This window comes from Tenrec ecaudatus, chromosome 17, assembly GCF_050624435.1.
Source record: "Tenrec ecaudatus isolate mTenEca1 chromosome 17, mTenEca1.hap1, whole genome shotgun sequence".
In the NCBI taxonomy this organism is placed as follows: domain Eukaryota; kingdom Metazoa; phylum Chordata; class Mammalia; order Afrosoricida; family Tenrecidae; genus Tenrec; species Tenrec ecaudatus.
In genome coordinates this window covers 65,121,238-65,263,706 of record NC_134546.1, presented here as the reverse complement: position 1 = coordinate 65,263,706, position 142,469 = coordinate 65,121,238, and the positions used below count along the sequence as shown (strand labels likewise).

At 47.5% G+C, this 142,469-nt stretch overlaps 5 protein-coding genes, 1 long non-coding RNA gene and 1 other non-coding gene across 7 annotated transcripts; 4 read left to right on the top strand and 3 right to left on the bottom strand.

Moving 5' to 3' along the window:
* Positions 1–1,298: 1,298 nt before the first annotated feature.
* MTFMT (mitochondrial methionyl-tRNA formyltransferase) lies at positions 1,299–23,048 on the bottom strand. Its single transcript, XM_075535439.1, has 9 exons — positions 22,799–23,048; positions 14,917–15,126; positions 13,220–13,342; positions 11,477–11,579; positions 10,173–10,248; positions 7,092–7,183; positions 5,492–5,570; positions 4,345–4,427; positions 1,299–1,874 (listed from the first exon to the last, which is right to left on the bottom strand). The coding sequence occupies exons 1-9, from the start codon at positions 23,005–23,007 to the stop codon at positions 1,677–1,679; spliced, it is 1,173 nt and encodes a 390-aa protein (XP_075391554.1). The 5' UTR covers positions 23,008–23,048; the 3' UTR covers positions 1,299–1,676.
* Positions 22,629–43,014, top strand: LOC142430368 (uncharacterized). The gene is made up of 3 exons (XR_012780636.1): positions 22,629–23,049; positions 41,304–41,620; positions 41,913–43,014. It is a non-coding gene; the product is annotated as an uncharacterized LOC142430368 (long non-coding RNA).
* A 31,348-nt stretch (positions 43,015–74,362) lies between these two features.
* Positions 74,363–96,120, bottom strand: RASL12 (RAS like family 12). Its single transcript, XM_075535603.1, has 5 exons — positions 95,862–96,120; positions 94,060–94,116; positions 85,438–85,511; positions 84,566–84,756; positions 74,363–81,801 (listed from the first exon to the last, which is right to left on the bottom strand). Exons 1-5 carry the CDS (start codon positions 95,962–95,964, stop codon positions 81,426–81,428), a joined length of 801 nt encoding a protein of 266 aa, XP_075391718.1. The 5' UTR covers positions 95,965–96,120; the 3' UTR covers positions 74,363–81,425.
* On the top strand, positions 75,401–79,573 carry SLC51B (SLC51 subunit beta). Its single transcript, XM_075535605.1, has 3 exons — positions 75,401–75,563; positions 77,853–77,943; positions 79,197–79,573. Exons 1-3 carry the CDS (start codon positions 75,476–75,478, stop codon positions 79,399–79,401), a joined length of 384 nt encoding a protein of 127 aa, XP_075391720.1. The 5' UTR covers positions 75,401–75,475; the 3' UTR covers positions 79,402–79,573.
* A 6,491-nt stretch (positions 96,121–102,611) lies between the features above and the next one.
* On the top strand, positions 102,612–105,471 carry KBTBD13 (kelch repeat and BTB domain containing 13). The gene has a single exon (XM_075535570.1). It carries the CDS (start codon positions 102,612–102,614, stop codon positions 103,986–103,988), a length of 1,377 nt encoding a protein of 458 aa, XP_075391685.1. The 3' UTR covers positions 103,989–105,471.
* A 13,953-nt stretch (positions 105,472–119,424) lies between these two features.
* On the bottom strand, positions 119,425–131,872 carry UBAP1L (ubiquitin associated protein 1 like). The gene is made up of 5 exons (XM_075535569.1): positions 131,753–131,872; positions 127,535–127,876; positions 125,625–125,801; positions 120,245–120,346; positions 119,425–119,559 (listed from the first exon to the last, which is right to left on the bottom strand). The coding sequence occupies exons 1-5, from the start codon at positions 131,870–131,872 to the stop codon at positions 119,425–119,427; spliced, it is 876 nt and encodes a 291-aa protein (XP_075391684.1).
* On the top strand, positions 124,974–125,176 carry LOC142431174 (small nucleolar RNA SNORA74). The gene has a single exon (XR_012780723.1). It is a non-coding gene; the product is annotated as a small nucleolar RNA SNORA74 (small nucleolar RNA).
* Positions 131,873–142,469: the final 10,597 nt, after the last annotated feature.

Below are 142,469 nucleotides of genomic sequence, written 5' to 3'. Positions count from 1 at the left end.
GTAAAATCTAGTTCCATTAAACTTAAACGTACTGCCCATCCCTCCCTCACTGCTATTGAGTAGTTCTGGTTCATAGCAACACTATAGGACAGGGAGAACTGCCCCTAGGGTCTGAGCCTTTGACTCTTTACAAATGTTGATAGCCTCGCCTTTATCCCAAGTTACACTGAACGTGCTCCATACATACGATGACCAGACCCGGTTTGCCTGGGCGAGTCTTGGTCTACACCTGTTGTACTAGAGGATTTACTATCAAAGAGCTTCAGAAAGCTCCAAGAAAAACTCCATTTTCCCCCTTTCCAACCCACTCACCCTCTGCTCTCCCAGTCTTGACCCTCACTCACTGCTTCTGAAGGGGGAACTGATTTCAAGGATCTACATGTGACCTCCTCCCTGGGGGACGGACAGCAGAGAAGAGGGTGAAGGGAGATGCCGGATAGGGCAATATATGACAAAATAATAATCTATAAGTTATCAAGGGCTCATGAGGGAGGGGACAGCGGGGAGGGAGGACCTGATACAAAGGGCTTAAATGGAGAGCAAATGCTTTGAAAATGATTAGGGCAAAGAATGTACAGATGTGCTTTATACAATTGATGTATGTATATGTATGGATTGTGATGAGTTGTATGAGCCCCTAATAAATTGTTTAAAAAAAAATTCCATTTTCTTGTAATTCCATTTGTCAAAAAACTTTTGAAGGTCCCCATACAGGTGCCTCTTTTCACTCCTAAAAGTATGTTAATATAGATGACCACTCTATTCCAAGTTAATGATGTGACCACCCTCTTAACGGAATCAGTTAAATCAGACACAAACCCTAAATCTCGCACTTGGGAAACGGTTACTGAGCATTTGGTCAGCGCAAGCTCGTCCTTTGTCCCTGGAGAGCCAAGTGCTGCAGGAGGAGGAGGCTGGCTGTTGACTCCGTTACTGACTAGCTCGTCATGTCAGCATTTCCTGTCTAGTTCCAGCAGTTGAAATCTTTGTGATAAGTTCATTTATTCATTAAATACTCCTAAAATGATAACCTCATCAATGGGGAAATATGATTTTAAAATTTAACAGTTTTTAAAAGAATCGCTCTTGAGTGTGTATGTAGATATGAGGCAGCTTCAAAAATTATGAATGAAATTTTGTCCACGAACTTTTGGAAACCAGTCTGTTTATCTATTTATTTATCTAGCTATCAATGATCTATGTAAATATACCAGTTTATCTATCTATCTATCTATCTATACATACATACATATCAGTTAGTTCCATTGTTCTAGGGGAAAGATATAATCTCCTTAAGCTTAATATTAATAAAAATTTTATTTAAACTTTCTTTGTTATTCGAGAAGGAAAAGTTGCTTCTTGACAAAAATCTCTTCTTCCCACGGCATCATCTTGGAAAGTCAAGGCAGCTAGTAACCAGTTGCCATTGATTATGATTGATGGTGGGCCTATGTGTCGGTGCAAAACTGACCTCCACAGGGTTTCTGAAGGGATCACTTGGAAATAGAGCTCCAGGCCTTGCTTCTGAGGTGCCTCTGGGTGGACTTGAGCCTCCAACACGGGTTCACAGATAACTGGCTGCACTGAACCATTTGAACCACCCAGAGAATTCCTTGCAAATAAGGTTCTTCATAAATCACATATATGTGATAGATTCTTGTCCATCTTTTTCCTGTTTAATGTACTGTTTGTTGCACCGCAACCATTTTTTTCCTCTGCTGCTGCTCAGTTGGCAATCTGAGAGTCTGAAACCTGCACTGGTTTGGGTGAGCCTGAGTGCTGGTTTGGTACCAAAGATGCAAATATCCGTTGTAGAAATCAGTAGCCGTCAGTGTTTTCTTGAGCATCACGGATCGAACGCCAATCCAACCATCCTAGAAGGCAAAAGACAAATGGTCAACAGGAGGTGCTGGCAAAAGGGAACAACCAAGTAAATGCTAGTCTATGAACCTTTCTCATGAAAAGAAGTGGACCGGAAAAATGTTACTAAATGCCTCTCTGCCAAGAGCAATGCACTAAAAACCTATGTACATCTTTACACACACAGAGAGAGAATAAAAAGTTAAGTTTTTTTAAGATTTTGCAGCGTGCACAGATCCATGTATCTTATTGTGACTGTCCTCAAACCCCATGGTTGTTGGGTCGAGTTCATTCCAATACAGAGCGGCTCCATGTGACTGGCTTGCTCTGATTTTTACAGAAGCAGAATGCCAGGCCTTTTCTTCCACAAAGCCACTAAGTGGATTTGAACTGCCAACCTCCTGGTTTGGCATATGCAGGATCACCCCCACTTCAGAAGAGGAAAGTGGTGTATTTGAGGTGACACAAATGGTTGGGCTCACACACTCATTTCAACCTCAACTTTTCTATAGAAACCATACAGAGTCCCAGATACGGCAAGATGCATGCACTCAGCACCATTTTAGCATAAGCGGAGGAGAGGGGATGAGAGGTTGAGGTTGGGGCTCTATCACATACTCTAAACACCCAGCTCGTCTCCCCCAAATACACGTCAGACCTAGAACACTACTTGCAACTAACTTGATAACTTGACTGTCAAGTTATCTCACTGAGGCACCAGCCACCCAGAGCAAGCAGACCCTATTGTCTGTCCCACCATAAGTGGGGCTCACTCCCTGCTGTTAAGGACAATGGATTGCTTTCCTTGAAGGGCTCAGAATAAATCCAAGTCTCCAGCTCAAGGACAATCAAGGTCAGGCCGCCATCATGAACTAGGATCCACCCATCTTGCCACATGTGTACCCTTAACCCCTCCTCTTCCTATGGCATGGACACCCCTAGATCATCCCCCTCCCATTACTGTATGACCTATAGTACAACCCCTTCCTGTGATGTATGTGTTTACCTATAACTAGGGGGCTTGCACACCGCAAAAGATATATAAGCCTTGGTTAGAAATAAATCTCTCTCTCTCTGGCCCTCTCTGCCCATGCTGCTTAAAGTCCTGGCTGGTGAGATCATGGCCGTCCAGGAGGTGAGCATGCTACTATGAAATGTGTCTGACTTCTTTATTTTACACTCTCTCCTATCTCTATTATTCTCTATGACTTTACTATAACCTTTATGTATCATAACCGGACAACTGTGCTTACTGGACCCAGGATTAGTTGTGGGGGGCTGGATTTCCCCCACATTCCTGCTAGGACATGAAATGCCACCACATTACAGGAAATCACACTAGAAATGGAAGGATATGCAGCAATTTTCAGGACAGTCCACTGTCTTATAAAACAGTACTGGTCCCCAAGTAACTGAATAGTTAAGAAATTGGTTCCAGTGGTGTAACAGCCCCTGTTGAGCAGCACAGCCAGTGGGATACATGGAGGTTGCTAGACAGTTTGGGTATGATGGTTTGTCTTAATGTCTGTGAGCCTGTTACGTTTCTTTTAAGAAAGCACTGAAGTTACTGAATATTCTTTGATAGTTTCAGTGAATAATAATGTTGTGGTAGTCACATAATCTGCTGTCAATTTAAGACTATTAAGAGTAAAGGAAACTCACTCACTCACTCACTCTCTCACTAACTCACTCTCTAACTCTCTCACTAACTCACTCATTCTCTCACTCACTCTCTCACTAACTCACTCACTCTCTCACTAACTCACTCACCCTCCCACTAACTCACTCACTCACTAAAAAAAAGAAAAAAGAAAAGAGTAAAGGAAAAAAAGTGAAGGGGTGGAGTTTAGTCTGTCCATCAGGTCGCAGCTTGATAACCTCATTTGGAGCCGCAATGGAGACAGACAGCTCACTGGAGGCAGGACACATTCACTCCCTGCGAGATATTCCTATTGAGAAGACACATGGAGCTACACCAGAGCCCTGGAGCTGGCGAAGCCCCCTGGAGACCACTGTCAGTACTGAGATGCCTCCACTGCCACTGGACCCACAAGGCTTTCCACCCACTGGCCTGTGATCTTCCTGCACTCGGTGTCATTGCATGTGTTGCATGAGTCTGAAGAGGAATTAATAGATTGGTATCAGACATACGGGCGATATCAGACTTAAGGACTTGATCTGGACTGGGCTGGGATGTTTCTCAATATATAATCGCTCTTGTGTACAAAGCTCTTTCTTATACACGAGTGTCTGTGAATTTGTTTCTCTAGTCAACCCAGACCAACACAAATGTCTTGCAAAACCTCACCACTTCCAATAAAGTATGCTAGAAATTCTACTTACTTCTCCAGAAAGTGAGAATGTCTACAGCCCCAATCTGATGAATGGGCAGCTGGCTGAAGTCTTCCTATTAGACATGCTAAAGCTACCAGCTATCAGCTCAGTGAAACCAGGGGGACAATGTGAAGATAAAGGAAAACATACCTTGCAACGAACCAGCAGAATGTGTAACTGTCTGTGGTATACAAATGCTCCTGGAATAACAGCCTGTCCTATACATTTTGGATCTAAAACATAAAAATAATAGTAAGAGAGAGAAATAAATAATCACCAACTTCAAGATGCTTTTTACAAGCAAAACAAAAACCCTCTTGAGAAGCAATAGCAGTGAAATGGAACACATATATAGATGTCCTGGGAGTCCTGATGGCCTAGCACTGTGTTGGGCTACTAACCACAAGGTCAGTGGTTCCAACCCACCAGCCTCTCCTGGAGACAAAAATAAGGCTATGTGCGCCCAGAAAGATTTACAGCCTCAGAAACCCAAAGGGAAGGTTCTACTTTGCCCTATTGGGTCACCATGTGTCAGAATAGACTCGATGGTAGTGGTTTTCATGGGTTCTTGGGGTGGATGCTCTGACTTTGTCACTCAAGATTTCAGACGGAGCCAAGGTGTTCTGCGAACATCATGAACACAAAATAGCTCTCTCCACACCTAAGAAGTTCTTGACCGGTCTTTCAGTAACAACCTGAAATGGAGAATCTAGACATTTGGATTATGTGGGGGAAGTATCTACATACCAATGGGGGAACTATAGAGGAGCATATATACACAGGAACTGTAAGTTCTAAGCTGGTACTTGCATTCTATACCAAACCTTAATTTCTCAATTCTGGACAACTCTCAGGCTACCACTGAACCAGACCAGTGTCCTCTGGTGCTCACCCTTCACACCAGACTGGAAGATTCCTGATGGGCCTTGGGCAGAACCTATGACTGGTCCAATCTGGAGTGTTCCATGGCTGGCCTCACATTCTTCCTAAGCTGCCCGGATTGCCATTATGACATTCAGAGGAACGAAGTTAACAAAGTCATCGTGCATTCTCTGAAAACCTGAAGGCAGCAAATCAGTGTTCGAAACCAGTTTGACATTGCTCTGCCCAATTAAATGAGCAAACACATTTGGATGGACACGGGAAAGGCTAAGACAGCAAAGGAGTGTCTAGTCTTAACACTATTGAACTGAAACCCAAACCATCCTTATTTATAGTATGCCCTAGAGTGAAACACGCAATTTCAAAGACAGTACAGAGAAAACCTTTTCCATGTCAGCTAGTCAGAGGTTAGTACCAGCAAGGACGGAACTGTTAACGTCTACCAGATCCAGAAGTTTAATGGTATGATCCATCCAGACTGTCTGCAACGGAATCTGCCGAAAAATAAAATGAAACAAAGTGTGAGGGACAAAAGTATCCCACTCAGAATTAGTTTTCAACTACTATCTTGTGTTAATATGGCCAGACTTCTGCCAATTACAGAGGATTAGGAATTCTGTCTATTCGTTTTATAGAACAGAAAGGGAGCCCTCAGCATCAGTTTTTAGAATGTACATCCTAAATGTTGTTAATGGCAGAATAATTAGAATCTGTGATCTTCTCAAGTAGAAAGAAAATGCTTCGAAAATGATGATGGCGGCACATGTACAAATGTGCTTGACACAATGGATGAATGCATGGATTGTGATGAGATGTAAGAGCCCCCAATAAAAATATTTTTAAAAAGAATCAGTGATCTTGAGCAAGTCAACAATCATTCACTGACTATGTCCATGAAACCGCAACATAACAATGAAGTGGTAATTCCTACACCCGAGGTGGGCATCCTCGTGAAGGAAGCTGGCATGCTGCAGATATTCAAGGGAAGTTCTTCACTTAGGGAACATTAACAACAGAGGCAGTCCACTTCCAACCACATGTGGTAGGTCCCACGGTTCAAACACAAAACGCTATCAAGATTCGGGGGATAAAAACCCATTTGTCAAAGAGGAGTCCTGTACTGCAAGAGGCTGCATATTGGGTTGCTAAGCACATGGAAAGCAGTTTGAAATCATCAGCCATTCTGGAAAGAAGAGGGGACTTTCTACTTGTATGAAGAATGACGGTCCTGGTAGTCCCAGGGCCAGTTCTGGTCTGTCGGATAGGGTCACTGCGCGTCGTCAGCTACGAGGCCCTGTCAACTCAAGAGTTTGGTTTGGTTTTGTCAAAGCACTGAGAATTTACCTCAGATATTTTCACAAACTTAATGTGTCAAATTCAAGAGTTTAATAATTTGATTGTAAAAAGTCAGGCAGAGGAAAAAGGCACACTAGAAAAAGCATTGAATTGGAATTAGAAAGCTCAGGTTCATTGTTTAGTGAATGGGTAACCCTACGCTAGCCACCTCATTTCTGTTCTCATCTGTGAAACAGAGATGGTCAAATACGGTTACTTGAAATGTATCTGCAAGTGCTGTGGGACTTCTCAGGACCTTAAACAAACCCAACGCAAAGAAATCATTTTTAAAAGGCATTTCAGATTTCCTGAGGTTAGCTCGGGGGCAGCAGTTGGTAGAATTCTTGTCCTTCATGTAGGGGACCCAGCCTCAATTCCCAGCGAGTGCACCTCACGCACACTGCGAGGACACCGAACAGGTTTCCACAGCATTCTCACACCAGCCGGACGAGGAAGGAATGTCTGGTGTCTCCTTCCGCAGATCAGTCAATCAAGGAGAACACCGTGGTCCAATTCTATTGTGCGTGGCACTGCCATCAACCAGGGCCTAACTCAGTGACAGCTAACGGCAACTTTAGTTGATGAGATTCGTTCCTGAATAAAATGTTTAGGAAGTGAATCACACCACACCACACACACAGCCACAATTAGGTAAAACTGCAATCTGACCTCTGACTTACTATGTTCCCAATGGCACGGTCAAGTCTGAGGATTTGCTCTGCTGTTTGTTCCTCCCATCTTATACAGCTGGTACTGATGGAAATCTTCGGGGCTAGAAGATAAAGCCAATAATAAGAATGAAAATCAGGTTCAATATCCGTGAATTGATCATTACTGAAGCTGAATGATAGGGACAAGAGAGTCATTAGCCTCTCTACTTTTACCTATGCCTTAAATGCTCCATAATAAGAAAGGAAAAATACATAAGTAAACCATACAAATACTGTAGACAAACAAACAGATGACGTTTCCTATTACCTGGAGCAGCCAGGCCCTTCTAACTATGACACAAAATTTAGAAGTGTGACGGAGGAAACGAGTCCCTTTCCCTAGCTTTTTGGCTTGGTTCTTTGGGAAGACAACTTGGGAGCTTCGCCCCCGCTCAGCCTCCATCCCTTCAGGAGTCCTGTATCTTTGCCCAGTTGTCTACCCCAGGAGAGGGTTCTCTTTGTGCAGGTTGGCAATCTCTTCTTACTGATCGGATGTAATGTGAAGTTTAAAAAGGGATAAAAGGATATATATTTCATACCACCTTTAAGTAAGAAGAAAAGGAAAAATAAGATTATACGACTTTTTGCTTATTTTGGCAAAAGGAAGTATCTAAAAGCTGGGTCAGAAACTAATGATCTCCAGGAAGTTCTGAAGACAGTAGCCACACTCTAAAACCACAAACCTTCTGAGAAGTTATAAAACCATAAATATTAGTAGTAGTATTTGACTATAAATATTATTAGTAGGTTTTATTAGTAGTAATAATATCTCATGAATGTGGATAATGCGGATAAACTCGGAGGACATTAAGCTGAGTGAAAGTAGTCAATCACAAAAGGACAAACACTGTATGAAAACATTACTACAAAAAGTCAAGACCAGGCTTTGACACTGAAAGAAATTGCCAGGGAGAGGGGAAGACTCGCTGGCTAGCGTGCAGACAGGGCTGGCAGCACAGAGAGCAGTCCGGAAGAAAGAGGGAGGCAGGGAAGACCGTGGGGGGGCTGCAGAGTTCAAGGCAGTAGAGACCAATACTGTTGTGGACACTCTTTCCCATAGCACGTGCTCGTTTTGTGTCGGCATCATATTCTCCCAAGTCTCATAACAAGTCAAACTTTTTCTTTCTTTTTTTTTAAGGGTTAGGGTTAGACAAAGGATTAGGGTTAGATTTAGGCTTAGGGTTAGGATTAGGTTTAGACCTCGGGTTAGCCTTAGGGTTCAAATCAAACTTTTTCATAATGCTATACTCAGTAAACTACAAAAAACACACTCACTACCATGGAGTCACTTCTGACTCACGGGGACCCTACAGGGCAGGGTAGAACTGCCCCAGGGGGTTCAGACTTTAACTCTTGAAGGGTAGAGAAGGCCTCATCTTTCTCCTGAGAAGCAGCTAATGGTGTGGAACTGCTGACCCTACCGTGTGCCGACCACGCCACCCAGGTCTCTTGTAAGTGTAGCAGAGTGTAAGCACGGCTGTTCTGTGCACTGGGAAACAAGCAACTGTGGGGCTTGTTCACCGCAGCATTTGCTTTGTTGCTGCGGTCTCAGACGGAACACACGACTTAGCCGCGACGTATGCCCGGACCTCCTAATCGCAAAGGGAAGACACAGCTTTCACGGAAAAGATCCGGGCTCTCCCCCTGAACCCAGTGATGACATTTAGTTGCCCAGCCTTGCTGCAACCTGCCTGAAGATACGGACCTGGACCGTAACCGTCGATTGCAGGGCTGAGGAGAAGCAAGGCTTCTCTGAGCACATGCTTTTAAATTGTTCACCTTCTGAACTGAGTACATGTTTTACACATTCCAGGAAGAGACTTAAATGATAGAGAACAAATAAAAAACAATCGGGGGAAATGGCGATACAAGAATGAAAAAAATGTTTCAATGATTGAACAACTCTTTAATATATTTAAATCATCAAATCATATGAATGCAAATTATATGCCAAAAAAAGATGTTTAATCCCTAAAACTAGAAGAAATAAATCGCTGAGATGTAGTATCATCTATCAAATATTTTTTCCAAAAATTTTTAGCCTGAATCTAATCGAGACTTTAGACTTCAAATTTCTAGAAAATTAAAGGGGTAAAAAAAGAAATTATGGAACACTGGTTTCTTCAAAGTCAATGTATGAAGGGGGAAAAAATAAAACCGAAAAAAGTGGTAGAATTATTCTAAAATAAACAGAAGCAAAACAATTAATTGCAATTATGTTAGTTTTTTAAAATATAGCTATATTTTTTTTTCTAGACAATTTGGAAATTTTAATTATGAACTAGCTACTCAATGCAACGAGCTAACTGTTCATTTCTTCCTTTGGAGATGCACACTCAAATACTTACGGGTGAAAGGTCATGATGCTTACTCCAAATGGCTAAGCAAAGAGTAAAGTATCCAATACACATACTCATAAAAAGAAAACATGGCCAAACACTTGACCTCTCCGAAGTAAATAGGTATTAACTGTGCTAGTTTTTCAACTTATCTCTGATACTATTCAAAATAAAAAATTGGAAAAAAATGTTCCAGTCCTTCATGAGGCGACGTGCTAGGGGGAGACACCACACTAGCCATTCTTTGGACAAAGACATAAAAGTGGGCATTCAACACTTTGCTACCTCTCGGGTTTGGAGTCAACTTTCAGCCAACAGTAGGCAGGCCTGTATGAGGGACAAGACTAGGGATGCCACACAAACTCACTGCCATCGAGTCCATGCCAACCCCGAGTGACCCCCTGTAGGTTTCCAAGTCTATAGCTGTTAACAGAAGCAGAAAACTGGTCTTTCTCTGGAAGAGCGGTTTCGAACGGTGACCTGACCTTGAGGATAGCAGCCCAACGCATAACCACTACACCACCAAAGCTCCTTCAAAACAAGGGCGGTACATACCCTCATCAATCATCTGAGGTTAAAGGGGTAGCTGGGCCCAAGGACCAAGTTCAAAAGGGGTGGGATGGAGGAGGAATGAAAACGGGAAATACAGAAGTATGATAAGTGATGTCATATTGTGGGGGTTGCAATTAATGATACGCAAGTCTCCACTTACCATATGTCACTCCCTCAGTTGGCTGCTGCCTTCCACTGTTCAAACTTTCAGGTAGATTTTTCAAAACGGAAATAAGCTACCAAAAAAAAAGAAGAAGGTAGAGTAATATAACCCAAATGAACAGAAAGGCAAAACAAGAACACATTGTATGTCAGTACCATGAGATTACCTAAAAATTTAACTGACCTTAAACTGTGCAGAGGTGTCTACTCAGAGGAGCTTTCTCTCAGAAGAACACAAGGCCCTGACTGGCTTCCAGAGGATGCTGGGCTTTGCTTGGCTGTGCAAGTCCCTGTACCAGGACAACCTGAGTTCAGCTAACCACACCTGCACCCACAGGAAGGCAGGATATGAAGCCCCAGGAAAGAGAATGTACTCCAGAACCACGCTGTTCTCAGTTCAAGTCCCAATTCTAGCAGCTGGCGACTACCCAGGACTTTGTGGAAAAGGCATGTCACTCCTCTGTGGCCTTCAATGTACACAGCAATCAACAGCACCAACTCCTTTAAGGCCTTGGGGCTGACAACCGCTATTAAAGTGGCATTTCCCAGGTAAGAGCCTAGGCTTGGAAGCACTGGCTCTACAGTTGGGAAAAACATTTTCTTCTGTTTACAGTGAACAAATTTGTATGAAAATCATCAAGAATCTGCACGGACCCGGATGTACACAAAGTCCTGAGCTATATGAAGCCATAGAGACTCAGAGATCATTAATTGCCAGTCAGCACAACTCCGGGGCACACGGGGCAGATGGCTGGAACAGTAGAGACGTGAGGAGAAAGCTCACAGTCACGTAAGGAGAGGGGGAGGAGGTACATCTAGCAGTGTTATTGGGCGCTGCAGAGCCGATGTTGACTCAGAACCATGCCGCCCTGCGACAAGGTAGAGCCAGCCCCCAGGCTTTGCCGGGCTGGCTATTCACAGGCACAGGTCGCCTGGCCTTCCCACTGCACCGCCATGAAAATGAAGACAGTGAACCGAGGGCATTTCCAAGACCTTGCTATGAAACAGGAGGGCTTCTGGAAGTCTATGGAAACACTCCATTCCGGTTCACTCCACTTTGCCAGGCGCTTTTGGAGGCCCCTTCCTAGAGTGGACCGTGGGAAGGCACCAGCTTCATTTAGGAGCTTTTCTTAAGTGCCTCCTCCGGAAAAATTCTCAAAGCCTCACATGGGGGCTCCAACGCCAAGCTAGGTTTTGTTTATTTCTTTAATTTCACACATCATGAAACTATTCCTTATGCTATAACCACTTAGGAAACCTACTAGGGAAATACAGAAGCGGTAGGATGCTGGGAAACCGTACCATGTTAGCGCCCAGTCTCGCTAACAGGGCCTCCAACTCCTTTGCGGTGCTCTTGGGTGGCACGGGAATAGTTTCCTGTTTGAGAATTGGGCCTACATCAAACCTAGTGAAAAATCAAAAGTAAACAGCATGATTATTTGTTCAGACCAACATGGTTGCCTTCATGAATCTTTACCTACTACTTAACCCCGGCCACGATCGGACTATTAGCCATGCATAAAGGAGAAATGTCAGGTTGAAAGAAAGAAAAGCAAAAACTGGCCAGTACTTAGATTTTAAATTCAGTTTTTCTTAAAGGAAGAAAGCATACGGGTACTTATCTGGGATTTAATTGAAATTATATATTGTTCTACATCATTAGCAGCAATAGTATGAAAAAAATCCCTATAGATTGATACTACAGGGAAAAATATTTATTTTCCCAGGATGTTAAAATAGAAAATTAATAATTAATACTTTCCATATTTTCTTCCTCAAAGGATAAAAGTTTTACCTTGATAGTGATCTCTGAGGACTTAAGTAGGTGGAAGTGCATTTGTAGCCCCCCAAGTCTGACATTCTACATCAGGTTCCATAAACATCAGCCATTAGAAGCATGCTTAACTTTAAATGTCTAACTTTGTAGGTCTGTTTATTCGATTTTTTAAACTATAAGCTTTAAAAAATGTTTATTCTGAGAAATTCCCAAACCAAACTCACTGCCAATGAGTTGATTCCGACTCATATTTACATTCACAAAAACAGTGATTAGTACGAGCCCCAATGAATGATTTAAAAAAACAAACAGTGATTAGTACAGTGAATCATCACACACACATTGCCTGGATTTAAAATGGACAAGTTTCAGCCTTTTTGCTTTCAGCCTCTTTCCCTGATGTTAAAATCAAAACAGAGTCTGGTGTTCCTGCAAGCTCGTGCATGGCTTCTTTCTGAGACACAGGTCGATGAAGAACAAAACCACAACAACCAGAACAAACTCACTGCCACCGAGTTGATTCCCACTCATTTTGACTGTGAGGACTGGGGAGAACTGCCCCTGTGGGCTTCTGAGACTAATTCTTCATGGGAGGGGGAAGCCTCATCTTTCTCCCCTGGAGCAGCCAGTGATTTTGAACTGCAGACCTTGTGGTTAGCAGCTCAACACATAAGCACTACATCACCAGGGCTTATGTTACTTGATGAAAGCAGAGGCTAAATACTCTTCAAGCAAGTATGAAATTGTAGGTATGGTATAAACATTGTTTTTGGGGGGGTGGGAATTTTATAAAATTGTTTTAGACAATTCCACTACACCCTGGCACACAATGCAATCTGAATTCAGGTTCCAAAAGAATCCCAAGCAGTTTAGAAACCATGGCCCGCAGAACAAAGATTCTGACCAGCTGGCCCTGAAGCCTCTCTTGCATGTACATTATAGTGGCCAGTTGTAATAATCTACAGACTACATTGATAAAACCAATTTGTTACATAAGTATATATGTGATAGTAATAAAATATATAAGTGCAACAAATTCATACAATAAATTGTGTCTGTGATAACAATTAAAAAGTGAAAAATTTCATGAGAACTTTAAGGAGACATGGCCTAAAGAAAACAGGCAGAAGCTTGTAGCAGGATGGAACAGAAGAGGGCAGACAAGAGAAGCACCTGGAATTACAGTTGTGGGCAGGCGCCACCCAGGACACCTTCTGCTCCCAAACGACTGACATCCACACTTACAAAGAAAAGAAAGGGTGCTGTACCTTTTGGGTCTAATTTGCATAATCGTCACCCCAGCAATGGCATCTCCGTGGAGCACGGTGTGGATGATAGGGGCTGGACCCCGCCACCTCGGGAGGCAGCTGGGATGGACGTTCAATATGCCACTGAGTTAAAAAAGCAGGAATTAGCTTCCAAGTGGGCTTCCTCAATTAGCGACTCCTGCATACAATGTCAGGCTATTTTTCGTCATTACACTTTCCCAGGCATTTTGAAAACCAGTTAAGTCTGGGATGACCTAACAGGAAGGAGTCAGAGTAGGCTCACCTCCCATCACAGTCAATTCGTTTGCATAAAAAACAATGATTCAACACAGAGCAAGCACAAGTACCCATTTGCTGGTCTAAAACTATTCCACAACTCATGCAGTGTGGAAGTTTTTTAATTTAAAAAGATTTTGTTATTGTACGAGAACCAAGCTTTATTGATCACATGGACATGAACTATATAATTCAGTCATAGCATCCTCATGTCACTTAATTTGCATAAAGAAATATATAAAACAAGCTTCTTAAATCCTCACCAGATGATCTATTTACCCCCACACGCCCACCGTCCACTGATAAGTGACTAGATACGTTAGCAACTTGCCCTTTGTGTGAGTCGCCTTCAGCCTGGGTGTGCTCTTGAGCTTGTGTGTACATGTGTGAGAGCCTTTTTACATTGCCAAGTCCCACTGTTCAGTCCTGTGCTTCCTCCAGCCAGTACTGAGTGAGCACAGCTGATGTGTGGGCTCGGTTCTGAGTGCTGGGGTATGAGGCAAGGAATCAAACAGAGTGGGAGACAAGGACTGAAAATGATTAGTACACAGCGTGTCAGCTAATGGCTGACAAGCACTGAGAAAAAGAAAGAAGAGAAAGGGATAAAGGAGTAGTGGGGGGAGGTGACACTGGAGTGGAAATGGCAAGATCAGCCAGGTTGTTGCAGGGCAATGCTGGCAAGTTCACGGCACAGCAGGAGGCAGTAAGGCAGCAGTGGAATGAACTTGGGTACAGTAGTAGTTGGTGAGGGCCGGAAAGATAGGGTCTCATAGCAACAGAATGACTTGACTTTTACTCTGAATCAGTATCATCAGATTTGGGGGACATGATCTGAAATTAAGCTTTACAAGGACCACTTTGTCAGCTGGGGTGGTGGTCACACTTGAGGGCTGAGTGCAGCAGAGACCAGGCAGGGGGCTCCTCCGAGAGCAGCAGCTGTGGGAATGGTCAGACGCAACCAGGCTCGAGTGGTGCCAATGGACTGCCTGAAGAACTGGATCTGGGGTAGACAGGAAGGCTTCAAAGATGGCTCGAAGGTGTGGGGTCTGAGCAAGTAGAGGGATCAAGCTGCCGCTAACTGAGATGAAGAGTCTTGAGAAGGTGCAGGTTTGGGGTCAAAAGTTCAGAACTGTGGATTTCAATGTGAGATCTCCATCCGCTATCCAAGCAAGGTAGTAGTACTGGCAGTCAGTTTGGGCTGGAGGGGTAAATGTGGGAGCTGCCGGAATATGGATGTGGAATTTAAATGAGGCTGGATAAAAGCCCACAAAGAGTGATAAGAAGCTTAATACATTCTGACAATTCAAGATACTAGTAGTGTCTTTAAAGAGGAAATTAACTAAACTTTACCAAACTTTGAATTGCTGGTCCGCTTCTAAGGACCAGGAGCTTTCTATGTATTCCTTCTAACTCAGACTTACTAGGGAAACTTAAGAATAAGGGCCTCACTCAAAAGGCGACCAAAGGAAGCCACGACTCCAACATCGTACTCGCCAGCCCCCACGTGGGGCCACTCGTGCAGCGGAAGCCGGGACTGCACGGCGTAACGCTTCACAGGCAGGCCTTTTGGTGACGGAGAGGGCACGGTGACCACCTCCAGTTTTTCTATTAGTTCCTCCTCTTTGTTCTCCCTAAATTGGAAAGGTTGGAAGAAAAAATGAATTAGCATTACAGGCCATGACTCAAAGATAAGTGATTTCACACACCTCTAAGGTATACTTAGGATTAAATTCACTTAGTAATCCTAATGATCAAAACTACTGCCAATGAGGAACTGGCTTTTTATGTAATTTTAATTAAATTTTTTTAATAAATCATTTTATTGGGGGCTTGTACAACTCTTATCACAATCCATATATCCATCCATTGTGTCACGCACATTTCTACATTTGTTGCCATCGTCATTCTCAAGACATTTGCTTTCTGCTTGAGCCCTTGGTATCAGCTCATTTTCCCCCTTCCTCTCCCACCCTACCTCCCTCATGAACCCTTGATAATTTATAAATTATTATTACTTTCTCATGTCTTACACTGTCTGATGTCTCCATTCACCTACTTTCTGTTGTCCGTCTCCCAGGAGGGGGTTATGTGTAGATCCTTGTGATCAGTTCCCCTTTTCTCCCCCACTGTCCCCTTCCCCCCTGGTACCGCCACTCTCATTATCCGCCCTGGATTCCATGTTTCCAGCTCTTATCTTACCAGTGACCATCCTCTGCTCTAGCCAGATTTGTGAGGTAGAATTGGGACCATGATAGAGGGGGAGGAAGCATTTAAGAACTAGAGGAAAGTTGTATGTTTCATCGTTGCTACCCTGCACCCTGACTGGCTCGTCTCCTCCTCACGACCCTTCTGTAAGGGGATGTCCAGTTGCCTACAGATGGGCTTTGGGTCTCCACTCTGCACTCCCCCTTATTCACAATGATTTTTTTTTGTTCTTTGATGCCTGATCCTATTGACACCTCGTGATCACACAGACTGATGTGCTTCTTCCATGTGGGCTTCGCTGCTTCTCAGCTAGATGGCTGCTTGTTTACCTTCAAGCCTTTAAGACCCCAGATGCTGTATCTTTTGATAGCTGGGCACCTACAGCTTTCTGTCAGACCAGCAAGTCTGGTCTTTGTGATGATTTTGAATTGTGTTTTACATTTTCTTCCCACTCTGTCCAGGACCTTCCATTGTGATCCTGGTCAGAATAGTGTGGCAGCCTGGTGGGATCTGTGACTACTTGAGTGACCTATTAGTTCTTTAGACTGTTCCTAGGAATCCTTGATGTCCTTCATTCTTCTTTGCTCTGGACGGAGAAGAGACCAAGAGCTGCGTCTTAGATGACCTATCACTCACAAGTTATGAGACCCCATAACGAGTCACCGAAGCAGGATGCAGAGCACTGCTTTGCTGGACTGTCAGGCTCACCGGCCGAGCTGTCTCCTGAGACTCTGGTTCTAAGTTCCCAAACCCAGTGACTCACTTCCTCAAGGGATTCGGTTATGGCGAAGAAGTTTTCATAACCTTGCCCCTGTATGCTCTACTAGATGAATGTTATTTACAGCATGTACAAACACATAGGGAAAAATATACTCCACCATTTCTAAATATATACTCCTGGGTATAATCCCATATATCATCCCTTACCTGTTCATCTTGCTTCTTTACCTATGTATCCATTCATGTTATTGTCTGATATTACAGTTACTGCAGTATTGTGTATATCAGCAGTATCAACCTGTGGGTCATATCCCCTTTGGGGGTCGAACAACCCTTTCACAGGGGTCGCTGATTCCTAACGGTAGCAAAATGACAGTGATGAAGTAGCAGCGAAGATAACTTTATGGTTGGGAGGGTCACCACCACATGAGGAACTGTATTCAAGGGTCTTGGCATGAGGAAGGTCGAGAACCACTGGTGTTTGTAGGAGCATTTACCACTGTTGACTTTTACTCCCGCTATCTCCTAGTGTCTTCTTTTGTCTTGTTATGCTGCCCATTATTGTCTGTTACCTTTCTCTTCACCAAAGTTATTACATGTCTACTCGCCAGTCAGTGGTTTTCCCTACGTGCCTCTAGCCATCAAACAATGTTTCCTCCTTGACTTTTTATAGTAGTGATCTTGTTAGGTAGTCTAGCTTAGGGGCAGGGGCATCCATTATGCATGCTCAGAGGCTCAATTTCCGGCAAGGAAGGGGAGGTATACCTGGGTGGGCGCTGCACCTGCACTGGCCCACCTAGGCCAGGTGAATTAAATTCAGCCAATAGGGTTGACCAGGGTTGTCCACCATGCCTCCCCAGAGAATAATTGAAAAGACCAGAGCCCGGAGCCAACTGGATGACTTTCCAAGCAGCTTCTAGGGAGGCTGCACAGGGTGAGGAGCCCTATAGATGCCTGTATAAATCTGAAACTTTTAACTCTCATAAAACACACTTGGATCACAAACCAGGCTTCGGCATGAATTCTTTCTCACGCAGAGCCAAGGACCGAGGTATATCTCTACCCTGAGAGATCTAATAGTCTTGTGTATTTGACCTAATGTAATAGACATATTCCATACAGCATATCCTCCAAATTTATCTTTATTACTGTTACACAGTATTGCATTATATGTAGTTTATTTATATTCCACTATACAGAGTTTCTCCATTCCAACATTGCTGGGCACTTAGGCTGGTACCATCTTTTTATTACTGTGAAGAATAAGTACTGTAGTGAACATGAGGGTGCATAGACCACTATCTGTGCGTCAGGTGTGGGAAACAGAAAGATCTCTCCCAAGGTGCCCCCCTCCCCCACAAATATATACCAAACCTAGCTGCTTGCTACACATGGCAAATGACTACACACTTGGAGGTCAACAGAAGGTCAGGGGTTATTCTCCCTAAGGGATATCAGCCATCTAGAGCAAGCAGACACCACTGTTTAACCCACAATAAGTAGGGCCCACTTCCTTTTGATAAGGATAGTAAGAAGTTGTTTCCCTGTAGGGAGGCTCAGTGAGGTCAAGCCCACTCAAGGCTGCCATCATGAATCTAGGGTTTGCCCTTCTCGTAACATGTCTACCTCTAGTTCCACACCTTCCTATCATGTGTACACCCTAGCTCATCCCCTTCCTGTTACACTTATGCCCATGGTATATCCCCCTCCTATTGCTTGTATTGCCTATTGTACAATCCCTTCCTGGATGTATGTCTTTACCTGTAATTAGGAGGCATGCACACCCCCAAAGAGATATAAGCCTTGGTTAGCAATAAATCGCGCTCTTCTGCTCTATCCCCTGCCCTCTCGCCCATGCTGAATGCAGACCTGGCTGTTGAGATCATGGACATTCAGGAGGTGAGCACACTACCATGAAACATGTCTTGTTTGGGCCGGGTCCGGACCATGCAGCCCCTGCCTCCAGCCTTCCAAGGAGCTTATCTCTCTGGGCAGAGTACACACAGTCCCTTCCCCCTGCCTCTCAAGGCCAGAGCTGGACTATGCAGCCTCTTCCCCCACAATCCAAGAAGCTGATCTGTGAAGGACTCAGACTCTGCAGCTGCACACCAAGAAACCTCCCTTCTTATCGGCACAAGCACCAGCAGCTCTCTTCACCTCATTCCCGACCCAAATCCTACAAATATCCCACTGCCCCACGGACAGGCGCGATTTCCCTGACCTGGGTCTCAGAATTCACCTAGAAGCTCAAGAAGCTCCTGTCCCTTTCTCTGCTCTCCCTTCCCTCCCGGAAGCTCTTTCCCTATTATAATAAAGCCGCTCTGAGCCTCGCGTTCTTTGTCTCAATCCTATCTCTGTTCCATGTCTGTGTTGACCTCTCATGTCTGACTTCTTTATTTCACTCTCTCCTCTCTCTCATTTTCTATGACTTCATTATAATATTTACTCATTATCATTGTACAACTGCACTTACTGAACCTGTGATTAGTTGTGGGGGGCTGGCTTCCCCCAGTCATGGTTCTTATTTCTTTAAAATACATCCCTACAAGTAGTATGGCTGGAACATATTGGCCATTTCTAACAGTTTAAGAGCGCGCCATACTTCGGTGTGGATTTCCGATTCTGTTCCATTAGTCTATGCATAGTCAGAGGGCAGCCAAGTAGATTTTAACAAGCACGGACAAAAATCTAATAAGATCATCAGAGAAGCTGAAGAAAACCTAAGAGCTATGTCTGATGCTATGAAGAGGAACAACATTAGAATTATTGGCTTACTGGAGGAAGACACACAAAGAAGTCATCTGCAACAATTGTGAGAGAATTCTTGGAGGAAAACTTCCCCAGTTTAATGAATGAAAACCAGGCAACCATGCAGGAAACTGAAAGAACACCAGCTAGACTGAATCCCAAGAAGAAGTCACCAAGGCGCATAATAGTTAAGCTATCCAACTTTGAGGAAAAGGAGAAAATCATGAGAGCAGCTAGGGAAAAACAAGCAATCACATATAAAGATTCCCAAATAAGAATATGCTGAGGAGCAAGGTGGGGGAAAAAATCATATAAAAGCAAGTATAAGTCTGTCATACAAAGGGTAGCATATTATACATGCTAATAAGTACTAGAAGAGTTTCATTCTTATTTTATAAATTGATAGTAATCCATTGTATAAATGGGGTATACTTTAGTATCTATTTTTCTTGAATATTTTTATGATGTTCAGTCTGCTACTGCGTCAAGTATTATTCTGCAATGAATATTCCTGTACAAATGTCATTTTGAGTGTGAGAAAATGTTAAGATAAAGGAAAAGAATATGCTAAGACCTACCAGCAGAAAGTATGAAGAGGAACAACGCAAACCCAGGAATACTCTACTCAGCCGAATTACTGATCAAGATAGATGGAGGAGAGTCTTCATAGACAAGGACAAATTCAATACGTTAGAAGAAACCCAGCCCTCCAAAAGATCCTTGCCGACTCAGTATAGGCAGAAGAGCAACACTCACCAAGCCCTCAACAGCCACTACGGAAATCAATCTGGCGATATCTAAAACAGATGGAAATTGAGCTACCTTACCACCCAGCAATCCCCCTAATGGGCACATACCCAGAAGAGGCAAGAAACAAACCACGGCCAGACATCTGTGCTCCAATGTTAATCGCAGCACAATTCACAATTGCAAGGAGTTGTAAACAACCAAAATTTCCAACTGACAAGTGGATTAAAAAACTACACATCGTTAAAAAGCAGTGATGAACATATGAAGCACATCACTGCATGGGAAAAACTGGAGGAAATCATGCTAAGCGAAGAAAGCCAAGCAAAAAAGGACAAGTACAATGTGAGTCTGCTGAGGTAAGCTTTTTAAAAAATGCAAAAGGGACATAGGGAAAACATTCCTGGGGTGAGGACCAGGTAGTATGGCAGGGGCCAGACCAAACCCAGGGATACAGATGGTAGCCAACTAAAAGGCAGGTGGGAAAAGAAAAAAGAAATGCGTAGCGGGGACACAAGGCACTAACCCACCCAAGAGGAGGGTATTGCTTCTATCTCCACAGGGAAAGAAGGACCAGACTTCAACCCAGTGCTCCAAGATGTGAATGCAACATGCCAGCGTGGAGTAGGGAACCAGTGGAGAGGACTGAGGGGCCGACCCCAATCCCAACTACATGGACAGCTGCCTCTCCCCCCAGAATTTATTTCAGAGGACAGCACTGAAACTGCAGCTCAGGGAGAGGGGCATGTCTGATGAGAGCACACAGGAGCAAATCAAAGGAGAGGAAGAGAAAGTGGAGCATATCCTGGTCCACCAAGCCTTGATGATGACATTCCTATTTAGAGCAGTCAATCCACAGAGGACCATATGGCCGGGGCCACTATGAGACATGACTTCCTTAAGTGACCCATAGGGGACAGCACTGGAGACACAGTGTGGGAGTTGGGCCCGATCTGATCCCACCACACCGAGGCAAAGCACGAAGGGCATGCAACAGAACAGCAAGGGGAACAGAGTAACAAAGTCCCCAGGGAATACTAAAAATAGACTTTGGAGCCAGGGCTTGGAACCCCATCAGACTTGACCAGAAAACACTCCTAAATGCCAACAAACAGTCCTTGAACTAACTACAAGCTTTTCTTTGTTGTTGTTGTTTTTTTTGTTGTTTTTTTTCTTTTGTTGCTTGGTTTCGCTTTGTCTTGTTTTTGTGCATGTTATTATCTCTGCAGGTCTGTCTAAAAGAGTCGGCAGGTCTGTCTAAATAAGATAGGCTGGATGAATAATCTGGAGAAAACAAAGGGACCAACAGTTCCAGGGGGACATGGGAAAGAGGGAGGTGGGGGGAAAGGAAGTGGTGTTAACAAACCCAGGGACAAGGGAGCAACAAGTGATCCAAATTGGTAGTGAGGAGGGTGTAGGAAGTCTGGTAGGGTGTGATCAAGGGTAATGTAACCAAGAGGAATTACGGAAACACAAATGAAGGGTTAGCATGACAGTGGGACAAGAGGAAAGTAATAGGAAATAAAGGAAAGACCTAGGAGGCAAAGGGATTTATAGAGGTCTAAGTAAAGGCATGTATATATGTAAATATACTTATACATGAGGCTGGGGAAATAGATCTATGTGCATATATTTATAGGTTTAGTATTAAGGTAGCAGATGGACTCAAGTACTCCCTCAATGCAAGAATACTTTGTTCTAGCAAACATATTATATGAAGCTCACCTTCCGACACAATCACTGAAGACAAAGCGGTGCATAAACTAATGTGAAGAAAGATGATGGAACACAGCTATCAAAAGATATATCATCTAGGGTCTTAAAGACTTGAAGGTAAACAAGTGGCCATCTAACTGAGAGGCAACAAAGCCCACCAGCCCATGTGATCACAAGGTGTCAAAGGCATCAGGTATCAGGCACCAAAGAACAAAAAATCCTATCATTGTGAATGAGGGGGAGTGCGGAGTGCGCCCCCAAAGCCCATCTATAGGCAACTGGAAGGGTCGCAGGGAGGAAAGGAGCCAGTCAGGGTGCAGGTAGCAACAATGAAACATACAATTTTCCTCTAGTTACTAAATGCTTCCTTCCCCCACTATCATGATCCCAACTCTACCTTACAAAGCTGGCTAGACCAGAGGATGTACACTGGTACAGATAGGAACTGGAAACACAGGGAATCCAGGACAGATGATCCCTTCAGGACCAGTGGTGAGATTGGCTATACCGGGAGGGTGGAGGGAGGGTGGGATAGAGAGGGGTAACCGATTACAGGGACGTACATAGAACCTCCTCCCTGGGGGATGGACAACAGAAAAGTGGGTCAAGGGAGACGTCGGAAGTTTAAGATATGACAAAATGATAATTTATAAATTATCAAGGGTTCATGAGGGAGCGGGAAGCGAGAAGGGAGGAGGAAATATGAGGAGCTGATGCCAGGGGCCTACGTGGAAAGCAAGTGTTTTGGGAATGATGAGGGTAACGACTGTACAAGTGTGCTTTACACAATTGATGTACGTATGGATTGTTAAAGGAGTTGTATGAGCCCCCACTAAAAATGATGTTTAAAAAAGAACGAGGATTGTTGAATATAAATTAGGAGGGCCAAGGTGGAAGTGTGGGCGACGAGAGGGGCGGGCTGGAGGTGCACTTCATAGCGTTTGGAGAACAGATTGGCTGGGCCCGGAGTGGGAGGTGCAGACAGGCGAGAGTCCACCCCAGGGCTGCCAGGGCTAACCTTCCGCTGGGAGACGCCGCGATCTGTGCCTGAGTCCGGGCGGTGCTGCTGCGTTTCTTAACTCCAACACTCTAGCGGGGCGGCGGCGGCGGCGGCTCAGAGCGGGCGCTCCCAAAGGCCCGGGCCCCCCAGTCCCCGGCCCCCAGTACCTGGCGGCGTGCAGGGCCTGCAGCGTCTCGCTGGCGAACTGGTCCGTGCCGAAGAACAACACCCGCCACGGGGGCTTCTTGCGGGCTCGGGGGCCCAGGCCGTCCTGCTCGCCCCGTCTGGCCACAGCTCGCCACTGAGGCGTCGACCTCACCCCCCGGGCGCCGCGAGCCGGGCGTGGGCCCCAGCAGCCGCGGACCAGAACCCTCATCGTCCCGACCGCCGGCGGCCCAGGCCGCGCATGCGCGCCGGGGTGAGTTGGGGGCGGTCCCTCGGCCGGGGCGGGGCCGGGACGCGGAAGTAAACCGGAAGGGCAGGTCTGAAGGCGATGGGGGCGTGGTTCGCGCACCGGCGCCATTGACCGGTGGGCGTCGCTGTGGAAGGACGTCCTGATGCCCTTGATTGGACTGTTAACGCTAATCCTTAAAGGGAACTGTTTAGGAGATAGATCCTATTTGATTGCAAACCATTGAAAAATCTCATTTGTTTAGGTAGTACAATGTCATTTTTCACAGCCATTATGGATGTCAAGTAATCATGCGAGATAGGTAGTATTAGAATTACAACTCAAATAGTCATCATCTGGATAATATTGATGGATTTACACCTTTAAACCTGGCCATTATCCTAAGGTCCGCAGTTCGAAACCGTCGGCCACTCCGCTGGAGAAAGACCGGCTCTGTACGCGTGTAACGCGCTACTGTCCCGGGACCGCAGGGCAGGTCCACCTGCGCGGTCGGGGGCGGTGAGTGGGCACAGCACGATCGACCGGGAGGTCGGCTGTAGGAAGCACTGCCCTCCAGAGCTCTCACAGCGCCTGCTTCTGCCAATCACTGGGGGTACTGGACCTGAGGGACCCGCAGGCTCTGCCTTCCTCCCTCCGCAGCTGCCTCCTACCATTAGCACTTAATTTTCGGTGGACGTTTTTTTGATTTGCAATAAAATCCCAACTCTCTCCACAAAAGAACAAAAGATCACTGAACGGCTAAAGTTTTTCCAGAATACTAAAATGATAGTATTTCTGAACCTCTTGGTAATGAGTTTGGTGTGGCGTGTGTGTGCGGGGGTGGAGGGAGGGGTGGTATCCATTCCTAAACACAGATAAATTCTCTGCTGGGGCTATTAAAAAGCACTCAGAGAAGATGAAGACTCCAGGTTTGAATGGCAGAGATGTTCCTTAGTGCTCCAGTTTCCAGAAAGTTCTCTGATGAATGGAGCATGGCTTCATATTGAATCCATGACCTTATTCTAAGGCTTGGCTCTGGGTGACAAGAGAGTCATTAACTGAAAGAAAGAACCTGGTTATTGACAAATATGGCAGCGCTGAGGTTTTGAACTTGTCGGAACTGAAGAGATGAGATGGAGCAAGTGCAGATGCTTAATAGAACCCTGGAATGCAGAATTGACCTCCATGAGGTGAGAGACCTGCTCCCCAAACGGGAGGAAGCAAAAAATGTCTTCCTCTTCCTATTCCCATTATCCCACCCAATTCCTAACTTAGAATCCTGTGGCGTGAGAAGATCGGCCACAGATTCAATTCAGGTGTGTTTTCTCTCTTGGGTGGCAAGACACCAGAAAGTTGCCTTGATATCCCTAGGAAGAGAAGTCACTGAGGGGGCCTGAGAGAACTTCCCCTCTTCTCCCTGGGAGGGTTCACAGAAGGCCTCAGAATGTCTTCCACAGAAGGAGAGGCAGATGGATCTCTTAGGTATGTGTTTGTCATCAAGTGGTTAAGGTTTAAAAAATGAAGGACAATCAGGTCTCTGGGAGAGATGGAGCAGGGATATGAGGGGAAAATTGCCAGAACTTTGGTCTGCAAAGTGGCAGATGCCTGATTCCACCAGAACTCTGGCCTGTGACAGAAGGGTCTCGGGGAGGAGAGGAGCCAGTCAGGGTGCAGTATAGTACTGATGAAACAAAACTTTCCTCTAGTTCTTTAATGCTTCCCTCCAACCCCCACTATCATGATCCCAATTCTACTTTACAAATCCGGCTAGACCAGAGGATGTACACTGGTACAGATAGGAACTGGAAACACAAGGAATCCAGGGCGGATGATCCCTTCAGGACCAGTGGTGAGAGTGGCGATACCTAGAGAATGGAAGGAGGGTGGGGTAGAAAGGGGGAAGCCATTACAGGGATCTACATATAACCTCCTCTCTGGGGGACGGACAAAAGAAAAGAGGGTGAAGGGAGACGTCGGACAGTGTAAGACATGACAAAATAATAATTTATAAATTATCAAGGGTTTGTGAGGGAGGGAGTGGGGCGGGGGGTGGATGAGGAGCTGATACCAAAGGCTCAAGTAGAAAGCAAATGTTTGGGGAATGATGATGGCAACAAATGTAGGAATGTACTTGACACAATGGATGTATGGATTGTGATGAGTTGTACGAGCCCCAATAAAATGATTAAATAACAACAACATGCATGTGAGTAAAAAACAAGCAAACCAAAACGCACTGTGGCCTGTGGAACAATGCCACATGGGAGCGAGCAGTGGCAGACGAGCTGCAGAGGCAGCCTGCATGACGCCAGATGTAGTGAAAGCCCACAAGGTGGCACTGTTGACAGCATTTCTAGTCAGTGATGTCTGTCCATCTGGCTGTCTATCTCTCTCAAACCTTTTCTTGTGAATTGGGTGGTTTACAGAGCAGATCATGTTTTACACTCAACCGTTCATACTCATTTTGTTTCATCTCAGTGGCTGCAGTCCCCACAATGTAACATCATGTATCCCACTTTCTCCCTGTTTCCTTGTTGGGCTGCCACCATCTGCTCTGAGGGAGAAAGGTGAGGCTTTCAACTCTTGCGAAGAATTACAGACACGGAAACCAGCAGGGGCAATTCTACCCTGTGCTATGGAGTCGATGTGAGTCAGAATCGCTCGACGGCTTTTGGCTTGATTTGGGTTCCGTTTCCACCTTCTTTTTTCCGTCACGCTGCTTAACTCTGCCCTTGGTAAATGTTGCCCGTTTTCATCTGAGGCATGTGTCCCTCGTTAGTGTTACTGTTGCCTTTACAAACTTGTCTAAAATCAAGCAAATACTTCTCTTGCTCCAGCAGTCAACTCTGACTAGACTGTGTTGTACCTGTCCTGTGTGGGCTTAGAAGTTTTCATCCACTAACCCCTTCTCAGTTTAGTAAATCAGGGCTGGGGCTACAGTCCCGCATCGAGCTCTTTCAGACAGAACATAAGCAGGAAGGTTGCTGTTCTATTCAGTCGACCACCCCACCCTCAGTATGGCTCCTGGGATATCTTTTCAGCCCAGGGAAGAACTTGGAGAGTCAGCGAGGCCCTACAGGAGTCCATCTTCCCAAGGGAACAACTGAAAAAGTCACATGCCCACTGAGGGACATCAGGAGCCCCAGGAAGGGATGTCAGATATGGTGCCACGGGAATCAGAAGCTACCAAAGGATATGGAAACTTCTTTGGGCTGCTGATGGTAACTGCGGTAAGCCAAGCAAAAAAAACGAATTGCCAGTGAGTCAATTATGCCTCAGGGACGGGATAGAACTGGGAAGAACTGTCCTTTGGGGCTTCTAAGGCTATTACATTTATGGGAGTAGAAAGCATTATCTTTTTCCCCCCGAGGAGGGGCTGGTGGTTTCAAACTGCTGACCTTGGAAATAGCAGCCTAACTTGTAGCCACTATGCCATCAGGCTCCTCAAGAAGACTTAGAAAGATAGAACCTAAAATCTTTAGTTTGGTCCTCGTCCCTTACTCAGGCAAAAGACAACGTTCACAGGCAAACTAATCCACAGTGGTGTTGTAAGGTCTCTCTCTCTGGGACTAGATTTCAGCCTCGGTCCTTGGCTCTGCGCGAGAAAGATTTTACACCGAAGCCGGGCTCGTGATCCAAGTGAACTTAATGAGAGTTAAAAGAAGCTTCAGGTTTTATGCGGCACCCATAGGATTCCTTTGACCATGCGGCCTGGCAGAGACTGCTCCAGGTCACTCAAGGATCTCTCTCCTCCCACGAAGACGACCAGACCACCCAAGCAAGCCAAGACCCTCTCCCTTCCGGTCCCTGCCTTTTCAAGGGTTCCCAGGGGAGGTGTGGTGAACGACCCCAGGTCAATCCCATTGGCTGAATTGCAATCACCTGGCCCAGGTGGGCTGCTCCAGGTGTAACTCCCATTCGAGCCCACAGGTGGGAAAATCCAGCTTTTTTCCTTTCCTGGCTCTCCTCGGCATGCGTAAATGGACTTCCCAATTCCCTAGGCTAAGCTACCTAACAGTGCCACCTTCACAAGGGATTGGAAGGGGACAAAAGATGGGCTTATGGATTGTGATAAGAGCTGTAAGAGCCCCCAATAAAAGTACAGGAAAAAATGATGGGCTTCTAATTAATTAATATAATTAATTAAAAGATGTAAATTATGTAGACTCACAGAATGATTCCACTTTTATTACCTGAGTTAATTTATTATTTAATGTCAATTTAAATTATAATTCCAAATTCACTAATTATATTGAATTAGTTTAGCCTAATAGTAAATTAAGGTAATTAATAAACAATTTATAATTATGTAAAATATTTTTAAATGAAAATGAATAGACACGGTAACAAAAAAGCTTGGTCACTGTAAAACATGTGTAAAAAAGGCCAATTACAAAAGGTGGCACATTGTATGTTGCAATTTTTATGAAATACCCAGAATAGGCGAATCCCTAGCGACAGGAAGTTAGCATTGATGGTCACAAAGCCTGGGGGCAGGGTTGGGAGTGACTGTTAGGCAGATAGGCAGGGATGGGATGTTCACTGACACATGCACAGAACAAAGGCGGCCTGGGTTTTTCCGGCTGGGCATTAAACCTGGATCAGCCCACCTGGGCCAGGTGATTGCAATTCAGCCAATGGGATTCACCACACCTCCCCAGGAATCCTTGAAAAGGCAGGAGCCAGGGGGAGAGAGGAGAGAGGAACTGGCGAGAGAACTTGAGAAACAACTTGAGACAGTCTTTTTTCAGAAGAAAACTTGGGAGAAAGATCTTTGCATGACCCCGAGCAGTCTCTGCCAGGCTGCATAGTCAAAAGGAATCCTGTGGGTGCTGCGTAAAACCTGAAGCTTCTTTGAACTCTCATTAAATTCACTTGAATCACGAGCCCAGCTTCGGCGTGAATTCTTTCTCTTGTGGAGCCAAGGACCGAGGTGTAACTCCAGCCCGGAGAGACAGACCTTACATGACTACTAGAGTACTCATGTGGAACTTGTACACAGACCTTAGATCCAGAGGCAGTAGTTTAAACAGAACAAGCGGGTGCTGTGTGGCTCACAGTCAGGAAAGGTGTGTGTCAGGGCTATCGCCGCTCACTGCACATATTCAGTCTATCTGCTGACCAAATCTCCTGAGAAACTAGTCTATATGACGAAGAATAAAGCATCCAGATGAGAGGCAGGCTTGTTAATCTTGGATATGCGGCTAGCACACGGTTTTACCCATTAGAAGTAAAGAAGACTTAAAGCACTTACTGATGAAGATCACAGACGACAGTCTCCGCTATGGATTACGCCTTCACAGAGGAAGCATCCGCACAGCTGGACCAATAGTTAACATCACGATCGACGGAGAAACTGCCATGGCCCAGGGTTTCCTGTCAGTTGGGTGCATCACCACTGCCAATGGAAGCATCAGCTGTGACATCAAATGACTTATTGCATTGGGCAAATCTGCTGCAGAAGACCTTTAAAAGTGTTAAAGAGCAAAAATGTCACTGTAAGATATTATCAAGTCCCCCTCTTACCTCACCAATTGAACGGCTTCAAGAGGGTACAATCTGCAACGACAAACTTACAGATAAGAGATAAAAGGAGAGATACCGTTGGGGCACCAGGCACCCTGCAGTATGGACACTCCAGGTCCCAGAACTTTATTTGACACAGGTTTAAATACGCTCCCTGCACATAGCTGCAACGCTTGACAGGTTACATAAAGGGACTGCTGACAATTATTTGAGGGTACACAGAGAAGCAGTAATACATCAGCCAAGGTGTTCACAGGCAGGAGGGGGCAGACTCATGTTTGCAGAGTGCTACTTCTGCAGCGTTTGCCAGGGAGCAAAATGTCTGTTTTATCTCAGGTGGAGAGGCAGGCCAGCTGTTGCTTCACCAACTCCCGCAGGTGAACCATGAGCATCTCCCACGGACCTTACACCGTGGGAGATGGAGTGCTGTCCTGTTTGAGAGCTAAAATGCGCCTAACTCAACTGGTCTCTCCGCCCCCTCTCTCTCGGCTCCCTCGCCCCTGTTTCCCTTTCCCCTTGTCCTCCTTCCTTTCCCCCTCTCTCCACATGGACCACCAAGCGGGGCTGAGAGAACATTGATCTTAAGAAATCCCAAGATGATGGAAACTGCGTTTGGGATCCAGGTCCGTCTCTCACCTGGAGAAAGGGCTGTGCGTTTATGTTTCTGCAGAATAAAACTGATGGGCTCCCCTTAGAAGAACACAACCACGTGTAGAAAAGACGGCCGTGAAGGACACGAAGCAACCCCAAAAGCCTCACCACAATTCCTTTTTCAGGTTAATGACATCCTGAAGAGAGGGGCTATTTGTTTATATTTTCACAGGCAAAGGAGATAGGTGGATTTCTCTTCAGCCAGCAAGGCCCAGATAAAAGCAAGGAAGCTGATGTGTGACCTGACCCTGTTCTGCTTACGGAAGTTATTCAAAACGTCAAGAAGACCTCACAGATTCCTGAGAATGGCGATTGGTGACTGCTGAGCGAGTTCTTCCATTGCTGACGCTGTCTGAGGGGCACTCTGGGACTCTCAAAACTGAACACTTTATACAATAGTGACTGGACTATCACTACAGACTGTTGTTTTGCTGAAAGATCAAGATTTTGGACGTGTCAATGCTATAATGTGATTGGAATGTAACTGATTTCTTACCTATATAATGTAACAAACATTACATAATTGGGCCTTGAAAAAAAAATTTTTTTAAAGTAAAATGCACCTAACTCAAGCTCTGATATTTTCAAGTGCTTTAAGTGCATGTAAAAGTTAGACAATGAAAAGGGAAGATCAAAGAATAATTTATTCATTTGAATTACGGTGTTGGCAAAGAATATTAAATATACTGGTGTATAAGCTAAGTTTTTCAGCACATTTTACATCCAGTTTTTGTGGTAAAATTGGGTGCCTTGGCTGAGACTCGGGTCGGCTTACATACAGTATATACTCAAGTATATACGGCACTACAGAATGATAGATGCACAGGCAGAATGCTTCTTTAGAAGCTTCGATGGCAAGACTTCATCTTGTGTACTTTGGGTTTGTTATCCAGAGGGACCAGTCTCTGGGGAGGGACGTCGTGTTTGCTAAGTGGAGAGTCAGCAAAAATGAAGAAGACTCTTGACAAATGGGTTCCAACACAGCAGTGTTTGTGAGGCTGGCACAAGACCCGGCAGTGTTCTGTTCTGTTGCACATAGGGTCTCTCTGAACCAACTGGATAGCACCTGCTGGCAACACCTTGAGGGGTGGGATTTCTTGTGGGGGGGGTTGATACAAATGTTCTGAAAGTATTGATAGAAAGAACTCTCTTCTTTGATTGAGAATATAATTCATATACCATGCAATATACAATACCCGTTTAAGGACTACACAGCAATGCGTTGTGTATATTCGTCAAGTTTTGCCTCCATCACCACAGTCAATTGCAAAGCATTTTCATTACCGAAGAAAAGAAATCCTATTTCCCTTAACCACCCAAACCCCTAGCCCCAAGTGGCCATTAACTTACTTGCTGTCTCAATAAAATTGCCTTTCTGGACATTTCCTAGAAACAGAAGCATGCAATATATGATCTTTTGTGACTGGCTTCTTTCATTTAACATAATACTTCGAGAAGTGGGCCTATTCTTCATTCCGTCATGTTGATGAATAACATTCCATTGTATGAATACACTACATTTCATGTTTCCATTCATAAGTTTATGGCAGTGGATTTCTTCGATTTTTTGGCTATTATGAATAGTGCTGTGAAGAGCATGCCAAGTGTGTGTGTGAACATGTGTTTTCAGTGCTCTTGAGTATGTGCCTAGAAATAGAATTGTTGGTTTGTGGTAACTTTATAGTTACAGTCTCGAGGGACACTGCAAACTCATTTTCCAGTGACTGCGCCTTCATCATTCCATCAGCAGGTATGAGAGTATCCCCGGTGCTCTAACTATGGGTACCGCAGGGAGCAGACTCATGAGTTCAGGCTCTGAGTGGGAGCTGACCTTGCCACTGTCTGTAGACACCTGGCAGAGAATACAGGGCACACGTAAATAGCTGGATGCAGGTCCTCTTTCCTAGAAGCAGATAATCCTGTGACTGTGGCGAGCTGGCCCAAGGTCTGCTGCTGCAGAATCCATTGTACAGCTGCCAGTATAACCAATGTTTGTCTTACCATGCTGGTTTTTGTTATTTTGAATGTCCTCTTGGGCCAGGAAGAGGCCTAGGTGTGGTATGTAATTGGCTGCTAACTAGCAGGCTGATGATTCAAACCCGCCCAGCTGCTCTCTGACAGAAAAGGCCTGGGAACTACTTCCATAGCGACCCCAGATAAGCAAAGCCTGTGGAGCAGTTCGACTTTATGACCCGTAGGTTGCCAGGAATCTGGGGCTGTTTCAGGGCAGCTCACAACATTTTGTTTGGCATATGATAACGGCTTTTTTTCCCCTCCTGCTTGTTCCACCTCTAACCCTTCATTTTAGCAGGCTGTCGCTACTGACACTGAAAGGCCACCGTCTCTTAACCTACGTACTCAAAGAGCTCCCAAGCTTGATCTCTCTCTGAACTTTGCTGAAACTTTCTCCTTGACTGATATTTGATGATCACTCAAAATTCACATAAAGAAGAATATTGTGTGCTTCAGATCACCCAAAGTTCAAAAGCAAGGACCTCAAAATACTTGCCCATGATGGCGCACCCTGTTAGAATCTAGTGGTGGTTGTGAAGTGCCTGTGAGTTGGTTCTGACAGCAGAAGGAAGTGCCACCCGGTGCCACGGCTCCCCACAATCACTGCTATAAGCCCATGGTTGCAGCCACTGTGTCAACCCATCTCGTTGAGGACGTCCCTCTGTTTCACTGCCCCTACACTTTACCAAGCGGAAGGTCTTCAGTGGAAGACTTAATCCAAATGAATCAATCAGTACTCAAACGACAGCTTGCACTGGCAAATCTGCTGCACAAGATCCTTCAAGGTGTTGAGAAGCAAGGATGCTACTTTGAGGATTTGGTGTGCCCAACCTAAGCCATGGTATTTTCACTCATCTCACACCCATGTGAAAATTGTACATTGAACCAGCAAGACCAAAGACAAGTCGAGGCGCTTGAATTATGATGTAGGTGAAGAATGTGAGGAGTGCCATGGACTGCCAAATGAACAAACAAATCTGTATCGGAAGAAGTACAACCAAAACGCTTCTTAGAGGCAAACACGGAGAGACTTTGTTTCACACACCTTGGCCATGTTATCAGGAGAGACCAGTCCCTAGAGAAGGGCGTCACGTTTGGTAAAGTAGAAGGGAGTGAGAAAAAGGAAGACCTTCCACAAGCTGGATTGGCAGAGTGGCTGCAACCCTGGGCTCCAACCTGAACAATTGTGGGGCTGGCCCCAGACGGGCGGTGTGTTCTTCTGCCGTTCATCAGGTCCCTGCAAAGGAGCACCAACTCAGTGGCATACAATGACAACAACAGCAACAGATGCATTTAAAGACAATGTGCTCAAAAAGTGCCACTTCTTTCAAATGAGTTCAGAGTCACAAGAAAGACTCCCCCAAAATACTGCGTCTAAATTTATTTATTATAGTTACTAGATAGCTGTAAATAATTCAACCTTATTTGTAAATAGAGCCTTTAAGAGAATCTGGAATGATTAATTGAAAATATGATGCATTGCCCGCCTTCTTTGTAGCAATCTTCAGAATAATGCTTGGGTCTTCCTCACACTGAGGGGCTTTACTTCCCATGGCATGGGCAATATTTGCATGAAATTAATAAAACTTGCTTCGCTTCCCACTTCCCGTATTTGGAGAAAACAAATGTGTTACCAGGACCGGCTGGGAAGGTGAGATTTAGAGGCGAGTTTCTTCTGTTGTTGTTGTTGTGAGTGCTGTCGAGTAGGTTCTGACTCAGCAAGCAAAGAACTAAACAAAACACCCGCCCCCCTGCTCATCCTCAACTGCTCTGAGGTTTGAGCCACTGCGCAATCACCGTGTCAGTTGACCCTGTTGAAGCTCTTGTTCACGGCCCTTCTGCTCTCCAAACACGATGATGTCCTTCTCCAGGGACTGGTCTCTCCTGGTAACATGGCCCAGGTATGTGAGGCGAAGTCTCACGACCCTCACCTCTAAGATGCATTCTGGCTGAACTTCTTCCAAGACGGGTCTGTTTGTTCTTTTGGCAGCCTGCAGCAATGCTTCTTGGGTCTTCCTGATTCAAGGTCCAATTTTCACATGCATATGAAGCGACTGAAGAGACCATGGCCTGGGCCAGGTGCACGTTAGTCCTCAAAACATCTAATCTTTGCTACTTAACACTTCAGAAAGATCTGTGCCGCAGATTTACCCCATATCATGTGTCCTTTGATTGCTTGACTGCTGCTTCCATGAGCATTGATTGTGGAGCCAGATGAAATCCTTGACCACTTCCACCTGTTCTCCATTTATTATGACGTTATCTATGGGTCCAGTTATGAGGAATTGGACTTTTCTACATTGAGTTGTAATCCATACTGAAGTCTGCGATCCTTGGTCTTTATCGGTAGGTGCTTCAAGTCTTCCTCTCTTTTAGCCAGCAAGGTTGTGTCATCTGCATGCCACAGGTTGTTCTCTCAATGGGGTTTAAACCTCTCGTGGATAAGGAAGTAGGACTGCACTTCCTTCCTGTAATTCACAAAGTCCTCTCAGGAAGTGGCCGAGGAGTCTTAGCTTGGCAATCGTAAAGGTTGCCCTTCTAGACTGGCCAGAAACATCAGTACAATTATGGATCTGAAGATGCTTGGGAAGTGCTGAGAAATTTCTGATGAGGTTCATTGAAAGGTTAGTCTCTGGCCGCAAAGCGGACTCCCTGGTAAGGTCAGCAGGAAGCATCTCTGGCCCAATGGGAAAAATGGGAACAACCTTGGACCTTATGGAGTCAGCTCAAAAGTTAAGTCTCTGACTCTAACCCTAATCCTGGTGACCTTTAGCTACAAGGTCTTTGTGCATTTACTAATGCCGCCTGTTGCCCGTTTGCATTAAAACATGACACGTAAAAGAATACATATGATCCAGGCTCAGAAATGCATGAAATCATTTTCTTCATAGGAGCTGTCATACAACTTTTTGGAAAACGTTCCCAAATGTAGGGATAATGACAAATTATCCATATCCTGTAGGGACGCAAATGTGCATCCAGCTGCGGAGCGGCAGTCGTATCCATGATGTCCTACGTAATGAGTTCTCCATTCATTAGAAAATGTAAAAAGTGAACGGGTAGGCAACACACTGAATTAATGCAAAGAGACAGTTATTTTCTTCAGTGAGGTAGCTATCTTTAAATTATCTGAGCCAAAAGGAGAGATTTGAAAGGAACCTTGTCCAGGACAGAACTCTTTGGGGGCGGGGCATGATTTAATCCCAACTTCCTTATGGAAAGAAATCAAGATTCCTTAAAGAAGGCTCAATCCATTTTCTGATAGATTTGAAGAAATTAAGACTTGTTCTAGAAAAATAGTTACCCACCTACATAACTGATATCCATTAAGTCTAGTGACCTTTTAACTAAGCGCTCTTAAAAAATCTATTGTTAATTAACCAACCATGCTTACTTAATCAAGTTGTTTTGACTTCCTCAAGCACATTGAGGTACTTACCTTCAAAGTAAGGTCATGAGCAAGCAAACAAACAAACAAAAAGAATGAGCAAGCTCTAAGTGCCTCACATAAAAGGGGCTTCAAAAAGTTTGTGGAAGAAATTGAATTAAAAAGCCATGGCACTTTCCACCTGCCAAAGCTGGAAGTGATGTACAGAAAAAAACAGTCAGAGAAGGAAATTAAAATATTTTCCATGAAAAAGAGAGGTTGAAAAGTGACAAACTGTACCCTATCAAAGGCAGAACCCTTTTGAGACCCAGAAAAGCAAGTTCTGGCTCTCACAGGTCTCACTGAAAATGAAAAGGAAGTTTCCTAGACTTTGGTTCCATTCAATTCTTGGACTCTGATTTAGCCAGGGACTAAGGAAGCTACTTATTTGGCTATCCTATAACCAAGAGCCAGAGGTCAAAGACAGAGAAATAATAAAAGATCATAAATAAAGGTCAGTGACATAGAAAGTCTCCGTGCTGGAGATATGATGAAAGGATGAAGGTGGTGGCCGCAGGAGGTCTTTTCTCCGAGAAAGTACATGCTGTTTCATTGGTTTACACCCATTTCTGCTCAGTCTTCCCACACTTTGGGAACGTTCCCGAAATGCCTCGAGCTCATGTGTGTACTGGAAAAAACACATTTGATCATTGAGATGATTGTACTTCAGCGAGCAAAACGGTGGCCGCGCCTTGGACAGTGGTCCTCCCGCTCCTACCCTACTGCAGAGGAAGGCATCCAGCCAGCGCTCAAAGCCCAGTCACTCTGCACATAATTCACGTGCTTCTTCCAAAAAGACTCTGTGTGGCCCTGGGTGACATCACCAGGAGCGGAACTGAGGGCACAGGTGGCACTGGCAGAGGGACGGCCCTGTAACGTCTTTGTGCCATGTTTCAACAGGGATTTAGTATTTCTATAAAAATAGTCCCATAGGCAGTTATAACAACAAACAGCATTTCTGTGAGCCCAGTTTCCATGTGAAGCTACACCTGCAAGGCCTGAGTTCTCTGCTAACTTACTCTGTGCGCACTCTGAGGGCCTCTGTGGGAGCCCTGGGGCAGAGTGGGTTCCCCTTGGGCTGCAAACCACAAAGTCAGCAGCCTCAATGCAGCAGCCACCCCAAGGGAAAGAGGCGAGCTTTCTGCTCCCCTAAAGATTTATAGCCCTGGAAATCCACCACAGCGTCACTATGAGTCAGAAATGACTCATCGGCAGAGGGCTGGTTTGTTTGGGAATGCCTTCTATCAGAGCTGTCACCATTACCCAGTTACAATGACTGTTCTAATCACAGGTGGGTTTCATGTGTCCCAGCTACAAGCAGCTGCTTTGTTGTTGCCTTTGTCCTTCTTCTTCTTTTTTTTAAATCATTTTATTGGGGGCTCATACAACCCTTATCACAATCCATACATCCATCCATTGTGTCAAGCACATTTGTACATTTGTTGCCATCATCATTCTCAAAACATTTGCTTTCTACTTGAGCCCTTGGTATTAGCTCTTCATTTTTCCCCTCTCTCCCCACAACCCCCCTCATAAACCCTTGATAATTTATAAAATATTACTATTTTGTCATGTCTTACACTATCTGATGTCTCCCTTCACCCACTTTTCTGTTGTCCACCCCCCAGGGAGGGGTTATATGTAGATCCTTGTAATCAGTTCCCCCTTTCTACCCTACCTTCCCTCCACCCTTCCGGTATCGCCGCTCTCACCACTGGTCCTGAAGGGTTCATCTGCCCTGGATTCCCTGTGTTTCCAGTTCCTATCTGTACCAGTGTACATGGTCTAGTCTAGCCAGATTTGTAAGGTAGAATTGTGATCATGATAGTGAAAGGGAGGAAGCATTTAAGAACTAGAGGAAAATTGTATGTTTCATCATTGCTATTCTGCACCCTGACTGGCTCATCTCCTCCCCAAAACCCTTCTTTAAGGGGATGTCCAGTTGCCTACAGATGGGCTTTGGGTCCCCACTCCATACTCTCCTCCCCCTCATTCACAATGACATGATTTTTTTGTTCTTTGATGCCTGATACCTGATCCCTTTGTCACCTCTTGATCACACCGGCTGGAGTGCATCTTCCATGTGGGCTTTATTGCTTCTGAGCTAGATGGCTGCTTGTTTATCTTCAAGCTTCTAAGACCCCAGATGCCTTATCTTTCGATAGCCGGGCATCATCAGCTTTTCTTCAACACATTTGCCTATGGACCCGCTTTGTCTTCAGCGATCGTGTCCGGAAGGTGAGCACCATGGAATGCCAGTTTAATAGAACAAAGTATTCTTGCATTGCGGGAGTACTTGAATAGAGGCCCAATGTCCATCTGCTACCTTAATACTAAACCTATAACAATATGTACATAAATCTATTTCCCCATCATCATATATAAATATATTTACATATGTACATGCGTATAATTAGACCTCTATAAATGCCCTTTGCCTCCTAGTTCTTTCCTCTATTTCCTTTTACTTTCTTCTTGTCCCACTAGCATGCTCAGCCTTCATTTGGGTTTCAGTAATTCCTCTCTGCCTTTGATCAAGCCCTACCAGGCCTCTTACACCCTCCTCGCCATAGATTTTGGATCACTTGTTGTTCCCTTGTCCCTGGGTTTGTTAACACCACTTCCTTTCCCCAACCTGCCCCGCTCCATGTCTCCCTCCACCCCACCAACCATCAGTCCCCTGGTTTTCTCCTCCAGATTGTTTATCCCACCTGTCTTATCTAGATAGATCTGCAGAGACAATATATGCACAAAAACAAGACAGAACAAAACAACAAAAGAAAACAACAGCAACAAAAAACCAATGGTGCAAAAAAAGAAAAGCCTGTAAATAGTTCAAGGTCTGTTTGTTGACTTTTAGAAGTGTTTTCTGGTCGAGTCTGATGGGGTGCCATGCTCTATTTTTGGTATTCCCTCAGAACTTCATTGCTCTGCTCCCCTTGCTGTTCTGTTGCATGCCCTTAGTGTTTTGCCTTGGTGTGGTGGGGTCAGACAGGGCACAATTCCCACACTGTGTCTCCAGTGTTGTCCTCGGTAGGGCTATGGGTCAGTGAGGGATGTCTTATCTCATAGTGGGGCCAGCCATATGGTCCTCTGTGTGCACTGGCTGCTCTGAGCAGGGATATTGTCCTCAAGACTTGGTGGCCAGGATGAGCTCCAATCTCTCTTCCTCCCCCTTCATTTGCTCCCGTGTGCTCTGATCAGACATGTCCCTCTCCCTGAATTGTAACTTCAGTGCTGTCCTCTGAAGTGAATTCTTCTGGGGGAAGGGTGGCTGTCCACATATTTGGGATTGGAGCCGACCTGCCTTTGTTCTTATAGTTGCTTATTTTACCAAATTTTCTGGTGTCTTAGCTAAAATACCATGGTAATAATAACCTATATCAATAATTTTTAAAGCAGTAGTAAAGGAAAAAAGGAGAATCTTTAAAAAGCCTTCTCAGATACTAGTAATGTTGTAACTAGTAATGTTGTCATTCAATGGAGAACAATTTTACAAAACAAGTGTGGTATTAATATCCATGTAATCTAAAAAGTACTACTCTTAAACAATCTAGAACTATATTTATCCCATGGTATTCTGTGATTACAATGGTATGATCTGCTATGGGAGGAAGCTCGTGGTGGGGCATGACTCCATGGGTGATCACGCAGGGTGACAGCAGTCCTAGTGACATAATTAGTGTTCCTTCTGTTGTGTGTGTGTGGGGGGGGGGGATAATAAAGAGGTTTATCTACAAGAGCAATTGAATATTGAGAAAACATCCCAGCCAAGTCCAGGTCAAGTCCATAAGTTCGATATTAGCCCAGATGTCTGATCCTAATCCATAAAGTCCTCTTCAAACTCATGAAACACATGCAATGATGCCAAATGTAGGAGGATCACAAGCCAGTGGGTTGGAAATCTTCTGAATCCAGAAGTGTTGTAAGCATCTCAGTGCTGGCAGGGGTCTCTATGTGGCTTCTCCAGCTCCAGAGGTCAGGTTGCACCAGGGTAGGTCCATGTGGCTGCACCAGCTCTCAGGGCATACCACCAGGTGTCTTGTCAGTAAAGCGTCTCTCAGGGAATTAGCTGAGAGAGAGAGAGAGACTGTCTCCTGCCTCCAAGGAGGAAATCCAGGAGTTCCCAGAATTCTCAGGAGAAGGTCATGCCCACACAGAGGCCTCATTGGCTATGATCTGATTGACAGACTAGACTCCACCCCTTCACTCTTAGTCCTCTCAAGTCCCAAATTGACACCAGATTATGTAACTATCACAATTATTATTTGTATCCTTCCATGAAGTGTCAGGTAAGTAGCATAACATGCTTATTGTCATTGAGGAAAACAAGAGACCTCGAGAGTGGAGGTGAAGGAAGGTATAGGAGACTTTTTTTTTAAGATCATTATATTGGGGGCTCTTACAGCTCTTTAAAAAATATTTTTATTGGGAGCTCATACAACTCTTATCACAATCGATCCATTGGGTCAAGCACATTTGTACAATTGTTGCCATCATCATTCTCGAAACATTTTCTTTCTACTTGAGCCCTTGGTATCAGCTTCTCACTTTTCCCCCTCCTCCCCCCACTCTCCCTCCTTCATGTACCCTTGATAATTTTTTTTCATGTCTCACACTTTTTTGTTGTCCATCCCCCTTCCTTCTATCTTCCGATGCTTCCTGCAGCCTTCAATATCTGCCCACAGTATCCTTCAATATTGCGATTGAGGCATGGATGTTTTCTTCAGTTCTTGCAGCTTCAGAGCAAGCCTGTGCTCTCCTTTAGATTTTCAAAGTCTAGTTCTTTACACACTTTGATTTTGTCTTCTCACGCTACCCTTTACACTTCTGTTTCACTATCTCTTCTAATATGTGGTTTGGTTTGATGTCGTTAGTTTGATTTCTGTGCATTCCACTTGGTGAGGTCCCCCATCACCATTTATGTTGTTGAAAAAAAGTATTTCCAATGAACAGGTTGTTGGTCTTGCAAAATTCTATCATGCAATCTCTGGCCTCATTTCTATCACCGAGGCCACATTTTCCCATGGCAGAGCCTTCTTTGTTTCCAGTTTTGCACTCTAGTCATAAGAAATTATTAGTAAATCTTGATTGCATGATTGCTCCATTTCAGACCACAGAAGTTGGTAAAAATCTTCGATCTCTTCAACCTTGGCATTAATGGTTGGTTCATAATAGTTGTAATAGCTGGTATTTCCTGTAGGAGAATGGGTATCATCCCACCACTGATCAGGATTGATCTTGATATGCTCTTTATGACAATGAATGTGGTACTATTACTCTTCAATTCATTATTCGCAGCCAGGTACAGATTACCCAATAAGCCAGGTGCTTAGGACATCAGCAACGCAGAGGCACCAGTTGTTCCAAGTAAAGGCTCACAGATGCCAAGCACACAGACACAGGGGAAAAGGAGCGGCACAGTAGGAGGGAACTGGCAGGGGACTAAGTGAAACTGATACCAGTCCCGTTGTGTAGAATGTGCTGGCCAGAAACATGTGGGATCCCGAGGGTGGCCAGGTGCAAGGTTGTCTTAGCTACACTTCATTATTTTCACATACCTTCATTGTTATCTGTCTCCTAAGGGACTGGTCTCTCCTAATAGCAGGTCTCACCATCCACGCTCCTATTGAGCACTCTGACTGTACTTGTTTCGCTTCTCAGACTTTTGGCTAAGATCACGTGTAGTCCCTGACTGCACTTGTTCCCAAGCAGATTTAACTTGTTAGCATTTACATATAGCTCTGCCCTAAGTTTTGTTAATGATATTTATAATTTTAAATATTTATTGCTTCAAAATGTGTTTGGCATACACAAAGATGCAATCTAACATACATTTAACATAATACAACCACAGGTAATAATTTAATATAATACTAATAGAGCGAATGTCAAGAGTATTAGAAATATTAATAGTTTAATGTAGAATTAATAGTTAATTTATATATCAAGCGTTTTTATGGTTTACTACATGGGATAAAGTACCTAATAATCTATAAACCAAAAAAACAAACTCAGTGTCATCGAGTCAATGCTGACTCATAGCAAACCCAGTGGTATCTGAGACTGTAAACTGTTTATGGGAGTAGAAGGCCCATCTTTCTCTCGTGAAACTGCTGGAGGTTTTGAACTGCCGACCGTTTGGATTGGAGCCCAACTCAAAACCACTCCACCAATATTAATGTATACATACTAATAAATGATGGGTTAGGCATAGGAAGGGGACTTAAAGTTCCATATTAACTGTGCAAAATGTGTTTCTGTATTGTAACAGTGAGTGCGTTTCTAAATTTGTCTTCCAAGAAATCAACAAAGTATTTATCAGAATATTATTGTATTTCTATTTTATCAGAATATTCATGTATCTCCTGGTAAAACAGTTGAACCATTCCTCATAAGAAATTAAATTGACTATTTAGATAATAAAAATTACATAAATGGTTTTATTTTCCATCTCCCTTCAGATTTTCTTTTAAGAAATTGATTGACATTGTTCCAATTCATCAAGCAAACTTGCTTGTGGAGAAGTAGTGCTATCACTACATCAATTATCTACATATCTCTGAATAGGAGGGACACCCAACAATTTCACAAAGAACTAAAATGTATGCTTTATCAATTTTGGATATGACAGTAATTTGACATTTCCTTTTCTTTTCTGAAGGACTGGATATCACTTCACACTCAGTTCTCTCTTGTGGGCCACACGGGAAAACACCAGGGACATGATAATCACGTGACGAGTGACAGACCAGGTCCTGCCCTGCACAAAGTGAACCCAAGCAGGCATTCCCAATGCGCACACCCTGGTGTTTGCATCGCACTCTGCAATTGCGCTCATCCCCTCAGGTGTCAGCAGTCGTCTGAGGAACTGTGCAGACAAGGCCTCCAAAGGTGAAAAGACACAAGTCTTCAAGTATCAAGGCAAGATGAAAAGCAAGTTCATGGAGAGGCGTGATACATTTACCACCAGTCATCAGGGTAACACAAGAATTTAATTATTTCCTACTGCCTTTAAATATTCTTCCTCTCTGGAAATGATGATGGCAACATATGTGCAAATGGGCTTCATACAATTGATGTATGGATTGTTAGAAGAGCTGGAAGAGCCTCTAACAAAATTATTTATTAAAATTTAAATATATATATATATATATTCTTTCTTTGACTCTCAGACCTGAAGAATGAAATTAAATGTGCCAAATCCATTTTTAAATTTATGAGTTTTCACAATAGTTCAGAAATTTTACTTATTTTTAAAATTTATTTACAGTTATTTGAATGTATTCACCATGGGAGAAGCAGATTTAAAAGTCACATAATTATATATCCAGGTAAAACAAAATGGCAACAAGAAGAACACAAAATGAAAGCTGGTAAAAGATAAGAAAAGAAAAAGATTTGTGAATCTCTAAGGTAAATTCTAAAATTAACTTCCTTTTAAAAGCATAATGAATCAAAAGAGACTTCCATTGAATGCTCAGGTTTAATGGGTACAAATCATTGTACTAGTACTATTAGTCCTGAAATTACTAATAGCAGCATAACAAAATTGTTCCAAATTCTGCATCCAATCCTTGCTTTACTTTTAAAAAATTAATAATAGCAAGAAAAAGTTTTATAAAAAACGATTTTAGAATCTGAAAGCGTTACATCTGCAGACCCCATAAATACAGATCTTGTTTTGTGGAATAATTTTTCTTCTAATGATGTAAATTGTTGGATCAAAAGGCATGATTGTGAGATAGTTGATTTTATTGTGCCAACCTAGCCGATAAACACGTGGGGTTAATTGAAAAGCAGAGAGATAAATGACTCAGTGAGCCTCAACTTTCTAGTTCTCGGGTCTCTTGCTTTGTGATGGTCAGACCAGGGTGTAGCTGCCTTAGCCAGTTCCCTGCTTTAGCTGGCAAGGCTCACTTCCTGCAAGACATCCCTGAGGAGAAGCCACATGGACCTACCCTGATGCAGCCCTGGGTGCTGGAGCACCTGTGTGGAGACCCCTGCCAGTGCTGAGATGCTTACACATTCACTGACTCGGCTTTCCTCCTGCAGTCGGCATCATAGTGTGTGTTTTGTGAAATGGAGGAGGACTTCGTGGATCGGTGTCGGACATATGGGCTAATGTTGGACTTGTGGGCTTGGGCAGCACTAGGTTTGGATGCTTTCTTAATGTACACTTACCCTTTATATAAAACTCTCTTTTATACATATGAGTTTCTGTGGCTTTGTTTCTCTAATGTACCCAGACTAACACAAGTGTCAACATCACAGTGGACCATTTGAAATGGTACTGAAGGAAGCATTCTAAGCTGCACTGGAGGCATTTGTAAAAAACAAGCCTGTGAGAATTGACAGGATACCAATTAAGATGTTTCAGCAAATTAATCCAATGTACTCATTCATCTATGCCAAGAAATGTGGAAGATAGTTAGCGGGCCAACTGATAGGAAGAGATTCATATTGGAATGCAGACATTATCGAACATCATCATTAGTGTCATGCCAAACCAAATCCACTGCCATCTCAACCATTTAGACTCATAGTACCCCTACGCTCTGTGGGGTTTCTGACACTGTGTTTCTATCACAGGGACAGACTGCTTCATCTTTTTCCCTCAGAGCAGCTGGTGGATTTGAAACACTGACTTTGGTGTGAACAGCCCAACAGGTAGCCCATTGCACCATCAGGGCAAGTAAAGTTAGGTGAAGATACTTTTTAAAAGTTTGAGCAGTATATTGACACAGAAATTTCAGAAATTCAAGCGGTATTTGGAAGAGGGTGTGGAATGCCGGATGTCATGGCTGACATCAGATGGATTTTGGCTGAGGAGAGAATACCAGAAAGAGGTTTATCTCTGTTTTATTGCCTAAGCCAAAGCATTCAGCTGTGTGGACCATAACAAATGAGGAATTCTAGAACATCTCATCCTATACACAGATCAAGAAGTAGCCCTTCTGCATAAGCAAATGTGGTGAAGAAAGCTGATGGTGCCTGGCTATCAAAAGATATAGCATCTTTTTTTTTTCTTCTTTTACATTTTATTAGGGACTCCAACAACTCTTACCACAATCCATACATATACATACATCAATTGTATAAAGCACATCCATACATTCCCTGCCCCAATCATTCTCAAGGCATTTGCTCTCCACTTAAGCCCCTTGCATCAGGTCCTCTTTCCCCCCCTCCCTCCCTCCCCTTTCCCCCCTCCCTCATATGCCCTTGGTAATTTATACATCGTTATTTTGTCATATCTTGCCCTATTCGGGGTCTCCCTTCCCCCCTTCTCTGCTGTCCCTCTCCCAGGGAAGAGGTCACATGTGGCTCCTTGTAATCAGTTCCCAAGATATAGCATCTTAAAGGTCTTAAAGGCTGGAAGATAAACAAGCAGCCATCTAGCTGAGAAACAACAAAGTCCACATGGAAGAAGCACACCAGCCTGTGTGATCACAAAGTATTGTTGGGATCAGGTGTCAGGCATCAAAGAAAAAAAATCTTATCATTGTGAATGAGGGGCAGTGCAGAGTGGAGACCCAAAGCCCATCTGTAGGCAATTGGACATCCCCTTACAGAAGGATCACGGGGAAGAGACAAGCCAGTCAGGGTGCAGTATAGCACTGATGAGACATATAACTTTCCTCCAGTTCTTTAATGCTTCCTTCCCCCCCCCCCCACTATCATGATCCCAATTCTACCTTACAAATCTGGCTAGACCAGAGGATGTACCCTGGTACATATAGGAACCAGAAACACAGAGAATCATCCAGGACAGATAAACCCCTCAGGACCAATAATGAGAATGGACATAGCAGGAGGGGAAGGGGAAGGTGGGGTAGAAAGGGGAAAGCGATCACAAGGGTCTACATATAACCCCCTCCCTGGAGGACGGACAACAGAAAAGTGGGTGAGGGGAGACGTACAGTGTAAGACATGACAAAATAATAATTTATAAATTATCAAGGGTTCATGAGGGAGCGGGGTTGGAAGGGAAGGGAAAATGAGGAGCTGATACCAAGGGCTCAAGTAGAAAGCAAATGTTTTTAGAATAATGATGACAACAACTGTACAAATGTGCTTGACACGATGGATGGATGGATGGATTGTGATAAGAGTTGTATGAGCCCCCAATATAATGGTTAAATTAAAATTACTATAATAGCTGTAAAAATAAAATTTAAAAATGTACAAATGTGTTTGATACAATGGATGGATGGCTTGTGGTAAGAGTTGTATGAGCCCCTAATAAAATGATTTAAAAAAAAAAAGAGGTACCCTTCAAACAGAATAAGAGAATATCTCATGGTTTAAAATCAGGAAATATGCACATCAGGGTTGTGTTTTCTTGCTCTTCTTGTTCAGTGTCTCTGCTGAGGAAATTATCCCAGAAGCTGGAGACTACGAAGAAGAACATGGTCTCGGGATTGAAGAAAGATGAGTTAACGACCTGCGTGACACACAGACGACACAACCTTGCTTGTTAAACGTGAAGAGGACTTGAAGTACTTAACTGAGGAAGATTGAAGGCTTTTGTCTTTAGTATGGATTACACCTTATGAAGAAAACAAAATGCTCAAAACTGGACCAATAATTAACATCATGATAAGCAGAGAAAATGTTGAAATTGTCACTTAACTTTACTCCACAATCAACACCCCTAAAGCGTCAGTCGAGAAGTCACAGGATGCACTGCATTGGGGAAAACTGCCGCAAAAGCGCTCTCCAAAGGTTAGCAGCAAAGATGTCAACTTGAGGTCTAACGTGAGCCTGTCTCAAGCCAGGGCTTTTCAACCACCTCCTAAACATTCAAAAGGTGGACAAGAAGAAGGGAGATCAAGGAACTGGTGCCTTTGAATTGGGGTGCTGGCGAAGAATGTCCAATGTACTCATGGCCTGTCCAAACTGAACAAATCTGTCTTGGAAAAAGACGTTTGGTCAGACCACTCTTTGGAAATGAAGACGGCAAGACTTCTTCCCATGCACTTTGGACCTGATAAAAGTCCCTTGTGAAGGACATCCTGCTTGGTAAAGTGGAGGGTCAGAAATAAAGAGGAAGGCCCCCAGGGAGATGGACTGACACCGTGGCTGCTACATTGGGTCCCAACATTGCCACAGTGGCGAGGACAGTGCAGGACTGATCAGTGTTTCACTATGTTGTGCGTTGGTCACTAGAGTTGGAACACACTACATAACAACTTCTAAAAATGTCCTCACGGATTCTACTACCCGCTTTCTCCCTTCTGGGTTTAATAGAAAAATTAGCACCTCGCAGAAATAGGAGGCTTTATTGACATTATAATTAACTAGTCCTCTATTCTTAGACAATTTTTTCCTAATTTCCTTTTTTACGATCTTAAACCAGAACAGGGAGCATCCTTATAAGTACATTGCTGCTCCTGTGTGTGAACTCTGACATACATGGCCACGTTTGGACTTCATTTCATGTTCCATGAAGTTTTCTCTACAGAGGAGAGATGTGCCGCTATGAGAGCACTTGGCAGTATTATTGTTCAAACGAAGTTACTGAATTGGCCCCTGAGTGTCACTGATGCTCGTGAAAGTGAGAGTAAGTGCAAAGAGCTTGCCAAGGCCTGTCCAGCCTGCCTGGCGTCAGCTTATGACGGATGGCCTGCCCATGGAGCAGAGGCCTGACCTGGAAATGCACCGTCTGAAGCCTGGACTGGCTGCCGGCCTAGCAGGCATCACATCTTCAAGGTGAGGAGTCAGAAGGTGGAGAAGCAGGATGGTGTTTGCCTTTGGGCTCTGGATCCTGGTTCCTTTACCTCACCCCTGCGTCAGTCATTTCTAAAATACCTTTAAGAAAGTTATTTATATGGCTTGCTAAGAAGTTGAGGTCTAAGTGGAAGTCGCACAGGAGTAAAGATGGGCTGGGCTAAAACTCAGTTCTTCTGATGCCATGCTATGCACTTAAGAAAGAAGTAGAAAACACTCACAAGGTGTGTACCTTTCGGTCCAAGTTAATAGCAAACTTTCTTTCTCTCTCGTCATCCCGGAGTTAGACAGGTAGGACAGGGCAGTAGGCTGCTGTGCTCCGTGAGGTTATTCAGGGGCCTAACTCCACAAGGCACAGAGCATTTACTTTGCATTGACCATGGAGCCTGCCTGACCCCTCCTGGTGTGGTGCTCACATTGGGCTGCGAACAGCAAGGTCAGCGGTTCAAACTATCTGGCTGTTCCACAAGAGGAAGAGGAACCTGTCTACTCCCATTAAAAGCATAGCCTCCAAAATCCACAGGGGCAGTTCTGCTCTGTCTGGCAGGGTCACTGGGGGTTTGGAGTGTGAGACGTTTGTTCTAGAATTGAATGGTTCTGACAATGATTGCATAGTTTGCACAGCCTAAACAGTTACCGGCTGACCCTTTACCAGGCTATAGGGGTAGTGTGCTCAAATGGTCGATGGATGTTTGGGTTGGTGAACTTGGACGTTAACCCAAAGCTTGGTGGCTTGAGTCTACTCAGAGGCAGCATCGAAAAAACGACGAAGCACACACTACTTGGACCCACAAAGGGTCCCTGTGAGCCAGAATCAACTTGATAATGACCCCTGACTGGCTGCTTTTATGTATGTGTGTGAGGAGCCAGGTGCTCTAGTGCTTACGAGTTGGGCTGCTAACTTCAAAGACAGCAGTTCAAAACCATTACCTGCACCTCCGGAGAAACACAAGGCTTTCTACTCCCGTAAAGAGCTGCAGTCTTGGAAACCCACAGGGACAGTTCTACCTTATCCTATATCAGTGGTTCTCAACCATCCTAATGCCGCAGCCCTGTAATACAGCTCCTCATGTTGTGGGGACCCCCAACCATAACATTATTTTTGTTGCTACTTCATAACTGTAATTTTGCTACTGTTATGAATCGTAATGTAAATATCTGATACGCAGGATGTATTTTCATTGTTACAAATGGAACATAATTAAAGCATAGTGATTAATTGCAAAACAATATGTAATTATATATTGTGAAATATTTATTTCTAATTACAAATAAATGAAATTTTGTCTTGAAGCATGGTATAGCATGGGTAACAGTCTTAATATAAGAACAGTAAATGACATTGCTACATTTTGGGACAGTATGCGTAAAAAGCCAACTTCAGTGTGAAGGTTGAGATAGCTTCTTGCTCACCAGATCAGAAATTCTCCGGGCAGTCTTTGCAAGAGCACAACAAAGATCATCTTTCACAAGCCTAATTCTGTATTCAGACTTGATAACCAACAAGCTGGAAAACCCTGTTTCACAAAGATATGTTGCTGGAAATGGAAGAAGAAGGCGCAACACAGTCTCAGACAGAACAGATATGACTGCAAGCACTTGATCCAGAATTTTGTAACTGGCATTGTAGAGAAATCAGTTCTCCCTGCATCACTGTTAATAAGTTCAATGAACTCCTCTTGTGCTGTCTAAGGAACATCTTCAACTCTGACTGTGAATGGACTTCTGGCAAGAGAAAATGGGGTGTCAGGTAGATTTGGAAAGTATGATGAAATTTCGTCTGCAAGCATGTGCAAGTGTTCTTTCACAGAAATTATGATTGTAATCCTTTTGTCTGGTTCAATGTCATGTTCCTCAAAGAAAGCAGATAAGGTAGGCAACGTGTGAATTTTATTTTCATCCTTTTTTCTTTTTTGCCAACACTGAAGTTTCATTTGGAATGATCAGATCTTTTCAGACACATGGAGGCATGTTGCAGTAGGTCCTTGCAGTGATAAATTTAACTCATTCAAGGTGGCAAAGATGTCAACCAAGTAAGCTATTTTCTGCAGTTCACTTTTATTGCTAAAAAGTGCTTCAAACTGTGGTCTTACTTTCTGGTTAAAAGCATTTTGAGTTCATCACAAAGCTCAAAAACACGTTTCAAAACTTTTCTTCTCAACAACCATCTCACTTCAGGGTGAAATAGCAGAGCATCATTCTGTGCATCCAACTCGTTGCACTGTTGCAAACACAGTCGACTGTGTACAGTGCTCTCCTTTACAAAACTGACAGAACTTATGATGCTTTTCATTACTTCTTGTAACTCTTGGGAAGTGTCTTCATTTTAAATATTTGCCGATGAATCATAGTAAGTTCTGATGACTTTTGGTGACTCGTTCAGCACCAAATGTTGGAATCCAGATTGACATCCTAGCATAGCTGGAGCACCATCTGTGCAAACACCACAAACCTTTCCCCCAGAGATCTTATGCGCTTTCAGAAGTGAATAAACTGTGTAGTTGTTGTTTCAAGAGGTTTGCAAAAAAAAGAAATTCATCTTTATAGTCACCATCATTAATATATCTCATGTGAACCAGTAACTATGAACAGTTTGCAACGTCTGTAGATTCATTAAGCTGGATGCTAACTATTGGACGTGGAGCAGATTTAATTTCCTGGATTATCCGATCAAGAATATCAGCAGACATGTCATCTATTCTTCTGCAGACAGTGCTGTTAGATAAGGAAATTGCGCTCAGTTTCATAACAAATTCATCTCCGACCATAACTTGAACAATGTCTTTGGACGCTGGCAACAGTGACTCCTCAGCAATGGTGTGAGGTTTCATAGCTCTGGCGATTCTGAGTGCCACCAAATATGAAGCTTCAATGGTTGCTACATTTTGTTTGTGGTACTTGCCACCAGTGTCAAGTGTGGCTTTCTTGAGTCCGTCAGGTTTGCTTCTAAAATAGTATCCTTGCCAGCAAAGCTTAGATGCTTGCTACCAAAATGGCATTTTAGTTTGTTCTGCTTCATATATTCAACTGATAGAACTTCACAACAAATAACACATTGTGCTGTAATTATTGAGGTAAAACCATACTGTAAAAATCCTCACTATATTTTCTTTTCTTTCTTTCTTTTTTGATATTAAGGTTATTTAGTCATTTTTTAAAATATCATTTTATTGGGGGCTCATACAACTCTTATCACAATCCATACATACATCAATTGTGTAAAGCACATCTGTACATTGCAAATATATATATGAGGATTAGGAAATAGATCTATGTGCCTATCTTTATAGGTTTAGTATTAATGTGGCGGAAGGACCTTGGGCCTCTACTCAGGCACTCCCTCAATGCAAGAATACTTTCTCCTATTAAATTGACATTCTATGATGCTCATCCTCCCGACACAACCGCTGAAGCCAAAGTGGGTGAACAAGCAAATGTGGTGAAGAAAGCTGATGGTGCCTGGCTATCAAAAGAGATAGTGTCTGGGGTCTTAAAGGCTTGAAGGTAAACAAGCGGCCATCTAGTTCAGAAGCAACAAAGCCCATATGGAAGAAGCACACCAGCCTGTGCAATCACAAAGTGTCGAAGGGATCAGGTATAAGGCATCATCAGAAAAAAAAAATCTTACCATAGTGAATGAAGGGGGAAGTGCAGAGTGGAGACCCAAAGCCCATTTGTCAGCCACTGGAGATCCCCTTGCAGAGGAGTCTGGGGAGGAGACGAGTCAGTCAGGGTGCAATGTAGCACCGATGAAGAATACAGCTTTCCTCCAGTTCCTAAATGCTTCTTCCCCACCAACTATCATGATCCAAATTCTACCTTGCAAGTCTGGATATAGCAGAGGATGTACACTAGTGCAGACAGGAGCTGGAGGCACAGGGAATCCAGGGAGGATGATACCTTCAGGACCAGGGGCTTGAGTGGCGATACTGGGAGGGTAGAGGGAGAGTGGGTTGGAAAGAGAGAACCGATTACAAGGATCTACATGTGACCTCCTCCCTGGGGGACGGACAACAGAAAAGGGGGTGAAGGGAGACTTCGGACAGGGAAAGATATGACAAAATAATAATTTATAAATTATCAAGGGTTCATGGGGGGGGTAGTGGGGAGGGAGGGGAAAAAAAAGAGGACCTGATGCAAAGGGCTTAAGTGGAGAGCAAATGCTTTGAAAATAGTTTCTTTTCTTAACGTTCTTCTCTACACAATCCATTGTCATGAGATGGTTTGCTAATGAAAAGAATATATAGCAATGGCTTTAATACAAAAGATGATACATGGCATAGTTCAGTCAATACACTTCATTAAAGTTTCCGATGATTTACCATTCCCTATGGGGTTTTTTTACATACCTGTTACTATCACAAGGGGGCAGTATTCACATCTGAATACCACAGCTGAATATAAAAAGACCGGCCAGCATCCAGATTAAGCTCCCATGGTACAGGTATTTTTGTTGTTGTTGCAGTAGTTGATGATTTTTACAGTACATAATTTTACATCTACCCAGTAATTATAATTCATAAAGTGTCGTTTTACCTCTAATACTGCTGCTTTCAACACAGTAGCTGCTTTCTACGCAGCAGCTGCCTTTTACACAGTAGTTATTCTCTACACAGTAGCTGCGCTCTACACATGTGTGACTAGTCTGCATAAGTACATTGTGGTGCCAACCCTGTTACACATACACCTGTATTCATTCAGGGTATATGTGATGGGGTTGGCGTGATGATGTCATTACACTGGGTACTCATATGAGGGCATGTCTGCATGTGGGCAGACCCTCCTGGAGATGGATACAGGAGCGGTGTCTCATTTCCTAAGACGCTCGGAAACATGTGTTTTCCAATGGTCTTAGGTGACCCTTGTGAAAGGATTGTTCAACCCCCAAAGGGGTCACGACCTGTAGGTTGAGAACCACTGTCCTGTATGATCACTGTGAACCAGAATCAAGTAGGTAGCTGTGAGGTGTTTTTTTTTTCTTCCGTTTTCTTCTGTATGCATATTATAATTCAATTAAAAGTTTACATAATTCAAAAATAAAAGAAAGCATTAATCAGAAATTGCATGCTGCCCCTTCTCACCTCTCATTGGCCAAAACTTGGTCAAAAGACCATTCCAAACTGACAGGAACCTGGAACCTGGGAAACGTATTCTCTGGCTGAATGGCAATATGCCCAGCTAAACACTAGAAGGGTTTTGCTTGTGTGTTTCCCTTAAAAGGGGTCCTGGTAGTATAATGCGTTTCCCAATGTGTAGCCACTATGTCACCAGGACTCAGGAAAGCCTCCATAGTCGATACAAAATCAAATGGTATGACCATGTTCCATGCCTCAAGAGAAGGTAGCCCCTGCGTGACCTCACGGAGCAGAGCAGATGGCCTGCCCTGGTCCACCTGTATAACTGGGATAATAAATGAGAGAGAAGCAAATTTGGGGACTGTGTTTTGTTACAGGACCTTGGATTGAAGGATACACACTTTGAAAGTGCTTTCTACTTACTTGAGTAAATGCATAGCATGGCATCAAAAGAATTGAGTTCTAAGGGAACCAATAGGGAGGTCTGAGGGGCTGGCCCCAATCCCAACTACGTGGACAGCCATCGGTCCCCCCAGAAGAATTTACTTCAGAGGACAGCACTGAAGCTACAGCTCAGAAAGAGGGACTGTCTGATTAGAGCACATGGGAGAAAATGAAGGGGGAGGAAGAGAGAGTGGAGCATATCCTGGTCTACCAAGCCTTAAGGGCAATATCCCTGCTTAGAGCAGCCAAGCACAGAGAGGACCATATGGCCAGCCCCACTATGAGACATGACATCTCTTACTGACCCATAGCCCTAAAAGGGACAACACTGGAGACACAGTGTGGGAATTTTACCTGATCTGACCCCACCACACCGAGGCAAAACACTAAGTGTGTGCAACACAGCAAGGGGAGCAGAGCAAGGGAGTCCCAAGGGAGTACCAAAAATAGACTTGTGTCCAGGGGTTGGCACCCCATCAGACTCAACCAGAAAACACTCCTAAAGGTCAACAAACAGACCTTGAACTATTTATAGACTTTTCTCTTTTTTTGTCATTGGTTTTTTGTTCTTCTTGATGTTGTATTTTTTGTTGCTTTGTTTTGCTCTGTCATATTTTTCTGCGTATTATTATCTTTGCAGGTCTATCTCAATAAGATAGGCAGGATAAACAATCTGGAGGAGAAAACAACAGGACCAACGGTTCGGGGGGACATGGGAGAGGGGGAGGTGAGGGAAAGGAAGTGGTGTTAACAAACCCAGGGACAAGAGAATAAGTGAATCAAAATCAGTGGTGAGGAGGGTGTAAGAGGCCTGGTAGGGCTTGATCAAAGGCAATGTAACCAAGAGGACTTATTGAAACTAAATTAAGGCTAAGCATGCTAGTGGGACAAGAAGAAAGTAAAAGGACAGAGAGGAAAGAGCTAGGAGGCAAAGGGCCTTTATAGAGGTCTAATTACAGGCATATATATATGTAAATATATTTCTATATGAAGATGGGGAAATAGATCTATGTGCATATATTTATAGGATTAGTATTAAGATCACAAATGGACATTGGGCCTCCACTTAAGTACTCCCTCAATGTAAGAATACTTTGTTGTATTAAACTGGTATTCCATGATGCTCACCTTCGGACACTGAAGACAAAGCGGGTAGATAAGCAAATGTGGTGAAGAAACCTGATGGTGCCCTGTTATCAAAAGATATAGGGTCTTAAAGGCTTGAAGATAAACAAGCGGCCATCTAGCTCAGAAGCAACAAAGCCCACAGGGAAGAAGCACACCAGCCTGTATGCTCACAAGGTATCGAAGGCATCAGGTAGCAGGCATCAGAGCAAAAAAATCATATCATTGTGAGTGAGGAGGAGTGTGGAGTGAGGACCCAAAGCCCATCTGTAGGCAACTGGACATCCCCTTACAGAAGGGTCGCGGGTTGGAGACGAGCCAGTCAGGGTGCAGGGTAGCAACAATGAAAAATACAACTTTCCTCTAGTTCTTAAATGCTTCTTCCCCCTCCTCTCCACTAACATGATCCCAACTCTGCCTTACAAATCGGGCAGGAACAGAGGATGTACACTGGTACAGATAGGAACTGGAAACACAGGGAATCCAGGACTGATGACTCCTTCAGGACCAGTGGTAAGAGGGGTGATACTGGGAGGGTGGAGGGAAGGTGGGGTAGAAAGGGGGAACAGATTGTAAGGATCTACATGTAACCCCCTCCCTGGGGGATGGACAACAGAAAAGTGGGTGAAGGGAGACATCAGACAATGTAAGACATGACAAAATAATAATAAATTATTAAGGGTTCATGAGGGAGAAGGGAGCGGGGAGGAAGGGCAAATGAGGAACTGATACCAAGGGCTCAAATAGGAACCAAATGTTTTGAGAATGATGAGAGTAACAAATGTACAAATGTGCTGGACACAGTGGATGAAAGTATGGATTGTGATAAGAGTTGTATGAGCCCCCAATAAAATAATTTTTTTCAATTTTTATTTATTTATTTTTAAACGTTTTATTAGGGGCTCATACAACTCTTATCACAGTCCATACATATACATACATCAATCTGAATGCACATGTGTACATTCTTTGCCCTAATCATTTTCTTTTCTCTCTTTCTTTTTTTTGCCTTTTCTTTTTTTACATTTTATTAGGGACTCATACAACTCTTGTCACAATCCATACTTATACATACATCAATTGTATAAAGCACATCCATACATTCCCCGCCCCAATCACTCTCAAAGCATTTGCTCTCCAGTTAAGCCCTTTGCATCAGGTCCTCTTTTTTTTTTCCCTCCCTCCCCGCTCCCCCCTCCCTCATGTGCCCTTTGTAATTTATACATCGTTATTTTGTCATATCTTGCTCTATCCGGAGTCTCCCTTCCCCCACTTCTCTGCCGTCCCTCTCCCAGGGAAGAGGTCACATGTGGATCCCTGTAATCAGTTCCCCCTTTCCAACCCACTCACCCTACACTCTCCCAGCATCGCCCCTCACACCCTTAGTCCTGAAGGTATCATCCACCCTGGATTCCCTGTTAAAATTATTTTTTTTTAAAGGAATTGAGTTCTAATCCAGCCCATCTTTACTACTGACTTGCTATGTGACCTCCACTGGGATCTCAATTTCTTATCAAGCCATAGAAACTTTTGGGGGTAGGGTAGGGTGGGGATAAGGACAATTTTTTCCCCATATAAACTTTTAAGAGAAATGAACAGGAAGGTATTTTAAGAATGGTTATAAAGAGGAGCCAGTGAGTAATGACAAAGCCCAAGCTCTTAAAACTTGGTAGATTTCCATGTGCGATCAGTCAGTTAGCTTTTCTGCTAAATTAGGTAATTTCTCTATGTAAAGGAAAGCCCTTCCCTACAGAATAATAGATGGGGCAATGGCAAGGAATTGGACATAATGGCCGGAACTGCCTCAGTCATCCGACCTTGGATCAAGAGGGAAAGGCTGGGGGAACCTCAGAAACCTCAGTCTTTGAGATTCTGACATTAGTAACTGGAATTCTTTTTATTTTTGTTTCTGGATTCTCATATGAAAAATAAACCCTTGAGGATTTAAACCACTTCAATTGGATCTTTGTCATTCAGAGCCCAGGTTTCCCTTGAGAAGGTGACATATAAGCTGAAGCAGAAAGGCTTATGGGAAGGCAGATATTAGAATAGTAGAAAACTCAAAAACCTCTCCAACTCCATTAATCCCCCACTGCCTCTTAGCTATGGAGACTGGAGCATTCAGGAAAGGAGATTCCAGGGTAGGATAAACTGATGCAGAAATGGTATCTGGAGTTCTGAGGACAGGAGAGTTTGGCTTTCATACCTGTTGAGGCAAAACGGACAAAAGTGACGCTTTTGTTTTTGTTGACTGCCGAATGACCTGCCTCCTTCCCCCTCCCATCTCAGAAAGCCCCGCTAGGGATTGATTTCAAAATGTACTCCTGTGTACATGGAGTTAGATAATTAAGCTTGCTATTCTTAATCTTGATCCTTTTAATGCTGTGAGCAGGATGTTATAATCAATCCTATACTCTGTAATGCCAACTAACTCTAAAGAATGTTAACATTAATTTTACTTTCTGCTTTTTTCATACCTGCTCGCTCTATAGGCACATCCCTGATAGATGATAAATAAATATTTGCCTTTATGAACTCACTAAGATTTCCACTCGGGACTGCAATCAAAAGAATTGCTTTTTGAGTCCAGCAGTCTGGTTTCACCCGAATAGAGACACTTCTAAATTATCAAGACATTATAGTGGCTATTATTTACTTGAACCCACAACACCTGGGCGTCTATTCCCTTCGTGTCCCTTGTCACATACGAGTTATGATTACATGTTCCCTCCTGTCACCATTTGTGTATCTGTCTGTCTACTAGCCCGAGTCTTCCCGAGTACAGGTGTGTCGGGAGCACAAGGCCCAGCAGAGAGCAGGCCAGGAATGTCTAGTTCTGGGATGAGACCCAGCATGTCAAGGGCTATGGTGAAAGCAGGAGGGAAATGGAAACCGAGAAGGAAGAGTGGGGGAATTGGAAGGTAGGAGCAGGTTTCTCTTAAATGGGATGTGTTCTTCTTAGAGTACCTGAGACTCTTCTAAGACAGGTGGCGGGGATGGGGTGGGGGTGAGGGTGGGGGTAGGTTGTGGTCAACAGATCACTTCACAGACCCCCCTGAAGTAGCTATCCTTTTCCTCCTACCTGTTTCTCCCAAAATAAGACAGTGTCTTTTTTTTTTGCTCCCAAAAATGCGCTAGGTCTTATTTTCAGGGGATGTCTTATTTTTTCCATGAAGAAGAATACGGTTCACATTTATTGTTTATTGTTTTATTAAAAGAGACCTCACACTTCCTGTCAGCTGAGGCTGTGCTGCGGCCAACAGTGAGCTGTGTGGTGGCACCCGCCGCTATGGTTCAAAGTCCAGAGTTACAGTAGCTTTGGGGGGGCTTATTTTCAGGGAGGTCTTATTTTCAGGGGAAACCTTATATTTCAGCGAGAGGCAAAACTGTACGTAGGTCTTATTTTGGGGGGATGTCTTACTTTCAGGGAAACAGGGTAGCTAGCTCAGGGAGCGCTGGTGGTGTAGTGTTTCCATGTCGGGTTCCTAATCACAAGATCAGTCGTTCAAAAACACCAGCCACCCTTAGGGAGAAAACAAGCCTTCCACTTCTGCAGTGTGACAATCTCAAAGCCACAGAGAAAGTTCTACCCTGTCCTTTAGGGTTCCCATGAGTCAGATTCAACTCGATGGCAGTGACTGTGGTTTGTTTGTTTTTTTTCAGAGCTGATGGGTGTGGTAGGTCGGCAAGACAGAGGAGGATTGATACAGTGGCTGCAATCACGGGCTCAGCTATAACAATTACAAAGCTGTCACAGGGCAAATCGATGTGTCCTCCTGTTGTCAGAAGAGCCTTACGAGTTGGAACCAACTCTCTGGCACTTAACAACTGCAACCTGATGGGCATGAGATGGGGCTATCCATGGTACCTCGCCCTTGACTGTAAAAACGGACCCACGAATGTGCACGATTTAGGACAGAGTTCTTAGAGTCCTTTATCAGGAGTTCTCATAGGGAGCCTGGGTGGTGTAGTGGTTCCAAGTTGCACTGCTACCTGAATGGTCAGTAGTTCAAAACCACCAGCAATTCTACAGGAGGAAAACTGGGCTATTTCCTCCCATAAACAGATACAGTTTTGGAAAACCACAGGGGGTCACTATGAGTCAACATTGACTCAATTGCAGTCAGTTTGTTGTTGTTGTTGTTTATCAGTAATTCTCATGCTAGTACTGAGAAAAGGGACTTTTCCCCCTATGATGGTAAGGGTGTGAGCCTGGGGTCCTGCAGCCCCACAGAGCTGGCTAGCTTGCACGGATAAGCCCACTATCTAGAGAGGAAAAGAGCTGAGGATTTTTTTTTGTACGTTTATTGGGGCCTCTCGCATCCCTTATCACAATCCATCATTCCTCCAATGTGTCAAGCACGTTTGCACGCATGCCGCCATCATCATTTTCAAAGCAGTCTCTTCCTACTTGAGTCCCTGATATCAGCTCCCCATTTCTTCCTCCTTCCCTGCCCCACCCGCCCTCCCTCTCAAACCCTTGATAAAATATAGATAATTTTTTCCATATCTTACATCATCCTCTATCGCCCACTTTTCCATTATTCATCTCCCTGGGAGGGGGTTCTAGATTGATCCTTGTAATTGATTCCTCCTTTCTCCCCCCACTTTCCCTTAATCCTCCTGGTATCTCTACTTTTCTTGTTGGCCCGAGGGGTTTATCTATCCTGGATTCCCTGTGTTGCGGACTCTTATCTGTAGCAGTGTGCATGCTCTGATCTAATCTGATTTGTAAGGTAGAATTGAAGTCATGATAGTGGGGTGAAGGAAGCACCAAAGAGCTACAGGAGAGTTGTGTGTTTCATCGGTGCTATACTGCACCCTGACTAGCTTATCTCTTCCCTGTGACCCCTCTGTGAGGGGATGTCCAATTGTCTACAGATGAGCATTGGGTCTCCATTCCATGTCCTGTGCACCCCCAACCCCCACTCCCCATTCACCTTAGGTATGGTTTTATTCTGTGTCTTAGATGCCTGATACCTGATCCCATCAACACCTCGTAATCACACAGGCTGGAGTGCTTCTTCCATGTGGGCTTTGTTGCTTCTCAGCTAGATGGCCACCTGTTTACCTTCAAGCCTTTAAGACCCCAGATGCTATATCTTCTGATAGCTTTCTTCACCACATTTGCTCGTGCAGCCATTTTGTCTTTAGCAATTGTGTCGGGAAGGTGAGCACCACAGAATGCCAGATGGTTAGAACAAAGTGTTCTTGTATTGAGGGAGGACTTGAGTCATAGCCCAATGTGCATCTGCAAACTTAATTCTTAACATATAGATATGAGCACATAGTTCTATTCATATATATGTATGTGTATATATATATTCATATATATATATGCCTCTATAAATGTCCCTTGCCTCCTGGTTCTTTCCTCTATTTCCTTTTTACTTCCCTCTTGCCCCACCATCATGTTCGGCCTTCATTCAGGTTTAATAATTCCTCGCTGCTACATTGCCCTCGACTGAGCCCCACTAGGCAGCCTACAACCTTCCTTCCATTGATTTTACTTCACTTGTTGTTCCCTTGTCCCTGGGTTGGTTCCCCCCACCCTTCCTTTCTCCCACCTCCCCTTCTCCCGTATCCTCCCGGAACCAGTGGTCCTGTTCTTTTCACCTCCGAATTATTTATCCCACCTGTCTTATCTAGAGAGACATGCAGAGACATTAATAAGTGCAAAAACCAGGTAAAACTAAATAGGACAATAAAGCACGTCAAAACCAACAAAACAATAACAACTACAGCAGAAAGCAAGAACAAAATAACAAAAAGAAAGCCACTGACAAAAATGGAAAAGCCTATAAAGAGTTCAAGGTCTGTTTGCTGGCCTTTACCAGTGTTTTCCAGTCGAGTCTGATGGAGTGCCACACTGTCTTCCAAGTCTATTTTTGGTACTCCCTTGGGGGTTTCATCACTCTGCTCCCCTGCTGCTCTGCTGCGTGCCCTCAGGGCCTCGCCCCTGCGCGATGGGGCCACCCCATGAGCTATCCTCGTACTGTGTCTCCAGTGCTGTCCCCTGAAGCGTCACTGTTCAGTGAGGGACGCCATGTCCCGTGGTGGGGCCAGCACTACACTCCCCCCCTCCCCCACGCATTGTCTGCTCTGAGCAGGAACATCGTCCTGGGCTTGGTGGGGAGCTGAGAAGTTCTAAGCCCTTAATCCAGTCATCCCTAGGTCATCTCCACCCCTGCCCTTCCCAGTTATATGAGCCAATAAATTCCCTTTGTGCCTAAGAGCTAGGGTTGAATTAGTTTCTCTCTGTGTCTACCATGCACCTTGAATCTGACCACTTCTCGCCATCTTCACTGCCACCATCCAAATCCGAACCAACTACCCATCTTTTTTCCTCGACAGATGCAGTAGTCTTTGCTCCACGTTTGCTCTCCTACAATCCATGCTCCACCCAACAATCAGCGTCATCTTAGAAAATCTCAGTCAGACCATGTCACTTTCCTGCCTACAACCGTTCAGTGGCGTCTCACTACTCATTACCTTATCTGACAAGGCCCTGCACGCTCTGCCATCTGCCTGCCCTCTGACTTCATTCCATGCCACTTGCTTCTTCCACACTCATGTTCTCTCTGGTGCTCAAACACATTAAGCTCAGTATTCTGTCATGGCCTTTGCACCTGCTGTTTCCTCTGCCTCCTACAGATTTCCATGCCAGCGTCTCCTCATGCCTTGTTTTTAAGCATGACTATCAGCACCGCAGAGAGACTGTCCTTGACAATTTCGAAATATTAGCTCCCCCTCCCTGTCCCTTTCTATATCACAATCTTGTTTAAACTTTAAACAGAAATTATAACCAGCTGACATTAGCCTAGAGGAACCTGGTGGCCCAGTGTGTATGAGCGAGGCTGCTAACTGAACAGTCAACAATTCGAAAGCAGCAGTTACTTGGAGACAGACAGACAAGGTTTTCTACTCCTGTCAAGAGTTACAGTCTCCGAAACACACACAGCCCTGCCCTGTCCTATGGGATTGCTGGGATTCGGAATCGGCTCGAGGGCAGTATGTGTTTTGTTTTATGGCAGGGTGTTGTTTTTTGCTTCTAGTGACATTAACCTTAGTTATGTGTTTTCTTGCTCACGCTTTTGTCTCCAGGTTCCCCTGTGGTATGCGGTCCAAGACAGCAATGCTCTCATCTGTCTTGTTTGCCACGTATTGACCTAGAAGGTATTCAGTTAATAGTATATGAATACCAAACGATCAGGATCTAGAGCTCCATGCAGGTCCCCTGTGTTCTCCCTGGGGTCCCCTTTCTCTGTACCATGCTGTCCTCCACCCGGATGTCCACACCATCGACACTATCACCTGTACTCTTGCTCCCACTGTCCCACTGTCACCCTCACGCTGCCGTCCCTATCACTCTTCAGTGTGCAACTCTTAGAGGATCTTGAACCTGTTGCTTGATTTCACTCGGGGTTTTTTTCTTCTTTCCTTTGCTTCATTTGTGAAATAGGAACACCACCTCTTTCTGAGCCAGCACCAAGGATTTCTGCGGTTACAAGGAGCTGGTGGGTGGAAAAGCCCAGAGCCCCCAGACACAGAATTGATTGTGCCTAGCCAGGGCAGGGGTGAGGGAGTGGGGAGCCCCTCATGCCTGCCTCCCACCCCATTCTCTTCAACTTGGCCAGCTTCCCCTGCTCTGAGTCACCAGGGCTCATGTCGCCTAGCAGCTCATCTCGGTTTATAGCTCCTTGCAAGGAACTCAATGATGTCATGACCTTCACGGTGAGGGAGCACTGGTTGTAAAAGGCCAGGCTTCGCTCCCAGACCCGTGGTTAAATATTGATCATACTGAGCAATGGAGGCCTGGCGTGGGGGCAAGGCCAGAGCGCCCAGGTCGTTGGTCCTCCTGGGCCCATCCCTCCAGACTCCTGGGAGGTCCAGATGCTTTCCCTTCCCTTGAGGCCACCACATAAGGACAGAATTGAATTGTGAAGCCAGGCGGAGCTTGACTGGCATCCGAGGACGATCATCCAAGAGTTCAGTCACCCCGAGTGGCAGGAAACGCAGGAGGCCAGGGCGTGTGCTCAGAGCACAGCGACCAAACGGCCCAGCTGCCATTAGGCTCTGTAGGTACTCTCCCCAGGTGACAGGTGTGCCCGCCTGGGAATGCTCAGGAGCAAAGACCATCTAGTGCTCCGGTGAGGAGGAGGAGGAGACAGAAGGAGACACAGAAGTCAGTGCTGCTTCTTAGAGAAGAGCCAGGTGAATCCCAGGAACTGAAGCTGCAGGTGAGTCTCCTCAGTCTCCTGGGGATAGAAAAACCAGGCTCCCGGGGGAAGCACAAGTGTGTAAAACAAAGGACTCCAAATGTGCTGCCACCGAGGAAAGAGGGAACTAGTGTGCGTCTGAGTTTTGAATGTCTTAGAAGGCCTTTCTTCCTGATTTCCAGTCTTAGACCTTTCTTGCTGACTTCCACCTCCACCTCCATCCACCTCCACCTCCGCGGGGAGCACGCGCATGCGCGCACACACGGACACACGCGCGCACACACACAGACACACGCGCACACACACACGGACGAGAAGCATGGCTCATGTTCACACCCACACACTTCCTCAGTATCTGTGGCTGTTCCCTCAATTCCCTCAGAGCCTGAGTGCTGGTGTCACTCGGCTTTCCGTCTCATCCGTTCCCAAGCTGTGCTAGTTTTCTGGTCGGCCATGGCCTAGAGGGTGGCTGCGCGTCCAAAGGCTCTTCCTGGCTGAGGTCTCTGACCTCAGGGGCAGCATCAGAGGGCGGGAGGCCTGAGCTCCCTGGGGAGGGCTCCCTGTTTTCCTCTCTCTGCCTCTCCTTGGTTTCTCCTGTTCACAAGCCTGCCCCTGTCTTGTTTCTTTGCTCACTTTTTGGCTCCCCACCTGCTCCCGTTCCCCTCCTCGCCAGAGACATGTGTGTTCCGGAAAATATGTTGTTTCACCTTTATGTGTTTTGGATTTCTCTTTTGGCATGTCCCTTTCATTTCGTTTGGGATGTGTACTCAGGAGCAGAGCTGCTATATCGTGGGTTGAGTGCATATTTAATTTGACCAATTTGCTCTCAAGTGTCCCCAGGTGGTACAAACAGATAGCTAAGTGGAGGTTCAAATGCAGACATAGGTCAGAGCAAAGCCCTGGCAATCGACTTCTGAAAACATGGCCACTGAAAGCCTGTAGTGTCCCGCTCCAACCCAATGGTGGTCGCCATGAGTCAGAATCAACTGAACAGCCACTGGCTTGATTTGCTCTCCAGAGACCTGTTCAGTTACATTCCCTTTCTCAGTGGATAAGGCGAGAGACCAGAGACCCTCCAATGACCCAGCTAACATAGTGGCTATCAACTTGGGGGGGCGAGCGATCCTCCACAGGGGTCACCGAAGACCATCGGAAAACACTTATTTCTAATGGTCTTAGGAACTAAGACACTGCTCCTCTAGCCATCTCTAGGCAGACCTGTCCACATGCAGATATGTCCACATACAAAGACTGTTACCCACGCTACTCCATGCTTCAAGACAAATTTTCATTTATTTGTCATTAGAAATAAATATTTCACAATATATCACTACATATTGTTTTGTGATGAATCACTATGCCTTAAGGATGTTCAATTTCTAACAATGAAAATACATCCTGCAAATCAGATATTTCCATGACGATTCATAACAGGAGCAAAATGACAGTGATGAAGTAGCAATGGAAATAGTTTTATGGCAACAGATGTATGAATGTGCTGGATACAAGTGATGTACGTACAGATTGTAAACAGAGTTGTATGAGCCCCTAATAAATGATTTTTTCCCTAATAAATGGTTTTTTAAAAAAAGAAAATAGTTTTATGGTTGGGGTCCCCACCACATGAGGAACTATATGACGCGGTCGCAGCATGAGGAAGGTTGAGAACCGCTGTTCTAACAGATGTGAAGTGATCTCTTGAATTTGCTTTTTCATTCTTCTGATTACCAAAGGCTTGAGTGGTTCTTCATGTGCTTGCTAGCCATGTGGGCTTTCTAGTTTTTAAATTATTTCTAGCTGCTGCCCACTTATCCATGGGAAGTCTTGTCTTGTTTTGGTTGTTGATTTGCCAGAATGTTTTGTATGTTCTAGATGTCAGCCCCTTCTTGATTTTAAGGCTGGAAGTATCTTATCCCCATTGGAAACATAGTTGTTACTTTATTCATGGTATTCTTCATTGAACCCAAACCAAACTCAACTGTCACCAAGTCCGTTCTGACTCTTAGTGACCCTATAGGACCGGGTAAAGCTGCCTTGTGGTTTTCTGAGACTAAGTCTTTATAGGAGTAGAAAGCTTCATCTTTCTCCTGCAGAGGCTGGTGGTTTTGAACTGCTGGCCCAGCAGTTAGCAGCCCAATTGACTAACTACTACGCCACCAGGGCGCCCTCTTTCATTGAACAGGTACCCTTATTTTATGTAACCAAAATTATTATTGTTGCTATCGCGATCTTATCACCTGTCTGAAAAGAAATGCATCGAAGTTTTCCGTTCAATACAACATTTGCTCTGTGTGTGGGTCACATAGAAACCTGGGTTTGAGTTCAATGAAGATGAGGCTGTCTACTCCCGTAAAACGTGACTGTCTCGGAAACCCACCTACCCTGTCCTGCAGGCTCACAATGTGTTGGAACCAACTTGGTGGTAGTGATTTTGGGGGTGTGTTTTTGGGGGGAGGGGTGCTTTTTAAATAAGTAGTGGAGGAGAAATCTTGGGTCATTTCACTTAATTATTTAGTAGTCTTTAAATTCTTTGTTGTTGTTTTTTTAATTCTTTGTTTCTTAACTCGTTTTGTCATTTTGGTTGTGTGTGTGTGTGTGTGTGTGTGTGTGTAAGAAAGAGCTTTATATACAAGAGCAATTGAATATTGAGAAAACATCCCAGCCCAGTCCAGATCAAGTCCAAAAGTCTGATATTAGCCCATATGTCCGATACCAATCTATAAATTTCTCTTCAGACTCATGAAACATATGCAATGACGCCGAATGCAGTCTTATAGATCCAGTGGTGGTAGAAGCATCTCAGCGCTGGCAGAAGTCTCCACGTGGCTCCTCCAGCTCCCAGGGCACTAGTGTAGCTCCATGCGCCTTGTTCACAGAAATGTCTCCCAGGGAGTGAGCCTGTGCCCCACCTCCAGTGAGCTATTTATCTCCTTAGCGCCTCCAAATGAGGTCATCAAGCTGCAACCTGATTGACAGGCTAGACTCCACCCCTGTCGCGCGCTCAGTCTCGCCAGCAAGAAGGACGCGCCACAACAGGATTCTTCCACAGGCGTTTAATGCAGGTTCGATTTGCAGATGCGGAAAAAGACCCCGAAGCCCCAAACTACTGCTGCTTATATACGCTCTATGGGGACGTGCTGTGCATTGATTGGTGCGTTCGCCAGAACCCTTATTAGCATACTCCTGGGTGGAGTTATGACTACGTCATCTAAGCAGTGCGCATGCTCTAAGTGGTTGTTTACCACTTAACTGGGCCACCGCCCTGACTGCCCGGCGCCATCTTGTAATGGCGGCGAGAGCTGCGGCTTCCCACACACCCCTTCACCCTTAAGTCTCAAACTGACAACAGATTGTCTAACTACCACACCCTCCAAGGGCGAAAGATGGGCTTTCTACTCCTGTAAGAAGTTGCAGTCTCAGAAATGCACAGGAGCAGTCCACCCTGTCCTGTAGGGTCACTGTGAGTCAGCATCGACTCGATGGCAGTGAGTTTGGGCTGGGTTTTGGTCCCAAGCAGGGGGCCTTAGAAATGCACACTCCCACATGGCTGGGTGTCACGAGCAAGGAGACGCTCCCACATGGCTGGGTGTCACGAGCAAGGAGGAGCGAGGAGGGAGGCCTCCCCAGCTACTCAGCAGCTCAGATTGCCAGGCAAATGCTGTTGGTCTGGCATCAGCCCCAGTGGACAGCGAGGAGACTGAGACAGAGAGGGTTTGCTTCGGCTTCCTGGGGCCAAGCTGCTAGTGAGGAGGGAGCTGGGCTTCAAGCCCAGGCCTGGGGAGCTAGTTTTGTCATTTTAGATTGTTCTAGAAATATATCCATTTCATGTAGGTTGTCTAGTTGATTTGTACATAGTTCTTACTCCTATTATCTTTGAAATCTCTGATGTATCGCAAGTTATTTTTGGACCTGAACTTTCTTACTTGCACCTTCTCTTCTTTTCTGAATCAGTCTTGCCAATAAGCATCTTATTAATCTTTCTGTTCATCTCCATTTGCCCCTCTCTATTTCACGGATTTCCCTCCCTATCTTTATTACTTGCGCTTTCATTTTCTCAGAGAACTCAGTGGCCAGAGGGGAGGAATCTGCCGAAGCATAGTCAATGAACCAGAGGCAAAGCCCTCAACCCCAGGCTTACCTCTCTGCCTCTGTGGGCCTCATGCAAGGCACCCGAGGCAAACAGAAGGACCAGCTGCCAATGCTCATCCCTGAGCTGAGACAGATCTGTGCTGTCCACCACAGCCACCAGCCACCTGTTGCTGCTGAGCATCTGAAATGTGGCTAGTCAGAATCAATTTATGCAGTGACTGTAACATTTACAGTCTTGGTTTCAAAGACTTAATACAAAAAGATAAGTACATAAACTCATTAATTTTTATACTGATAACATTCTAAATGGAAAATATTTTAGATTAAACAAAATCCACTATTAATAAATCTCATCAATTTTATTGTGCTTTTTTCATATGCCCACAAGAAAAATTTAATTATACGTGATTATGTTTCCATTGGTCAATGCTATGCTAGACCACATTTCCCAAATCATCTTTGGTGAAGGACCAGTTGTTACTATTTTTATTATTTCTTAGCCATCTCAGATCAATAGTCTTATAACATAAAAGATAGGATAGAAATAAAAGCAATAAATATAAGATGCATGTCTCATCTCAAAAATGCTAGATTCAACAGACATAAAATTTGTCTGTCAAATTGTGATTGTTGCTATTTGGTGTTTGCAATCTGCTGGTGGGTCAATTCCAACCCATAGCAATCCTATAAGACACAATGGAACTCTCCCAGAGGGTTCCGAGCCTGTAATATTCACAAATGCAGACAAATATATCTTCTGTCTTTGCTCAGCTCGTGGGTTCAAGCCACTGACGTTTGGTTAGCTGCAGGATGCTTGATCACGGCACCACCGTGGCTCCTTTGTCATTAGAGGCCCTCAACTTGATCGCAGCTCATGACGATCCAGTGTGCGAAGTGCGCCTACTGTTTACTCTTACTTTCTGAAGAGTTGAGGACAATCACAAACAGTTCACTGATGGGCCCTGGTCCACAGCCCACGTACATGCCCAACACCGGGCCAGGGCTCTGGAAGAGTGCCCAGAAAGGATGTCACTTCTCTATCACTCTAGACTGGTTCTCAGTCCTCCCACGATGGCCTTATCTTCAAATTCTGAACATACTTTACTCTGGTTGCTATGTATATGGCTATCCAGCTCCAGGCCAGCAATTTGATTATGGGGCGGGCTGCTAACAGTAAGGTCAGCAAACTCCCAGCCACTCCATGGGAGAAAGACAAGTATTTCTACTCCCATAAAGAGTCTCAGAACCCACAAGGCCAGTTCTATCCTGTCCTATAGGGTTGCTATGAGTTGGAATGGACCTAACGAGCTCTTTGTTTTTGTTTCTAGAACAGGGCTGTCAAGGTGGCATAATAGGCTATGCATTGAGCTGTTAACCAAAGGGTCCGTGGTTTAACCCACCCATTTCTCCATGGGAGAAAGATGAGGCTGTTTGCTCTTGAAAAGATTTAAAGCGGCAGTTCTCAACCTGTGGGTCGCGACCCCAGGGGTTACCCGATTCATAGCAGTAGCAAAATTACAGTTATGAAGTAACAACAAAAATAATTGTATGGTTGGGGAGAGGGGGTCACCACCACACGAAGAACTGTATTAAAGGGTCTCGGCATGGAGAAGGTTGAGAATCACTGATTTAAAGTCTCAGATTTTCCCCAAAGAGGCAGTTCTAGTCTGTTTATAGGTGTGATAGGAGCCAGGATGGACTTGGTGGCAGTGAGTGGTCATGTCAAGCGAGCATTGGACTGATAAGCACAGGTTGGTTGTGGGGTCCAACCCCACAGTCAAAGGCTCCTGCAGAGCGATGTGCTCAATTCAAGAAGACAGAGGAGGGGGCCCAGGGGACCCAGCTCCATTCCCAGGAGAAGTGAGAAGAGGAAGACGGGTCCAGAGTTTATTCAACAAAGGCTTTTGTAGCTCTTGAGGTATGCAAGCCTCTTGTGGGTCAGATACAGTACACGAATGGTAGGTGCTCTAAGCATTTGGGGGGATATTTCAAAAGGAGCACAAAGCAAACAAGGCCCAGAGGAGCAAACATTTCTCAGGAGAAATGACGAGGGAGCAAATGTTCTTCGAGCTAAGTATACTGGAATTGCATACATGATGAGCCAGACATCTGTAGGAGACAACTTTATTTAAGCATTTATGGAGGGCAGATTTGCTGTGGAGAAATGTCCTTTCTGGAATATTGTGCATTGAGATACCTTTTCCCATATTTCAGATTGCGGAAATGTGCCTCATGCCAGGGATGGTGTGCTGGGAGCAGGCCACGCATGCTTCCTTCCAGTTCCTCAGTTTCCCACATTTCCCCCTTTTGTTTTAACTTCAAAAAGTTAAACTTTTAACTTCATGTAGCTACATGTGCTACATGGCTACTCTCTAGTTTCTCCAGCCATCTGTAAGAGCACTGGGAGACCGCAAAGGTCAGAACAAGGACAACACAATAAGTAATACAGCCAACCCAGAGCCCATGCCATGCGTAAGACTGTACCCAGGCCTGGGGGCCAAACCCTTTGTGCCCATTCACCAACTGTTTAATCATGCTAGTGCCAGGAGACATTTTCAACCCGTTCCTAAACACGTTGAAAAGATCTCTTTCTTTAGCTGTTTAACATCTGTGGTAGTTAACACAATTTCATGTCTTAATAAATAGAATGAAGGGGTGGAGTCTCTCCTGTCAATCAAGTCATAGCCTCTATTCCTCCCTGGAGCCAGGACATACTCTCTCTGTTTCACCTTCTTGTTGACAAGACACATAAAGCCATGCTGATGGCAGTCAAAGCCCTGGAGACGCGTCCACTGCCATTGGATCCCCAGGACTCTGCACCCACTGGCTCGTGATCATCCTGCATTGGGCATCATAGCATGTGCCGTGTGAGTCTGAAGAGGACTTCATAGGCTGATATCAGACATAGGGGCTAATATTGAGCTTATGGACTTGATCTGGACTGGGTTGGGATGTTTTATTGATGCATAATTACTTCTTGATATAAAGCTCTCTCATACACACATAGGAGTGTCCCTGGATTTGTTTCTCTAGTCAATCCAGACTAACACAATAGCTAATGAGCTGCTCCTCTTAAATACCTGCGGATAGTGTTTAATTACGGACCAATTCTGTGAGGTTTGATTATACAGGGGAGAGGTGACGGGAAATCGGTAATGTTCCAGTTGCATGTCAGCAGTCGTTGGCGTTATCAGTCCACTATTGGACTCCCGATCAGTCCCTCCCCATCCGCTTGTCATCCACCTTTGCCCGAGTGGCCCAGAGGGTGAGTTGGCTTGTCATTTCTGTATAAAATGTCCAGTTTCCATGGAATCGTGGCGTGCCACCAGAGCGGTGGTGGTGGCAATGGCGCTACGTCCCAGGATGGCAGCCATTACCATCCCTTTAAACTGGCAAAGCCTTTCGAACATTCTGACACTATCTGCAGCAGGAAAGAGGTTTCTGCACTGTCTCCCACCTTCCCATTTACACTGGTACCCATGCCCCCAGTCAGCTTTTCAAGAGGAGACTACTGTCTTCAGAGAAGTTTACACGCAGAGTATGGTTAAGATATGAATACAATCTACAATCTAGACAGGTGACACGAAATGCAGTTTCATTTATTATTTCTGACAGCAAATACATATGGCAATTTCACACAAGAAATTACCAGGTCTCGTTTCTAGAATAAGAATAGGTGGAACGAGACCAGCTGGTACCTGCAAAATTCCCTCTACATCCTGCCACAGGCCTGTGGCTAGTGGTATTTTCCATAAGTCCCAGTGTTCAGGGCCTCTCCTAGGTTTTAATAAGCAGGGACAAGGAGGCACAAAGCCTCCCTCATTTCCCCCTTTTGTTTTTGTAACTGAGATTAGCGTGCCATGTGCTCAATGGCCTTGGGGATTATAGGGAATGCCTGTGACATGATGAATGTGCCAGTCTTGACAAAAATTGCAAAAATGCTGGCTAGTCTAAGTGGGGCTGTTGTCTGTTTTCAAATGGTTTGGGGTACCCATCGTGACGAAGCAAGCCAGCAAATGACTAATAACATGTTTTGTGGATTTGCCAGCCATGGCCAGTGCCCACAAGAATGTATGGCACCAAATGTATCTCTAGTAGCATGCACAGCTCCTAGGTGTCCAAAGGAGGGTAAGTGAGGGATGATGCCTATTTGCCAAAGTGAATTGGGCTGATCCGCCTCAGGGATTAACCCCTCTGGGTCTCTTCGGAAGGGTTGTTTGTTGGCAAGTCAGGCTTGAGACCAGGTAGGACAATGAGACACCTTAAACTGGCTGCATTATTAAGCACATGCTGGTGCTCGGCTGGGGGCGGGCTGGGGGGGTGACTAGAGAGAAAGCAACACCTGCTGAGTTGGCATTGGCACCTAGCACTGGCATTTCCATTTCTTAAGGCAACAGGCCCAGGCCGAGAGCCATGGGCTCCAGGGTGTCCGATAAAAACCTGTGGCGGGATCTTAATTGAGTTTGTAAAGTGAGAAACAATTTATCAATATCCTCAAATGTGAAAATGTGGGTTTGTTTTCAGCTTTTGTGTGTGTGTGTGTTTTCTTTTAAAAATCATTTTATTGGGGGCTCTTACAGCTCGTATCACAATTCATATATACATCCATTGTGTTGAGCACATTTGTACAATTGTTGCCATCATCATTCTCAAAACATTTTCTTTTCTACTTGAGCCCTTGGTATCAGCTCCTCATTTTTCCCTCCCTCCTGACCCCTTGTGTTCAGCTTTGCTGTGTCAATGAAAGAGTGTACTTGTACTGCATAGGCAGAGTCACTAATATGCAGTGCCGCTTTTTGCTGGATCAATATGATAAACCTTACCTTGGCATTCTTCCACAAACTGTAATTCAAGGCAAGTCTCAGGGGGGACCTCTCTAGGGCTATTCAACTGGAAATCCCCTTTTAACATGTTAAACCGGCATTGAAGCTCATGGGTGGGAAAACCCAATAAGGGCCACAAACAATTGATAATTTTTGGATAATTTGATCTGAATACTTTTTGAAAATCATTCAACATTTTCAGGTGATCCTTCTGAATTTCAAGTTTCTGTGGCCTAGTGGTGGTCCAGCCCACCACTATTCCTAGGTATGTGTAAGGGCTGGTTGTCTGGATTATTGCAGGAGCAATTATTAATCCTGCCTGGGAGATAGCCTCGCTGATGTGACGATAAGCTTGCTGTGCTGCTACTGAGATACTATCCATGTTATGGAAGATGTAAGCTCTGGGAAAAGCTTCCTATGGCTCTAAAATTTCCCCAAAAAGAGCTGAGGCATGGCAGAGATACTGAAAATCCCTTTCAGGTAAGATCCTCATTTGATACCTTTTAGCTGGGGCTTGACTGTTTAATTCTGAGACTGTGGAAGCAAAACTTTTCTCAGTCTGTAGGATCCAAGGGAGTGGTGTAAAAAACATCTTTTTTTTTTTTAACAATTTATTGGGGCTCATACAATTCTTTTCACAGTTCATACATATACATACATCAATTGTATAAAGCACATCTGTACAGTCTTTGCCCTAATCATTTTTTTCTCTTTTCTTCTTTTACATTTTATTAGGGACTCATACAACTCTTACCACAATCCATACATATACATACATCAATTGTATAAAGCACATCCATACATTCCCTGCCCCAATCATTCTCAAGGCATTTGCTCTCCACTTAAGCCCCTTGCATCAGGTCCTCTTTTTTTTCCCCCTCCCTCCCCATTCCCCCCTCCCTCATGTGCCCTTGGTAATTTATACTTCGTTATTTTGTCATATCTTGCCCTATCCAGAGTCTGCCTTCCCCCCTTCTCTGCTGTCCCTCTCCCAGGGAAGAGGTAAAAAACATCTTTTAGATCAATGACCACTAAAGGAAATTCCTTCAGAGCCATACTCGGAGAGGGGAGGCCAGGCTGAAGGGCCCCCATGGCTGTATCATTGAATGAACTGCCCTTAAATCTAGGAGCATATATATGCCACTTACCAGATTTCTTTTCAATTACGAACACAGTTTGTAGGGCTGTCCCAAAGTTCCAAGGGCTGAAAGTCTCCTCAGTATGGTCTTCGCTCAGCTGTTCCTGAACTAATTCATGTAAAGCCTGAAATTTTTCTTTATTAAGGGACCACTGTTCTACCCACATTGAATCAGTGGACTTCCAAGATGATTTCATGGGAACAGGCTTTACAATAGTGGCCTGAGCTAAAAATATGAATGGCACAAACCACAATGGTTATATTTGTGAGGGGCATTGATTGGAAAAGGGTCTCCTTGTTCAGTTTTTCTGAGACCTTCCCCTTATATCCCACTTTCTTCGTCATGGTTTGGGCGCTAGAGCTTGAGGGATGCATATACAACTGAGCTCCCCGTTGTTGTAACAGTGCTCTTCCCCAAAGATTTCTGGGCGCGATGGTGACAATGGGCTTAATTAGTCGGACTGCCCTTTAAGCGCTGTACACTGTACGATTTCTCCACTTTACCACACCCTTTCCTGACTGGATCCGCCTCCCTCCTGGCTGATTCCTTAGTCCTTAGGCTACTACACTACTGGTGGCTCAGAACAATGATGTCAGCTCTGGAATCCAAAATCCTGAAAAACATTTTCCTTCGATGATTAATTCCATACAGTGGTGTTTTGTCTGTCCATAACAGCATTCCAAAATACTCAATGACCTATGGGCAAGTGTGATTCCTCGGGCACCCTTCCCCAAGTGGTGTTGGTTTTACCAATAGAAATGCAAGGGAGTGTGTAAACAAACCCAGGGACAAGGGAACAACAAGTAATTCAAAATCAGTGGCAAGAAGGGTGTAAGAAGCCTGGTAGGGCTTGATCAAGGGCAATGTAAGTGAGAGGAATGACTGAAACCCAAATGAAGGCCAAGCATGATAGTGGGACAAAAGGAAAGTAAAAGGAAATAGAGGAAAGAATTAGGAGGCAAAGGGCATTTATAGAGATCTAATTACAGGCATGTACATATGTAAATATATTTACATGTGATGATGGGGAACTACATCTATGTGCATATATTTATAGGTGTCGTATTAAGGTGGCAGATGGACATTGGACCTCTACTCAAGTACTCCCTCAATGCCAGAACACTTGGTCCTATTAAACTGGCATTCCATGATGCTCACCTTCCCGACACAATCGCTAAAGACAAATGGGTAAATAAGCAAATGTGGTGAAGAAAGTTGATGGTGCCTGGCTATCAAAAGATATCTGGGGTCTTAAAGGCTTGAAGGTAAACAAACGGCCATCTAGGTCAGAAGTAACAAAGCCCACATGGAAGAAGCACACCAGCCTGTATGATCACGAGGTGTTGAAGGGATCAGTTATGAGGCATCAAACAACAAAAAAGCAGATCATTGTAAACGAGGGGGAGTGTTGAGAGGGGACACAAAGCCCATCTGAAGGCAACTGGACATCCCCTTAAAGAAGGGTCATGGGGAGGAGAGGAGCCAGTCAGGGTGCAATGTAGCAACAATAAAACATACAACTGTCCCCTAGTTCTTAAATGCTTCCTCCCCCCACTATCATGATCCCAATTCTACCTTACAAATCGGGCTAGCCCAAAGTATATACACTGGTACAGATAGGAACTGGAAACACAGGGAATCTGGGACAGATGATCCCTTCAGGACTAGTGGTGATTACAAGGATCTGCATTGAACACCCTCCCTGGGAGACAGACAACAGAAAAGTGGGTGAAAGGAGACATTGGACAGTGTAAGACATGACAAATTAATAATAATTTATAAGTTATCAAGGGTTCATGAGGGGGGATGGGGAAGTAGGGAAAAAATGAGGAGCTGATACCAAGGGCTCAAGTAGAAAGCAAATGTTTTGAGAATGATAATGGTAACAAATGTACAAGTGTGCTTGACACAATGGATGGATGTACAGACTGTGATAAGAATTGTACAAACCCCCATAAAAAGATTAAAGAAAACTAAATGTAAGGGAGTAAAATAACTGACCAATAGAATGCCCCTTCTTCATAACCAGGGATTTGTTGTAATTACGTAAGCTTGATCAGTAACTCCGGTGACAATACCTTGATTATTCAGGTTAGATTTCCCGAATAAAAACCCAACTGTTCCTTCTGGCAGAGGCCCCCACACTCTGGTGCTAACAACTGCTGAGGGCACTCTTGGGATTAACTGAACCGTGCTGTGGAGAATTGTCCTTCCTGCAATAGTGTGAACTGAGGTGCTTTCCCCCACGTTTCGGACTGCAGAGGTGCGCTTCCTGCTAGAACTGGTGTGCCAAGCCCTGTGGTTACAAGTGCCGGGAGCAGGCCATGTAAACGTCCTTCCAGGTCCTCGGTTTCGCACAGCTGGTGGTTCAAACCCACCCGCTGCTCTGTGGGAGAAAGACGAGGCTGTCTGCTCCTCTGCTTCGGTAAAGATTTATAGCCTTGGGCACCCTATGTAAGGTCAGTGTGAATCAGAGTTACAGACTTCAGTTTTGGTTTAAGGTTTATACATTATCTCAGGACAATAGTTTTAGGGGCTCATTCAGCCTCGATGGCTCCAGAAAGCTTCTATTCTATGAAAATTTGAAATTTTGTTTTGCATTGTCTCTCTTTGATTAGGACTCTTCTGTGATAGGCTCTAATAATAAGGTAGCCAGGCAACATTCAGGGCTGATCTCAAGGCAAAGGAGGCAGTGAGCCACAAATGCCTTTTCCTCCTCTGATTCCTCTGTTATGGAGACCTGGTGGTGAATTAGTATACAGAGCTGGGATGCTAACTTAAAGCCAGCAGTTCAAAACCATCAGCCCTCCTTGTGAGAAGATGCGACTGTGTACTCCTGTAGAAAGATACCGTTTCAGAACTCCACAGGGGGCTGTTCTGTTTTAGAGGATCACTATGGTGAGGGTGTACTCAGTGGCAGTGAGTTTGGCTTGAATTTATTCTTCTATTGCTCCATGTGAACAGAGACCAACTGTAGCTTGGATGGCTGAGAGGGCTTCAAAAAGCTTGTAGAAAAAAATGGAATTAAAAAGGTACTGGAATTTTTCCATGAATTTTCTAAAGCCCTTTCATATAAACTTTCTAAAAATCTATTTTAATTGAAAATGTGGTTCAATTGGTAAATGAGTAATAGTAAAGAGGATTCAAGAACATCAAAAATTGTGTTCTTCTGACCAATTTTGAAAGCACCACGTAACCAGCTTTATTTTGCACAAATGGATTTCCATGGAGTGTGGGTTCAGGTTCTTCAGTGGCAAACACAGAAACCAACGCTGAAAATTCATCCCTGAATTAAAGACATTACCAGGGGGGTTGTAGGATTGAGGGCTACACTTACCAATCAGGCCTCAGGATCAGAAGTTTCAGCAGCCAGAGCATTAGACCTTTGCTGGTCTCTTGACCTCAGGTCTGGGTTGTTAGTGTGTCAATCCCCAGGAAAGACTGTGATAGGCCCATCTCAGTCACATGGATAAGGCAGGGGCTTGTGATTGGCTATCCCATGAGCACCATTTTTTTTTCTTTAAAAAATCATTTTATTGGGGGCTGGTACAACTGTTATCACAATCCATCCATCCATCCATTGTGTCGAGCACATTTGTACATTTGTTGCCATCATCATTCTCCAAACATTTACTTTCTACTTGAGCCCTAGGTATCAGCTCCTTATTTTTTTCCTCAGCAAAAGAAGTGTTGGGGAATGCGTAAATTGGGTGGGGATGTGTGGTGGGCAAAACAATAAAGCTGAGCTCTGCAGGGCTCTGTGCTCACTCTCACATCAAGGATCCTTCTACGATATGTTTTAACAAAGATTTGAGTCGCTCTCATCCGATGCTCTCTGCCTCTCCCCTCCCTGTGCTCTGGAGTGCGAGCTGTTTGCAGTCTGGGCTAGGGCATGGCTGTTCTCAGTTGCTGTGTAGTCAGTGCTGCCCTATAGCATCTTCAAGGTGGTGACTTTTCACAAGCAGACCACCAGTTCTTCCTTCTGATAAACCTCGGGGTAGGTTCAGACCATAAACCCTTTCGGGTAGCAGTCCTGCATTTAACCTTGAGTTGTACCACCCAGGGACTCCCTGGCAGCAGCGCTCCAATCACCTTTGCTTTACTTCCAGGGGTGGTGGGCCAGAAGGACAGCGGGAGCTAAGGGGGCTCTGAAGACTGTTGCTGGGAGCACACCTGAGCTAGGAGAAGCATGGAGCACAGTGAGGGGTTTGCCAGAGACCCAGCTGTGTCTCAGGAGTTACTGGAAGAGGTGCTTTGGGTTTTTCGGGTAGAAGACGGTAAGTAGCAAGATATTTGGGGTCTGTGTTTGTATGTATATACGAGGGGGTATTTAAAAAAACTAATTTTTTCCCCAAAGCTATGTATTTTAATTTTTTTTAACAAAACAACCTTATCACCTTCAAAGCACTCTCCATTACACTTCATACATTTGTCAAATCTGTGATTCCATTCTTGGAACATTTTTCAAACGCATCTGTTTGTTTGTTTTATTTTTCTTTACCTCTTCTAAATCGTCAAATCGCTGTCCTTTCATGTCCCTCTTCATTCTTAAAAACAAAAAGAAGTCACACGGAGCGAGGTCAGGTGAGTAAGGTGCATGGGGCAAGAGAGGCATGCTGGTTTTTGCCCAAAATCGGCACACTGAGATGGCTGCGTGAGCAAGTGCATTGTCGTGGTGGCAAAACCAGTCCCTTGTCTGCCACAAATCAGGCCTTTTTTGTCACGCAATCTTTTCAGAACCTCTAAATAGAAAGCTTGATTAATAGTCTGACCTGGTGGAACAAACTCCAAAAGTTCTATAAGTTGACATTTTCATCCCTTCGGGAAGTTGACAGACGTCCATAATGAGATTTGTCATCAATCGGCATTTCATCTTTTTTGAAACAAGAAAACCACTCATACACTTGAGTTTTTTCCCATAGCGCTGTCCATGTAAGCCGTGTTCAACATTACAACAGTTTCTGTGGCATTTTTCCCAAGCAAGAAACAAAATTTCACAGCCAAACTCTGTTCTCATAAATTAGTCATCACAAGAAATGAGGTTCGAGTGAAACCGCTTTTATGAAAAAATTCACTGTGACCAGAGAGAACCTTCCCAGGTGACGCCACTGGGTGCACTAACTCAGAGCAAGTTGCTCAACGCTCACCAAACAGGACAAATGTGTACTACAAAAGCTCTGCCAAGTGGAACTTTTTCCGTTTTTTTGGGGGGTGGGAGAGGTACCCCCTCGTATGTGTATATGCTGGTGCATGCGTGTGTGTATGTACATATGTATGTATGCATGTATATATGGTGACACTCCTCAATACTAAGAACAGCACGTGACTGGAGCCCCCGATAGAATGTGCACTTTTCCATGGTGGGGGCCTGAGGCTGCATGCTCCATGACCAAGACGTGGGGCTAGTCATAGAATGTGGGATCAAATGAAAGCTCCCTCCTCTCAGGGTATGGCCACTCTTCTCATTTATCCAATCACTCAACAAATGTCTACTCAGCTCCTACAGCGTGCCAGGCACCGGGGTTACAGGAGTGAATAAAACATAGAAACCTTCATCCTCCATGGAGCGCACAATTACAGTGGAGGAGACAGGAAATAATCAGGAAAAATAACTAAAATGCCAAGTGTGTTTGTGGTGAGTAAGAAAAAGAGACCGTAATGCAAGAAGAGGAATGGGAAGTGTGTGACAAGGGAAGAGGCCTTTCAACCTTGGACTATGTGGTCCAGTAAGGTCTGCCTTGGAAAAGGTGAGCCAGGACGCTCCTCAGAAGTGAGGGAAGTGAGACTTGGCTTCCACACTTTGGACGCGTTATCAGGAGAGACCAGCCCTGGTAAAAGACATGAAGCTTGGTAAAGTAGAGGGTCAACCGAATCGAGGACAACCCAGAAAGAGATGGACCGACACAGGCTACAAGGAAGGTCTCAGCTTAACAACAGTGGGGAAGGTGAAGCGGGACAGGCAGTGTTTGTTCCCTTGGACACTGGCTGCCTACGAGTCAGACCCGTCAAAACAGCACAGAACAACATTAAGATCTGCATGGGGAGGAGACATGTGAAGACAGACTTGCAGGAAGTGAAGAAATTGGGCCCGCAGTGTGTGAAGATGAGCATTCTAAGCAGGGCACTCTGAGGATGGACGGGGCCTCGCTTCTTGTCCTTTCCACTTTGTGTCACCACTTTATGTATTCTCAGTGGCCAGTTGTTATGATAAATCCAGCTCCACTGTCCCTGCCGCCCTTTCCCAAACCACACAAGGCCACTCACCGGCCAAACTGAAGATGGGGCAGTTGCTCTGCCCAACCTCTTTCCCTACCGATTCTTCTCGCTGTCCCAACTGCAGTGCCGTCTTCAGGATGAGGGCCTCTCTAGAGAGAGGTGGTCATCTGTCTGGCCATGCTCTCTCTTAGAGGGGTGGTCTTCCAGAGCAGGGGCTCAGCTCCCCACGGCACCCAGTCCGCAGCAGGGGGGCAATTGATGAGGCGAGTTTGCTCTGAGCAAACTACCCTCTACGGGCCTGCGGGACACCTGGCCCTTCTTTCAAAGCTGTCTTGTTTGCCCCTCCCCAGCATCTCCTTGGAATTATGCCATCCTCACCCTGGCCTTCCTGGTGTTCATCATAAGCACTGTCCTCCTGATAAGGAGTATCCGGGCAAACAGGTGAGGAGGGGGCCCTGAGGGTGACTTATGGAGGGGGCCTCGGCAGGGGTCACTTAAAGGCTGTGATGATTCACTGTCTGGTTCAGGAAAATGGAGCCTTGAGGGCCTCTTGAGGGCAATGGTAGAAGAAACAGCCGCCTCCCTGATGACCACCCCCACCCCAGCCGGGGCTGCTGTGTCTGTTATGATCTCTGGCTTTGCCGGCAGTTGCATAGACCCGGTTCAAATGCCAGCTCTGCCACTCCACCGACGCTGCTCCACCAACGCGTCATCTCTAAATGAAGTAATGAGGGCCTTCTGCCTCCTGGGACGGTGGCGAGTGATAAGGAAGTCGTGGACAGTGTAGAAATAGGGCAAAAGAGGTAGCCTTCCCCTACTCCAAGGCCAACTACAGAGGAGGGGGTGGCGGGGGGGGGGGGGAGGGAGAGAGAGGTAGAGAGATCAGCTGAGGCTCCTGGGAAGGTTTTAGCATTGTCATGCGCTTTAACCACGTGGATGCACAGCAGAATGAGCCCAAGCAGAAGATTAAAGGAGAGAGTAGTGGCCTGGCCTTGGCTGGTTTTGACCTAACAGACCTGAGTGTGACTCACGTGCAGCCGGGACTAACTGGAGACTTCCCTGAGGGCCGGAGCCCAGCTGATTGTCCATACAATCGTGAGGTTTGGAGTGTACTGAGCAAAACCAGCAAGGAGGGAGGAGGAGGATTTGGGAGAGCTAATGGAAGGTAGGCTGGTGAGGTGTGAAGGACGGAATCCCACAGCGTCTGGAATGCAGGGGCACACATCGTGGCTGGCGGGTATCAGCTGGTCCAGAGAAGGAAGTAAGGAAATTCCCCAGGGATTTTCTGAACGAGTTTCTTCAGGGGGTAGAGGGTGGGTTGGCCAGGCCCTGCCTGCCCTAAGTGGGGTGACAGTCCCAGGACCCAGGCAGTGTCTTGGTGAAAAGAGCACAGGATTCAGAGTTCGGAGATGGAAGCAAAGCACAAATGAGCCACATTCTATCCCCTGTTAGTAGAGTGGGTTGCTTATCAGGTGGCTCATAGGTGGTGCTGAGAACTTGGTGGGTGGGTGGTGCATGTCAGTGGTGTCACTGCCAAAGGAGCATCAGTCCATCTCAGTGTCTCCCCAGCCGTTCTCCAAGCAGCCAACAGGGTTTCCCCTAACCCAGTTGGGACCCCAAGCCCTCTCCTGACCTAACCACTGAGCTTCCCAGCACAGGGAGCACACATTCAAAAGTGTTTCCTCTCTTTGCAGAAATAGAAAGATGCTGTCACTGGAAAAACAACCTCCAGGAGCCCTCTATTTGGCTGAGGCCCCAAACCAAGGTGATAACAGTGTCGATGCCCAGAGAGAGACTCTGCTATCCGAAGCCCCAAACTCGGACCAAGGAGTAATCGAGTTAAAGGAGAGAGACAGCCCATCAGTTCTCCTTCCAGGCCCATCAGAATCTGAGAGCTAGTGCGAGTCCAGAGCAGCACCATCCCTGGCCAGGCCGTGGGCAGGGCCTTGGACAGGCTCACTGGCCTGAAATGTCTCAGGTTTGCAGCCTAATCTGTTGTTAGCCCGTAACATGAAAAGAACGGCAATTCAACTGAGAATGTTCTATAAAAACCACCGCACCTTTTATTAAAAATGCCTTTGGAGGTCGGCAGCTAGACTCGCATAGCTTGGTCAGACCACGGTGGCTCACACCTAAGGGTGGCTTGGAACAAGGGGGCCAATCTGTAACGGACCTCGGGGTCAGGATTCTCAGCCAGAGGTCTGGAGGGGTTCCCAGCTCCACTGGGACCCCTCTGCCTGCCTCTCCATCAAAGGGAGCCAGAGGCTGGGTGTGAGTTGTGGTTCGCAATCCACACTCCTGGGATAGCTGAGAGGAGATGGGGCGGGACCCTGGATTCCGATTCCTGACTCATCCCTACCACCCCGCAGCGCCTTAGAACCTTTACTGAAGCATGTGCCCTGCGTCCAAGAAAGCACTCCTCAAGCCAGGTGCTCCATGGTAAACAAGGTTGAAACCCAAAACAAACCCCCACCCCTGTGGGACTTTCCCACCTCTGAGACACTTTTCTAACACCTTCTTCTAAAGTGGGACCCCAAGTCCCCTCAGCATCCAAGAGCATATCCTGATCCTGTGTCTGAGTCACTGTCGTTGGTATAAGCTGAAGATGGCAACACCAAGCACCTCATGCACAAATGTGCCTTACACACCCCATACTCCTGCAAGGTTCTTCTGTACAAAAGCGGCCTTTGAACACTCAGACCCACTGCCAAGGGGCCTGATTGGGTCCACCAGACCAGGCTACCAAAAATTAAACCAGAAATCCACCACCATTGAACCAATTCTGATAACCCTGTACATCAGTGTGGAACTTCCCCCTGGGCTTCCCAAGGTCTTCAACATGGGCCTGAACCACTGACCTTTCTATTAGGAGTTGAATGCTTTAACCACAGTGCCACCAGTGCTCCTTTATATCACAATTCCCCCCCAAAAATCTCATTGCCATCAAGTTGATGCCAACTGATAGCAACCATTTAGGACAGGGTAGAGGTGCCTGGTGGGTTTGCAAGACTAATTCTTTACAGGAGTAGAGCGCAGCTTCTTTCTCCCCGATCACACTGTAGACAGGTATACTTTATACACTGTGCTTCTCCCGGTGAGCCAGGGACGTGCTGCGAATGCCTGTGGGTGCCTCTCTGTGGGTGCTCCTCTGTGGGTGCCTCTCTGTGGGTGCCTCTCTGTGGGTGCTTCTCTGTGGATGCCCTGGAGTTCTAGGTGATGGTCCCTGGACAGAGACTCCGCTCTGCACTTTCGATCATTACACTTGAGAAGACAGAGCTTGAGGTTCTGTGGAGGTGGGGGTGTGGGCCCCGTGCCAACTAGCACAGGAAACCTGGGAGTCCCCGCACAGTGTATACCCCATAATCTGCCCCTCGACTTTTGCTGAGGAGACAAAACGTGCTGGAAATAGCCCTTCTTGGGATTTATGCTAGCCTGCCCCATAAGATCATTCTGACTAGATTCCTCTTGGGAAAACAGTGGGTTGTTAGTCGCAGGCCTTGCCTCCGGCTTCTGTGCGATCAGAAGACAATGGGAATGCCCTGTTCCAGCTGCCCAAACAGTCCCTGCCCTGCCCTTCCTGCACACCGGGTGGCGCTAGCAGCCCAGCTGTCTCCAGCAGGCTGCTTCGTCTACACACCTACAGGGACCTTCTGTAGAGCTCATCGGCTGTTTCTGCAGCAGTGATGTCAGCAGGCTTGACAGGGACGTTCTGGGCTGCCACAGAGGCTGTTTTCCTGTCAGGTCCCTGGAGACGAGCATCCGGAGTCAACAGGAGCAATGGTCCTGCTTGTCCCTTCAGCTCACACAGTGACTGTTGGGGACACAGCTTGGCCCTGCAGGAAGGGGCAGCTGTCCACCAGAGGGAAATGCTGGTGCTCGCACAGCCCTGCCCAGCCACCAAGTCAGGGACAGTGAGAGTGGCCTCAGAAGATCTTGAAGCCCTTCAGTAGGGTGAGGGCAGGGGCCTTGCGCTTGCTCTGGGCCCGGGATGACTTCACGGTGACCAGCTTGGCCTGGGCCACGGTGGGCATCTCCTTCAGGTTGATGGTGGAGAGCGTGTTGAAGGTGCAGCTGGCCAGCCCGTGCCGGGCAGTGAGCGGGGCCTGGTGTGGCAGGGCCCTCTCCTCAGAGATGAAGAGGGGTCGGGCCAGGGGGCTCTTCCCCAGCTCCCGCCGGGCCTCCCGGACCGCCTCGTGGAAGACATGCTGCACGTGCTCGAAGTCCAGGCAGGCAGAGACCTCGAAAAACAGGCACCCGAACCTGCCTGCCAGAGCCGTGCCCTCGGCCTTGGTCACCTGTCTGGCAAGGAGAAGGGGGGCGGGAAGATAAGTTAGAATACCTTCTAACCGGGCACATCTTGTTCTCCGCCAGCTCCCTGACTTGCAGTGGGGCAAACTTGTGTCGGATTCATCTCTGATTCTCCATTTTCCCATCAGTAGAATGGGGCGATGAGATCTGCTTCATGAAGCGGTTGTGAGGGTACCACAGACAAGTTGTGGCTCATGCCTAGCATGGCACCTGGCACATAGTCGGTCTGGCTCATGTCACCAGGGCCAGAATTGGGGCGTGCAGCTAGGAGAAAGGGTGGAGCTGGTACAGTGTCCCCCATGCTAGGTTCTGTGTCCAGAGAAAGAAGACCACTTCCAGCCCCATCTCTTCCTGCCAAGACATGGGTCCCTTGGCAGGAGGTGGATTCCCTGTGGCCCTGATCTGTGGGGTCCGCTCTACAGAACAGCAGGGGTTTGGATCAAAGTGTGTCAGACCTCCGAGGCACCAAGGGCTGAGGTGAGCTGGCAGGAGGTGTGTCTACCTTCCCGAGGACAAGCCAAAGAGAGCAGGGTGACGACACTTCATGAGGGAAGTAGGGAAGAGAGAGTCGCACCTATTCCCACCTTGATCCCAGACCAGCTCCCACGATGGTGGGACGGGCTGGTTATAACTGAAGATGTTCTGCTTGTTTCCTACTTAAAACCTATGGGAGGAAAACTAAGCTTGGCTGTAGACAGGGGCGGATATACAAAAGGAAGAAGAGGCAGGGTGCTGGGTATTGAGACCAAGCTTCTACCAGCTGAAACCTCCTGGCCACCACCCACTGCTGCGCTGCCTCAACAACCCTTCATGAGGACAACAGTGGGGGTGGGGGGGCACATTCCTACACAGAGTTTCTGAGGCTGTAAATATTTTACAGGCATAGAAGCCCTGACCTTTCTCGGTGGGAGAGTCTGGTGTGTCTGAACCAGGAAAAGGTTTCTCCATCAGGGTTAATTTGACAGGAGCAGGGGACCAGCAGGTGGGGCAAGTAGCGAAAGAGCGTACAAGGGTTAGGGCCAATCTACTCCCCACCCATGCCCTCAGGAACCTCTCTGAAAGATACTTGTATTGTCGACTTTTATGATGAGCCTGACCCTGTGACTTTGTCACCGAGTGTGTGATGATTGGGTATTCAGAAACAAGGCCCCCACGTACACACGTGCCCGTGAACAGGTGACACACAGAGGACATAATTTTTTTCTTATTTTTGGCAACCTGGTGAGAAAGTTACCTGTGGATTTGGAACCTGAGCTCTGCCAAGCCACTCGTGGGATGCACTGACAAAGACTGGGCCAGAAGTGATATTTCCCGTGCCCACCAACTCCCGATCCACCCACCCTAGAGCCCGGCCGAAGGAAGACATGGGCGTGCACTGTCACACTGGTTTGTAGTGGACTTGAGCCCTGTGCCCATTGTTATTTGCTCCCAAAGTCTGAGACAGTCCCTTTGGCCAGGTTAGGGTTGGAGTCAGTGGTCTGTAGTTTGTTTTCCATGTTGAATCTCCTCACCCCTCTTGTGTGCTCTGTGACTCCTCCAGGACCACCGCCAATGGCCTTAAGATGCTACTTAGGACGTCCTCATTCCAGAGACGTCACCTGTCTGGGTCTGAGGGCTGTGGCCCCACCTTTATGAGGTCACATCCTTCCATCTTTCCATCACCCATCTGACGTATTCTAAGCAAAGGGTCCCCATCTTGCGAGCACAGAGTCGGTGAAATTTTGGGGCATGAGCAGGGGTGCGCAGGGAGGGTCTCCCATGCTTGGCTCTGACCCCTGGTTAGAGGAAGGTTATTTCCAGCCACATCCCTTCCCGGTACACATGCATCCCTGCTCCTCCTCCCTGGCTGGTGGAGTGGTCACATGGTAGGAATACTGAAGTCCAGTGGGACCGCTCTTCAGATGTAGGTATCAATCTCAAATGCCCCGAGGAGGCAGGCAGACAACTGGATTTGGAGAGAGGGTAGAGGCCAACCATTGGCAGGGAGGGACGGGGCCTGTGGTCAGAGGGTGTAAACACGCTCTACCTCCGAAACATTCCAATCCCATTTTTAAAAAAACGGGTGCCAGCCAATTAAAATACGACTGTAGCATTCTGTGGTAATCTGCCCTCTGGCCCAGTCTGCGACCTCTGGCTCAAACCCACGTCTACCCTGAGTATGAGAACCTGCTTCCAGCATGGTGACTGAGAGAAAGCCTGGGCGCATGCTTAGGGGCGGTGAGAGCAGATCAGTCAGTCTCCGTGCCTGGCTTTGGAGCTGGGTACTGAGTCAGCCTTGGGAGTGGGAATGGCAGGTCACAGAGACTCTGCACAAAATGGTGAGGTCACAATAGACCCAGGGGGTCCCAGAGGGATGAAAGGAGCGGCTTCCTTTCTGGCGCTGGGGTTCCTGTGCACCCCAAGGGTCCTTCCATTCTTGCCCTTGGCTGCCTTTGGCCTGAACTAGAAGGGCAGTTCTACCCTGTCCCACAGGCTGGTCTGCGTGAGAACTGACTTGCTGGCAGTGCATGAGTTATGATTCTTGGTGTAGTCCCTGGTGGCCAGAAGGCGGACAGTGTGAGCCACCCAAAGAGACCTGTGAAGACAGCCCTGGCCATCTGCTTCTCTCTGCAGCGGCCTACTCTGTGTGCATGGCTGGAATTGACCAGACGGCAGCTAACAGCTGTTCCTGGCGGTCAAAAAGTCCCTGATGTCTGTGCACCCCTTCATGACGGAGGCAGGTGGGCTTTGGGCGTGGGGCAGCGCCTGTGCTCACCTGTGCTGGGCCATGTCCAGCTTGTTGCCCAGCAGTACTGCTGGGAAGCTGCGCTGGGTCTCCCTGGCATGTAGCGCGAGCAGCTCCAGGTACCTGGTGCTGCCCTCAAAGCTTTGGCGGCTGTCGACGCTGTACACCACCAGGAAGGCATGGGCCCACTGCAGGTAGCGGTCACAGTTCCTGGGAGTGTCCTGGGGTAGAGGAGGGAACCCCAGGTCAGGTGCAAGGAAGGTTAGGGTAAAGGCCTCACATGAGCTGCCCCTCCCAGGGCCTTTGTCCACTGCTCCCGGAAGAGCCCTTGGCAAAGGGCCATTTCAGGGTGAACTTGGCTTGGCCTGAAAGGGGACATTGTCTCATGAACGTCCCTCCCACCACCCCATTAGGAGCTTGGAGACCTTAACCTGTCGGACACAGAGCCAAAGCCTCTGGCATGGCTCCTGGGAAGCCCTGGCCATCCCTGGGCACCAAGATTGTGGGGCCAAGGTTGCGCTGCCCTGTGGCTTCAGAGAGTAACTGGAATCCAGCCTGGGTGGTGGGAGGAGGTGTGCGTACGAGTGTGTGTGGTGAGCACATGCTTATGTGCATGGCAGTGGGAGGGGCTTTGGTCCAGTGGTGTTCGCCAAGAGGGTCCGTGTACATATTTGTGCATGTCTCCACAGGGCCTGGAGGTTCAGGGGGCTCTGCAGCAACCATCAGGCCTCCCCAGCCCCTGTCCCACCCCTTCCCATGTGACAAATGAAACCATTCAGGCCCAGAGAGGTCAGGGTCATAGAGCAAAGTGGAGCTTAAAAGAGATGGCTTCCCCCTGAGGTTCTGTGCCGGGCATGCATAGTGTATGGACTCAGCACCCGTTGGGAATGAGGGACAGTTACCGGGTCTGCTGTGTCCATGACTCTCAGGAGGACAGGCTGGTGGTCCACGGTCTCCTCAGAGCTGTAGGTGTCCTCTGCAACACAGACAGGCAGCTCAGTCAGAGGTAGGCAGGTCACCTCTCTGGGAGACGAGGTCTGAGAGCCATCGTGCCTCTGTGCTGAACCCTGTGGGCCTTGGGATGGATTCCTGGAATCTGCTCTGGGGCTGGCTGAGCTAGGGCCCAGGGAAGGGTCTTGTCATAGATCCACATGGAGGACCCAGGGGCAGAACTTCCTACCTTGGAGACGCTACTCACAAGGTCAGAGGTCACTCATAGAGCATGCCTGGGGCACGGGACTATGTTCTGAGACAAGGTCACCAAGCAGGCAGGGTAGACAGCATGGAGCATGGCCGTGGCCCCAGTAAATGGTGTGGACCTCAGGAGCTGCACCGCCCACTGCAAGGAGCTCGGATGGAAGGCAGAGGGTGGGGTCTCATCCAGAAGGCCTGATCTGCGTGACCCTCTCAGCAGAGGAGCATGGTTTGGTCGCAGGTATTGGCTTGGGGGCAGATGTGGGATGCTGTCAAGCTGGGAGGCCCAGTCAACCATGGCTTCTTCCAAAATGGAAGAAGAATGTGATAACATTGGTTCACATTCCCAAGCCTTTCCTCTGGGCCAGGTGCTGTGCTAGGAGCTGAGCCTGCACTAGCTCGTCCCGTGCAGGGTCCCGGTGCCTCTGGGAAGCAGTCATGGTGGCTGGGCTGCACCACAGCTTGTCACTGGGCAGGCTCATCTGTTCTTTTTTAAGCTTTTTATTTGGGAATAATTTTAGACTCCATAGAAGTTGCAAAATAGTACAAAGAGTTCCTGTGTCCCCTTGGCCCAGCCCCCCAGTGATAACACCCTGCATCACCATGGTGCAGTGGTCAAAACAGGCATAGGTGGGGGAAGAGGAACACTCGTGGCCTTATTTGGATTCTTACCGTTTTCATTCTCAATTCTCCCTCAGTCCCTCCCTTCCTCTCCCCTTCCTTGAAATCAGTGGTCCTCAACCTTGCTCACGCCATGACTCTTTCATACAGTTCCTCACGTGGTGGAACACCACATTATTTCGTTGCTACTTCAACACTGTCATTTTGCTACTGTTATGAATCAGGCCACCCCTATGAAAGGGCCGTTCAACTCCCAAGGGGTCGCGACCCGCAGGTTGAGAACCACTGCTCTAAATCCATCCTCTTGCTTCAAACAGGAGAAAGCAGCAGGGGGGCCAGGCACACAGAGGAGGCCTCTGGCCCCCCTGGCCACCATTCTCCCCATTCCCTGCCGTGGCCTGGGTCCATGGATGTGTGCACATTTGGTTTTGACTTTTCCTGGCTGCTGCCTGCCCCAAGTGACCCAGATGCAGGCCCCTCTAGACAGAACTGGGCCCCTGCCTTCCTGGCCGCATTCCACTGGGAAAAGAACACCCCAGACAAGCACTGGGTCCGCAGTCCAACACTTCTCTGTGGGGGCCCCTGGCAGCCAGACCGGGCCACATTCCAGGTCCTGTAGCATCCAGCATGAATCACAGACAGCTCCAGTCCCCAGCCCGCTTGGGGGACTTGGAAAAATAGCTGCTCTTATGCAAAGACAAAAATTCGAACGGAAAGAATGTTCCAAATATTGAACTATATTTGGTCCGTGGAGAGCTGTCCCTAGATCTTGTGCAGATTTTTCTTTATGTTAACGCCAGAGTTGTCTGATCGACATCTTTACAGCACTCTGTCCCCACTCCCTGCCCCGGCCACACACCTGCCGCTCATGCCCTGCTGAAAGAAACAAACCGAAACAGAGCATTGTTCTGCCCACCCATGCCTGGTCTCCCAGCCCCATACAGCACACAGCCTTCTGAGGTAGCACACGGCGGCTCTGAGTCAGAACTGTCTCAATGACAGTGAGTCTAGTTAACCCCATAGTAGAAAAATGACCATGATAAGGAATAGCCCAGGGCCACACAGCACCCTATCAAGCCAAACACACTGCCATTAGTCATGCCAACTCAGAGCTGCCCTACAGAACCCTATTAAACAGAGTAGTACTGCCCTGCGGATTTCTCAGACTGTACCTGAACGGGAGTAGAAAGCCCTATCTTTCTCCCACAGAGTGGCTGATGGTTTCAAACTGCTAACCTTGTAGATCACAGCCCAGCCCATAACCACTGTGCCACTAGGGCTCCTAGCACTCCGTGGGCAGAAGGAATTTGAACACAGGTTTGTAGGCTTGGCTGTCCTATTGGATCAGCTGGTCCTCTAGCTTGTTCTAGACAGAATCCAGAGTTGAACAATAGCCTCAAGAGAAACCAGAAGTTCCCAGGCCAGCAAGGTTAGAAGAGTCTGAGAGATGTTGCTCTGGTTCTCAGTTCTCACAGTATCAGAGGTCCACTGGGTGAGATACCCAGCAGAGCCCCAGCCCCTCCAACGTGGTGTGTGTGTGTGTGTGTGTGTGTGAGAGAGAGAGAGAGAGAGAGAGAGAGAGGTGGAGAGAAGGGAGGGGGAGTAGCAAAGGTAAAGCCCATTCACAGGCACGGGATCGGTCAGTGCAACTCTGCCAACTACAATCCAAAGCAAAGCAGTCCTCCCGTAGACGGTACGCAGTCAACTAGTCTCATCCTCCTCCTGGGGAGACTGAGGCTTCAAGAGGCCGGCGCCATACAAATCTCCAACTCCAAGCTGCATCTAGCTCACTCACATGGAGGATTCTAGAAGAGCCTCGCACCCAGAAGGTTCACACCTGAGGTTCTCTGTGATCCCAGGTAAACAGTCCTCTCTGCCTCCACTTCCCCACTTGTAAAATGGAAATCAGAAGAATTCTTCTTTAAAGGGTAATCCTGAAACCAAAACTTAGTCTGTGATGCAGAACATCTATGTTGTGCCTCGTTCTGGAGTAAATGGCAGCATGGGGATGAATAAAACCAATCTCCACCATCAGGGGCTCCCCCAAATGAACTCAAGTTCTTAGAAGCCTCTTGAAGAGGATGGAGCGTTAGCTTGCCAATGTCTGCCTCATGGCTGACTCTATTCCCAAACTTCCAAGACCCTTCTCTACTGAAGAAAAGGGTCAGCAGGCCGGAACCCGCGTGACAAAAGGCCCCTCCAATGGAGGCAATGTGAGGGCTGTGGATTAGGTCAACAGGGAGAAAGAGAGACTGGGCGGGGTGGGGGTGGGGTGGTTATTAGCTAATATACAAGATACCTAACTACCTTTTACAATTTCAGATAGACCATGAATAATTTTAGCATAAGTATGTCCTGAGAATCTGTCTTTGGGAATCCTCCCTTGCCTTTTCCAAGCACTCTTTCCAGCTCCTCCCACCTCCCTCCTGTCCTCGATACTCCCACCCAGACTGATTCATGCTCTCACCTCTCCCAGCAGCTCCTGAGTCAGCCACCACACTGCCCATCCTGTGCCCCACTCCCTTGAGGTGCTGGTCTCTGCTAGTCAAACCCACTTGTGGCCTATTTCCTCTGTTGTATTACAAAGGTGATTACACTGAACCTGGAGGGACAGTCCCTTTAGGCTGTCATTCTGGTACTTGCTCTGTGCCTTTGCCTTAACCCAAGGAACTCCCTTGTTTTTTCTGAGTTTCTGTTTAGGATCTCCTTGAAAGAAGGGCTTCTGTTACTTCTGGAAAAACATTCTAAGAGCCATAGGGCTAAATAATCCTGAGGTTCTTTCCAGCCCCCATACTAGGATTCCAGACTGAGCTGACAGGCTCGTGGGCACGAATGGGCTCAGGAGTGCTTTCCTCCAGGCCACACCCGACGAGCCTGTTGCAGACAGTGCCATACCATGGAGGGTTCCAACCGATGCCCATAAAGCACTGCATTTTGTGGGACTCATAGGGTGTCCCACAGATGCTTTATTCCATTTCTATGAGTAGGGAAAATAGTCCAAGATTGTAACCCCCATTTTCTTTCTTTCTTTTTTTCCCCATTTTTTTCATTTTCTTTTTTTTAAAAAATCATTTAATTGGGGGCTCACACAGCTCTTATCACAATCCATACATCCATCCATCGTGTCAAGCACAATTGTACATATGTTGTCATCATTTTGAAAACATTTTCTTTCTACTTGAGCCCTTGGTATCAGCTCATTGTTCCCCTTCCCCCACCTTCCTTCTCTCATGAACCCTTGATAATTTAAAAAAAATTGTTTTTCCATGACTTACACTGTCCAATGTCTCCCTTCACCCACTTTTCTGTTGTCTGTCTCCCAGGGAGAGGGTTATATGTCCATCATTGTGATCAGTTCCCCTTTTCTTCCCACCTTCCCCTTCCCTCCTCTCACTACTCTCATTGTTGGTCCTGAGGGGTTATCTGTTCTGGTTCCCTGTGTTTCCAGCCCTGATGTGTACATGCTCTGGTCTGGCCAGATTTGTAAAGTAGAATTGGGGATCCTGATAGTTAAAGAACTAGAGGAAAATTGTATGTTTCATCAGTGCTGTACTGCACTCTGACTGGCTTGTCTCTTCCTTGTGACCCTTCTGTGAGGGGATGTCCAAATGTCTACAGATGGACTTTGGATCTTCACTCTGCACTCCCCCTCATTCACATTGACATGGCTCTTTTGTTCTGGGTCTTTGATGCCTGATACCTGATCCCATCGACACCTCATGATCACATAGGCTGGTGTGCTTCTTCCATGTAGGCTTAGTTGCTTCTCAGCTAGATGGCTGCTTGTGTATCCTCTATCCTTGAAGACCCCAGATGCTATATCTTTTGATGGCCGAGCACCATCAGCTTTCTTCACCACATTCGCTTATAAAAGCACCCATTTTGTCTTCAGCAATCATGTTGGAAAGGTGAGCATCACAGAATGCCATGTTATTAGAACAAAGTGTTCTTTCCTTGAGGGAGTACTTGAGTAGAGGCCCTATGTTCATCTGCTACCTTAATACTTAACATATAAATATCTACATCTATTTTCCTATCGTTATATATAAATACACTTAAATATATACATGCCTGTATTTAGACCTCTATAAATGCCCTTTGCCTCCTACTTCTTTCCTCTATTTCCTCTTGTCCCACTATCATGTTTGGCCTTCATTTGGGTTGCAGTAATTCCTCTGGGTTACATTGCCCTCATAACCTCGACCAAGCCCTATCAGGCCTCTTATAGCCTCCTCGCCACGGATTTGGATCACTTGTTGTTCCTTTGTCCATGGGTTTGCTAACGCCCACTTCCTTTCCCCTCCTTCCCCTCTCCCATGTCCTCCCAGAATCGTTTGGTCCCATTGTTTTCTCCTCCAGATTGTTTATCCTGCCTATCTTATCTAGATAGACCATGCAGAGACAATAATAAGCACAAAAACAAGACAGAGAAAAACAAAAGAAAACAAAACAACTACAAAAAAAGAAAGCCTACAAATAGTTTTGTAACCCCCATTTTCAAAAAGGATAAGATCCTGCTACTGAGAGAAGCCAATCTATAAAGCAGGGATCAAGAGGTGGGACATGGGGCTTTATTCTTGTTTTTCGCATTTATCATTGTTTTATTCTTTCACTTTGTCAGCTCATGTTATTAAACCCTGTATTTTCAAGGCAATTGTAAATATGCAACAAGATATTTAGACCCAAAATAAAATTCACACAATGAAGGTGTATGAATATAATAATTACCCTATGAAGAAAGCTGCATACTCATTTACTATGCGGTAATTTTGCTTTTCATGTTGAGCTTTGACTGTCACTGGGAAAAAAATGGTAGCATGTTTGAATTTAAACGTGTTGAATTCTTTCTTATATAATATGTTCTCATGTGGACACATGGATACAAATTTGTGGATTTATCCTGTATTGTTATGGACTGACTTGTGCACCCTACAAATCATGTGTTTTGTAATCAAAACCCCTATGTGGTTGCTGCTGTCAGGTGTAACTGGGTGAGTGCCAACTCGCAGTGAGCGGTGTGTGCAACAGAATGAAGCACTGCCTGGGCCTGGGCCATCCTCACCGTCATGTTGATGTTGGAGCCTGTGGTTGCAGTCACTGCATTCATCTCTCCTTGGCAGTCTTCTTCTTTACACTGACCTTCTATTGGACCAAGTTAGGGACCAGTCTCTACTGAGAACATGTCCAAAGTATGAAGTAAAGTCTTACCATTCTTGCATCTAAGGAGCATTCTGGATGTATGCCTCCTGAGAAATATTTGTTTCTGACAGACATATTCTTTGTCAACACCATAATTTAAATGCATTAAAAGTTCTTCGGTATTTCTTATTTATTGTCCAGCCTAAACATTCATGCGAGGCTGTTGATAATAGCACAGTTTGGGACAGATGCCCATGAGGCTTCAAACTTACTCTTCAACAACTTAAATTGTCTTGTGTAGCAAATCTGCTGCTCAATGAACTGCACCCGCTGATTTTTTTATTCCTGCCGTCATGGGCATTAAGGGTCCAAACAAAATGAACCCCTAAATCACCTTTAGGGCAGTGAAAGGGTTCTGTATGATACTCTAATGGGGGGCACATGACATCATGAACGGTCAAAATCCAGAAGATGGCACAGCACAAAGAGTGGACCCGAATGCGAACTGCGGGTTCTAGTTAAGAATATCAAACCAATATCAGCTCCTCATTCATAACAATGCATCTCGAGAACAAGATGTTAGCACGAGAAATGAAGTGCAGGGGTGGGTGAAGCCCAGGCAAACTTCCTGTGCTTTCTGCACAATTATTTTGCAAACTGTCCTAAAAAAAAAGTCTCTGAGAAAAAGAAGCTAAGATCCTCTGTGCTCAGTAGACCGTTTACGATGAGTAAATATAAAAATGCGAACTTTACATTTATGCTCAAAAGCACACTTTCACTTGTTTTACATACTGCGGTTCCATATAAGAAGTTATTTGGCATAAAATTCCTGGTAATTGAGGAATTTAAACCGATTTCTAAACACTTTGCTTTATTTGGTTAATATGTCAGCAGCTACCACGGCTGGGAACCAAAGAGAGGAAAAGGGACAGGAGCATGCATTGCCTGCTGCAGACTAAGTGGTACACACGGCTATTCTCCAAAATGAGCGTTTTTCTGTCCATCTGGTAGATGAACAAATGGAGACTCAGAGAGGCTAGGGGACTGGCTCAGCGCCGCACGGCTGGCAAGCGGCAGGGTCAGGATTCAGATCCTGTTCTGACAAATACCAGTGCACCCCTCTTCCCGATAAACCACGGTACAGTGATCAATTGAGGTGAATTTTCTCATGGGACTCCAAAACTGGTTAGGGATCAAAAATTCTATAGGAGAATCATGATCAAAAGAAGGAGAAATCTAGACTAGAACTTCAAGTTCTCATGGAATCCAGACTGTCTGGAGTCATTTAGTGTGGATAATTAATTCCACCTTTTCCCCAGTCCCACAACTATTGCTCTGAGGAAATCTGAACAGAAATTATCCCCTGAAGTCATCTTTACACTAAATAATAGTTTAGTTTAATTAGTAAAAAACCATGTGCCTTGAGCACCGTGCGTCTTAAAAAGAATTACCTATACATGCTCACAGTGACAGCAGACGCCAAAGGGCAGTGAGTTTATATTAATGATAGTAAAATAATTGGGGAAAGGATATCGAGAAAGGCCATGCAACCCAAACAGTGGCCCAATGTCACTGCATTGGTAAATTGGGACATCCTTTGTTGTGTAGTGTAGTGGTAAGGAAACAGGCTGCAATCCTCCTGGTCGACAGTTTGAAACCACCAATAGCTCCAGGGGAGAAAGACTGGGCTTTCCACTCGTGGAAACAGCGACAGTCTCAGAAACGCACAGGGTCCCTGTGAGTCAGCACTGACTAGGCCAGTGAGCTTGATTTGGGGTCTGTTGTGTAAATTTCCACCAAACAAAAACCTGGTCAGAAGTAAGCACCCCTCGAGAATTTTTCAAAATATCCTGTCCACCTTTCCTGAGGAAATGCCAGCTAAAGAAAAAGAGACCACGTTCAAGAGCAATATCTAATCAGATGTGACTCTTTTGCTATGTTATATCTTCTTTTTTTTTAATAAGCTCATCAGACTTCAGATGTGGGACAAACCAGTTTCTGCAAGCACTCCGAACTGAAGCAGCCCCCAACTTGTGCGCAGTGGGCTACGAAAGGGGTAGGTTTCTGATGCGGGCACACTTTGTATTGCGTGGCACAGAGACTGCCGAAATTCATGGCACACTTTGTTTGTATTGCGTGGCACAGAGACTGCCGAAATTCATGGCACACTTTGTTTGTATTGCGTGGCACAGAGACTGCCGAAGTTCATGGCACCGGTTGTCCAGCAGTAGGCTCACGCGCACTGTGCATCTCCGTGTCCTATTTTGGTCTTCCAGACTTGTTCATAATGCAGCCTTAATAGTAGAGTTAAACCTAATTTTATATATACTGGGAAGGTTTTTTTAATTGCATTCACTTTATTGCGATCGTCTGGAACTGATTCTGAAATATTTATGAGGTACACCTGAGCTTAAACCATTTTCCCCACAAGATGTGTCAGCCTGGTAACTACTTCTCTCCCCTGCCCAGTGGACCTGCCTGGCCCACCAATGAGGTGGCTGGGAGAGATGAGGGGTGGGGCAGGGCTGACAGAGAGGGGGCAGCAAGAACAGCAAGGATTAGATCCTTACCTAAATTGGGGTCATATTCACTGATGAACCTCTTGGTCAGAAACTTCACAGTCAGGGCTGTAAGGAGCAGAAACAGGTTGAGTCTCCCCTGCATGTCTGGCTGCCGCCACCCTCATCCCCACCCCCCACCCCAACTGCCCAATCCCTTCTTTGACAGAGGTCTAGGCCTTGACCTGTGGGGGTCAGGGTGAGGGGTTCCAAAGAAACCAGAAATGCAGAGCACTGTTTACCCAGGCCCACCCTAGAATTTTCTATGTGTTCATGGTGTGTGTGTGTGTGTGTGTGTGTGTGTGTGTGTAAGAGGCCAGCCGAAGGCGTGTTTGTGAAGTCTCAGAGTAAGGAGTCAGGACCCACAGTCACTTAATCTGAGCCATGCCAGTGAAACAGAACCTTGACTGAGGGGAGACATGTCCCACCCTGGACAAGTAAGAGAGCCAAATAGAAAGCCAAGTTGAGGGCGGGCAATCTCTGGGAGACTCAGGACCTTCCAGACAAGATTGCACCCTACATAACACAGTCGAGGGCTCAATTCTAGCTTGGAAGTCAGGGATCCCTCCTAAAGCCCCCACAGAATGTGAAGCTCTAAGAAGGAAGGTCTCCCCAGGTGAGACGCACCCTCATTTTGTTCTGAATTTAACCTCCTAAAGCCAAGTATTACTTACTCGGGCCTCTAACAAGTAATGTGATATCTTAAAGAAGGATCTTTAAGAATTCTTTCCCAGGATTTCGGACCATGTCCGTTTGCAAATGAATCCCCAGGGAATACATATGTTTACATTTAAATTCCTGTGTCCCTGGCTAAACTGCCCCAGTGACTGACTCAACTGCGCTCACATAACTAAGTACTTTTCCAAGGGAAGAAAACAGGTTCCAGGGAGCCTATTTAAGTTGGGGGGTGGGGGGGTGTCAGTGTTGGAGGGGGCGGTGTTGTCCCTGCTGCCTTCAAAGGTGGGAGAGGAGAACATTCTCGGAGTCTTAGAGAAGACCATGAGGAAGGTAACCCACACTAATGGAGGCCAGCCTGGTCTTAGGTTGTAAATGAACAAAAATGTCGGTGTGGCGTGTCTCCTCCTCCCTCCTCTCCCCTTCAGCTGCCTGGGACCACCATCACCCCAACCCAAGTCCCAGTCAGAGGAGAGCTGTCGGGAGTGGTGAAGACAGATCCAGTGTCGAAAGACATGAGTTCAATGGCAGTCCAAGATCTTGGTTCCTCAAGGACAAGTCCCAGGCACCTGGGAGCTTTGCGTGTTTCCAGACAGTCAAGAGAGGGCCCAGCTGGAAAGAAATCCACTGGATCAGAACACCCAGTTTTTCCCAGAGCCTCCACCCCCCACCCCCGGACCCCTCCCTTGGAAATCCCAATATCCAGTGCCTTCCATTGTCACCCTGCAGTGGTCAGGGGGCTTTGCCCTAACCCCCACAGAAACCAAGAGCAGCAAGAGGGACTTAGGCAAATTAGCATCTAAACCCTTTGGCATTGGGAAAGTGGGGGCGCTGATGCAGGAGAGGGTCTAGAGGGAGGAGATAAAAGGGTCAGAGATGGCAGTGTAGGGACACAGGGAAGAGAGGCAAGGGCAGACCCTGGAAGGAGATGGCAGTGCTGGGCACAGAGCAGAGTGAACAGAAACACACAGGGAAAGGAGACCACGAGTCATTTCCAAGGCACCGGGGTGCAGAAGGTCCCAAAGCCAGTGGAGGAACCCGCCCCTAAGTCGACAGCAACCTGTCCCCTCCGTCCAGATGCTCCCCGCGTCTCGGGTCCCGCCTAGTCCCTTCCCTTCCTTGTGCCCAGCCCTACTCACCGGACTTGCCGGCCCCGCGGCGCCCCAGGATGGCCAGGTTGACCTCGGGGGGTGCACTGTGTGGCCCGCTGCCCGCGCGGGGTTTCCCGAACACCGAGGACATGGTGACGCCCCAGAGAGGGACACGGGGTCCTCGGCCGAAGGGCCCCTGAGCCGCGCGCCCGCCCGTCGGGGCGCTGGGAGCGGGCTCCCCTGGCACTGGCAGCGGGCTCCGTGGGTCTCGGCCGGCCCGCGCTCCGCGTCCCGGGCCCAGCCACCGGCCGGGAGGAGGAGGGGCCGCGGGCCGGCCGGGCGGGGCGCCCGGCGCCACCACACGCCTTGTAAGGTCTGTGGGAGCCACCCCCGGGAGGCGTGCGCCCCACTCCAGCGCTGGGGGGGCTCCGCTGGCCGCGCCCCCACTGGGGCCAAGCTGGGTAGTGAGGGAGGCCGGAAGGACCCCCAGGGGGACAGGGGATTGAGGGGCGGATGTTTCCAATCTTCCTTGAACTTCCAAGCCCCTTCCCACCTCCAAGAAAATGCTTTCCTTTGTCTTCCTCCAGGAAGCCCCCCAGGTTCTGTTCCACGTCTTCCCTTTCAACATGACCACAGCTTCCCCTACCACATCCCCTTCTGCTGGGGACTCCAGTGAAGAACCCAGGCCACACCTCTCACCTCACCTTGACCCTGACTAGCCTACCGGGCCCTTTGTGTCCAGCGCCAAGAAGCCCACCTGGCTGCTTCCTGCCCTGGCACTGAGGAGAGCCAGTGGGCTGCATGTGTTTGAATCAACTGTGCAAATGGGCCATCTCGTTTTAGATCTGTGTTTTTAATGAGGTGGAATTCAAATAACATAAAACTAACCGTTCTCAAGTGGACGATTCAGTGACAATTTAGTACATTCTCAATACTATGCAACTGCTCCTTCTATCTGGTTCCTAAGCACGCCATCATCTCAAAAGACAACCCCATGCCATTTACGCAGCTATTCCCCCATGTCCCTGTCCTGTCCCTGCAGCCCCTGGGAAGAGCCCTAGCCGGTGGTTATGCAGTGGGCTACATAACCACAAGGTCGGCAGTTCTAAACCAGCTGCCACTGCACAGGTCAAAGAGGTGTTCTCTTGTAATGAGTTACAGTCTCAGAAACTCACAGGGGCCCTGTGCTGTAGGGGTGGCAGTGAGTTTGGTTTGGTTTGGCAGCCCCTGGCAACCACAAGTCTATTTCCAGTTTCTATAGGTTTATCTAGCCTGGACATTTCATATAAGGGGAATCATACACTGTGTAATCTGTTGTGTCTGACTTACTTCATTCACCATAATGTTCTGGAGGTACACTTTATTTGTGTAAACTTGATACTCCCTTTTGCCGACAACATTCTTGGGACTGGTTAGTGATCCTTGGGACCCCAGGGCCATGATGCAGAAATTGCAAAGGGTCTACATCAGGAACCTGGATACCTTCAGTGGGTGACTTCAGACAAGGAACTCACTTCTTTGGACTGGTGTGGCCCCATCCCAAACTACTAAAGGAACGGGAAATGAACCTCAAAATTCCGTGATGTGACTGAGACCTCACAGAGAGTCCTGATCCTTTCTCGAACACTGTGGAATACTTCTTCTGCAGAAACTTCAGGGTAGAGTGGGGAGTACACTGACCTTATGTCCCCCTTCACCCACAAGAGAAGCCAAGGTCAACAGGCAGAGTCTGGCTAGGGCCAGAGTCAGAGCCCAGTGGGAAAGCTTTTCAATTCCGAAGGAAAATGGTTTGTCTGACAGAATATGAGAACTTTCTCTGCCGTCAGTGTTTCTGGGAGCTCGGGTAAACTGTCAGTGTCATTAATACTATAAGGTGTTGGGGAGAATTTGTTTAGATTACACCCACTGGCCAGAATCCTCCACCCAGCAAATAGCCGATGGCTTCCCTTTGAGTTGTAGGAGGAGAGAATGTGGGAGCCAACTTTCAGCCACCTCCCTGGGCTGACTGCACACCTGGGAGAACAGAATGGTTCAGGATGGGGGCGCGAGGGGGCAACAACCAGTGCCACTTAGGGACTAGAGGACAAGCTTTGCACTGCCCACCACGGACTCAACTGGGGCCAAACTTGGCCTCTGCCCCTTCACAACTTGGTGATGCCAGGCTAACGATGTAAACTCTGTGTTCTCAGCTTTGTAGTCTTGAAAACAGCCCAATCAGTGGGTGCAAGCTGCAAGGAGACAGATGCTAGCTCAATTTGAGCTATTCTCTTCAGAAGAAACTGCTTGTGGAGGAAATAAGTCCCTTGACATTAAAGGCATCTAAGGGCGACCAATTCATAATGCAGAGGAGACTAGTGCAAAGCCTGCCACGTTCTAGTCTGAGATGGGAAAGTGCCCACCTCACTGCTGTAACCAGTCACCTTCCTCAGTCTCCTCAGTGTGGCCTGCTTGCAACCAAAAATGCCCGCTGGGGGCTGAAAGGGTCTTCAGAATCAGTCACCGCCACATCCTGGAATAAGCTACTTTAGGGATCTGATTTCCTCATCCGTAAACTTGGGGTAATATTAGGGATTAGATAATATGAAAAGGCCCCATCTATAGCTTGGTTCATGGCCCCTAAAGGCAAAGGATGATTTCTTCTGCTTTGCTGGAAGCACAACATGACAGTCACTTCTGTGGCTGTTCATGATAAATGCAGATGGCAAAGTTGGGCAGGTTTAGAGAGCAGATCCAAACTCTACCTTGCAGACAAAGAAGTAGGGCCTGGAGAGGTTGGGTAACTTTGGTAAGTCAGTGGTAGCTCCGGCATTAGAGCCCAGAGAGAAAGCTGGCCTCGTAGGCCAGTGCTCTTCCTTCCCCAGGCTCGGACTGTGCAAGCTACTGCCTACCCTGTGTGCAGAAACATCACCATGAGTAGCAAGGTCAAGACTTGCCCACTCCAACTGGGAGGTCTCCCAATGCAAGGGCTGCATCTTCCCTATCAGGCTGGGTCTGGGAGTTTCCTTCGCAGGCCCCTGCGGTGTCCCTACTGTGTGCTAATCGCTGTGGATACTGCGGTGAACAGGGCTGGGTCTGTGCTCTTTAAAGGCTCAGAGAGTCTGCTGAGGCCTCAACCTCCTTGCCCCTACCCGCTAATCTGCAAAGTGGAGAAAAGGGCCTGAGAAATCCGTGGGCTGCCCACAGACAGGACAGCGCCTTATCCTCTCCAAATCTCAGGGGGACACTCAGGGGCTGGAGGAGGAGATTCTCACCATCTGCAGACAACACCCCCTTGGGGTGTGGCCTGAACAGGCTTCCAGCCACCACCTCCCACGTTGGTGGAGCCCCTCCCCACTACCTGGCTACTGAGGGGGGGAGGCCCCGCCCAATGAGCCATGGCTGGACTTGAGAAAAAGTGGGCCAGGGAACAAGCTTCCACAGGATCAGAAGCATATCTGTGGGAAACAGCTCCTACGAAGGCTCCCATCCACACCTCTGACACCCTTCTTTCACAGCAGATCAGCGTGAAACTCCAAGTCAAGCTCGTTCATCTTTTCCTTAACACATCACACAAAAACGACAGTTGTGCCCTCCTGGCCTGCACAGATGTACATTGGTCTAGGCTGTGCGCAAAGTCCTTTGTTCCTGTTTCTTCTCTTTTTGCACTCAGCCAAGCAAGATCCAGACAGGCGGCCTTGACCCGTGGAAGCACTCAAATATAGAAGTATTCGTTTTAACTTGCTGAATGATTTCTCACAGCTGGTGAGGAAAACTCTAGTGGTTAACAGAAACTGCTCAGTGGTGCCCCACCCCTCCTTCAAGAGACTCCCAGGACACATGCCATACCGGCCCACCCTTAGATACGTTTCTGCTCAGCACCCTGGGCTTTAAAAACTCTCCCTGCCCTAGCTAAGCAGAGGCAAAGGCAGAGCCTGGAAGTTACTAGGTGCCTGGAATGAACTATCTGGGAGGGACTGGGCCACAGCTCCTGGACCCCTGTCAGCCCCTCCCCGACTCTGCCCTTTAGCTTCAGCAATGCATGAGGCAGCTGTCTCCCTCCCCAAAGCATGTGGCAAGGCTATTGTGGGCGAGGAAGGGTAGGTGAGTTGGGGATAGAGAGCAGGGCCTATGGTCAATGGACAGAGCTCAGCGCAGTCCCACCCACATCCTCAATTCGAGAGAAGGAAAAGCCATTTATTTAATCTGTAGGCCCCCCTTTCTTCATCTGTGAAATGGCAACAGTAAGGCACCCTCTCTGAGGACACCTACAAGGACCTAGGCAGGACCCATCCTGAGAAAGAGGACTGTCCAGCCTGTCATCTGAGTCTTCCAGCCCTTCCAGACAGTGTGTGACCTCAGGAAAGGAGGAGAACTGGCAGCGGGCCTGAGATGGTGCTCGCGGGGGCTCTTGGTCACCTCCTCCATCCTCTCCCCCTCTTCCTGTCTGGTCCCTAGGGCAAGAGTGTCCTTGCTATTTCTGGCTGCCTCTTCCTTGGGGCCTCTGGCTTCCCAGGCTTGTCCAAGTGACTCCAACGCCCCAGCCCCACTTTGATGGAGTGGCCCAAGTGGGAGTGCCCTGGCAGGGGAAGTACCTCAGTGTTGGGTCTGCAAACTCCAACCAGGGGCTGTCAAAAGCTCATGGACATTTTCCAAGATCTTTTCACTCCATTTTCCATGAACCTTTCTCATATGTGAAGGTCTGTGCATACAGAGCTAAGAGAAGGGTCATTCCCTTTTTCCTCCCCCATCCCCTTCCTTCTTGGTCCCTGTGAGTAACTCCCTTCTCTCCATGTGGGGCTTTGGGTGAAGCTGGGGCAGTGAGTGTCTGCTGACTGCTAGATTCCATCCTGTGTAGACCTGTCCCGTGACTCCAGAGTCACTAAGCTCCCTTCCATTGGACACTCTGGAATCCAGTCTTAGCTGATTACCCAGGAAAGTGCTGTACCATGAGAAAAGTGCCCTGGGGTACACAGCAGGAGGTCTGGGGCTGTTGCTCCAAACCATGTGGCCCTGGGCAAGTATATTTCCCTATGTGGCCCTGGGTGCTCTACCATTAGCTCCGATGTCAGATGACTGCCTAGCATTTGTAACATAGGCAGTAAAGCATGGCACTTAAAGGCACACATGCTCTAGAGGAGTGGTTCTCACCTTGTGGGTCGTGACCCCGTTGTGGGGGTCAAATGACCCTTTCACAGGGGTCACCTGGTTCATAACAGTAGCAAAATTATGGTTATGAAGTAGAACTTCATAACTGTATGAAAGGGTTCCAACCACTGCTATGAAATCAGTGGCTGCATTCCAAGCCTAGCTCTGCTACTATCTAGCCACATGACCTTGGGTAGATGATTGAACTTCATCTATGAAACAGGGGTCATTACTATCTAATGTGCAGGGTTGCTGAAGGCAATAAATGACTACTATCTATTACGTGGGGGAAAGCAGTACTATCTTTTTATAAGATTGTTGGAGGGTTATAGCAGCCAATACATGAGAAAAATGCTTACAACAGTGCCTTGGCTATAACCCCTCAGCCAGGGCCATTGGTTTGGTTTGGACACTGTAGAGCTAAACATAGCCCTTCCCTTCCCACACACCGACATGTGATCCTGCCAGCCTCCCTGCTTCCCTCCCTAGGTCCTAGGCCAGAGACTCCAGAGGAGCCAGGGCTTCAGCAAGCATGGGCTAGACACCATCTTCCCAATCCTATCCAAAATCAGGGAGTCATCTACACACAGGGTTTACCGGACACTCATCTGCAAGCAGAATTGCTAGCCTCTGCATTTCAGAGGGAGGGCCACCACGGTCCAAAAATCGATGGGGCTGACCCAGAGTCAGGGGCAGAGGTCCAGGTCAAGTAGAAGCCTACTCCCAGACTTTAGCCTGTATAGCTTTTCCCCTCCCTTTTGCTCTATCTCTGCATCTTTGTCTTCTGCCTCCCTGAGTCAATAAGGTGGCCTTATTTTTAATCCTGTCTGTGCTTCTTCCCAGTCACATAAACTCTCGGCAGGATTCTGCACACATTACAGATATGGCCCCAATGCTATAAAATAGATGTTGCTGTTGGCCATAATCATTAGTTAGGTGCCATCGATCCCATGTACAACAAAAACACTGTCTGGCTCTGTGTCGCCCTCTGTTTGAGCCTGTTGTTGCAGTCACTGTGTCACTGGCTCACTGAAGGCTTCCCTCTTTTTCCTAGAGCAGATGTCCCTCTCCTGGGACTTTTCTCTGTTGATAGCATGAGACCAAGTCTCGCCACCCTCACTTCTGCGGAGCCTTCTGGCTGTGCTTCTTCCAAGACAGATTTGTTTGCTCTCTTGGCAGTCCATGGTTCTTTCAATATTCTTTGCCAACGTTAAAATTCAAATACGTCAGTTCTTTGGTCTTCCTTATTTAATGTCCAAATATGGAAATGGGGTGATTGAAAATAGCATGGCTTTGGTCAGGCCCACCTGGGCCCTCAAAGTAACATCCTTGCCTTTCAGCACTTTCAAGAGGTCTTGTGCAGCAGATTGACCCAATTCAATGAGTCGCTGGCTTTGGACGAGTCAGTGTGCACTAAATAGTCTATATCTTTCACCTGATATGCAAGTGGCCGTTCCTATGATCACTAAGGCTCATTTGAAAATGAGTAGCCACACTTGTCTCCAGATGCCCTTGGGCCCCAGCCATCCAGCCAGAGCCACTCCATCACATGAGCCGCACTATCTTTAGCCAGGGAGATATTTTTATCTCCCCAGAAAGTGTTTCTCTCAGCGGAGGAGCCCGAGAGTCCGCAGCCGCGACTGCAGGGCCGCCACGAGAGCCTCTGGGGTAGCCATGCGGCCAGGTTCGGCGGCCCGGGTGCAGGTGTGGGTGGGCGGGCAGCTGTTCGAGGCTGAGCAGAGCCTGCTGGTGGAGCACTGCGGCTTCTTCCGCGGCCTCTTCCGTTCGGGCATGCGCGAGGCGCGCGCCGCCGAGGTGCGCTTGGGCGCGCTGAGCGCGGCCGGCTTCCGCGCCACGCTGCGGGTGCTGCGCGGGGAGAGGCCGGCGCTGGCGGACGGCGAGGCCCTGCTGCAGGCCGTGGAGTGCGCCGCCTTCCTGCAGGCGCCGGCGCTGGCGCGCTTTCTGCGGCGCAGCCTCACGTCCCGCAACTGCGCGCTGCTGTGCGACGCGGCCGCCGCCTTCGGCCTGCGCGACCTCTTCCACTGCGCCGCGCTGCTCGTCCGCGACGGCCCGCGCGCCCTCGCCGCCGAGCTGCTGACGCCCGAGGCCCGCGCCTACGTGGCGGCGCTGCGGCCCAGCAGCTACGTGGCGCTGAGCACGCACACGCCCGCGCCCGGCTTCCTGGAGGACGCGTCGCGCACCATGTGCTACCTGGACGAGGAGGCGGGCGCGTGGCGCACGCTGGCCGCGCTGCCCCTGGAGGCGAGCACGCTGCTGGCCGGCGTGGCCACGCTGGGCAACAAGCTGTACATCGTGGGGGGCGTGCGCGGGGCCAGCAAGGAGGTGGTGGAGCGGGGCTTCTGCTACGACCCGGAGCGGGGCACCTGGCGAGAGTTCCCCAGCCCGCACCAGCCGCGCTACGACGTGGCGCTGGCGGGCTTCGACGACTGCCTCTACGCCATCGGCGGCGAGCTCTGCCGGAGCCCCGTGAGCTCCGTGGAGCGCTACGACCCGGCCGCCGGCCGCTGGAGCTTCGTGGCCGACCTCCCGCAGCCGGCCGCAGGCGTGCCCTGTGCCCAAGCGTGCGGCCGCCTCTTCGTGTGCCTCTGGCGCCCGGCTGACACCACAGCCGTGCTGGAGTACGAGGCCCAGACGGACGCCTGGCAGCCCGTGGCCGAACTACGGCGCCCGCAGAGCTACGGCCACTGCATGGTGGCCCACCACGACAGCCTCTACGTGGTGCGCAACGGACCTTCCGATGACTTCCTGCACTGTGCCATCGACCGCCTCAACCTGGTCACCGGCCAGTGGACGGCGCTGCCCGGCCAGTTCGTAAACAGCAAGGGCGCGCTCTTCACGGCCGTCGTGCGCGGCGATGTCGTCTATACGGTCAACCGCGTGGTCACAGTGCTCTACACCATCGAGGGGGGCACCTGGCGGCTGCTCAGGGAGAAAGCCGGCTTTCCCCGGCCCGGCTCTTTGCAAACCTTCCTCCTGAGGCTGCCTCCCGGTCTCCTGGGGCCTGTGGCCGTGACCACACCGGAGCGCTGACCCCCGAGCCCGCTCAGCCAGCCTCAGCAGCCGCCCCAAACTGCCCTCTCCCTGATGTGGTGCCGCCTGGTGGTGTGAATGTGACCGGTCAGTTCGGGGAAGAAGTGCGGACATTGGGGGCTGAACCCTCAACTTACTTGCTTTCTGCCAAGAGCAGGTGGGTCACCGTGTCACTGGAAGTGGGGTGGGGAGGGAGAGGATTTTCATAATCCAGGTTCCCTGAGAATGCACAGTAACTTAGTGATGGAAAAACACTGTACTCACTGCCATCAGATGGATTCGGACTCATAGTGACCCCATGTAGGGAGCGGACAGCATTACCCAAGGAGCAGCTGGTGGGTCTGGGTCGCTGACCTACAGGTCAGCAGCCTGGTGCTGAGTGATGTAAAATCATCAAGCAGTAGCCAAGAATGAGGTAGGTGTCTACTTAGTGCCGAGCGCAATGATAGGCCTACTGTGGGGGGCAGAGCCTCTCCGCATCCAGTCCAGCCCAGGAAAAGCTCAACCTTAACAGAACACTGACACGACAGCAGTCTTGATCTACAATGTGTTGAAGGTACTGCAAAAAACAAACAAACACCAAAATCCCTGTAAACAACACACAGTAAGTACTAAAGAAACCAGAGCAAACGAAAAATAAGAGGCAAAACTGATAACTACAGGGCAGCTCACTTGAGTCCCCACCTGTGGCCACCAGGTGCTTTTCTTTCCATCCAAATAAACTACTTCCTGCTTCCTGCACCACCCCCGCCCCCCAACACACACACAAAGATAACTCCAGGAAGAAGGAAAGCCTTTGAACTGTGAGAGACAGACAGGAGAGAGTTCACTGCAGAAAGAGGGAACCGTGAGAGCTCAGAGGAGAGCAGGGACTGGCGGGAGCAGATGGGAAGGGACTCCATGCACCCAGTCTTACACGGATGGTGGCGTGAGTAAAGGGTGAGGCTGGGCTGCTTGGTAGCCAACAGTAAACAGTCTGGCAGACAAATGGTTCCCACAGCTGCTCCTGGGCATGGAGAACCCAGCTGTAAGCCCCTTCCTCAACTTTTTTTTGCCATCACCCAAAAGCAATGGGCAGTTTAACCCCTTTGACCTCAACTCACTCAAGGTGTGAGTGAGCCAGGGACTCCTATCTCTTCTTCCTCAATTGTATTTGCTCCTCCTAGCCTCTGCCCTGCCATTCCCTTGCTTGGAATGCCTTTCCTCTACCCCTCGCTCTGTTGGCTCTATAGCCACCTTCTCTGCCCTCCTGATCTTAATTGCCTGCCTTGTTCATTGGACCCCTGGCTCTGAGATCATGCTGTGTGTGTGTGTGTATATGTGTGTGTGCCCACATGTAGACTAAGGACAGAGGTCCTATTGTGTTGTCAACTGAGCTGGGCCCTTCCCAATTTACAAAGTTAAGTGACAGGGTGTTGAAGGAACCTAGGAGGTTCTATAAGGGCACTGTGGGACCTGCTGCTGACCTCTAGTGTTAGATGACTCTACTACCCCACCCCCACAGGCACCACCACCATCCCCACTCCAGCCCAGGTGCGCAGGTAGACTGCTCTGAATGTTCTTTGTCCTTCAAGGACTGAGGCGCATGGGAAGGCCTGGCCGCCTCTGAAGTGGAGAATGCAGCGTTGGCAGAGCACCTACTGAGCATGGAAGCTGGTGCCAGCTGCCTCTTACCCTGGTTTGGCTGACCTCTGCCCTAAGTCTGAGAGAATGTTGCCCTCAGAAGCCGGGGACTTTCGGGTCTTGGATTTGCCCCGTCTGATGAATCACAGCAATAAACCTTGATTTTTGCATCTCATGATTGGTCTGCCAGGCACTTTCACAGCCATCTCCCCACTCTAGCCCCCCACGGCCCTGGGACTTGGATACCCTCTCCTGTGACAGATGAGATGGAGGCACAGGGACTGGCCCAGAGTCCCATAGACTACCAAAGTCCCTCTCATCTGAGTCATGGTTTTTGAAAAACTTAATATTTATTCGTCCAACTATAAAGAGATTTAAAGGGTTTAACTCAGTAATGAACTGACCAAAATAAAACAAACCCTCACTTCCACTGAGTTGATTCTGACTCATAGCCTATAGGACGGGGTGGAACTGCCCCCTGTGGGTTTCTGAGACTGTCACTCTTTATGGGAACAGAAAGCCTCTTTCTCCCACAGCTGCTGGTGGTTTCAAACTACTGACCTTAGTGGTTAGCAGCCCAACGCAGAACCCTCTGCCATGAGGGCTCCTTGAATTAACCAAAAGAATGGCATAATCTGTTCAAAAGAACATTTGAGAGGCGCCTACCCAAACCAAACCAAACCAAACCAAACCAATTATTGATGCTCCCTCATGGTGACCCTCTAGGACAGAGTTCAACTGCTCCGTAGGGCATCTGAGACTAACTATGGGAGCAGCCTCATCTTTCTCCCTTGGAATGGCTCATGGATCTGAAACATTGACCCAGTTAATAGTCCAATGCGTATCCTGCTGCACCTCTTTATTTGTGAGATAGACACAGTTCATTGGGGAAAAGTGCAAATTAAGTTTGCTAAGTTAGAGACAACTGGCTAATGCCTGAGAGGTCAGTAAACTTAACTGATAACGTGTTCCCTGCGGGACAAAAAGCCCATGCATCTTTTTTTTAAAACAATTTATTAGGGGCTCATACAACTCTTATCACAGTTCATACATATACATACATCAATTGTATAAAGCACATCTGTACAGTCTTTGCCCTAATCATTTTTTTTCTCCTCTTTTCTTTTTTTACATTTTATTAGGGACTCATACAACTCATCACAATCCATACATATACATACATCAATTGTATAAAGCACATCCATACATTCCCTGCCCCAATCATTCTCAAAGCATTTGCTCTCCACTTAAGCCCTTTGCATCAGGTCCTCTTTTTTTTTTTCCCCTCCCTCCCCTCTCCCCCCTCCCTCATGTGCTCTTGGTAATTTATACCTCGTTATTTTGTCATATCTTGCCCTATCCGGAGTCTCCCCTCCCCCCGCCCGTGCATCTTTGCAGACAAAATCCACACAGCATATATAACCCCCCAGAGCCCGAGCCCTCGTTGATACTCGGGCCCCACGCACGGCGACCCTGGGAGACTGAGTCAAAGTGCCCTGTGGGTTTTCAACGGTGGACATGTGGAGAGGAGCAGAAGGCCTCAGTGGCTGGTAGTTTTGAACTGTTGACCTTGCAGTAACCCACTATGTCACCAGGGCTCCTTGGTGACAATAGTACATTGTACAAAGGTACGTACATTCCTTTAGAGATTTACAGACCTCTCACGCACTCCTTCCGAGTGACAGTGAAAGGACCTACAGGCTCTCCTTGCTTTCGTCCAAAGTTACAAATGGTTTGTTTTCACAGACCAGAGTCAATTGCTCCCACCCCACCTGAGACTTGGAACCTCAGATTCAACAGGTCGTGGGAGTCTCATTCACCCGATGGAACTTGCATTTGAAGTTGCCTTTGCTCATCCTGGAACTCTGGTGGCATAGTGGGTATGCGCAGGGCTGCCAGCAGCGAGGTCAGTAGTTCGAGGCCACCAGCCATTCAAGGGAGAAGGTGAGACTTGTTACTCTCATAAAAAATGTCAGCCTCTAAGCAGAAAGGAAATGTTTTGAGAATGATGAAGGCAACAAATGTACAAAGGTGCTTGACATAATGTGGATGGATTGTGGTAGGAGTTGTATGAGCCCCTAATACAATGATTTAAAATACGCTCCCTTAGAGTTCAAGTTGAAAAAAAAAACCTTTTTTTCAGCCTCAGAAACCCCGCCGGGGCAGTTCTACTCTGTCCTATAGGGTGGCTATGAGTCTTTGATTTGATGCAGTCACAGTGAGTTTGGTTTATTTTTCTTGCTCTCCTGGGATTTGCTGATTCTGGATCCAGAGCGACCCCTTCCTAGTGATTATTGAGCTGAACTCTGATACCAGAGTCACAAAGAGCCCACCCACTGAGGGTCTCAGAGTTCTTACAATCATGTTAAGTAGGTAAGTGCTTGGCAACATACCACCCCGGGGTGGGGGTGGGGGGGATCCCCTTAGTGTGGACTCATGCCGACCCTGTGTACAATGGAATGAAAGCAAGAGGCCACTTCACAAGGACTGTGAATGGCTGATGATTCTGAGGACTATTGGTACTTTCATGCATACTCCTCCTCAGAAAGTGTCCTGGACATTTTAAAATCTCACCTTCTCTGGCATAAGGGTCCTCAATGGCCAGGTTCTGCAGCTCCCCCAATGGCCACTTGTTTCTCCACTGTCTACCCCCCTGCTCTGAGGTAGTTAGCATTCCTAACTGGCCAGTGAGAAAACCTGCAGAAGTCAGATGACTCACCAAAAATCTCATAGACTGGAAAGGAGACATGCAGGAACTTGAACTTATGATTTGAATCCAAAACTTCTCATACTTAGATGTACCGACTACACGAGGTGTTTGGAGACAGGAACCAGGTGTAGATGGGCACACAGAGCCACTGAGTGTTTACACGCACACATGCACACACACACACTCCTCTTTTACAAACGATCTCTTTGCCCCCAACTTTTTAAAGACTTTTTTTTAATCATCTTATTGGGGACTCTTAAAGCTCTTATCACAATCCATATATCTATCCATTTGTACATATGTTGCCATCATCATTTTCAAAACATTTTCTTTCTACTTGAAACCTTGCTATCAGCTCCTCATTTTCAGCCCCCAGTTCTGGATGCCGCACTACTCCCATGCTTTCCTCTCCCTGGAATGACCCTGTTTCGTTAATGCAGCCCCCAGAGAGCAGCAGCAGGAAGGCAGGCTTCCCCACACTCCAGCCCACTTCCTTGCTTACCTCCCTGCTATCTATTCACACGGCCAGGGGATCTTCGAGAAATGGCAGAGCCTTCCTCAAGTGAGAGCCAGAGCCCTGTCACAGGGTCCTCCCATTTCTTTTTTTATGTTTTGTGTACATTTTTTAAAAATCATTTTATTAGGGGCTCATACAACTCATCACAATCCATACATACATAAATTGTGTAAAGCACATCTGTACATTCATTGCCCTCATCATTCTCAAATCATTTGCTCTCCACTTAAGCCCTTGGCATCAGGTCCTCATTTTTCCCCTCCCTCCCCATCCCCTCCCTCATGAACCCTTGATAATTTATAACATTATTTTGTCATATCTTCCCCTGTCCAACATCTCCCTTCACCCATTTTTCTGTTGTCCATCCCCCAGGGAGGAGGTCACATGTAGATCCTTGTAATCGGTTCCCTCTTTCCAACCCACTCTCCCTCTACCCTCCCAGTATTTCCACTCACACCGCTGGCCCTAAAGGGATCATCTGCCCTGGATTCCCTGTGTTTCCAGTTCCTATCTGTACCAGTGTACATCCTCTGGTCTAACCAGACTTGCAAGGTAGAATTTGGATCATGATAGTGGGGTGGGGTTGGGGGAGGAAGCATTTAGAACTAGAGGACAGTTGTATTTTTCATTGGTGCTACATGGCACCTTGACTGACTCATCTCCTCCCCTAGACCCTTCTGTAAGGGGATCTCCAGTGGCCGACAAATGGGCTTTGGGTCTCCACTCTACATTCCCCCCCTCATTCACTATGTTAAGATTTTTTTGTTTTGATGATGCCTTATACCTGATCCCTTCAACACCTCGTGATCACACAGGCTGGTGTGCTCCTTCCATGTGGGCTTTGTTGCTTCTGAGCTAGATGGCCGCTTGTTCACCTTCAAGCCTTTAAGACCCCAGACGCTATACCTTTTGATAACGGGCACCATCTGCTTTCTTCGCCACATTTGCTTATACACCCATTTGTCTTCAGTGATTGTATCATGGAGGTGAGCACCCAATGATAAGGGTTTTTGTTCTTTGATGCCTGATAACTGATCTCTTCTGCACCTCGTGATCACACAGGCTGGTGTGTTCTTCCATGTGGGCTTTGTTGCTTCTGAGCTAGATGGCCGCTTTTTTACCCTCAAGCTTTTAAGACCCCAGACACTATATCATTTGATAGCCGGGTGTCATCACCTTTCTTCACCACATTTGCTTATTCACCCACTTTGTCTTCAGTGGCCTCCCATTTCTTCCCCCAGCCTACCTGATAGCCTTCAAACACACTAGGTACACTCCCACCACAGGGCCTTTGCCCTGCTGTCTTGCTACCTGGCACACCTCCATCAGACACCTGCATTATTGCCTTGCCTCCTCACCTTTCCTGACCACCCAAATGAAAAACTGCCTCCCTTTTCTCTGCATTCCCCCCTCCCCTCTTTTCATGTTTCATTTCTTCCCAGAACCTGCTGTCATCTGTTCTTTGTCTGCGTCTGGCCTTCTGTCTCCTCCTAAAATGTGAACTCCATGGGGGCAGAGATCTTTGTCGGGTTTGCTCGTTGCTGTATCACCAGGACCTAGAACAGTGACCAGACTGTCAGGAAACTCACTGCCATCGAGTTGATGCTAACTGATAGTGACCCTACAGGACAGGGTAGAACTGCCCCTATGGGCTCCTGAGACTGTCACTCTACAGGAGTGGAAAGCCTCATCTTTTCCCCATGGAGTGGCTGGTGGTTTCAAACTGCCCAACCTTGGAGTTGGCAGCCCCAGGCTTCTCAACCCACTACATCCCTGGGGACTGTGAGTAGAGACTTGGTGGATATGTATTGTATGGATGAATGGTGCCCTTTGGAAGAACGAAAGAATGGATGAGTCCATTGACTCATCAGTCAGGAAGGAAACCTCCAGGAGAGAACCCGAGGATGACTCCCAGACTGCAGAGGGTGGGAGCCAGAGAAGGGACCCGGAGAGACATTCAGGAGGAGCAGCAGCACTGCCGGGACCACTGGCATCTGGGAGCAGCAGCCATGAGTCACTTTTTTCCTTCAAGGCCAGGGGAGAGGCTGGAACTGGAAATACTAATCATCCTGTGAAGAATTGCTCCTCTTGGCGGTGGAGTACACACAAAGCCATTCTGTTTATTTTCCTTTGGCCCCAAGCAGCTGGGCCTCTTTTTCATCCTAATTGCTTTGTTTTAAGTTGCTGTCACTTCCCAGGATCCAAGGCAAATTAACTGTACCAGTGGAAGACGCAGCTGTCGGCCAGCAGGCCGCCTGTGATAGTGCCCTCTATGGCGTGAGATGTGACCCTGTGGAGGGGACCTTTGGGGACTCAGCCTAGCCCTGCTTTCTGTTGCTTCATGATTCCTCCCTAGTGAGAGCTGGGGAGCACACAAAGAGGGAGCCTCCCTGGAAAGCATCTCAGCAATTGACAAGGTAAAGTGGGCAGGGAGCCCCACTGGATTTCCACAGACAGAAGCTAGAAGTTGAACTCCTCTCATACCACATATAACAACCCAATGCAAAAATGGAACAGGAACTGTGCATTAGGCTGCTTACCCCAAAATGGATCAAAAACCTAAATATAAGGGCAGAAAACTCATAAAAACACACTGGGGCAAAGCTTCAAAAACATGCTTTTGACATTGAAGTCTTAGATCTGGCACAAAGAGCGTAAGCAACAAAAGGCGAAATAGATAAAGTAGATTTCATCGAGATGAAAAACTTAGGTGACTCAAAGGAATTTGTAAAGAAGTGAAAAGATGATGTACATATGGGAGAAAAATCTTTGGAAAGTACCTTCCTGATAGAGTATATCAGACTAAGCTCACCAACCGAAAGAGTATTTTTTTAAATGGGGAAAGGATTTGAAGAGACATGTCTCCAAAGTGCCATCGGTCATAGGAAACAGCAAGTCAAAACCACACTAAGATAGCCCTTCACACCCACAAGGATGGTTATGATCAGAAAAACAGAAAACACATGATAGCAAACTCAGACTCACTGCCATCCAGTCCGTGCTAGCTCACAACCACGCGAGAGCACGGAGCCTGGAACTCTCCGTGAGAGTAGAAAGCCTCGTCTCTGTCCCACTGAGCTGCTGGTGATCTCAAACTGCTGACCTCAGTGGTTAGCTGCCCAACGAGTAACCCAGCACAACCCCAGAGCTCCACTGTGGGCAAGGATACGGAGAAATTGGAGCCTCTTTCCATTGTTGGGGGAAATACGAAGCTATCCTACACCCTTTGTCACGTTCCCCAACTCCCTGGGTGTCTGGCACAGAGACCACATTTGGGCACAGCAAAGGATACTGGAAAAAATGTCCATCTCAGTGTCTTGCCTTATTACTCAGTTATGGGAACCAGAGAAGTGCCTTATGGGAAAGGGTGATACCTCAGTGACAGGAACCTGGGGCCTTGCCTGCCAAGCCTCTTGAACTGGAGGGGAAAAAACTGACCTTTAGCCACTCTCAGAGGAGTGGCTGGGAATGAAACCAGAACCAAGTAGCTAAAGGCCTGCAGCCCTAGCCCATTTCCATGGAGTCGATTCTGACGCACAGGGTAGGACTGCCCCATAGGGCCTCCAAGGCGTGGCCTTCGCAGAAGCAGACTGCCATGTCCTTGTCCCACACCGCGGCTGGGGGCGGGAGGGGTGTTCAAACTCCTGGCTTTCTGTTAGCAGCTGAATGCGGGGCCAAAGCTACCAGGGCTTGTCTTCTGCACCCCCTCACTCACTGGCTGTCTTTGAGGGGATTCTGACTCACACGGCTCGATAGAACAGGGTGGAACTGCCCCCTGTGGGTATCTAAAACTGTACATCTCTATGGTAACAGGGAGCCTCATCTTTCTCCTGAGGAGCATCAGGTAGCTTTGAACCGCTGAGCTAGTTGTTAGCAGCCCAGTGTATGATCCTCTGCACCACCAGGGCACTATCCCTGGGTTTAGTGATAGGATTCAGCACCTGTGCCAACTCAGCCAGGCTGGAGTCCCAATCTGGGAAGTCAAGATTGCCCTCTAGGGAGCTCACTTGTCTTGGCTTTAGTCTCCCACCCTAAGTGCTGATAACATCTCGGGTTGCTCCCACTCCTTGGTCCCCCTGCTGCCACCTAACCAGGGGTTGGGATGAGCCTGGTGGTGGCTTCCTTAACCTCGAGCTCAGTGTGGGCCATCACAAAGTGTGTCACTGCTGTGAGCCTCTGCCAGGCAGAGTGGCTTGCACTTTGCTCTGCTCAGCTCTGCTGCCATGAAAAGATACCAGGAGCTACCCAAAGGACCCCATCAGGGGCTCATGAGCCAAACTGGACTCTCTCCCTTCTCTTGGGCCTTGGGGACCTTGTGCAGATTAACACCAGGCCACTCCCAGCAGCCAGGATCTCTTCAGTTTGTCAAGTGGATTCTGTCCTAAGACTTCACAGTGGAGTAAGGGAGGCGGCCCCACCCCACCCCCATGTGCCAGTCATCCAGTTAAAGAACCATCCATTCCCTGCTGGAGATAGCCCCTCACATGGGCCAGGACTTCCAAACCTCAGCTCAGCTTTCCTCTGAGACTCTGCTCAAGGTCGACTGGCTGGCTAGACATCCTCAGTGCGCTACTTGGCAGCCATCTTTACTTTCCCCACCCCCAAATGTTCTGTCATTGCAGCCAACGGCGCTGCGGGTGCCAGCAAGACAAGCCGCCTCAGGCTAGGTTAAGGAGGACAGGGCTTTGTTGGAAGGACGTTGGGTCGCTCGAGGTCTCCTGGGAGGACAGAGCACTGGGCTGCAAAGGGACAGGAGGCGAGCAAATGCAAGCAGTGAAGCAGCAGCCCCTCCGAAGCCGCAGCCATAATAATGGGGCTCTAGGCTGGGTGGCCCCATGCCTGAAGCCACCTGGCCTTCTGTGAGTGGCTTGTGCCACTGGGCCAGGGCAGGACAGAACTTTGACAACATTCTAAGTGGGCCTACAGCAAGTAAACTGGGTGCTACTAAGGAATAAGGTCCCTAGGTGGGTGGCCCGAAAGCAACTATGGCCACTTGGTCTCCCCTCCCACCAGCTCCAGCGGCTCTGCTGTGCTCCGTTGTCCAGTTCCCCTTGCTGGCATCTCCCTGGCCACCACTCTGCAGGCATTCCCCCTCCTGCCAACTGTCCAGAATCTCCTTCCTGCACTCTTTCGCGGGAAGAGCCCCTGCGTACTCCGAAAGGCCCACCTCTCTGTGCCCTCTCCCGGAAGACTCCTAGCCAGTCGAAAGCTGACCTCGCAGCCTGGCTCAGTGCCCGCAGCAGGTGTCCCTCTGCCTGGCCTGCACCAGAGGTGGTAGCTTATGAGCTTTCTGTCCGCATGGTGGAGCCCCTGATGCCCCCATCTTCTTCTGGTGACCAGCTCAGGGCGGCTGAGGCTCACAGACTTGTTTGGTGGCTGGGGACACATGGAACCTGTGAAATAGTCATGCCCTGGTGCTGGTCTCTCCAGGGTCCCTGGCTCCCCAGCCCCAGCTTCCATCTTTTCCTCCCATTTCCCCATCTTGTCACTCAGTTCATGCCTTTGATCAGCCTGGAAATGTGTCTTATTGACAACCAAGCAAACAAATCAATTATATGATGGCTTGAAAATCTTGAGCAGGGCAGAGGTGGATGACGCTGTGTGGGCCACAGCCCAGGAGACACAGAGCCTACATCTCCGGAGTGGCTGGCCTTATAAGGATAGGTTCAAAAGGAGAATGGGCAGAAGGGCAGGCCGCCTGCCAGGAGAGCAGGAGGCTGGAGAGGGGTGGGGCTTGGGCTGAGCTTGGCAAGGGTGCTGGCGAGAACCCAGTCCCCCAGGGGGAGGTGGCAAAGAGCTACCTCCAGGGACACTTGTTGGACCAAAGCCTGGCTGTCCCTCTGCTGTCATTGCCACCATCACTGCACAGGCACCAACCTGCTCTCAACAGCTGCCAGCCCAGAACTGGGCACTCTCCCAACTCCTGGCCCAGCAGTGCCTGGCATCCAGCTGGCATACATGGAAGGTTTGCGGGGCAGAACAACTAGGAAATGAACGGCTCTTTGGTGGAAGTTTTGGCTTATCCACTGGGCTGTGGTCCCCGGGACACAGGGAGATGTCCTTTTTCGGAGAGACCAGTGTGGGGCTGACTACTGAATAAAGCAGCGGCTCCCAACCTGTGGGTTGTGACCCCTTTAGGGGTCAAATGACCCTTTCACAGAGGCTGCCTGATTCATAACAGTAGCAAAATTACAGTTATGAAGTAGCAATGAAAATAAGTTTATGGTTGGGGAGTCACTATAACACGAGGAACTGTATTAAAGGGTCTTGGCATTAGGAAGGTCAAGAACCACTGGGATAAAGAGCTTGGCAGTTAGGTTCAGTGGGTGCTGCCCTTGAGTACAGCAACCAACTCTTGCCCTGCTTGGGGTCACCCTGGTCCCCAGCACACAGGCACACACATCTCAGGCCTGTTGCTCCCCCTGAGGACAGAGGATAAAAGAGACCGACAAGGTAAGAGCCCCTCAAACCCAGCAGGTCTGGGAACCAGGCGCCAGCCCCAAGGCCCTGAGGGTCAGGAGAGCAGTGACCTCAGAGCTCAGCAGTCCTGGGAGCCTCCAGTCAGACTCTTCCCAAGTGTCCTTTGGCAAGCCTTCCCTTAGCCAGCTGGCACGTCTTAGGGGCCTCCAGGGATACACTGCTGAGTTGAGTGCTGCCCTTTCCCGGAAGTCCCTTTCTATGGGGTAGAGTGCTCCCTTGGAAGTCAACGCAGGAATTCTCTAATCCCAGAGAAGAAGGGAAGGAAACAGCTGAGAGGGAGGGCGGCGGGCCCAGGAAGGGGGAGGCACCAGATCCCTGGAGGGGACTGGAAGGAAATACTCACCCATCAACCCCTCCCCCAGCAGCGGGGCTGGGTACTCAATACGCAAGGGTGCACATTTGGAAAGAAGCTTTGGATGCTGTAGGAAGGTGTGTGGGCTTTGGGAGAGAGACTGGCTCCAGCCATACCGAGAAGCAGAATCTTGATGCAGTGAAAAATGTGAACCTGGTCACTATAGATTCGTAAGTAAGCCTGTGCTTACCTGGCTTGTTGGAAAATTGCCAAGGGGTCCGGAGGCTCAGCTGGTGCTGGCGCTGGCGCCGGAGAGGGTTGTCGGCTGTGTGAGATTGACTCGGGAGAAGCAAAAGTCACCAAGGTCCCTACAGAGGTGAGGTGGGAGCTACAGCAGCGGTGTCTGCTTAACCTTGTCTGGGACCCTGGCCTCTGGGAGGGCTGCTTTATTGGAACTTCCGCCCAGTGTAGAAAGGCAGGTAGGTACTCAGGGTCCTTTTGTTCTAAAACAGAAATGTCTCTTGTGTACACAAAACTCTTGTGTAGTTGCACTGGGCTGCGACCCTCAAGGTCAGCAGTTTGAAGCCAAGAGCCGATCCTCAGAAGAAACACTGGGCTTCTGGTAAAGAGTTAGAAACTCACAAGGGCAGTTCTACCCTGTCAGATAGGATCGCTATGAGTGGGCATCAACTCAATGGCAGTACGTTTTTTGTTTTATTAACTCCAAACCAAACCATCTGCATCCAGTCTATTCTGACTCCTAGCAGCCCCGTGTCTGTTGTTGTTGGGTGCTGTGGAGTCAGTTCCAACCTTGGGCCACCACAGAAGGCAGCGCTGCCCGGCCCTGCCCTGCCCTGTGCCATCCTCACAAATACTCCTTGGCCTGCGCTCATTGCGTGACTCCATCTTCTTGAGGGCCTTCCTTGTCTCGCTGCCCCTCTACTGTATCGAGCCTGATGTCCTGCTACAAGGAGTGGCCTCTCTTGATAATCGGTCCAAAGTACTTGAGAGAAAATCTTGCCATCCTTGCCTCTAAGGAGCATTCTGGATGTACTTCTTCCTAGACAGATCTCTGTTCTCTTGGCCGTCCATGGTACTCATGCTTCTTCACCAGCGTCATCATTCAAATGGATCGATCCTTCGTGGGTCAGCCTTAGTCAACGCCCAGCGTTCATGGGCACATGAAGTGACTGAAGGAAGATACCATGGTCTGGGTCAGGTGCACCTGAACAACCCAATGGCCGTGGAGTACATCACTAGCTATTGATTATTTAGGGTTGAGCATTGCCCTCTGTGGTGGGCCGCCAAAGACGTCCCAAGGCACTGAGTGGATCGCTGCCCGTATCCCACAGGGCACTCCCTGAGTCCTCTGCCCTCACCACCTTTTCACACCCTGAAGACCAGAGAGGCTGTCCCTGGGGCGAGGCTCTGCCAGGTGAAGCCTCATTATAAATGCGGAGATCTGTTAACTAATAATGAGGAGGAGGCTCGTAGTAATGAGAGTAGCAGAAGCACTGATTCAGAACCTACATTCTACCGGGTATCACTTACAGAGATACCTTGCTAAAAGGTAGATTGGGAAGAAATGCAAATTCCTTGTTAAAGGAATACCTTTAGATCTGGAAGAAATGCAAGTTCAGGAGGGAGTCCAACCGGAATGAACCAGTTCAAAGCCCTGGATAGTAATGATTATGGAGCAAGGCAGGAAGGAAACGTGTATAAACAAAAATGCACTAGCTAGCGGGCCACCATTTGTGTTGACTACCTCATTCAGACATCCAAATTGGGTCATTTTAGTCTATCTTTCATAGACGAACAGATGAAACAGAGAGGCTGTGTGACTGTCATAGGTCACTGAACTAGTTGGAGATGAGATGGGTTATAGTTTCAGCTCAGACCTGATTTCAAAGTCCAGCCCTCTAGCACCATGCTATTCTGCTGTCTGGGAGGGAAAACAAATTATACTAACAGTTCCCCCAGTGAGGTCTCCGTTTTAATCAAGCAATAGTTTTCTGGTATGGAAAGGTTCGGAGCCGGTGGCAGAGGGTATGAGGAGTGACGTGGGTGCTTAGGTGGCAGTCTGATGGGCATGAATGAGGGTCCAGTTATCTGGCCACATTTGCTCAGGGGGATTTAATAAGGTAGACCAAAGTCAGGAAGTTCCCTTAACCAGAACATACAGCTTTGGATCTAAAATTGCATCATTAAAATGAAGCTTTAATTTGTACTGCCTTTCCCAAATGCAATTTTAATTTTGGCAATAGACGCATGACTAACTCTATGTCATCTTGTCTATTTTCTCAGATCATTTGCATGGCCTGCAAGTTATTCAAAGCGTTTTAAGCACAGGGAATATTTTTCATGTGAGTCCAAGTTGGCAGGCATCAGGCTTAGTGGAAAGCACCCAGGGGCTGGATGGGCCTCAGGAGACCAAGGTTCTAGCCCCAAACTAGTTGGAACAAGGTGGCGGAGTTGAAGCTCTGAGAAAGGTGGACGTCGGTGTGTTTCCCTGACAGGCCTCAGCCCGTTTGATGGGTGGAGAGGGCTCAGAGGGTTTAATTGTGTCGTAACTGCCGCACAAGACCAGCTGGGAAGGGGCAGAGCACCAGCGTCTTGGTCTGTGACCTCTGAAGTCATGGTCAGAGGCCCCTCCTGCAATGGTCCTCTCAATCCCTGGGGGCCCCCAGAGCAGGCCTGGGGTAAAGGTGAAACTGAGGTACAGGGAGATGGACAGACATAACTGACAGGACAAGGGAGAGTGGAGACAGAAATAGCTTTATTAGTGGGGAGCTCCCGGACGAGGTTCTGTGACCTAGGCCAACAGATCAGAGAAGTCCTGCTCAGCAGCCAGGGGAGGGAGGGGTGGGGCACGCAGGTTTTTAAAGGAGTGGTGAGGATTGTATGGCAATGATGGCAATTGGCATATGGGGTCTGGACACCCCGGTGTCAACTCCTTGCTGCTTTCTTCAAACTCGGAACATCTGGTTCCACCGGTTATCTTATCTGGCTGACCTCTGGGGGCGTGCAGGGAAGCCGTGCAGGGCCCTGACCTGCTGCAGCTTAGTCCAAACAGTGCCATCCCGATGCATCCGCTTTCCAAACAAGGAGGACTGATATGGTACCGCCTATTATTAGAGCAAAGGATGCCCAGATGGACTGGGTGAGGGCCCCGCGCACTGGCTAGGGCCTGTGAGTGAGAATCCCCAGAGACCTTCGTACTGAAAAGCAAAGCAGATTTCACAGGGCCTTCTCACCAAGCTTTCTGCATCCAAAAATCCAGGCCTGGGGCCTGCGACTCATTAACAAACTCCTTAGGGGATTCTCAAGGATAGCTGGCCCATCTGGAAACTTTTGACCTGGCCCAGTTGGTTCCCAATTTTCCAGGGGAAACTAAGGTCAAACTAGGCCCAGAGTCAATCATCGGCAGGACCCAAAACAGTCAGATACACTTTCCATACCAAAGCTAGGAGCCAATAGAACCTAAAGGAACTCCCCAGGGGACCATCAGTTACACGTGCACAGTTTCAGGAGTCCGATGCAGGTGGTCTGGTAAAGTCCCTCATCCACCCTGGTCAGCTCCCACTCATTCACCTGCCCCTCTCAGGAGGCTGAGGCTTTGGGGATTTACACCCCACCCACTCCACCCCCGCCCCTTTGGCATCATTCCATCTACAGGGAGACCAGCGCGCATTACTTTAGGATCCCTCAATCATTTTAATAGCACAGTTGGGCAGAGAGCCAGGCCTGGCTCCAGGATGGCCCACGGCAAGGTTGAGGTGGGGGGGCGGGGTGGATCGGACGAGTGGTCGGGACATCACAGGGCACAGGCCACTAGCTCCTCCAGGGCTTGTTCTCCCTGGTTGCCGTGGAGAAGCAGCACCTCCTTGACCCGGTCCTGCTGGAAGCCCATGGCCCTGAACTGCTCCCAGAGCCGAAGGAAGTCCCCTGCCTGCTCAGGTGCAGGGAGGATGGGAGGGGGAGGGGGGAAGAAGGCTTAAGTTAGCACCCCAGGAGCTGTGGGGCCTCCAGCCAGGTGAACCTGGCTCCTGGACTCCTGGGGTAACTGGCTCCCAAGCTCCACCCTCTGCAAAGGAAGGAAAGCCCCAGCCTGGCCCATCTTGGTCTCTCACCCCTCTGCCTCAGGAGCTCCACTGTTTGGTGCAGGGGCCGGGGAGTCAGCGGCACTCTCCTTCTGGCTGCAGCCCTGCTCAGCCCCACACCCCTCCTCAGCACCTCTGTGCCCGACTGCCTGCTTCCTCGGCCCCTCCCTCAGCCACTGTGGCTGTGACAGCCCCTCAGCCCCAACCAACAGGTTGTCTTCATCCTTTATGGGGCACTTGGGCCCTGCCGCTGCCTGCCTTCCACCGAGCAAGTAGACAACCTCATCAGAGAGGACAGGCCTCTCTGCTCCTCGGGCACCTATCAGGGTGTCTGACAAAGGGGGGGTTCCATACGATTTATTGTGTTGATTCAATGAAGTAAAAATAAATGAAACCCCTGCCTCTCTCTCTGTGCTTCCAGTTGGCCCCCACCTCCCAAATTCAGGTCCCCCAGGCAGGCCTCAGCAGGCAGTTCCACCTGACTCCAAGAGTGGTCCCACCTTCCCCAGGGCCTGGGTAGGAAGCCCTGCTCACCTGGCTCTCAGAGAACTGGAACATCTCCATGGCCTCCTCCACCAGGCCCTCCTCATAGCCCTGCAGCTGCAGCCGGTCACAGGCACTGAGATAGCTGAGAAACTGGGCCAGAAAGGGCAGGGGGAGGGGCCATAAGAGTGGTGGCAGGGCAGCAGACCAGGGGGAGCTCTGGACCGAGTGGAATGGGCAATGCCCCTCACACACACATCATGGCCCCAGAAAACCCAGAAGATGGGCAGGGGCACCCCCCAAACACACACACATGTCCCCAGATACCCCAGAAGACAGGAGCCTCCTCCCAGATGGATGTCAGTGGGTCTCCACCAACTGTCCCAAGCTGGAGGCTGGAATTTCTGAGAGGGGCCGTTGAGTGGGCTAGGATGTATGGCTCCAGAGCCTAATGTGGAGAGGGCCAGGCCTCAAACATAGCCCCGCTGACCCACCCCTGGCCATCCCACGTGTCTGAACCACCCACAGAACCTGCCCAGCCTCCCTGGTGAGCACCCACGAGTGGGAGGTGCTCACCTAACGCAGCCCATCTCTGTCACCTATGACTGCAAGAGCTGCTTCCATCATTCGACAGCCCTACAGCCGCGATGCAGTGTGGGGAGGGGAGGGCAGGGAGACAGCAGAGGCCATTCAAGTCACTCTGCTTAAGTCACTGGGGAGCTGCTCTGGGTGCCTCCTCATTGGGGTTAAAGGCTTGTTCTGGCCCTACCCCAGGCCTCCATTCCTCCTCACCCAACCCAAGGCCAGACTTCCCTCCAGAAGTCTCTGTGACCCTCAGTCTGAGCTGAGTGCTGGGCAGGCCTTAAAGCTCCCACAACTCCCGGAGCGCCCGTCAGCACATAGGACTAGTTGCTTACTGATCTTTCTCATCTTCTCATTCACTAACTTTTTGTTCCTGGAGGTAAGGGCAGTGCCAGCCACACCATTGTGGCCCCAGATCCCAGCAGGACAGGCGTGAGCTCAATCATGTATGCCTAGTTCATGAAATGAATTCCAACAGCCTTCACAGAACCCTGGGTTAATGGGGGGATAAGCCAGACCCCAAAGGACAGATGTCTGTGCCAGGCCAATCAAAGCGGGCTTTCGAAGCAGCTGGTGCCAGATGAGGGTGGCAGACCATGAGCATGCTGGGGGAGCTCTGTGAAGAAGAGCAGGTTCCTGCAGACTTTCAGAGAGAGCCCAATGGAAAACACTCCTCGCCTGGAGCAGGGGTGGGCAAACTGCAGCTCGAGACCCATAGGCAGCGATTTCAGCATGTGCATGTGGCTCTGAAGTAAAATTGAAAATTTCACAGGATATTATTCAGATTACGGTGATTTCATTTGTTTGTAAAAATCTATTTATGGCTCTCAAATAATTTTTAAATGGTGTGAGGGGCAGGATTGGCTCTTCCATCTCAAAAGTTTTCCCACCCCTGATCTAGACTAATACTTTTCAAATGGTTTTTGCTTCTGAACTATTGGCCTGGAGTCCCAGGAGGCTTCGCCCCTAAAAGTAAGATCAGAGCTGTTCTGGGAGCTGTGCCGTGGGCAGGACTCCACCCTCCAGGTTTGCTTCTACAGTGGAGATGGGCTCCAGGCAGGGCAGTCTCCCTCCACAGTGCTGTATCCGTCAGGGGCAGCAGCTGACGGAGATGCTCTGAGCTGGCTGGACCGTAGACAGGCTTTCCAACGGGGACCCCGGAAGAGGGGACCAAGGGCCAGAGGTGGATGTTTCTTCACTTCATGAGTCATCTCCAGGTATGGGTTCTCAACCATGGTGTTCTTTGTAACCACCTGCGGAGCTTTAGAAATGACAGCTGCCTGGGCCCCACCTCCGGAGTTTCCAGGACAATTGGTCCAGGATGTAGCCTAGGCTTAGGGGTGTTTCAGTAGCGCTCCATGTGACTCTCAGGTGCAGCCATTTTTGAACCAATGATTTGAGCGATGCCTGACTCAGCCCAGTAGGCCCCAGGACAGGCTGCCTATCAGAGGCATTTCCAGACCTTTTAAAATGATACCTCCTTCATCTCCATCTTGAGCCCTGGTGCACAGTGGCTAAAGTACTTGGCTGCAAACCAAAAGACCGATGGTTTGAGCCCACTGGCTACTCCATGAGAGAAAGATGTGGCAGCTGGCCTCTGTAAAGAATTAAAATCAAAACCCCATAGTTACTCTACATAGGGCTCTGGGACTGCACGTCTTTATCCCACAGAGCAGCTGATGGGTTTGTGCTGCGGGCCAATGCCCATTCTACGCCGGGGCTCCCTTTGAGACCCTGAGGGACAGTTCTGGTTTGTCCAATAGGATCACTCTGAATTGAAATCAACACAACAGTAATGTTTGTTTGGTTGTTTGGGTGGGGGGCTTGAGATCCACCCCAGATCTATGGACTGGGGCCTGCAGGGTGAGGTGTCAGAATCTGCATTTACCAAAGGGTAGCTCCTTGTTTGGCTTTAGGGCCACCAGGCCCCTAGGAGGGTGATGGTATCAGCTTCTGATCATGGGTGATCAGGGCTACAGGGCCACCCAGAAGTCCTTGACTCCACACAGATATGCCCCTTCAAAGGAGCTTGATAAGCTTACAACGCCACGGTCAGTCGGATCTGACCTGTCCCATACCTATCCTGCCGGACATTCAGTGACCACACTGATCGGTGGGAAAGGAAGGAAGGAGGGAGGGACAACATTTGCCTTTTATCTTCCTTTCTCCCTGACTCTTCTGAGTGCTCGGGCTCCTTCACTGAACACCTTCCCTCCTGGGCTGCTGGTGGTTTTTTCTCTAGATGAAGTGTTTACTACCTTGTCTGTCTTTGGGGAGGAGGAAGGCTCTGAACTCGGTTAGTGGTGGGGCTGCCCAGAACAGACAGAAGACACTTGGCTGGGAAGAGACGGCGAAGTCATGCAGCCCTTGGTGCCTGGACGCTGGCTGTCCACCAGGGAAGAAGGCCACCCAGGGATCCATGGGCCAGTCATTTGGTTGGTCATGTCTGGAGATCCCTTCCAGCCCACCCGTAGGGAGGCCAGTACCGTGTGTGCTCTGACTAACCTTGATGCTCTCCTGCCACCCCATCCTCACTGTTGAGATGTCCAGAGCTATTATCTCTGGGCACGGAGAGGCTGGGGGCAAGTCAGAACGCCCACCAGGAAGCCTGTTGCCTCACAATCCTCTTGGCTGGCTTCTTGACCCAGCCCCTCAGTTTTCTGCAACAGTTGAAGGTAGTCGCCCCTCTAGATCTACTCCTACATTTCACATCAGCCTGGGATGCAGTCCCATAAGGTTCTCAGACAAAAATAAGAGCATGTGACCGTGCAACAAGGTCTGGAAGCAGATTAGACTGGCTCGAATCCTGGTGCAGCCACGGACTGGCTGTAAGAATCCTTCTGGCCTCAGTTTCCTCATCAGCAAAATGGGAACAATAATAGCTACTTTGCCGGATTGAAAACGTCTAATAGGATACCTTCAGACTGAGGGAGTAGCACAAGGAAGGAGTTAGCACTTCTCGCCTCCCATGTGGGGGCTCCCCTGCAGAAAGGTTCCCTCCAGGGCTGGAGCTGGCCAAGAAGGAAGCTGCATGTATTGCCCCACCTCCCCACTTGGCGGGAGCGCATCTTATTTCTAGTTTGTGGTGGTTGGATGGTTTATGTCTCGAACTTGTATGAAAGTGGCGGGGTGGAGTCCAACCTGTCAATCAGGTCAGTTTCATGATGCCTCCTGGGGTTGGGGGGCTTTTGTAAGGCAGAACTTCCCCTTCTCTTTGTCCCTCCACCTCCCTGCATGTTGGGACTCTCTGCCTGCAGGAGTGGCCCGTGTGGGTCACCGAAACTTGAGAGCCAACAGCACCCTGCCATGTTTCTACCAACCTTGGATCCGCCTGGCTCTGCATCCACTGGTGTGTGAACTTCCTGCATTCTATCCCCCTTTCCGCGGTAGCAGCCTGCAGCTTTGAGTCTGAAGAAGCTCTAGCCAGCGTCAGACCCATGGACTTATGTTCGACTGGGCTGGGGTGCTTTCTTGATATATACTTACTTCTTGATCAAAAGTTCTTTCTTATACATTTATGAGCGTCACAGGTTTTATTTCTCTGAACAACTCAGTCTAACACATGGCTTCAGTCTGAGAGTCACTTCATTCTCCTTTTGTCCTTCCTTCCCTCAACCTCAGAGATCCAACATTCAGGAGTCATCAATGTTTGTGGCCAGGATGTCCCAAGGCCACTGATGGCGAAAGGACAGGAGAAAAGAGTAAGTGCCAACTGCCCTAGAACCAGTGGCCCAGCTTCTCAACCATGGTGGAGAGAGACATGGCGATGGCTGGTGTGTGCCACTGGCTGCACAAAGGGGGTGTTGCATTGCAGTGGAGGGTTATGAGTCCTGACAATGACGTGCAGTATCACCTTCCGCCCGGTCCCTGTCCCTGTTTTGCTTCAGCTCAGCACTCAAGGTACTGTCAGTCTGCCTCCAACTCCTCTTCCCTACCTGTCTCCCACCACCTGCATCATGCGCCCTCTACTCCACCAGGACAGGTGTGAATCAGGGTCTCCCAAACACTGTCCCTCGTCTCTAGAACACCATTTCTTCTCCTTCCTACCAATGCACACTCCATCGATCCTGGAAGTCCAGCTCAAGGCTTAGAGACTCCATGAAGCCTGGCTTAATTACTAGAACAGCTCTTCTCAACCTGTGGGTCACGACCCCTTTGGGGTTCAAACGACTCAGGGGTCGCATAAGACCATGGGAACCCCAGCGGTTGTCAGCTGTCCCGGCTAGCACAAGGCCTGGGACAGTGTTACACTGCTGGAAGAGTGAGTGAGTGCTGCCCGGTGAGGTCTGGCTCCACGCACTGTTTTCGTGTTGTGGTCGCATAACCTCTGGGCAGCGTTTTGCACCTTCGAGAGTGGAGCGACTCCTCCATGGAGCTGGTCCTCGTCTGGATGCAAACATCACTTACTGCCTTTATTAACATGTCCTTATCACGGTCTTTATTACATGACAAGTAAGAGCCCCATCTCGGGGATGGCCAGTCATTTTTCTCTTTCCTCTTCCATATTACAATAATAATTTTAAAAAGACCATGGGAAAACGCATTATTTCCGCTGAGCCCACCTCAGGCTGCCAACCCACAGACTGGTGAGCACACAGTTATTCCCACTGCTGCGTTTCAGTGTGGTCTGTCACACAGAAGTCGGTAGCTGAGCATTCATCCCTGCCCTGTTGGCTGCGTCACCGGACTTTTCTAGTGGCCTTTGGGGGGGTGGAGCCTCTCACATTCTTAGTTATATTGGAGTTCAAATTTTAGAACAGACGGGGATGCCATCCTGGGAACGCTTCTGTCCGAGAATGGTGAGTAAGTAGCTGCAGCTGCACAATCCCCATCTGTAGGCTCCACTCACCTGGCTCAGGCTCTGTCTCCCGGTCCTCTGCAGGCCCGCGATGGCCCTACGCAGGGGGTACCCCAGAGCCACCACAGGCCCGATGAGGTCTTGCTCCTCCTGGCTCAGGGCAGAGAGCAGGTCCGTCGAAGGAGAATCGGGGAGTGACTGGTTCAGGTTGAGAGGCTGGGGCAGAGACTGAAACACAAGATAAGTTGGATATACCATTTGCATGCCACTCAGAAGTGATACCCTGCTGAGACGGACATTTTAAAAGGCTTCTTTTGGTAGCATCTTCTATCTAGAATGTAGGGGCAAAGATTATGTGGGATTTCGAATCTCACAGACTAGTTTCCCCCCTCAGCTCTTCACCGTTTGCTCAGTTTACCCGTGTGTGAGATGGAGCAATCATTGTAGGAGTGTAGTGGGGCTTCATTAAAGTGACAGCAAAGTGTCTGCATGTGGTAGATGGTAGCACGTCATTTAATGCTTCCAACAACCCTGCGGAAGAAAATGATAGGCCCGTGCATTGTCCCGCTTTTTAGATATTGAAATCTAAGTTCAGAGACCCTAGTGATCCAATCGGCTGTACATATTAGTGATCTAAACTCTATTCAGAATCAAAGCCAAGGTTTTTCACTCCCATCTTCCCAGCAGACCACCCTTTGCCATCTGACAGGGGGCGACTTGGCAGGGACTGGGCATATCTGCCCACACATCAGTCGTGGCAAGACTGGTGAGAGGACGCAGACAGGCCCTACACCAAGCAGGACAGCCTGGGGCGGTTTCCACTGGTTTGTTAGCAGCACTCAGACTCATGCCCCCCCACCCCCCAAAGAAGCCCCAGCTGCCAAGCCTAAACAAACGCACCTCCCTCCCAACGCCCAGGGCAGGGGTCGGCAAGCTTCTAGGACAGAAGCACCAATGCTGTGCCTCACAATTTAAAAATTATTCAAGAGCCATAAATACATTATTTTTTTCTAAAAGAAATGGAAGTGTTAAATGACTAATATCCTTTAACTAAAGCTGTGTACTGACAAGAACCACATAAGGCTGGAGGGCTGAAGTTTGCGACCCCAGGCCAAGCTATAGGGCTGCTGCCGTGGTCCCTGGGCCTGAGGTATCTTGTGTGAATTCCCGGCCCTCTCAAGAATTTCCTTGCTCTGGTCCCATCCTAGGGCCCGCCCTGAGTTTATTCTTGCAAACTTTTGAAAGATCCTTAGCCTCTCCTTGCTTTTAGTTCCTCCCCTACAGAACAAGACCGTCATTCGCTCCTGTAGTTGCGGCCCTGTAAATTTAACCTCCACCAGAGAACTGGGCAACAAGACCCAGTTTCGGAGGTAGACTCTGCGGCTGTCTTTTGAAGGTGTTCTGTTGCCAGCCTGGCCTGCTAGGGGTGGCTGGGGTGTGGGGGGCAGCGGACGGCAGTGTCCACTGTGGAACGTCACCCTCCCACAGTTTGGAAGGGCCCATTTGAGGTAAAGGGACACACGATTACGAATACAAGATGAAGTGCGGCCCCAGGAGGGAGCTGAGGCTGTCCCAACATGGCTTCACTGTAGAATCACTTTTGCTCCCATGGCTGGTCACTGTCCACGTCCCCTGTCCTGCGGACGCCTCGGCCTACCACACCTCACCTTTCTCTCAAGGCTCGGCCCCCGACTGCCTTTGGCCGGCTCTTGGGCCTGGCCACTCCAAGCCCAGAACCTGGCAGGAGGTAACGAACTGTGCAGTGGCCATGACGCCACTGGGCCTCCCCTTCGCCCACCCCTCTCACCGTGGAAAGCTCTAGATCTGAGGCGCGTTCCCGAATTCAACCTGCATGCCCTGCACACCCCTGTGCGCCGAGCCGCTGCGGGCTCCGGAAGGTGGCAGGCGAAGGGCACTCGAAGGAGGCTGCCCAGTGGGCTGGGCACCTGAGGGGTGCTTACCGGGGAGGGTCCGGTGGGCGGCTGCACGCAGAGGTGGGGGCGGGGGCCCCCAGGCTGCGCCAGCTCCCCCTGCAAGGGCCGGGAGCACAGACGCCTGTCGGACAGGGGGCCGCGCTCCTCCTCCTCCTCCTCCTCCTCCTCCTCCTCGCCCTGCTCCCGGGGGGCCGTGTCCAAACCTCGGGCTGTGGCCCTCGCTGGCACTGGCCGGTCCTGGGCGCTGACCAGCAAGAACCAGGCCGGGGGCGCTGACGCTGTGCCCGGGCCACCGCACTGGCATAGGCTGGGCTCGCGGACGGCGGCCTCCGCCCAGAAGAGAGCCTTCCTCTCCAAGCCGAAGTCGTGCTGCAGAGGGAAGCCGGGCAGAATGGGAGGTTACAGAAAGATGGCGCACACGAGGCAATGATGAAGGGCCCGAATCGAGCCCCCCACTGACCCTGGGGACCCTATGCCACGGAGCAGAGCAGCTTTCTGGAGCTGCCCACTTTTCCCAGAGTTCCTTTAGGGGTGACCCAGTCTCATCAACAATGTGTATAAGATCTACCCTTTTGTAAAACCTGAGTAAATTGTTGGAGTATTTGCACACATAATACATATAAGAATCTCTGAAAGGATTAAAAATACATAAATAGTGAGTCAGCAGTGAGTCATAGGTGGGGAGGGGAGAGGGTTGTCAGTCTGAGCTTTTCCCTCCACCAAAACCAAACAAACAACTCCAAAACCCACCACAATCTATCAAAACCCAATTACTGCCAGTGAGTCAGTTCTGACTCAGTGATCTATAAAGGGCTTCCCTGGCTGAAAACCTTTGGGGGACAGCCAGCCTCCGCTTTCTCCTCAGAGGGGCCTGTGGCTTTGAACCGATAGCCTGCCTTTAGCAGTCCAGCACCCAATAGCACCATGAGGCCTCCTTCGTAGTCTCCCAGGGGCGGGCCTGTAGGTCAAATCCCGCCTCTCTACATTTTGGTAAATCAAGTTTTATTGGAATACCGCCTTTCCTTTCCTTGTTTGCCACAGCTCTTGCATCAAACTCTGAGCAGAGTGGAGTAGTCTTGTCAGGGTTTTCACCTGTGCCAGTGCTGGCGGTGCCGTGGTTATGCATGGGGCTGTTAACTGAAAGGCGGGCAGTTTGAACCCACTAGCTGCTTCCCAGGAGAAAACCAGGACTTTCTATTCCCACAAAGGGTCACAGTCTCGGGAGCTCAACCCTGCCCTCCCTCTGGGGCCGCTACCAGTCAGCAGTGACTGGTTGAGTGCGTTTGGTTTGCAAACCATTTTCTATTCTTCCCATTTTTAAAACCATGTGGCTATAATTTCTCTCTAAAAACGGAATTAATTTTGGTTAAAGAGGAACTACAAAATAACAAAAACAACAATGTCACCCTGCCAAAGCTTGAACTGTGGGACGGACAGAGGAGGCAGGCAGAGGAGATGAGCATGGCTCTGAGGTGTGAACATGTGCTGGGGACACAGGCCTTGTGATGCTGGGGTCACCTGAGTGGCAGCTTTGCTCTCCTCACGGGACAGGAGAGAGGAGGAAATGCAGGCACGAGACTGGTGCACAGAGCAGGTGCTCAATCACCGCAGCGTGATTTCCTTTCCCTTTGGGCCACCACAGGCTCAGCTGGTAACATAACCACCGCTCGACCCTGGGTCTGAAGCCCTGGTGGTGAAGTGGTTAAGCACTCAGCTGCTAACTGAGCAGCCCGTGGTGTGACTCGCCCTGCCATCCCAAGTCTGCTTCTGTGAGGACTGCAGCCTTGGGGCCCCTGGGGGCAGTTAGCTCTCCTCTGTCCTACGGGGTCACTGTGGGTTGGAATGGACTCAACAGCCACTGGGTTGGTCGCTCGCTGTGGGGAAATGTGCTTCCAGTTCCAGGCACTCAAAATACGCCCAGGTGAATACCAAGGACTGACCAGGCACACTTAGGGTCTCCTCCTCCTCTGTTGGTGAGTTTGGCCAGGCCATAAAAGAAAGAGATCCAGGGAGAGCAGGGCTGGGAAGAAGTGCAGTTGCTCACGCTGAAAACAGGAGCAAAGCCCCGATCAACACCTGGACTAGGCTCCTAGACAGGGTCTTCTCATGGCGACAGGGAGGCAACCAGAAGTCTCTGCTACTCCACTGGCACAGTCTCCACAGCTGTGCTGACCTCCCTCCCCGTCCCCGCCCAGGTCCTGTGGCTCTGTGCCATCTCATATCCCCCGAGTGTGCCAGAGGCATCATGTATGTGCGCTCTGTGTGTGCTCTGCCCCGGTGTTCTGAGGCCAAAGGAAACACACGGCCTGGAAACAAACCCCAGCGGAGGAGACTAGGAGAAGGAAGAGGTCTCACTGGGTGCGGGGGCTGGGGTGGGGAGTTGTATAAAGAGGCCAGCCAGAGAAAACACCTGGCTCTCTTGTTGGTAGTAGGAGCCCTGGTGGCTTAGTGGTTACACGGAAGGTGAGCATCATGGAATGCCAGTTTAATAGAACAAAGTGTTCTAGCATTGAGGGAGTACTGGAGTGCAGGCCCACTGTCCATCTGCTACCTTAATATTAAGCCTACAAATATATTAATATATGCCCATAGATCTAGTTCCTCATTATATGTAAATATATTTACATATATACATACCTGTAATTAGACCTCTATAAATGCCCTTTGCCTCCTAGCTCTTTCCTCTATTTCCTTTGACTTTCCTCTTGTCCCACTATCATGTTCAGTTTTCATTTAGGTTTCAGTAATTCCTCTTGGTTACATTACCCTCCCAGGCCTCTTATACCCTCCTCACCACCGATTTTGGATCACTTGTTCCCTTGTCCTTGGGTTTGTTAACACCACTTCCTTTCCCCCACTTCTCCCTCTGCCATGTCCCCCTGAAACCATCAATCTCAATAGACCTGCAGAAATAATAATATGCACAAAACAAGACAAAGCAAAACAAAGCAACAAAACAACAACAAACCAATGACAAAAAGAAAAGCTTATAAATAGTTCAAGGTCTGTTGAACTATTTAGGAGTGTTTTCCAGTTGAGTCTGATGGGGTGCCATGCCCTGGCTCCGAGGTCTATTTTTTGTATTCCCTTGGGACTTCCTTGCTCGGTTCCCCTTGCTTTGGTGCGGTGGGGTCAGATGGAGCCCAGTTCCCACACTGTCTCCAGTATTGTCCCCCATAAGGCCTTGGGTCAGTGAGGGATGTCGTGTCTTGTAGTAGGGCTAGCCATATGGTTCTCTCTGTGCATTGGCTGCTCTGAGCAAGGATATGATCCTCAAGGCTTGCTGGGCCAGGATATGCTCCACTCTCTCTTCCTCTCCCTTCATTTGCTCCCGTGTGCTCTGATCAGCCATGTCCCTCTCCCTGAGCTGTAGCTTTAGTGCTGTCCTCTGAAGTAAATCCTTCTGGGGGGAGGAGAACCACTGACTTTCAATTAACAGCTCAATATTATCCCAGTGTACCACCAGGATTTCTTTCTCCTGAGGTCACTGTGGTATGACCACATGGGCTTAGGGGTTGTGAGGCGAAGGTGGGCGGGAGGGCATCTCCCACTGTGAGGGCCACAGTCCTGGAGCATTCTAAGAGCACAGCCAGGAAAGACTGCTCTGGGTCTGCTTGGGTCTTTGGGACAGTAATCCCTTCTAACGTTCTCCCAGTAACTGTCAGAATTTTAACAAAGGACTCTGGAAATAGTGTCTTGGCCTGAAGGAGTAATTCCTCTAATGCAGGCGTCCTCAAACTACGGCCCGCGGGCCAAATGCGGCCCACCAAGGACATTTATCCGGCCCGCCGCGTGTTTTTGCCCCATTTGTTTTTTACTTCAAAATAAGATATGTGCAGTGTGCATAGGAATTTGTTCATAGTTGTTTTTAAAACTATAGTCAGGCCCTCCAACGGGTCTGAGAGACAGTGAACTGGCCCCCTGTTTAAAAAGTTCGAGGACCCCTGCTGCTTAATGGAGGAAGTTCAGTGATAGGCTGGTCAGGAAGAGAATAATTGACATGTCCTAGCGAGGATTTGTAATCAACTTCACACAGGCAACCTCCTAATTATTCTAAGTCCCAAACAAGCCCTCCTGAACAATCCCATCACTTAGCCTTCTTTGTAAAAGGCCCTTTCCTCTACTGCATTACTTCCAAACTCCCCAGAAGGTACCAGAGCAGGAAACAGATCCCACCAGGAGGACTCAGCCTCACCCACAGACCCAGGTGCTAGGAGATAACGCGAGACAGAAAGACGGCTTTACCATGGAGCCCAGCAGAACCTCTCTGCAAGCTGCGACGCTGAGCTCGGGCCCAGGACTGCACTCTGTGTCCACCACAAGTCCCCTGGCTACTTTGAAGGGGACACCATCTAGGGCGTTCATCATGTCTGTCCCAGCGAGTGGTGGTAAGAGCGAGCTGAGCAGGGCGAAGGCAGGATGCCTGGTGACAGGGAGAGTGCAGTTCTGAGGATTTGGCTCAAGCCTCAAATGGCCTTTTAGGGGAGACAAAAAGCATAAGGATTTAAAAGGAAGAAATAAAAACCACCATAATTTGTCTATAACATAATTGCATGTAGAAAATCCCAAAGAATCTACAAATAAAGTGATTATAATCAGTAAGATAATTTAGAAAGGTCATTTAGTATACTAAGGCAGACGATCAAAAGAAACTCCAAGCTGCTAAATGACTTGCCCATTCCTCCCTCCCATCTCAGAAAGTTGACTGCTTGTTGACCTGCCCATTTTTCCTCCCCTTACGGGAAAGTCTCTGTTGGTGATTAATTTTAGATTGCACTCCCATGTTCCCAGGTTCTGGACACTACAACTGGTTTTGACTATTCTTCAATATATCGTTTGTTTTGATTATTTTCAATATTGTTCCCTTGGCTGTTGTCATCTGAATGGTGTAGTTAATCTTGTTGTGATAACCAGGATGTTGACAATCCATTTTGGTATTGTCTCTTTTATGATCAGCTTGTCATGGTAACCATGATATTATAATCCATTTGAGTATAGCTTCTTTTATGATAAGGAATGGACCATGTAATGCATGCTTACTCTTCTTCCAATTAATCCATTAATTTTGCTTTCTGCTCTGTTCATGCTTGCTTGAACCCTGGACAGGTGATACATGATTTTTGGCCTTAAAGATGAACTGAGAAGTCCACTCACAGCTGCCACAAAGGGGAATATCTTCAGTTTCTCGGTAGCCCAGCTAGCTGAATAAAGGCTCTTCCAAATGATCAAGACATTATAGTGGCGGTCATTTATTTGAACCCACAACATTTAAGGTCCATATTTTAAAAGTAAATTGCACCTCTACATACAAATAAAGTATACAAATGGTAGCCCTTAAAATTTTTATTAAGCATTGAAAATTTTTAAAGATACCATTTAAATTACACCAACTACCTATGAATAGATGTAATAAAAGATGTATAAGATCTCTACACAGAAAAATTAAACATTCAATTAAATGGGGAAAACACTACGTTCATGGATGGTCAGGCTCAACATTATAAAAATAACAGTTCTTCCAAAATAGATTTACAGATTCCAGGAATTAAAACTCCAGCACATTTTTTGTTAAAACTAGTAAGCTAATTCTAAAAAAAATTTTTTTTTGGTAATTCTAAAATTTAAATGAAATGATGAGGCCCCAGAAAAGCCAACATAATCTTGAAGAAATAACATAATTAGAAAGGTTATCCTATGAGAGATCAAGATACTTTAAAGTTACAATGATTAAGAAACTTTAGTTGTATTGTCTGGATTCTTTAAAGGAGCAAAACTAGATAAATATATATTTAAAATATCTACAGAGAGAATTATTTCAAATGGCTCATGTAGTTGTAGAGGCTGATAAGTCCCAAATCCATGGGTCAGGAGTAAGCTGGAGGCTTCTCCTGGTTCACCTGGTTGCAGAAGCCAACAACCCCCAAATCAGCAGCTCAACCTGATGGTTCATGAGACGGTATGAGTTGGTGGATCCAAACATCTGAAGAACGAGTGATATGCTGACTCACATCCCAAGAACTAGACATTACAGGATGATAAATCCAATGCAGGATGGAGACAACATGATAGTTTTGCGGGTTCGGATAAAAAAAGACCACTACAATGTCCAATGAAAATTATTTTAGTCTTTTTTTTTTTTTAATATAAGGTGAGCCCAGGCTGCCTGGGCTCAAAGGGAACTCCTCTCCACCCTGCAGCCCCCTCTTCCATGGGCAAACCTCTTGTATATTATTCAGGGAGGGAAGAATATAGAAAGCAAAAGAAAAATCAAGTTAAAATACACATATCACCCTGCCCCTCCCCCCAAGGGAATTTATTTCAGGGGACGGCACTGAATCTGCAGCTCCTGGAGAGAAGCATGTCTGATCAGAGCACACGGAGCAGATGAAGGGGGGTGAGGAGAGAGTGGAGCACATTCTGGCCCACCAGGCCTTGAGGATGATGTCCCACTCAGAACAGCCAGTCCACAGAGAGGACCACATGTGGTCCCACTATGAGACATGACATCCCTCACTGACCCATAGCCCTACAGGTGACAACACTAGAGACACAGTGTGGGAATTCCGCCTGATCTAACCCTACCACACAGAGGCAAAGCACTACGTGGGTGCAACAGAACAGCAAGGGAACGGAGAGCAGCGAGGTCCCCAGGGAGTGCTGAAGGTGGACTTTGGGGCCAGGGCATGGTGCCCCAACAGACTGTACTGGAAAACACTCCTAAAGGCCAACAAACAATCCTTGAACTAACTACAAGCTCTTCTTTCTTGTGTTTTTTTGTCATTGGTTTGTTGTTGTTTTGTGTTGTTTTATATTGTTGCTCAGTTGCCTTGTTTTTGTGCATGTTATTATCTCCGCAGTTCTGTCTAAATAAAGATAGGCTGGATGAACAATCGGGAGGAAAAAAAAGTGGGACCGACAGTTCTGGGAGGACATGGGAAAGGGTCAGGTGGGGGGAAAGGTAGTGGTGTTAACAAACCCAGGGACAAGGGAACAACAAGTGATCCAAAACGGTGGTGAGGAGGGTGTAGGAGGCCTGGTAGGGTGTGACCAAGGGTAATATAACCAAGAAGAATTAATGAAACCCAAATGAAGGCTGAGCATGATAGTGGGACAAGAGGAAAGTAAAAGGAAATAGAGGAAAGAGCTAGGAGGCAAAGGGCATTTATAGAGGTCTAAGTAAAGGCATGCACATATGCAAACATATTTATATATGATGGGGAAATAGATTTATGTGCATATATTTATAGGTTTAGTATTAAGGTAGCAGATGGACATTGGGCCTCCACTCAAATACTCCCTCAATGCAAGAACACTTTGTTCTATTAAACTGGCATTCTATGATGTTCACCTTCCTGACACGATCGCTGAAGACAAAGCGGGTGCATAAATAAATGTGGTGAAGAAAGCTGATGGTACCCAGCTATCAAAAGATATAGCATCTGGGGTCTTAAAGACTTGAAGGTAAACAAGCAGCCATCTAGCTCAGAGGTAACAAAGCCCACATGGAAGAAGCACACCAGCCTGTGCGATCACAAGGTGTCGAAGGGATCAGGTATCAGGCATCATCAGAACAAAAAATCCTATCATTGTGAATGAGGTGGAGTGTAGAGTGGAAAGCCAAATCCCATTTGTAGGCCACTGGACATCCCCTTACAGAAGGCTCTCGGGGAGAAGAGGAGCCAGTCAGGGGATGATGTAGCAACGATGAAACATACAACTTTCCTCTAGTTCCTAAATGCTTCCTCCTCTCCCACTATCATGATCCCAACTCTACTTTACAAATCTGGCTAGACCAGAGGATATTCACTGGTACAGATAGGAACTGGAAACACAAGGAATCCAGGGCAGATGATCCCTTCAGGACCAGTGGTTTGAGTGGCGATACTGGGAGGGTGGAGGGAGGGTGGGTTGGAAAGGGGGAACCGAACCTCTTCCCTGGGGAACGGACAACAGAAAAGTGGGTGAAGGGAGACATTGGACAGTGGAAGATATGACAAAATTATAATTTATAAATTATCAAGGGTTCATGAGGGAGGGGAAAAATGAAGAGCTGATGCCAGGGGTTTAGGTGGAGAGCAAATGTGTTGAGAATGATGAGGGCACTGAATGTAGAAAGTGCTTTACACAATTGATGTATGTATGGATTGTGATAAGAGTTGTATGAGCCCCTAATAAAATGATTTAAAACATTTTTAAATAAATAAAAATACACCTATCACCACGTGGTATTGACAGAAGTAAAACAAAAGCATATTTAGGTAAAGTTTCAGGTGCCTTGTCATATGACCCCATTCCTGGATTTTGTCCCTAGCTTGCCCTCGTAGCTGGGGTGGGAAATGAGCACTCCTGTCCCTGAGAGACAGACTGCCAGCATCTCTGGATGAGGAGAGAGGGGTCGTTTCAACAAGCCTTGCTCTGAGGGCGCTTACAAACCTGCAGCCCATCGCAACATTAAGAAAAGGCCCTCAAGGAAAGAGCTCTCAGGACAGTTCGGCTCACACGTGGTGGGAGGGCTTGTCAATTTCAAAAGCTTTACCTGCTTGCTCATATACATTGGCTGCAGTTCCCCAGCCCCACACACCCTTACAGCAGATCACAAATGGAAGATAACTATACACACCTGAGACTGAGGGCCTAGCCAGATGACACAGCATTCACATCACAGTGGAGTTGGGGCTCGCAGAGACCAATCGAACAAAAGAGAAAACCCAGAGACAGACCACAGTTGTATGGATCTGGAATTTCTGACAGAATTGGTTCTGCAGCTCAGTAGGAAAGGATGATGTTTTCAATAAACGGTTCTGTGTGAAATGAGTGCTGGTACATTAAGAGGGATTGCAATTAACACACAAGATGTATATGAGTCTGAAATGAAGGTGCTGTGTAAGCTCTTACCCAGATCACATGGAAAAGTTAGATATTTTTAAACGGTTCGCTGCCGAATGGATACCCACTTGGGGACAGGGGTGGAGGAATCGCCATCTTGACTTGACTTCACATCATGCATAAAAGTCAATGCTAGATAGATAGGCTGTAGATCTAAATGTGAAGAGCAATTTAAAGTTTTTTCCATTGCCCTTGGAAATAGGCAACTATTTCTTACATGGATTATTAAAAATGAGTAACTATAAAAGACTGATAAATTAGATTACTTAAAAATTAAGAACAACCCATTCGCCAAAGAGATCATTAAGAGAGTGAAAAAACAAATCACAGAAGATACTTGCAACACATACAAATATGAACATAATTTCTACAAATCAATAAGAAAAAAACCAACTAGAAATAGAAGCAAGAGATTTAAGCAGGCATTTTACAACAGAGGGTATCCAAATAGCCAATCAATACATGCCAAGTTGTTTAGCCTCACTAATCATCACAGAAATGGAAGGTCAAACAATTGGACACTACAAACACACACACGGCTTGCTAAAATAAAGGCCGGTGACATCACGGTAGATGGGGATGTGGAAGAGGCCAGGCATTGCCAGTAGTGTTGGTCAAAATTGTCTGCTCCAGCTGAAATTTGAGAATTAAAAACTCACACACCCCTTATCACCAGCTCTCCCTTTGGCCTCCCTTTGAATATTTTCTTTCTTTCCCATTGATGTTTTACTTGTTATTTGGTGTTGGTTTCTTTGGGAGGGGCTGGGGGGTGTTTCTGTATATGAAATCCATAAAGACAGTAGCTGGATTTCTGGTTTCATGGGCATATGACAGGGGAGGCTGGTGAGAAGTGGGGAGCTAATGAGGACGAGAAAGAAGAGACTGTTCTAAATCGATTGTGGTGATGGACGCACCACTCTTCTTGCTGTGATGGACTACTGAACTGCACAGGTGAATTATATGCCAATCAAACTTCAAAAAAGAAACTCATTCACACAGAATTCGAGCTCATGACTGCCTGGACGATACACAGAATCCAGGCTCTTGACGGCAGCCCGGCATTTTGTGAATGATCAGCGTTTGCTATAGAGCCTGCGTCAGAGACGCTCTCAGGCTCAACCCAATCTGTCGTGCCTGCCAGGAGGACGCAAAGTTCCGCTCCTGGGGGTCACTGGAGTCCTCTCCTTCCCCACCGCTCAGCAGACTGCTCCTCGCGAGAGGCAAGCTAACTAAGTGCAGGAGGCCAAATGAGACCAGATGATGCAAATCGCTTAATTCTCTCATCATCTCTTTCCCCTCTCCACCCACTCTTGTCAGCATCTTACGCAGGTCAGACTCCCCTGTGGTCTGGAAATCCGTCTGCCGTACAATGGCAAGTGGCTTTGAGGACTGTCTCTCCCATACAGGATCAGGCAGGGCCCACGTAATCCGTGTCATCTGCCCTATCACATGGTTCCTGCAGACGCTTTGTTTGAGGAAGACAATGTGGTGGGGACACAGGGAAGTCCAGGTCTTTGGGATTCTGAGATTTATCATTCACCTGTTTAGCTCTCATTCAGACTCGGGAAAGGCTACGGTGTTGCTAAGGTCCAAGTGTGACCTGATTGCCCACTGAAAAGGTCTAGTGGAGGGCCATCCTCCACACTCCCGCATTCCCGTCGGACCCCGTGCTCGCATCTTCTTAGATATGCTCCAGTGAGCCCTGCACTTGTTTCCGGGGGCACTTTGAGAGTCTGAGGGTTCTGGGAAGGCACCCTGTGAGAATGGCAAGAGTGAGTCTCGATGCAAGATCGGACCCAGTGAGAACGTTCTGAAAGGAGGGTGGCCTCTGCTGCCTGCATTAAGGAATGTGGTTCTCTCGGGGGAGGGGAGTGTTCTGGATCTTAGTGGGGGCTGAGCAGATGGGATCTGATCTGGGCCCTGCGGAGTGGGAAACGGGTGAGGTGAAGAGCAAGACCACAGGGAAGGCAGAGCATGCGCAAGGGAGCGGGGCAGAGAATTGCAGGGCGTCCTTTGAAAGCAATGGGCAATAAATGTGAAGGATCGATTGGAGGAGCTGGGTAGGACTTCATTCACTGGTGATGAACAGATACCTGAAGGGCTTTGAGGGTGGGGTGGGATGTGGTGGAGGAACAGGGAAATAAGGAAAGCCAGGCAAGCTGAAAGGCTCCAAACATGCAAATCCAGAGCTTCTCAAACACCAGTCACGGGTGGGAGCTCATTTGACCCCATCTGAGCCTAAGGGAGGCAGGGGACAGGGGTGGAAGCTATGGAAATTGGTCTAGGATGGGGTCCAGACAATGACATTAGTACTGTATTTTAAAACTATCCACCATACTCTAAATGGCTTCATCCTTGCCCACAGCTTCAATCACCTACATGCCAGTGACTCACAAATTAGATTGTCCAATGCTCTTCTGAGAACAAACACATGTACCCACAAGGCATCTCCCCCTCACCCCACCCCGCCCCCGCCCACAGGGTGGCTCAAGGGTGCCTCAAACTTCAGGTACCCATATGCGTACCCCACCCCATGCTCAAACGCCTCCTCCTCTTCTGGGGCTCAAAAGCTCAGGAATGGTGGCGTTCAGCTGGTGCACAAACTTAGAACTCACTCTTGACACTTCCTTCTCCCTCATCACAGCCTCTTTCAAATCCCCTGCCAGGATTTCCCAAATCTCTGGAATCCTGCCATCCTTTCTCCTCCACTTAGCATCATGCTATCTGAGTTAGTGCCCATTATCTCTCACTTGACCAACTGCTCTCCATCTTTTCACACCCACACAAGAATGATCATATCAAAAGACAACACGATACTACTTCTCTGTTTAAAAGCCTCCAGTCATTCGCGACCTTTCTCAGTAAAAATCCGACTCCTGACAAGGACTTCTGAAGCTCTGCTAACTCTTGCCTCCTCACTTCAGCCGTGGGTTTTTTTTGTTTTTGTCTTTATCTGCTGGCACGTTTGTTCCAATTCATAGACACACTGTGTGCAAAAGAACACAGGACAGCCCGTCTTCAACTATCCTCACAACGCTGCAGCCACGGTGCCCACCCACCTCACCGCGGGTTCCTCTGTTTGGCCCACCTCCCACTTTACTGGGGCTGATGTGCCGTTCCAGGGCCTGGTCCCTGCTGAGAGCGCATTCAAAGCTGATGAGGTAAAGCGTCACTCTCCTCACTTTTCAGGAACATTCCAGTTGTACTTTTCATCAGACATGTGCTCCTTCTCCTGGCTGATCACGCATCTTCAGCATTCTTCACCAACACCGTAATTCAAAGTCAAGGCGTCCATTTTTCTTCCATCCTCTCAATTCCGTGTCCAGTGTGCACGTGTCCATGAGATGATGGAAAATTTCTAGGTTTGAACAGCAGGGAGCAGGGCTTACCCTGAAGTCTGGCGACTAACTGCCTTCATTCAGGGAGGGTGTCTGTAAGCGTCTGACCTCCCCCCACAGTTAGCCAGGCACAGATGACTGTAATCATAAAAAAATAAACAAACAAAACAAATAAACTCACTGCCATCGAGCTGATTCATAGCGACCCTACAGGACAGGGTAGAACTGCCCCTGTGGGTTTCTGAGACTGTCACTCCTTTGGAGTGGCTGCTGGTTGTGAACTGCTGACCTGACCTCAATTGCCATGGTGTTCTTGGGTCACCACAGGGTTTTGTATATGCTATTCCAGATACTTGTAATGTTCTCCCCTGTCTCTTCCTCCAAACTAGCTGACAGCTGTCTACTTTTCAGAGTTCAGTTCAAACATCACTTCCTTAAAAAAAACCTTTTCCCTGATGCCCACATGGGATTGGGCTCCCCAAGTACAGTGGCTTTCTAGATTTTTTTTACTGACTATAGTATGAAATACATTTGACTTTGCAATCTAGCATACCCAAACCCAAATCCTTCGCCATATGAAGTAAAAGGATGCTTATCTCCGAGGGCATTTGCTCCCTCTGTCCCCTAAGGAGTGTTTTGCTCCTCTTGTCTCTTGCATGTCTTTGAATACTCCTCTTGAAGCATTCCCAAGACTGGCACATTTCCCATGAGTTTGATGTGCATGTCTAACAGGAGGCTTGTATGCCTCAGGAGCTGCAAAAACTATTGTTCAATAAGCTCAGGGCTTCTTCCTCTTCTGCACCCCGTTCGGTCTTCTTTAATTGTGCACATTGCTCAGCAGGGCCATTTGAGTGTGGGGTGGGACCCCACAGCATATATATGTATATACTAACAATCCTATTTATCACTCTATGATGCACTCACATTTTCTATGATTTCACCTAAATTTATTATAGAATCTCCTAGGAAAACTTTAAAATTAATAACTATGTAGAACCATGCCTTCCTTCAATACCCAGCACTTTTACTTTTAGGATAATTGGAAGGTCGAATCTTTCTCCCTCATAACTTGCATTTTCCAGGTTAGACAGTATCGAGTATTTTGCTCAACATGATAGCCCTTGTACTTAGTGAAAAGTACGGACCTCAACGCGTACTTGAACTTTGACTGTGAAAAATATAAATCTCTCAAAAAAAAGGAAAAATATAAATCTCTCGAGGCATTTGTCACACTTTGGATTTATAACTCTAGTGCTACGTCATTTATACAAATCATTAAGGTTTTCTCCTATAGATTAACTCTAGGAGAGACATTTGTCCTCTTGGCTCCTCTTTCTTTCTCAGGTACCTAGCACAGGCCCTGGCAAATGGTAAGAGCACATGTCCAGCCCTGGCATCCAGCTTCTGGCAAGTGTGAAGTAATCATGCTGCAGTCGTCCCGCATAGCCAAGCACTCTAACATCAGGTAACCTCAAAGACATCAATCGTTGGATGGGTCTGTGAGAAGTCCAGTTTGCTCCAAAGTTCAGCATTTGCATCAGAAACAAATTCTTCACAGGTGTTAGGCCAGGAACTATTGTGTGGACGCACACAAAAGGAAACAGCTGCTCGTTTTGGCACATCGTATCTAGGCACATTCTAATTAATAGTGAATTAATTAGAAATATCTCATGTAACCTCTATTCTCTTATATCATAACTCACACTTCGCCCTCACCTTTCACATACACAAACACACACACACACACTTATCTGAATGGAAAAGACATACTTCACACTCACCTTTCACATACACAAACACACACACACACACTTATCTGAATGGAAAAGACATACTTCACACTCACCTTTCACATACACAAACACACACACACACTTATCTGAATGGAAAAGACATACTTTGACTCACCTTGCAATTCCCAGGATAGCTTACCTGTGGGCAAAACCTGTAGAAGTAAGAGGCTACAACAGACGGGGTAATCCCAGCTAAGCTGCTTGATGCATCCTGGCACAAAAGTCACATGGGCACAGGGCCACGACGGCTTTAGACTGGGCGATTAAGCCAGCTGTCTTTCAGCAGCAAGTCCTCTGATGTCGTAAACTCCACCACACAGCTTTTGGACCTTCAGTATTTAACATCTTTATTTCATAATGACCTAATCTTCATTGCATTTCCCTAATTTCTTATAAATAAATGCTTTGGCTAAAGCTGCTCACAAGTCCAGAGTCTTCTCTGCTGGGAAATAATATAAAACAATATTCTTGCATGTAATGATGAATCAAGAGAGAATTGGTTATTTTCTGGTTGTTCTTTGAATTTTATTCTTCTATTTTCACTCATGTGCAATATATATAAAATGGAGGTATACATGTAAACAGGCTGCCGTTTTACAAAAGAGCTTAGGACTCAAAACAATTGCTCCCTGCTGTTGAATGGAAAGAACAGTTTAACAACGTGAAATAGCAACAGGAACATCCTGATCACACACACTGAGGACTTCAGAGGCCTGCATCAAGAAATGACTGACTCCAGAACACAGCGGTTTTTGTCAAAAGGACCAGGAGTTGAGGTCAAATCAATCAAAATAACAATGGATTAAAATAATAAAAATTTTTTAAAGATAACAATGAATTGAAACAAAATTATTTTTAGACTGGCATTCATAATACTTAAAAGCTCATTGGTCACTTTTGGAAGATCTTAAAAAGAACCAGCTCATTATTTTGGGAAGTAGTAAG

What these genes read in the sequence shown, in the direction of transcription:
- MTFMT (XM_075535439.1), bottom strand. Translation starts at nt 23,007, where the DNA reads ATGAGGGTTCTGGTCCGCGGCTGCTGGGGCCCACGCCCGGCTCGCGGC. An exon ending in CGAGACTGGGCGCTAACATG is followed by an intron (nt 10,249 to 11,476) that starts GTACGGTTTCCC and finishes TTTTTTTGGTAG; the next exon opens with CTTATTTCCGTTTTGAAAAA. An exon ending in TAACAGTTCCGTCCTTGCTG is followed by an intron (nt 4,428 to 5,491) that starts GTACTAACCTCT and finishes TTTATGTTTTAG; the next exon opens with ATCCAAAATGTATAGGACAG.
- SLC51B (XM_075535605.1), top strand. Translation starts at nt 75,476, where the DNA reads ATGGAGCACAGTGAGGGGTTTGCCAGAGACCCAGCTGTGTCTCAGGAG. An exon ending in GGTTTTTCGGGTAGAAGACG is followed by an intron (nt 75,564 to 77,852) that starts GTAAGTAGCAAG and finishes GCCCCTCCCCAG; the next exon opens with CATCTCCTTGGAATTATGCC. An exon ending in AGGAGTATCCGGGCAAACAG is followed by an intron (nt 77,944 to 79,196) that starts GTGAGGAGGGGG and finishes CTCTCTTTGCAG; the next exon opens with AAATAGAAAGATGCTGTCAC.
- RASL12 (XM_075535603.1), bottom strand. Translation starts at nt 95,964, where the DNA reads ATGTCCTCGGTGTTCGGGAAACCCCGCGCGGGCAGCGGGCCACACAGT. An exon ending in CCGCGGGGCCGGCAAGTCCG is followed by an intron (nt 94,117 to 95,861) that starts GTGAGTAGGGCT and finishes TGCTCCTTACAG; the next exon opens with CCCTGACTGTGAAGTTTCTG. An exon ending in TGAATATGACCCCAATTTAG is followed by an intron (nt 85,512 to 94,059) that starts GTAAGGATCTAA and finishes TCTGTGTTGCAG; the next exon opens with AGGACACCTACAGCTCTGAG.
- KBTBD13 (XM_075535570.1), top strand. Translation starts at nt 102,612, where the DNA reads ATGCGGCCAGGTTCGGCGGCCCGGGTGCAGGTGTGGGTGGGCGGGCAG.
- UBAP1L (XM_075535569.1), bottom strand. Translation starts at nt 131,872, where the DNA reads ATGAACGCCCTAGATGGTGTCCCCTTCAAAGTAGCCAGGGGACTTGTG. An exon ending in CGCCCACCGGACCCTCCCCG is followed by an intron (nt 125,802 to 127,534) that starts GTAAGCACCCCT and finishes CTTGTGTTTCAG; the next exon opens with TCTCTGCCCCAGCCTCTCAA. An exon ending in TCCAGTTCTCTGAGAGCCAG is followed by an intron (nt 119,560 to 120,244) that starts GTGAGCAGGGCT and finishes GCACCTGAGCAG; the next exon opens with GCAGGGGACTTCCTTCGGCT.